The 102,027-nt window shown below is 45.6% G+C and overlaps 1 protein-coding gene across 3 annotated transcripts; it reads left to right on the top strand.

Annotated features, from left to right (window-relative positions):
* The first annotated feature begins 28,982 nt into the window (after window positions 1–28,982).
* Window positions 28,983–101,263, top strand: FLNB (filamin B). Of its 3 annotated transcripts, XM_053953492.1 has the most exons (46): window positions 28,983–30,583; window positions 53,963–54,211; window positions 55,220–55,317; window positions 56,172–56,319; window positions 59,432–59,550; window positions 60,285–60,362; window positions 61,126–61,288; window positions 62,549–62,746; window positions 64,444–64,581; window positions 65,703–65,829; window positions 66,364–66,500; window positions 66,887–67,080; window positions 67,400–67,513; window positions 68,016–68,159; window positions 68,496–68,619; window positions 68,869–69,029; window positions 69,550–69,640; window positions 69,878–70,047; window positions 72,098–72,215; window positions 72,914–73,176; window positions 73,780–74,377; window positions 74,599–74,772; window positions 75,149–75,311; window positions 75,698–75,858; window positions 76,544–76,711; window positions 78,202–78,325; window positions 78,584–78,740; window positions 80,256–80,445; window positions 82,261–82,508; window positions 84,263–84,337; window positions 85,044–85,146; window positions 86,039–86,179; window positions 87,700–87,828; window positions 88,293–88,466; window positions 88,620–88,778; window positions 89,150–89,353; window positions 89,927–90,079; window positions 90,393–90,515; window positions 91,049–91,315; window positions 91,555–91,692; window positions 91,782–91,897; window positions 93,702–93,834; window positions 94,843–95,019; window positions 97,389–97,607; window positions 98,555–98,758; window positions 99,467–101,263. In XM_053953492.1, the coding sequence occupies exons 1-46, from the start codon at window positions 30,235–30,237 to the stop codon at window positions 99,652–99,654; spliced, it is 7,869 nt and encodes a 2,622-aa protein (XP_053809467.1). In that variant the 5' UTR covers window positions 28,983–30,234; the 3' UTR covers window positions 99,655–101,263. The 3 variants fall into 3 exon arrangements, with proteins under 3 accessions (XP_053809467.1, XP_053809468.1, XP_053809470.1); XM_053953493.1 differs by lacking the exon at window positions 84,263–84,337; XM_053953495.1 differs by lacking the exon at window positions 97,389–97,607.
* Window positions 101,264–102,027: the final 764 nt, after the last annotated feature.

Below are 102,027 nucleotides of genomic sequence, written 5' to 3'. Positions count from 1 at the left end.
CATCTGTGCTGGTCAGGCAGGGACAGAAGGCTGAAAGTTTTTTGGGTTGGCTTTGTTTGTTTGTTTGTTCAAAAAAATTAACAAGAGTTTAGCAAGCATTAGTGATTGTTTCCAGCGAGTTTGCTTTCAAACTTGGCCTCATGTCATGGGAAAGGCTGGGGTTCAGTGCTGCTGGACATTGGGAGGTGCCATGGCCCAGTGTCCTCCAGCCGTGTCCTAAACCAGAGAACCTTCTGTCCTCTCTGAATTGTTTCCTCTGTGAATGAAGGCAAATGTTGCATTATACCAGGGGCAGAACAGTATTTCCCCAACCTTCCTTGTCTAGTAGCTGTTGCCACTTTTCCTTGGCTTTAAGCCGGGGCTGGCTCAGCAGACCCGTGGGTCAGATTCCCGATTTCTCTGCTCTGGCAGTTGCCTTTTCCCGTTGCCGCTGGCAGCGCTGCCCGGCTGGAGCGGGGGAAGCGCTCCTGGAGCCGCCCATCAGCCCGGGCTGGCCCTGCGAGAGGCTCCAGTGCTGCCGGGCTGGTTTGGGGGAGGTCTCCAGCTTGCTTTTCACGGCTTCTGCCAGGTTTCGCTTGCTCTAATGCCCGAGTTTCACACTTAAACCTGAGGAAGATCACAGCTGAAGGTGTTCTGTCTTTCCAGCTCCCTGTGGGAGGGGAAACTCCCTGATGGCGCTTTGTGCTTTGTTTTGAGCTTACCAAGTGTCTTCACCCTCATCTCAAAGCAGCGGCTTTATAAAAGCAGATGAACCCAGCTGGCAGGAGGGCAGAAGTGAGATGGTTTGGGGCATCTCACAATCATACACCAGCTCCTCACTGGGGCCAAATTACAGCAGTGCCCCAAACAGATCCTCGGTGTGCCCACGCTGGTGTGGGTCTGCCCAGGGCTAAGGGCTGGTGGCCCGGCTGACATGCAGGGCAAGAAGCAGTTTTCACTCCTCCTGCTTCCCAGAAGGTGAAGAGATTTGGACCAATCTGGGAGAAGCTGATCCTCATTTGGAGAAGATTTTGGGTGCCACCTTCATGTGATGATTCGCAGGACTATCCTTGGGATACCATTTATCCAGAAGATTTGCTGTGCCTGGTAACTTTAGGGATGTGTGTTTCCTGCATGGTCTTACTATGATCCTGGTGAGCCATCTGGAAATTTCATCCTATGATTACTCCAGGATCTGGAAGACCTTTTGTAACTACTAATCCCAGAAACAGATTTTTCCTTCATCCTGTCTGTCAACACAGCCTTTAACTTATTTTTATGGGCTTCAGCACATGTTTGAAGCATCACTGCCTTAGGATACAATTTATTTTTTCCAGAGTATCTCAGTGCTCCTTATATCTACTTATAGCACTTTCTGAGGAACAGCTGTTTTGTGGGTATTTATTAGGATCCTCTGTGTCCTTTAAAACTTGACACATCTCTGTTTGCACACCTAGAACAGGAATCAGTGTGACTTAGTGTGCCATGAGTATGAGGTCCTAGGAAATTATGTTTTGCAGTGCCACATATTTTGCCGCAAAAAAATTGAGTAATGTTTTCATTGGTAAGATGTGATAAATATATCATTAAAAATATAGATGCAATTAAAGCAAGGGGGGTAAAGCAAAAAGACTGAGATAACCGGTGCCATGCTAGATTCTTGATATTTTGCCCCTTTTGATTGTGTCTTGCCCTCTGGCTCTTGCTTACCCACCAAAATAACTTGTGGATGAAGTTTGCTGTATGTGTCTTAACTGCCCTGTGGAGGGAGTGGGATATGGCAGGCAGGAATCCTGTGTGCAGGAAAAGCTGTTTAATAGAGTGCCATCAGTGTTGGGGGAGTTTGGGAAGGTCTTTGTGGTCATCTTGCCTGGAACCATGGCCCTGTGTTCCTGCTAGAGCATGAGGCCCCAGGCAGAGGTTGAGAGAAGCTCCCCGGAGGAGCCTGCAGGGCACATTTCCCATGGCTGGAGCATGGCAGAGTGATGGAGGAGCAGGAGGAGTCTGTGTGTGTGCACAGCCCCAGGGAGGGGCTCGCTGCAGGCCCCCAGGTCTGTTGTGTGCCTGTGTGTGGAGAGGGCCCTGGAGCACACAGGCTCCTCGTGCACTTGCAGAGCTTCGTGTACAGCCCCCTCTGCAAGTCAGCAGTGATGCAGGGACAGCTGCCTCCTTTTTCTCTCTTGGTAAGGAAGAATTCTCAAAAATGGTTTTTATATTTCTTGGGAACAACAGAAAAGCTTGACCTAATTGCTGTTCTAAATGTATGCCTATAGCTTCTGAAAGGCCCAGCAGGATATAAAACCACCAGTTACCAGTTCTGATTTTTGCCAGAACTTCAAAGTGTTTCCTTTTATGCAGTAATTTTAAAACTAGTCCAAGAAAACACTCACACCATTACTTAGATATTCCAGTTTGCCACCAATATGGAAACTTAAATTATTATATTTCCAACAGGCAAAGCTTCCATCATTAGTTAAACTTGATGGTCTTCTGCTTGCTTGTAGGGAAGATACAACTCCTTTCCATGGTCTGAAAAATGGTTGCAGCTCAAAGCTGAGCCAAGAGTGATGATTGGTCCTAAAAAAATAGGACCTTAACATAGTAACCAAAGTCCTATTTAAACTTTAAATGTTTTTTAATCATAGTCATATCCTTCTCTGGAAAAGAAGTTTCACATTCACCAGCCAGTATTCATTTAACAAAGGTTTTTGCTATTTTACTGTTTGAGATTACAGTTCCCATCTTTATCACTTGTGCATCATGCCCAAACTTTATCAGTAGAGATAAAAGCTTGTGTACCTCCAGTGATTAAAAGCAAAATTAGTCAGGTAGGACTCAGTCCTATCCCCCAAGTCTTAGTCACTTCTTGAAAGCTTTGTGAGCTTGGTTCACCTGCCTGTGACAGGGTGGCCCTGTGTGGTCTGGCAATGTGTTTATTTTGTGCGCGAGGCCATTGCACAGGATTCATCCACGTGTGCTCAACAAGCCATGGCTGCTCTGCTCCAGAGATTATAACTAAGTAACATCAATAAATCATGAAATTGAAAAGGACATGGGGTTTTTTGGTCAGGTTGTATTGAGACTTTCTTGGTGAGTGCAGTTATATGGGCAGAGTGAGGTATTTATTTTTTCTGCCGGAGTGACCTCACAGTAGCCCTTGACCTTGCAGTCAGCCAAGGTGGGTTTGTCCCTTGGTTTCTGGGCCCAGGAGAGCCCCAGCAGATGCACCAAGTCCTGGTCAGGAGGAAGTCCTGGAATGCCAAACAACAGCCACCAGGGCCAGCAGAGTCCCATCATACTCAAAGTGGTTTCAATGATTAGAGGATGTGTGGTCAAAAAGGAAGAGGTTGTTCGAGAATCATTTAGATGTCGAGAAATCCTCCTGCTTAAGCAAATATGCTGCTGAGTTTCTCCTGGAAAATAATTTGATGTGCAAAGTTGTATCTTTTCCAGATTATGAGGGATGGGATTTAAGAGAGAAGTGTCTAATTCTCCAAACTTAGAAAGCATGTGGGCCTCAAACTCTTTTCCCAGTTGGAAAATTTGCTGTTAAGAAAAGGAAATAGATTTTTATAAGCAATATTTAATTCAAGCATTTGGCTAATTCTCCTGCTGCAAAGCTTTTAGGTCAAATTCTGATTCATTGATGTGAATCTGGAATTAAAGGGATCAGGAGAGGAAGTGGACTCAGAAGTTAGGAAAACTTTAGTTTCTTGTTCACTTTTTCCTACTCATCAAATGTATTTTTAACCTATGTTTCTATTTTAAGTGTTGTAGGGAAAATTACTCCTACATGTCTGCCTTTGCTCTTTTTCTGCCCATTGTCACCAGCTCTGCCATGGGTGTGTTCCATTTTACTGTTGCAGAAAGGGGTCTTGATCATTCTGGACATGACATTGTTGTACAAATGCTGGGAATTCTACATTTATTCCATTAGGTTAGACAATGGAAAACGGGTGGTTTGTTATTCTTATTACTCATTAAAAGTATGTGTTAAAACAGTGCCCTGTTTCACAATGTGATGCTCTGCAGTAGCCCAGGGCCTGAGGGAAGCCATGGCCAGTACCTTCCTTTTGTTTCTACATGTGTATGTATTCACAGAAGTGTGTGTTGTGTTCAGGATTCCTACAGGGATCACTTTGGGGATCCATCTGAAAGCTTTTCATCTGACATTAAGGTCATTCTCCCTCTGTCTGTCCTTGCCATTTCTCTGTTGTGTGCGTGACCCTCAGCTCCTGTTGTCCACAATCCCACTCTCTCTCAGCTTCCAAAAATTTCCCATTTCCCATTGTGAGTACACTCATTCCTAGGTCTCAGAGACCTGGCAGCCATCAATCCAATGTCATTTACAGTGTCCTGTAACACCATGTATGATGGTTGTGAGTGCTTTTTGTTTTCTGTGTTCATAAAGCAGCTACAATGAGTCTATTGGAGGAGCCAGGTCTGCATCCCACCCTGGCTCTGGTACTGTGGAGTTGTGATGGATGTACTTTCATAAATGCAGCAAACAGCATTGCCAAACCCAGTGGTTTACCTGGGGCCATCCATGTGCTCTGGAAAAAATAGCTCATCCTGGGAGAAAAGAATGATGGGGGGGTTTCCCTCAGTTTCCAGTAATTACTTTCAGAGTAATTATGTTGCTCAAAAGAAAGAGCTGCTGCTTGTCTTGTGAGAAAAAGGAGATAAGAACAAGGAGGTGAAATGTGACAGCTCTTTGGGATACCAGCCCTGCCAGTGCTCCAGAGAGGAGAGCACAGTGGTGATGAGTCAAATTCACCTTGGGGCCATTAATTAGTCAGGTGGGAGATTCCCACTAGATTGAGGGTGTCCTGGGAGGTCTCCTGGAATAGGGAGAAAAGAAGGGGTTTGGCAAAGCAGAGGACCGTATCATTTTTCTCCCAGTTTTCACTGTGTAATTCATGCTTTGCTTTGTAAAGCACTGTGATATAGTTTGTATACATTATGTAAAATAAGTTGTATTCTATTATATTGAAGAAATACAAATATAAAATAAAGACAAAGGATATGGAGTAAAGTAGCTGTGTGGTAACTGGACCCCCAGTCCCCAGTTGCACTGGTTGTCCCATTCCCCAGGTCTGTGGTTGCAAGTCTGCCATCCCTGGAATTATTTAGGTGTTTTCCACATGATGATACAATGTTAAATACAGAGTGCCCTGGATGAAAAGGGAAGCACAGCCCATATCACTCTTCAGGAGAGCCTGTCTCCACCATCCCCTGCTCTCCTGCTGTCTGTGGCATTGTGCAGCTCTTCCGTCTCAGGAGTTTTAAGAAACAATTTTTAACTTTTTTTTTTTTTTTCTGAATTTTTAACTTCATTTCTTTGAAGTTAGGAAAGCTCTAATACATCTCCAGGCCCAGCTGGTACGTGGGCTCTTTAGGAGTAGTGCCTGTTGGCAATGGGACAGCATGTGGCAATTTGTAATCTAGGGAAAGCAAAACCCCAACTCTCCAGAGTCTGAGTGGAGGGGGAGGCTGGGAGGGTGGTGAGGATGGCTGGAAGCACTTCAGATGGGCAACTTGCTATCGCAGAAGTTGGAATCTGCCAAAAAAACGCCAAGGGTAATCTTTTATGGAACAAAGATGTGTTTGTGAGCTGCCCGGCAGCAGGACGAGATCCTGCTTCTGCATTTCAGCCCCGAGGAACGAGCCGCATCCCGAGCCGCGGCACCGCAGGCGCTGCGGGGCACGCAGCCTCCAGGGCGGGCGGGAGGAAGAGCCGTAAATCCCAGCGGCTCCCGAGCCCGGCGGCTGCGGCGGAGGAGTCGGAATCTTGGCTCTGCGAGGGTTGCCAAGGAGGTCAGCACAGGGGGCTCCCGGCACAAATCCTTCTGCTCTGTGGGAATTTCCCTCTTGAGCGACTGCTGCACTTTTTAACCCGAAGATTAATGGAAGGGGGTCGTGGAAAGGGCCGGAGTGCCGGAATTAGTTCATTAGTCTCCAAGCAAGCATGCTTGGTGAGTCACCGGCAGCGCTTCCTGCGCGCTGATGCTCTGCCTGGAGCTCTCCCAGCGATCCGGCCCAGCGCTGCGAAGGCTGGGAACTCTCGGGACCAGATCACCGCATGCTGCGACTGCGGGCTGTTAATGCTATAAAATAAAACTAATCTAGATTAATGACACTGCACATGTTACTCATCTATAATCCCGCTCCTTGGCCTCTTCCCTCCCAGCGTAGCTCCCCATTGTTTTCTGGTTCTCTCTTAAGGTGTCCTTGACTTCCTTTGGGTTTCTTCATTTTTTCCAAGGGCTGGGATGACAAAGCTGCCTGGTTGGCAGCAGTGCCTGCTCTGGCCATTCACCTGGGGCAGACCCATGTCTGTGTATGTGGAGGCATAAACAGCCAGTCAGAGCTGTCATTTGGCTTTGATGGGTCACCAGCAGTGACCTGTGACGGCAGTGAGGTGCTGCAGCACAGCAGGATGGGTGGCTGGCAGTCTCCTGGTCATAGGATCATAGAATATCATAACTTGGAAGAGACTCAGTGAGTCCAGCTCCTGGCCGTGCACAGGACAACCTCACAACACCAGAAATGATGGTCCTGGTAGGGGATGTGCACAGGATGTGTCTGTTTCCAGGATGTTACAAAGGTTTGCTGCTACATCTGACAGAAATGGGTTGAAAATTAAATCCAGCCATGCAGGGGACCAGCCTGTAATTGCAACCAGTTCTTACTCTGAAACACATCATCTTGTCAAACCAGTTGTCTTCCTCACATGGAAGTAGTGGTGTTTATGTGCAAACTTGTGTGCAGTTCTGGCTGCAGCACTCTGGGGTGAGACAGTCTCTCACTGCACTGCAAGGACCTGGAGGGAGAGCTGGAGAGCAGGGCCAAAATGCCAGATTTTTCATTCCTAGGACACATTTCTCCCCTGCACTGCTGATGCATGGCCAGGGAAGAGAAGCCCCAACCACAGGTTCAGGCCTGGGGGGGCTGAGGGCATCCAGGTGCCCCCTCCAGCTCATCCTCCACCACAGGGATCCTGGCACAGTTTGTTTAGCAGCACGTCTGGGGTTGAGCACGGAGGGAGGGTCCTGCAGCCTTCATGACTGAGCGTCATCACCTGCCTGTGCAGCCACAGGAGGCTGTCCCATGTTCTGCCTGGAGACTACCCAGCTCTGGTAAATCTATTGCTGCCATAGGTGCTGGGAAATGAAAAGGTGTCAGCTTGACAGGGAAGCCTGTAGGATAAGGTCTGGTTACTGTCTGGAGCCTGTGGCAGCATTCCCAATGACTTGAGTGGGAGAACCAGGACCCTGATCCCCTGAGAAGATAAAGATCTAAGACTTAATAAATCTGGACAAAATAAGCTGTACTTTTGTTTTGCTGTGAGTTGTTTCATGCCAGGAGATTTTTAAATTATCTTAATACCTCACAGAGGATTGTTGCACTTTCATGTGATGCCAGTGGGATCAGCATGACAGTGGATGCTCCAGTGGGGTCCCAGGGTGCAGTGCCTGGAGGTCTCCAGCTCCCTCCACAGCAGCAGTGGATTATAGGCATCATTCAGGTATTTTCCAAAATGTTCTGAATGATTTTTTGCTGCAGTCATTTCCAGCAGGTGTTTTGAAATGTGGTGACCATTTGTTTTTTCTCCAGCCTTTGTTTTCTTCCCTGTTCACCTGTTTGAACACTGTTGCCACAGGGAAAAGGATTCAGAGGGTTCAACCACTGGCTGGAATTTTTTCCCTTTTTATTCTTTGCCTTTTTCTTTTTTTTTTTTTTTCATGACTGCATTTTTAAATGGCATGTTTATAAGTATGGACCTCATTTTCAAAACAAAGTGTTTTGAAACTAATTTTGCAAACAGCTGTTGCAAAGGCCAGCCCAAACTGGAGACCTTTTACATCTGTATCTCTGATTGTGTCCCTGCAAAAGCTGTGTACAAGAGGGGCTCATGATCCCCACAGGGCAGTAAAACAGCTGTTTTGAACTCTTGGTCTGTCCTGCTGTCCCCTCAAGCTCTTCCACCAGCTCAGACGTCCCCAGAGCCACACTTCCTCAAGAAAACATGAAATTTCTTCAGTGGTTTAAATACAGTAACTTGGGGAATCTGCATGTTTGTGAAACAGACCCTGCTCACACCTGAACCCCTTCCTCCTGCACCTGCTCCCCGCGATCACCAGCCTTGGGAAGCTGTGGCATTTACCAGCAAAACCAACGTGTCTGTGGGTATGTTTTCAGTGGCACTTTGTGCATCTGCTTTAGATTGCTTTAAATTACAGCAAGGGGCCGGCTATGTTTAAATGGACTCAGAGGTGAGACCAAAGAAGTGAGGCTTAAAATTCAAAGCAATCCGACCTGCCCTGCCATGGCGTAATGGTCTGAGTAAGGCGCTGGCACGGAGCCATCTCCCTGACTCCTGGGAGAGATGCTTTAAAAGCTCCTCACATGGGCAGTTCAAATTATGTACACATGGGGAGAAAGAAAATAGTGTTTAATTGAAACTCTCTTCATGTATATATGTTTTTAGGATAAACAAAACAGATTGGGCAAATATTTACTTCTGCCCCTACTGCTACAAAGCAAACTTTCCCACAGCTTTTGACAGAGATAATCGGTTTTTTAGCCATGATGGTGAATTTGTAATGACAAGGTTTCATTCTGAATGTTTCAGGATTTCCTGATTGGTTCTCATGCAATTATTTTGATTAACAATGAGGTTTTTAGACCAACTTGAAAGGGTCTTGGAGCCTTAGGAATAACCTGGCTCTTGGTTATTCCTCTCACTGGGATTATTTTCTGCAGCTTTCTAGCACTGGAATCAAATTCTTTGGAAATCAAAGCAAACTGCATCTTAAAAATATTTCATATCTGCACCCCCCTCTGAGAAGGGTTTCTTTAAGTTTAGAAAAATGCTTGTACCCATGTCAAAAAAAACAGAAAAGCATAGAATTGGAATAAGAATGATATCCCAATGTAATTTTTAATGAAAATATGTATTTGTAATAAAAATATGAATGCTTTAGGTGGTCATTTCTGTGAGAAGGCAACATTTGAAAACAGAAACTGAGAAGTATTCAGGGCATTTCTGATTAAAAAAGAAATGACATCTCATACTAGAAATGTCTGGATGTTTCTCTTTCATTTATAAACATAGGAGGGAGCTTAAGGAATTAGGAAACATCCATTAGTGCTGTTTACTCAGATTTCATTGTTCTGTTCTTATCACTTGGATTTTTTTACCCTTTCTTTAAGATGATGTAGAAATCTCAGACTGGCTTTAGAGTGTGTATGCCAGCAGACCCCCTCCTCACTGCCTGTCTCTGCACTGCGGGTGATGGCATCTTTCTGCAGATGGGAGCAGTGCTCAGGAGTTCCCATTCCCGGCAGAAAATGCCATCAGGGGCAAGTATCCTTAATTCAAAGCAATGCATAATGTGCTTGGACCCAGTGCATCCTAGGCAGGGTCCAAATCAGCAGGGACTGCACCTCCTTGAGCTGTCCCCACAAGTGCCCACAGCACACTGCTCACAGGCGGGTGAGAAATGAGACCTGGCTCCTGCCCACAAGAGATGCACGTGGAATAACCCACCCTCTCTATTTTCAGCCGGGAAGTCGCCAGCATTTAATGCAGCTGCTTACCTGACACGGGGAAGGGCTGCGGCCGGAGTGCTGCAGCTGCCTTGCCCCAGGGGGAGGGCAGGGTCGCCAGCGCGGCTCCACAGTGCCACCCTGGCACTGCCACCCCGCACTGAACTGTCGTGGAAGGTGGAATGTTGATGTCAACCAGGTGAGCCTAAACAATGCAACACTGGGAGATGTCTGCTAGAACAGGTCTTGCATTTACCATGTCCTAGATTAATTTGTCACCTTATAATAACTTAAATAGAATAGTGGATTTGTGTCATAGTGGCAGAACCCAATGAGGATTGAGAGGATGGTTTTGATACAAGCTGAGAAGCCTGTAAATGAAAAAAAGAGCAGTTTTTGCTTTCTGTGAAAGTGAAGCTTTCTGAGTTCAAGCAGTTACCCAACCAAACTGTCCAAGTTAAGCAAACATACTAGCTAAAGGTAAGTATGTGTAGCAGCATATTTTCTTTCACACCACCAAAAGTGGAAACATAAGCAGTGTGTCTGATGTCATCTCCATACAGATGGGTTTGAAATGCTGGCTCTCATCTGAAACATCATTACTTTTACAGTGAACTTTTAAAAACTCTATTATTGCTGCTAATATTATGTGTATGTATTTTAGAAGTAATTTCCCCGGACTCCAATAAAATGTTCTACAGAGTTTTGTTCTCTAAACAATTTTAACCCGTGTTTTGCCTTTTGGGGAGTACTTTTGGCCCCCAGGCAACACAGAAGAAAAATTGCTGGCTAAGTAACACCAGATGCATGAGAGACTGCTGGCCACTAGACAGCTCCCAGATGAGAAGGCCTTACAGGTTGAAATATAAATATGTTTTGTAATGAAAGCAGAAACCCTCTTTTACTTTAGGGCACAGGGACCAGCCATGAAACACAGAAAGGTTTTTTGTTTGGGTTACAGCAAGAGGCATCATTATCCATAATTACATTTTTCATACCTGAAATCAAAAGCCCCAAAGCTGTCCTCCTTCCAGAGAAAGGTTTGGAAAATGATCTTAAATGTTGGCTTTTTGCTGATCTCAGGGTTGAATGAAAAGCTGCTGCAGCCCCTTGATAAGGGTATCTGCATAGGGATTATGAGTCAGCCACCACCTTGTGCCCCATCAGTGGTGCAGCCTCAGAGATTCCACGTGTCACTGCAGTCACAGCTCCTGCTCTGTGGAAAAAAGGCAAGGGGGCACCTTTCCCCTCCCTCTCCCTCACTCAGGCTCCTATTATTGTGGTCAAAAGTCACCTTTTGCATAACTCACAGTGCCTGGGAGCTGAAGGGGTCTGGCTGTGGTATGCACCGATAGTCCTTTGGGAATCACCTTTGGGATAGGAAGAGATTCTGCCAGGTGCACCCCCTCTGGAGGGACTGGCTGAGGGTCATGCTATTTATAGTGGGCTAAAATGCATTGGATTGACTTAAGGGTCTCAGCAAAGCCTGTGCCTGAGCAGCTCACAAGTGAAGCCCAGCCACAGGGTGCAGGGTGGGACACACTGGCATCAGAGCCCTGGGTTACAGGAGCCTTGTGTTGGTTGTTTGCTGTGAGCACTTTGTCACCAGTAATGAGAACCAGTATGGGTTCCTGCAGATGCATGGGCTGGTGCACCAGAAAGGTCACAGAGGTTGAGCAGGGGTGGGCAGCAGCTGGGCTCAGCATGGGGAGTGCCAGTACACCTGGGCCAGTGAGCACGGTGCCCACAGGGCATTGCAGCGCTGGGTAGAAAACCTCCAACACAGCTTGGAGCTGCTGCCTTCCTGCTGGCCCCATGAATTGCTCCTGTCCCTGCCATGTGTGGCCTTTCCTGTGACATTCTGCAGCCTGCCCTCCTGGCACATCCTTCTTTAGAGGAGGATGGTAAGTTCACACCTGTCCCTTTCCTGTGACTTCCACCACAGCTGGGCAAGAGGGCAGCCTGTGTGTGGCAGCAAGCTGTACTGAGCCATGATTTTATGCCTAGCAAGTGGTGTTTGAAGAAGCCTTGCACGGGGCCAGATTTAGCTTCATTTCTGGGGGGGGGGGGGGGGGGGCTGGAGCCTGCAGCTTCCCATCTGCCAGACCTGAACAGGCTGCAGAGGAATAGTGTGGTGGCTGAGGGTGAGAGTGACCCCAGAGCCAGGGATTGGGGACAGGACTCAGTGCCTTTAAACCCAGAAAGTGTTTCCATTGCTTAACAGTCACACAGCAGAGGAGTGCAAGAGGAACATGGAGGTCAGGGTTGACATCATCACATAACCATTTTAAACATCTTGCTGGAAAAAGCAGCAGTTGGAGTTCCTGATGGCTGCCACTACTCTGTCCTATACATTTTGGTAGTACCATATACAGGGCCTAGGGCTGGAAACTCAGTGGGCTGTGAGGGCAAAGCAGAGACAACTTCTTACCCATGCTCTTGCACAAGCATCTTGAGCTGGACCACAAAACCCCAACACCAGGAACACCTCTCTGATCAAAGCAAGGAGGGACATGGGTGCCCAGGCATGGGCATGGCCAGGCTAGGCTGGCTGGGGTTTCCTGGCAGGAGGGACGGGGCTGGGATCTTTTGGGGCCCCTTCCCAGTGTGCCCTTTCAGATCTGAGTATCTCCTCTGCCAGAAGCAATTTCCATCCCCTTCAATTTCCCAGGGGCTTGGTGAGATAGGGAAAAAAGTGCTGTCAAAGGTTTTCCCCTTCCCTTCCAAAATGTAAGTCCCTGGGGTCCCCCGCAGGGATTTGGCAGCCACAGGAATGTGTGGGAATACACGAGACTTCAGGACAGGGCTTAGGAGTGTGTGTTGTTATGAGGAATATCTCATTGAGGACTTCTTGGCATCACACTCACCCCAAGTCTCAGAGCAAAATTGCCCATGCCAACCCCCCATATCCTGGTTTCTCTCAGGTGCATGTCCTTGTTTCTCAGCAGCCTGAAACAAGGGTGTGCCCAGAGTCCCTGGCAAGGGATGAGCACAGTGCTGCAGTATTTGCTGATATTGTGCCTTTTAGGGCGTGAAGGAGTTAAACTTTTCAGATGGAAAGCGAACTGAAGATCAGACTAGCAGCCTGGTGACCTCCCGCTGCTGGGACAGCAGCAGCTCCAGCCAAGCCCGGCAGTTCCATCCATCCATCGGCGTGGTGGGGCGGCGGGGAGCAGTGGACGGTAGGTGCGAGGGGCGGCGGGGCTGGGCACCATGTGGGACCTGCCCTCGGCTCCCGCGGGACCCCGGGGCCGGAGCGCGGTGGAAGAGAGCGAGGGTCCGTGGGATGGAGGGAGTGCGTGGATAGCTGTCCCTGTTCTGCTTTCAGAAAAGGAGTTGTTCAAAGTGAACTTGTCCCGACACTGCCTGGGGAATTGTGATTTCTTGCCTTTTGGGACACCCAGTCAGCAGATACCGAGAGTTTGGGGAAAGCATAGTTTTGTAGTTGAACTCCTTGCATGCAGCAAGGGAGGGTTGGTGCACTGTGGGTTCATTTCTCCCTGATGAGGAAGGAATGACAGCTGCATTATTTAATCCTGTCGTCTGATGATGATGAGAGATTTACCAATAAATGCAAAAAGCAGCCAGTCAGTTTACAGTTTCTAAACAATGAAAGATTTTTATATAAGTGGAAATTGTGTTTGTTGTTTTTTTTTTTCCCTTGAACTGAAAACATTGTGGTCTGATTCTAAGCAGTATAGCCTGTTGTGCTAAGTTGTCTCCCTGGCTCTTCAGTTTATTGAGCCATAGCAGATTCTCTGGTTCAAAGACAAAGTGTCAATAATCTGAAAGTTTATTTTGCAGTAATAAAGTGGTATTGTTTTACCTAAGGAATTGCATAAACATTTCTCATATAATTTACATTGTAATGTAATCATTTTACATGATAGAATTCTCTTGTTCAGAAAGCATGGCTAAATCAAGTCATGATAATTTCTGGTGAAGAAACAAGGCTTACTTAACACAGTTAAAAGAAAAACAAGAGGAACCACAGTCCTATAAAACTAAAAACAAAGTAGTATTCTGTTCTTTTCATTGCAAGAATATCCTCACCCCTTATGGCATTTTATGTTTTTCCTTAGAAAGAAATCAGAAGACATATTTCCCTAAAATGTGAGACTTTTTTTTAAAACTGAAATGCTCTTGGGATGGTGTTTGAGGGAGGTTGCCAGGCTGCTCAGCGGTAGTTTCTGCCCAGGCGAATGGAAGTGCAGTCACCACATTTCAGTCAGAAAAGCTCAAATTGCTCTTTACTGGCCTCCCAGTCGCTAGAACTTGATTCCCCCAAGGTACTTTCTGGCCAGAGATGACACTCTTGATTACAGAAATGCAAGTCTCCTGGTAATTGCATTTGATTTATTCTTCCGTATCACGGAGAACAAGTCAGTGTGATTCTTTGGAAGTATGAACTCTTCCAAATGCTAACATGTGGGGAGAAAGAAAACAGCAATTTTTATTATCTTTTTAAGAACAGCCCACAGGAATGTGCTTTGCAGTGAGTGCAGCTTACAAGTTCCCCTGCCTCAGCTCTGGCCTTTCCTGAGGGCTGCTGGCACAGCCAGGAACTCCTCTGCTGACTGGCCAAAAATCCATCAGGGGAAGCAATAATCGAAGAGGGGGGAAAGGAGGCCGTGGGATACATTAAGAAAGGAGCTCTAAAAAGTCATTAGTAGAAATGCAGTGGGGAGCCCCACTCCTGAGAGCACCCCCACCCCCCCCCTCCAGAGACAGCCTGTGGCAGCTCAGTAAGATCCACGGGGGATCTGGAGCATCTCTTGGGGCCAGGCAGCACCTGGTGTAGGTGACATCACACGGTTCCCCGGTGATTTGTCTCTTAGGACTGCTGGGAACTGATGCTGTATGCTACGGCCTTTGTCATTGACTTAACGCCTTTCCACAATGGTGGGGTCTGCCCCTCTCTCTATAATTGATGTCACAGAGAAAATGTCCTAAGGCAGGTGGTAATTTGTCTGAGGGGAGCAGAACCTGCCCAGGCTGGTGAGGTTTATTCAGCAGGGACTTGATACTACTCTCATTCAAGTGGATAATAAATTCCCATTGATGTTTTTCAATCACTGATGACTTTCTGTGGACTCTCGATTACCACTGCAGCCATGCCCAGAGTGTTCGAGTGTGCGGGTGGGGGGTGGACAGCGTAGAGAAGTCTGCTGTATCCTGTTTTTGTAAAGGGCTTTTCCTCTTAGTAGTTGTAGTGAAAACAAACATGTGAGAGAACAATGGGACTTTTTTTCTGTTTTCCTCTAGATTTTTAAATACAACAAAAAGCCTATTAGAATTAAATAAAGTGCTTTAACATAAAAGGGATTCCTATATGTTAATGAGGAAAATAAGCGTAACTACTTGAACATGCAATCACAAGCAGAAAGGTCATTTGCCTTCTTGATCTCAGCCCGTGTTTTTGCAGTTAAAAGCCTGTTCATTAAATACCTGTGAAAACAGGGTACTGGTAAAGAACAATGCCTGTGCCATAAAGTTGTTATCTGCAGGAGAGTTCACACCCCAGAGAAACACGCTTGCATGCTGCTGGGCACTCTGCAGGCTTTGGAGTTGGCAGCTCAGCAGGGACCAAAGGGGAATCTGCAGAAAGGATTTCCTTTCTTCAGATACACGCAGAGGTATTGTATTTGTTGTGTCTAAAATATTTTTCAATGAGTAAACAAGGATAATTCTAGTTGCTGTAAAAATGGAAGTAATATTAAGATGTTAATGCTTTCTAGGAGTAAAACTTGGAATCCCTGTTCACAGGATGAATCGCTCCCAAGAAAACAGGAACTAGGATGAAGTACAGTATGTGAGATGGGACAACTGCCTTCAACTGTTCCCATTTAAATTACATGTGTTTTAGAGAAAAATCTGACATTGATCCTTCCTTCCATATGAGAGGTGAAGGATCTAACTGTAAGAGATAGTTAAGGGTACAGTTAGCTGTTCACAAGATCAAATTACTCCTGTTTGAGCATATATTTCCCTAGTGTGTGGCTGCTTAGCTGCAGCTTTCTGCCATGAGTCACTTTTCCCCTGGAAAGTGGAAACCTGCCTCTGACATTGCTTTCTCCATGCAGGTGCTGCAGCTCACGACCACATCAGGCCTTGACCTTCTCAGCAGTAGATCAGGATCCCAAAGTCCTTCACTACAAGGTGGGTTTCCTGTGCCATAGTCACCATCCTCCTCGCTGCTCTCCTTTTGTCTTTTCTGAGTGGCAAATATCATACTGGATGCAGTTTCCAAGTGTGTTTATATGGAATGAGATTATTCATGCTATTGACAACATTCAATACTCTTCTGACAGGGTAACTTGCACTTGACTTTTTAAAGACACAATATCATGGGCTCTCCAGGTACCACAGACTTAGTTTCGCTTTATCTCTGGTTTAATAAACTGGTGTCACTGGTTTATTAAAGAAGGGCTGCTTGTCATTGTTGCTTGAAATGCAGCTGTGTGTGGACACCAAGGTGGGGACACCTTCCAGACCCCATACATCAGTGGGCAGGTGAGAAAGGCTGAGGAATATTGGTAGGACCAGATTTCATCCCAGTGTGTTTTGTTTCTTTTGAGGTCAAAGTGCTTTGTGAAATCAATATGAATTCGAAGGGATTATTTTAAGAATGGGAGAAAGGGATAAGGTGCAATAATATCAAAGTACCACATTGAACATTATTTGGAGTGTAAGATTTTGGACTTATTTTGAAACAACATATCCTTTCAAGAATCGTTTTGCTCTTATTCAGTTCTAATACATACTACAAAGTCAAAAAGAACAGTTTAGAAGTGCCTGAAACCAAGTGAAGCAACTTTTTGCCATCATTCTCCTGAGAACTGTATGCATCAGGGTTTTGGCTCCAAGTCATAGTGATGCTAAATTTAAAAATCCTTTCAAAACAGGGCTCAACCTTTCTCACAACTCTTTTCATAAAAAGCTCAATGTTGAAGTGATAATGTTCAGAACAAAGAACACTTAGTATAAACATTTAACTTGTACTAAATAAATTACACTTGGTCTTACAGTCACGTTATTGGTGACAGCTTGTACAGCCTGCACCCTTCCCCTGTAATTCACTAGAACGAAGCAAATATACATTGTTGGGAAAAATTTTTTGACTTTTGTCAAAAAGCCCAACTGCTGTCAGCAAACATATTGTGGGAATATGAATCTGGAAACAAACAGATCATTAGAGGGTGAGTTAAGGTTTTGTGATTTAATTCTAAACATGTTGAGTGAGTGAACCAGAGATGTGCAATGCCAGAAAAACTGCGTACCAAAAGGGTTTTTTTCTTTAATGAAAGCTGGTATTTTTATTGAATACAAAGTGCTTTGGGTGACAAAGATGGTTACATATGGAAAATATGAAGCTGTGCTTGTTCTGGAGAATTATGAAGATCACTTGATTAGAAGTAATGTTGTGCCAATGCAAGTTTAACATTCTTTCCTTGTGGAAATTATTCATCCATTTACAGAACTTTATTAAAGTACAATAATTTTCCAGTGTTAAAAAGAGAACGTATACAGAGGATCTTTGCTTGGATAGCAAGTAGTGATCTGGGCTTGTGCAGTCACATCTCTGGTTGGATATTATCCGTGCTTTGCCCTGTTACATCTGTACCAAGGGTTGAGAAAATGAAACAGCTTCCCCAATCAGAGCATCTTTTTTGGGAAAAGCCTGAGCTGAGGCTGTGGTACTGCCCAGCCTGCTTTGACTGCCAAAGCCACTTGGGTCAAGGACCATCAGGAAGTCAGGGAGCCAGAGGAGCTCTTTGCAGGTCTCATGAGAGGACTTGTAAATCATCTATGGAATCCTGAGAGGGCACAACTGTTCTCAGCCTTTTAGAGAAATGTAGTCATGTCGGGGCAGGAAGGAGGAAGGGAGCCAGGCCCCATTCCCCAGCATGAGACCCTGCATCCCTTGGGATGGACCAAGTGCCTGTGACCAGGCTTGGACCTCTTCTGAGCTTTCATTCTTGTGACACATCTCGAAGCCCTCCCCCGTGTCTGGACACATCATTGTAGAACGGATATCCTCATCTGCCCCAGCCCCTGTTCTGCAGGGACAGCCACAAGGCGGTCTGTGTCCTTGTGTACTTTGGCAGTTGCTGGAGTTTTGCTCTCTCAGGGAAAAGCTGCTTTGGTCTCTTCCCTTCCTATAGCCAGACAGCTACTGTCTTGGCCTCACTGCTCTCTGAAAGGCAGCCTGAGCTGCTCTACTGTATTTGAGAGGAGAAGGCTACGGTGAGGGAGCAGCAGGACATCTCCACTTCAGAGTGTACCACGAAGCCTGTGAAGGCCTGGAAGACTTCAAAGCTGGCTCCTCTGTCAGGCATCTATCCCTGGAGCACTTTCCTAAGGCAATAGCAGCTCTGCCATTAATGGTTACCTGCACAGTGTCAGTATAATGAAAAAAGAATATCCTTTGAGATTGTCAACCTTGTCTACCCTCCAGCACATTCAACTACATCCTGGATTTCCCTAAAATTCAAGGATTTGCTTCCTGTGATCTTTTTTGTATCCCACTGGCACCATTAACCTGAATACAACTAGGAAATTATAAGACATTTCCCAGAGTCTTTGACAAGATAGCAAAACACTTTTCTTTCTCAGGAGCAGAAAGATATTTTTTATTGGAGTAAATGCCCCTGCAAAACTGGCTGCAGCCCCATGAGCTGCTTGTGCCAGGGCCCTGGGGTCGCAATGGAGCTCAAACTTGGAGGTGGCTTCAGCTGCCCCTGCTGCAGAAGGATCCCTTCATGACCATGTGCCAGAGTCTTAGTGCTGTCAACACACCTCCTCTTGCCTGGCCCTTCTGCTGGGCTGTCTGCAGTGTGGTCAGGCTTCCAGTTATTTCAATACTGTGGTTTATATGCTCTTAATTTTATAACAAGATAGAGGTTGATCGATATTTTCTGCTATTTCCTGCCTTCTCTCACAACAGTGGTTCAAATAGTTACTAAATCAAAAACTCCAGCCAGCTCTGTGAATTCAGGCCCCGCACTCAGGGTATGGTTATGAGGGATACACAGGATGTACCAATCCTCATCTCAGGGTGAAGGAACAGCTTTTTGCTGCTCTTCATTTCCCTCTAGGAGGGAGCACTGATGAAGGAGCAGGCTGCAAGAACATGAGAGCACTGCCCAGAGATTTTGGGCTGTTTCGAGAAGATACTAGACAATAACTTAAGAAAATCTGCCCATTGGAATCTGAAGTTCAGAAGTGCTAATGGCCAGGATAATGTGTTATTTATTGCAAACAGGCATCTGCACTGGCCTCAAAGGCCTGGATGTCTGACTGCCCTGCTACATGCATCAAAACCCCTCTTCAGAGTCTCAGTCCCAAATTCAGTCTCCAAAGGCAAACAGTGATGGTATCACATTCGCTTTTCATTTCTGTGTGGGCACTGTGCCCATGCAGCTGAGTCTGATTTTCATATAGTTCATTGTTTACTTATGATTTACTATAAAGTTGAGCTCGTCTTATTTATGAGCAGCCATGAAGATATGGGATTTCATCCACTGGGTGATGACTCATTCATTGGGTTGGACTCTTTAGCTCCTAATACGTGACATATTTTGGACTATTGGATGAACAGCATTTCTGCACGAGCCCAAATTAAATGAGGTGAATGGAAATAATTAGTTGTTTGTTTTTAAAATCATGTTTGTAGCTGGGTTTGGGCTGGTTCAGCTCTGGGCTCATTCTAGCAATGTCCACAAGGGCAGGATGAGTTGCTATATGCTACGGTAGAGAGGTGATGAGCAGCATTTCTGAATCAGACATCTAAACATGCCAGGGGCGACTTTGCTTTGTTTCTGTTGCACAAGGAAAAGCTTTGCGGTGATGGAGCATTTGATACTTTCTATGAACTTTAATGACTGCAACATATCTTGTGCTGCTGCAAACAATTTGAGAAACTAATTTGTAAAATCACTCATAAAAATCTCTTGTTCTTTCTGTAATAATAAAACTCCTCATCTGGAAAAAGAAATACAAATCCTCAGAAAGAGTAGCTCAGCAGGAGTGTACTTCGGCCGCTCTTGTCTTGTGCACGCTCTCCCCTCCTGTGGGTGCGTCATGCCCCATGAGTTCAGCAGGAAGAATTCATGCACAGGCAGAAATATTGCCCCTGGTAATGCTCAACTACATAAGGAAAATGAAAAGTATCTAAAACCTTTTCCCCCTGTTCCTGCCCTGTTCAGCTCTGAGGGACGGGACCGGGACCATGGGAAATGCTGGAGTAACTTTGTCGCAGTGAGCGGTTGTTACGGCTTACAAGTCTTTACAGCCAGGAGCCTTGCCAGCAGAAATTTATGCCTCCATTTCAGCAGTAACGATGCTTCCCAGAGCTGTCAGCCGGCAGCGGGCTGGGAGGCAGCAGCGGGGCGTGTGGGGGACTCGCCATGACATAATCACATTCCTGCGGCATGAGAAGATACTCCCAGGCCGCAGCAGGGGCAGCACAGCCCCTTCCCTGCTCCCACCCCATCACTGTGGTTCTCAAGGCCTGGGGATTGCAAATGAACCCTTCGGCTGCATAGGCTTTGTGTGATTTTGGGGCAGAGTGGCTGGAAAGTTGCCCATTGGAAAAGGATCTGGGGATGTTGGTTGACAGCAGCTGAACATGAGCCCAGCTGAGCCCAGGTGGCCAAGCAGGCCAGTGGCATCCTGGCTGTGTCAGCAATAGGGTGGCCAGCAGGACCAGGGCAGTGATTGTCCCCCTGCACTGGGCACTGCTGAGGCCACAGCTCAAATCCTGGGTCAGTTTTGGGCTCCTCACTACACAAAGACATTGAGGTGCTGGAGTGTGTCCAGAGGAGGGCAAGGGAGCTGGGGAAGGGGCTGGAGCACAAGTCTCCTTGGCACTAGCTGGGGGTGTTTAGCCTGGAGAAAAGGAGGCTCGGGGGAACCTCATGGATCTACAACACCTGAAAGGAGATTGTAGCCAGATGGAGTGGGGAAGGGGGCTGTCAGTCTCTTCTCCCAGGTGTAACAAGTGACAGGACAAGAGGAAGCAGCCTCAAGTTGTGCCAGGGGAGGTTTAGGTAGGATATTAAGGAAAATTTCTTCACTAAAAGCACTGTCAAGCACCGGAATGGGCTGCCTAGGTCAGTGGTGGAATCACCATCCCCGGAGATTTTTAAAGCCATGTAGTTGTGGTACTGAGGGACATGAGTTAGTGGTGGCTTGGCAGTGCTGGGCTAATGGTTGGACTTGGTGATCTTAGAGGGATTTTCCAGCCTAAGTGATTATATGGCTCTACGATTTCACCGTTGCGGGGTTTTTTTTGGTAGGGATTTTTATCAAATGAAACCAATAAGGCGTTTTGCTGGGGCTTGTCCGGCGCCGGCAGCGGCCGGGCCGCCGTGAGGGCCGGGCCCAGCGGGGCTCCGCGGCCCGGCAGGGGGCAGCAGCGCCAAGGGCTGTGTGGGGGCGGCTCGCCCTGAGGGGGCACGGAGCCGCGGGCACGGAGCCGGGCTGGGCTCGCACGCACCCCCTGCCCACTTCATCAGTGCTCCAAGGAGCTGTCAGAGCGGCTGGATCTGCCGGGAAGGGAAGCCGGTCTGCCACCCCTCAGACAACGAAGCCGTTCTCCAGTTGTCCGGTTTGCAACTGCTTCATCACCCCCTGCCACTTCACTACTGGAACTTTGCTGCTGTCGAGGAACCTGGGAGAGGATTTCTGCTTTGCAAAAGGAACATTTGCAGTTGCTGTGAGAACCGCAGAAAACTCAGCACACCGCTGCCAAGGCTGGCGAAGGAGCAGGAGGAAGGCTTCTGTGGGGCCAAACCAGCCTGTCACAGAACAGGGAACAGCTCATCCGTCTGTATGGAGCTCCCAGGCTCTGGGCTCTGGCTGTGTCACGGTACCTGTGCCAGCTGAGCACCAGCAGCACCAGTGTGTTAACAGCCAGATTGGTGCTTTTCCCACAGGATCGAAATCTTTCACTGTAGAGTCTTCCTACCTCCTGCTCCCAGAGAGATGGAGATAACACAGGTGTGCTGGCATGTGCCCTGCTCAGCCCCATGCTTTAGGACACAGTCATGCCAGCTGCTTGCCAGCCAGCAATGGCAGCACCAAAGGAACTAAAGTCTGTGCAGAACAGGAAGAGTTTTGCATACAAAGTTCAACAATGAGAATGTATATCCAGAAGACAATGGCTGTGCAGAGAGCAGAAGGAGATTTCTTGTGGGTGCACCTGGCCCTCCTGGTGCATCTTGCAATCTGGGGGCTGTTTCTGGTCCCTAAAAGAGCTGCTGCCATCTCCCTCCCCAGGCTTGAGCCTTAGAGAAGCCAAAAGCAAACAAGGGCCCCCAGAGGCACCTGGGTGGCCACCATGCTGTGTCTGTGCAAACATCCAGTGCCTCTGAGAGGGCAGTGGTGAGAACCCAGAGCTTTGCAGAGCTCCTGCAGCCCTGCACTGTGACATCCTCACTGCCACACCTCTGTGGGTCTTCCACATAGCACAACTGGCCCCAGCTGGATCAGATCACCCCCATCCCGCTGCAAACCATGTTATCACCAGGGCTGTAAAGATAAAACCACTTACCTGGGGCTGCTCTATCTATAACTCACTCTTCCCTCCCCCTTCTCTACAACCAGTATTGCAGCAATGAGGCAGCTGGAACTAAGGCACAGTGACCACCTCAAAAACGGTTCTCAAACTATGCCCCAGCCCTGTTCCTCTTTTACATTTGGCTTTTGCTCACTTTGATTAGTAGGACTGGGTTTGCCAGGGCTCTGGTTTTCCCCTTCTGTGTCACACCAGGTTCTTGGTTGGTGTTTTAGCTGGTAGGGAAGTGACAATACTTAAAAATACAAAGTTCCTTGTTTGGAGTGCCACACCAGATGGCTGATGTGAAGTGCAGCACCAGTGGCTGAATTGCCCTTTGAAATACACAGCTTCTTGATTGAAAAGGGTCTATTTTTACTTTTTGGTCCTTTTCAATTAGATAGCTTGTAACTGGGCTCATTCTCAATATTATCTCCCATTTCTGCCAGGACTGCCAGGAGCAAGAGATGCCAGCTGCCCAACTAGCTCCACCAGTAACACCTTTCTAATGCTACCATCTGCCATTTGCCATTAGTATACTTTCTACTCCTTTTTTTTTTTTTTTTTTTTTTTTTAACTGGTAATTTTGGGCCTGCTTCACAAAATGCAGGAATCGTCATTTTGAGAAAAGCAGGAACCTGGGAATTGCGGGTTTTGCCCTACAAGCCAAAGGCTGAGCTAGAGCAGAGTGAGGACCCCCCCAGGGGAATCTCGAATTTTTTAGGGAAAGTATAGAGCCAGAGAAGATCCTAGGAATTGGAATTGGTAAGGCACTGACTGTACCATGGGTGATCTATTCAGCTTTCTTCCTGCCCTGTTTTGTCCCATCTGAGAACTCCAGTTTCTTTGGACAAACCCTTGCTGAGTTGTCCCCAGACACCCAGCCCCCTAGTTCATGCAGTACCCTACACACAGCTCAGGGTTTTCCAAGCCTCCACCTTCCTCCTGCCCACCCTGGGGTGGTGTCTTCCATTTGTTCCGGGACAGTGGCAACACCCTGCCTTTTCCCCCTGCTGGTGCTTCTCGAACCCGCACACCCTCCTTTCCTCTTCGAGGGTGTTGCTGGGCAGAGCTCAGCTGCAGGACATTGTTATGCTGCAATATACTCACTAATAGCAGAACTGACTAACAACTATGCAGGGGGAAGGGTGGCTTGAGGCTGGTGAGTGCTGGCCAGGTCTAAGTGTTTTCTTCTGCTTTTTATTATTCCTAATTCTCACCCAAATCAATGTGATGCTGTCCACAGAGAACTCTGCCATTCCTTCTGGTTCTGCAATATGTTTAAAACCTTAGATTCCTTTCAAGTAGAGGAATGCCCCCAAACACATGGCCTCACACGTACAAGTATTTATGGAGGAAGTTAAATTCTCTAATTGCTTGGCTGGATCAAGCCCAGGCTGCCAGCACTGCACTGAGCTGAGCAGCAGAACAATGTACAGCCCTTGTGTCCTTATGCACCAGGCAAGGCTTATCAGCCCATGCAGGGGCTAATAAAGCAGCTTTCAAATGAGTCAGTAGACTTAAAGCTTCTTTTACGCAAGACTTCTGTCTGGGAATATTTTTGTAAGAATGTTTAAAAAAGAGAAAGGAGCATGACTTCAGCCTTTTGCAGAAAGCAAATCCACTTAAAAGTGCTTTTGGGGTTGATTATTCGCCATCATGAGAACACTGCAGTGGGATCGGTAGAAGTGAGTATCACAGTGTCATGCCTTTCCTCTGAAATAGCTGGGATTTTGTGTTTTCACTCACTCTGTGCATTGGCATTCTCACCCCACTGCTGCATCCTGGGGTGTGTGCCAGGAGAGCCAAACAAACTCCCCCTTTGGCTGGACATAGGTCAACAATTTTGTTTATGTCACACAGAAGAGTTTTGGTTTGTTTAAAAAATATACACTGTTCCCCTGGAAAGCGTTCCTTCCTATGCTACATCCAGCTGTCCCAAGGAGGAGCTTGGCTACTCCTCTGAAGTCAAACAAAACTATTCATCTGTATCTCAGGTTACAACAGCTCCTGAAGAGTAACTGGGAAACACTTGGAATTCTGTGCAGTCTGTGAGCTCTGGCAGACTTGAGATGCTTAATTCCAACTTTACACTGTCACTCCTGCAAACTCCAAGTCACAGAGTAAAAGCACAGAAATTCAAACCCTGAGAAAAATGGGTGTATCCTCTTAGGAAGAGAGGTAACTCTCGTTACCCTGAGTGCAAACACAAGCAGTAAGTAAGGTTGGAAGTAAGCAGAGAAAATGTCTAATGAGGCCCGTGCCTGCGGTATCTGCTAGGGGCAGGAAGCCCTGATTAGCTGCACACTGGAGCATTGTGTGGGTTTGTATAGGATCTGACTTCCCAGGTCATGAAATCAGATCCTGAGTTATTTTAAAAATGAGCTGCTATTTCAAATTATTTTTCAACTTCATGTTTGATATGTCAAGTCACATTTATTTGGGTAAGCTATGTTTCGCACGGACACCCACAGTGCAACCATTGCCGCATTCCTGGTGCTGGGGGTGGGGGAGGTTCTGGCTGAGAGCAGGCACTGCCGTGGGGACAATTGCTCTGCCAGGCGTTGTCCTCAGGTACCAACACAACTTTGTTTGGATTTTGAAAAGAGAGATACTTATACATGGCTGTGAGTATGTGTTTTTTCATTTAAAATCAACTTCACTAAACAGAAGTAAAATTAAAAACATGCAGCAGTTTATCAGTCAGAAAAATAGATGAACCAAGAAAAATAGATTAACTTCATAACATTTCATGGGAGCAAGCAGCAAGGGTATTTTGGACAAATAAATTAGGTGAATTCCTACATGAGACACTCCCAGGGAATGCCCTGTCCTTGCTCTTCCAGTATGTGTTAGATGGATTTCAGTTTAGTTTTCTTCTCTGATTTCAGGATAGCAAAAAGCACAAACAGCCTTGCTCTTGGGCTGTTTACAGCCTTTGTCAAAACCAGACCTTTAAATTCCAGCTGCAGGTCTCCCTGGGACCCAAGGCAAAAGCAGCATTGCAAGTTCTGGCAAAACACTGTGTTTGCCAGATGGATGCTTCTTTTGGCATCAGTTTCAGCTTCTGGATACATCTATAATGCAGCAAGACATATATATACACATATATAATGCAGCAAGAACTCTGTGCACAAATAAAACTGTGTTCTTCCAGACATAGAGAGACGAAAATTGCCCAAGACACAACTGCTACTAGAAGCAACTGTTGCCTGAATAGACTTTCCAAATATAAATTTCAATGCAAATTCTCGAACAAGTTATATATTTCAGCATATTTCCAGAGATTTCTCTGCCTAAAAACATCCCTCTGTCCGATTTGGACTGAACTGCTGCTGCAGGCTCTCATACTGCTGTCTTCCTTGGATAACAGAGGAGGAAACAGAAGATGGAAAAACTCAGAACAAGTTGTATCAAAGGCCCTTGCCAATATCTGTAAAATGCAGAGCTTCTTTGCCTTCCATAGAGCTGCTGAATAAGGAAAATGCAATCCATATGATGCAATCCATTTGATTCATGCTTTGACTTGAACGGCTCGGTTTGGCTTCACTTTGTAGAGATCATGGTAACAAAAGAAGAGGTTTAATGACTACTTCATCAATTGAGAAGAAACACTTCCATTGTCTTTCAGAACCCAGTAAACAGGTAACGGGTGAAGAAAATGTGCAGTGTGTTTGGAAACCTTTGACGCGGGAGGCTGGGAGGACCCGGCTGTGATGCCGAGCCAGGCTCGGTGCTGCCAACTGCGCAGCAATGCCATTTATGGTCACTTAGTCATGAAATTCCTTTGAGTTACAGGCAAACCTTTAAGTACTGTGAGCCACGGCCGCTGCATCTTTAGCATTACTGGCTGGGTGCTGGCTTAGCAGATGAGCTGCCCTGTGGGGATGTGAGGATTAGCATCTGCACACTGGTTTGAATGTGCTACAATTTATTTTGTGGCATTTTTTATGCATGGGTTTTGTTTTAATGCACAATGCTGTCCTGTGTTTGGATAAGGCTATTATGTGTCAAAAAATTATAAATATTTAAAATCTCCTGATAAATTTCTAAAGCTACCCGGGTGCTATAGCCCAGTTATTCTTTTTCCAAGCCTTTGCCCTGACAACTCACAAGTTTTGACAGCCCTAGGGTACAAAGCTTCAGTGTGCTGCTGCTTTGACAGAAACCTTTGGAAAAGATGGAGGCATCCTGCTGGCTTTTCACCACACATTTCTGCTGAGATATGATGCATCTTCAAAGTCAGTTGTGTGGGGTTAGTTGCAGTGTGGGAAAAAAAAAAATGTCATTTCTCCTTGTGTATTAGCAGCACCACTGAAATCTTTAAAAGGTGACATTTCTGTTGCACAGATCCTCAGAGAGGTGATAACTAAAGCACGACCTGCCAGAGCACAGAAAAGTCCTCTTACCTGCAAAGACTCAGGCTGAATGCTCAGCCATGGCCAATTCCTGCTCTAAGCAAAGTGTGCAGATGTTAGATTAACAATTGAAATTAATTCCAATTCTTGTCCTCTTACAATCAAAGCAATCTGTTGCTGAGCAATGTGTCAAGCAGAGAGCATGAACAGTGTCCCAAATGGCTGGGATCTCTCATGTACGGCCCATGAATTGGAGAAATCCAAGAACATATCATCACATGAGACTGTGATAAGTTGATTACCCTGAAACAGACCTGATTTCGTTACTCACCCCATCATGTGCTGTTCACTGATGTCAGTGAAGGCCCATGCTGCAGCTCCCCACACCCTTCTGCTTTTGCAAAACCAGGCTTCAACAGACAATGACAGTGTTCTTCCTTCCTTGTATCTGCATCTAGCAAGTAAAGGAAGAATGGAATGGAAAGATCCTTGTCATACAGGACAAATCAAAAGAAAAAAAGCTATCCACCCAAGAGCATAGCATTGAAATCTCCCTCCCTTTCTGCCTATATACATACATCCACACAAATATCTACCCATATAAATATGCACATAAGGTATTTCTGCAAGGCATACATTTGTTCATTTGTAATAATATACAGTACCAAGATGGTATTCCAGCAAGTACAGATTCATGGGTTAGCTTGTTTTTATTTCTCTGTCTCCTGATGAAACTTGAAACACGGGTTCACTTGTGTTAAACTGTCTTCCAACTGTCTTCCAGCTTCCAACTGTCTTCCAACTTCATTTCAAAGGAAATACAGTTTTTCAGGTCAAATGTGACCCCAAGAAGAATCCAATCACAGAGCAGTACAGAGGGACTCTCTCATGGGTAGATGAGACCAAGCATTGATGCCCAGCCCTGCAGTTGCTGCCACAGCTGGATATCACATTTTTGGCCAGGCAGGTCCCAGACAGGGCACCTCTCCTGATCTCAGTCACCTGTGCAGGCGATGGGGTGCTGTGCAGGCAGGGGCTGCCCCTCTTCACTTCCCATGAACCAGAAATCTTGATCAGACTGTAGCTGTGAGTATCATCTGTGACTGGGAAGAAAGGAATGAAACAAGATCTGTTCCTCAGAGCAGAAATTACTTTGCTTTTTTCATTCTTTTCCCATAAAGCAGTCTTTGTTTCCCAATAATCATGAAAGCAGTCAGGATGCAAAAGGCTGAATTTGGATCAAAAGCCCTGTGATGTGCAGGGAAGGGCAGCTGTGAGACAGGCTGCTGCATCCAGACCACCAGCACCCCACCAAGCCTGCATAGTCCCAACAGCAACAGCCTCGACTGTGCCACTGCCCTTGTCCTGAGTCTGACAGGGTGAGCTGGGCATGCATGTCTGTGCCAGAGCTTTGCTGAGAACTTTCACATCTGGTTTTGTGCCTCAGTGCTTCTGGTGGGATGGATGGATGGATGGATGGATGGATGGATGGATGGATGGATGGATGGATGGAATGGTGGAAAACCACTCAAAGAAACCACTGTCCTTCTGTGTGCAGAGCGTGTCATTGGACAGTATATCATTGGGATGAAAATTTTCTTTGCTGGGTCTATGGAAAAAATTACTTTTATTGAAAATTTTAGTGAAATACATAAGTTAAAAATAGAGGTCCTAGTACTAATTCTGTCTTTTTCCTGTGTAATTCCTATTCACTGCCTTTGTTACAGAAAAAACAATGGCTGAAGCTTCAACTTGCAGCATGGCACAGGCACAAAATTATATTGAAGAGTGTGCATTACTAGGTGTGGTAGTGAAAAGGAACGGAAATTAAAATATTATAAGCAATCAGCTAATCTGGATGTGGAATGGTTGCTAAGGAGTCCCAGCCCAGGCCAAAGTCAATAAGCAATTAGTATCTATTAAAAGATAAAGTATAGGATGCTGGGAGAAAATCCTTGAGAAAAGGCTCAGCTCCATGTTTCCAGGCTGCTCTCCCCTGGGCCGGACAAGCCTGCGCTGACAGCAGAGAGCTGCTCGCAGAGGCACAGCCTACCCGGGCTGCAGCATCTCTATGCCCTACCACTGGTTTTGCTCTGTAAATAAAAGGTCTCACTTAATGTCAGATTTTATTTGAATAATAAAAGCAGCTTCCTGTTGCTTTGCTCAGTAATTTGAGGAAAGGGCAGTGGCTGCTGTGCCATGAGATACACTTCAACATTTCAGTATACTAAATCTGATCTCTGATTTCTTTGATAGTTTTAAAACAGGAGGCAATGCTGATTAGGGAACAATGGAAGTTTAGACATAACTCCCACATTACCTCACCTTCATATTTGCTTCTTTCTTAATTTATTGTCAACAAATGCATCTAATATAAATTATTCTGGGGGAAGGATCTGTTAGGTCACTGGAGAGAAACCATGGTATGATGGTTTAGTGGGAGATTAGAATAACACCCTTGAACATCTGTATTTGAATTTTCTAGCTGAGATTGACCATAGTAATTTAATTAAGACTTTACTGACTGTATTTTAATGGATTTGTTTTCTCTGACAGACACCTGCACCTTTCAGAGTGGCAGCCTTGATGTAAATAGGTAGACACGCACACACTTCGCTTGAATCTGTGGAGCAGCTCCTGGGAGCAAAGCCAAGACCCTAAGTGCTGGGTGAGTGGGTGGGCACAGGCTTCCCTCGGGATAGGGACACGCAGGGACGCCTCACCGCAGCTTTTAGGGACCCAGTAAGTATCATGAGATGTCTCGGCGACCTGCAAAAATTCAGAATGCAGCAAGGCAGCTGGAGTAGCTCTATTGACTCTGCTGTCATCAAATGAGTCAGCGGCAAGTCAGTCTTGTATGTCAGCAGGGAGTGGCGCACCAGGAAAGCCGTGACAAAAGTGGGGGGAAAAGCAAAGAAACCCCCAAGAAGTCGAACCGTAATTGACTGCTTTTAGAGGTTTCTATTATTTTCAAATGGCCGATAAAATCGTGGGTGTAGGCACAGAGGTTGCCGTCCCGTTGCCACATCGCACCCCGTGTGAGCACCCTCAGCCTCTCCCGGCACGGGCTGTGTAGAACCGAATCCCCCCAGCCCAGAGCCCCGGCTCTGCCGGCCACCCTGCGCAGCTCTACAGGCCCGGCGAGAGGTCACCCACCCGTGGCTGCATCCACCCACGGCCGTCACACAGCTGGCGGCCTGACCTGTGTCGCCTGCGTGAGTGGGGCTGTGCGGGTGGGTCGGGGGCTGCGCTCCTGTTCCTACTGCGGGTTTTATTTATTTGTGGGGAGAGGGGGCTGCACCCCGACCGGGCACTAGCGCGAGGCGAGCTGCGATCCTGCCCGTGCTTGGGGGCCGCGCTCCAGCCCCGCCCGGCACCTCGGCCAGGTGAGTGTCGGCCCAGGGTGGTCCCCGGTCCATCAAGGGCTCTGCCAGGCCAGGCGAGCTGAGCTGAGCTGAGCTGAGCTGAGCTGAGCCGAGCCGAGCCGAGCCGCGCCCAGCCCATCCCAGGCCGGCCCCCGCGGGCCGGTGCGGCGGGGCGCGGGGTTGATGCGGCGGAGGGCGTGCCGCTCCCGGTGGATAAAGGCCGGGCGGCGACGCGGGGCCGCGCAGAGCGGGCGGGTTGGATAGCGGGGGAGGCGGCAGCAGTGAGAGCAGGAAAAGGAGAAGGGCCTCCACCGAGCGCGGCGCTCTTCACTCTCTCCCTCCCTCCCCGCAGGCGGCGGGGCCGGGCCGGGCGGGGCGCGGGCGGAGCGCAACGGATCGAGGAGGCGGAGCGGGGCTGGCCATGAGCACGCAGGCGCGGGGTCAGGGCGCGCGGAGAGCGGCCGATCCCGACGGCGAGATGCCCGCCACCGAGAAGGACCTGGCGGAGGACGCGCCTTGGAAGCGGATCCAGCAGAACACCTTCACCCGCTGGTGTAACGAGCACCTGCGCTGCGTCAACAAGCGCATCGGCAACCTGCAGCATGACCTGAGCGACGGGCTGCGGCTGATCGCGCTGCTGGAGGTGCTCAGCCAGAAGCGCATGTACCGCAAGTACCACCAGCGGCCCACCTTTCGCCAGATGCAGCTGGAGAACGTCTCGGTGGCCCTCGAGTTCCTGGAGCGGGAGAGCATCAAGCTGGTCTCCATCGGTGAGTGCGTCTCCGGCGGGCCGTTTTGTTGTTTTCTCGTGTAATTGTGTTTTTTCCTGCGCTGGATCTTTGCCTGGCGGAACCATGGCGGGGCTCAGAGCAGTCGGGTCTGCGGGCTCGGAAGCTGAGGGACTTCTGCTGCTTCTGTTTTTAAAGAGCTCTGTGTGCCGTGGGGCTGCCCACAGCCCGGCTGTCGGGGCTGGCAGTGAGCTCCTGTCCTCCTCAGCGTCCCTCATGGTCACTACTTCATCGGTGAAGCTTTGCTTTCAGGTCTTTCCTGAAGAAACCTAGTGCCAGAGCGTGTTCTCTCCCTGTGCAGCCAGTTCCTGCAGGCACTGACCCCCTCTAGCAGCCCGGCAGAAGTATGCGGCAGGACGATGCTGCTCTAGCTGGGCGTACCTGGGCTCCGGCACGGTGCCGGAGCCAGACTCTCACGGCTCTGCGGAAATAGCTGCAGCCGTAGGTAATACAGGAGAGTGGGGAGACTTTGCTCACCACAGCCCAGTAGGTGATGGCAGTGTTCAGATTAGCACTGATGCCTAAGTGCAGTTGCAGCTTTTGAACAGGATTGTACTTTCTCCTCAGTCTTTCTGCTGTGATAGGTTACGGCAGGAAATGTTCAAAGATCCCTGCTAAGCCCAGGTAATCGGTGCTTTGAGCTACTGCCATCCAGGCTGGCATGAGATTTGCTTGTCCATGCCATACTGGAGCATGCAGTTGGTTGATAGCTGGTGGTTTGGAGAGATGGCTGCTGCTATGTGCAGATGATCCCTCAGGAATCTATTCGGTGACCGTTTGGGGAATAGCTCAGGTGTGGCCACAACTTAGTCTGTAAAGCAGTAATTTGAATGCCTGAGAGATCTCTGGGAAGGAATGTGAATGCCTTTTCTAGCTCTTTGCTGGATAACTATAACTACTGCTTTCTGATGACTGTGGCCTCGATGAATTGCACAGCTGAATTTGTAGAGTGTAGCTCTCCTCAGTTGTCTAAAATGCTTGGCCAAGGTAAAAGCTGTTTCTTGTCAAATGCTTTAACTACAATAATAAGAAAATAGAAATTTATCCAGTTTGGGGGAGGCCTGTTCCTCTCTGGAAACCTGTAGCCGGGTACCCTCTTATTCCCCTCTCCTAGTGTGAAAAGCAGCTTTGGACAAGAAGTGAGAACTGTTGGTCCCGAGTGGCTGATTGTCCTCCTTGGGCAGAACAGCTAACTTGCAGCTGGGAATGAAGCTGGTGCTAATTATTTACTTAGAGATGGATTCCCTTTGCACTCAGTGGGGTTCGATTTGCAGCTGCTGACTCCTGGGCTGAGCTTTTGCTAACATCAGAGCTCACCTTTCTGTGGCAGGTGCTGGACTAGCTCCAACACCAGGCCAGCACTCCCCTCCTATTGTATTGTTTTCCCTAGAAAAATGTTGTTGCTCCAGCTGCCTTCCTCTTTGTCTGTGGAACTTCCCGAGGGTGATGGGCTTGGGAGATCAAGGCTACTCCAGCAGGTCTGGCTTTCAGTGACTTCCGTTCTAGAAATGCTGCTGCAGCAGCACAGCTCCTTTACACGGTTAGGCTGAACTGCAGGGTATCTGTAACCATTTAAGACATGTCTATTTGTTTTACAGCTTACTTGCTTTGTGTTGGTTATTAAAAAGCCAAACCCTGAGAAAACTTGAAGCTTTGAGAGAATGGAATGACTATGACTGCTAATGGTTTTGCCATATCCCAGCCTCTCCATGAAGGAGTGTACAGCTCCATCAGTGCTCTGCCACCTGAGCTGGAGCCAAGGAGTAGCACAGGAGCCCTACTGTACAGTCCTGGATAAACTGAGCCTGTCCTGAAAAAACATTCTGAATGCCCTTTCCAAAAAAGACATTCTGAGTGAGCCTTGCAGTGCTCTGCTGGGTTGAAGGGCTGAAGCCCTCGGCACCTGTCCTGCAGATGCAGCATCCACTGGGATCACTACCTGCCCCTGGTGTATTCTTCCCTGCAGGTTCTGAAGAACTTGAGGCTTTCTTTTTTGTTTCTACTGTTTAGTCTCTTTTGTGTTGTGGAACATAACCAGGGCCATTGCAGATCCTGGAGTTGAAGTGGAAAAAAAAAAAAAACAAAACAGTAAAGGCTCTTGGTGGAGAACTTTTATGACCAGGTTGGTCTTTAGGGCCTGGGGTGTTTAGGGCCAACTCTGAGCCAAATCAACTGGGGAAACCTGACAGCTGTGCCTGCTGGATTTCTGGCATTAATAATGCCATCAGACCTCTGCTAAGTGGATGCAGTGCCTGTTCCAGTTATTATTTAACTTCCAGGAACATTTTGGAAGCCATGTGTTATGGCTCAGCTACTGCTGCTGTACTACGACCACATTTAAAAATCTTTTCAGTAGCAAGGTTTTGGCATTCAATGTTTGTCTATTTAAAATAAGTCTGTCTATACACAGTGTTTGACCACAACCCTTTCTGGATGCACATTAGAAGCCCAGCCTCTCCTGCTGCTGTTACCTCACGTTTAGTCTCTACTCAAAGTCATTTGCTAGTTTCATGAAGCTTTTCTTCTGGGCATGAAGTGTCTTCACTTCAATGCAAAATTGACTGCATGTTTGATCATGCAAAAAAGACCATCTTTGTGCCATCCAGCAAAGATAGGAATGAATGCTCTGAAAAAGCTGCTGTGGGAGCAGGTGACTTCACGGAGCCTTCTGCTCAAAGTGAGGTGGCTGCTATGCTGCTCAAGTGTTAACAAGTATTAAGTCTAGCCTTTTTCTTTGTCTGCTAGACTGAGATAATTGCAAATTCCTGGGTGCTGAGTGGCATGCTGCATGACAGGCATTGGGAGTAGGATGCCAGGAATGTAGAGCACAAGGGCTTTGCTCTTGGCTGAAGGGGCTGATCGACTCTACAGACTGCTTAGCGGAGAAGGGAGGGTAATTGAAGCTAATTTGGCATTGAGCTTGTCCCTAAAAACCTTGGTAACTGGTAGTAGGAATCAACTCATGTAGCCTAGAAACAGAGGAGTTGGGTGGCTGAAGCCTGGCAAATGGTTTTGGGGTGAGACCTGCCAAGATGCACCCAAGCTTGCAGCCGGCAGGTCCTAGTTGAAAACTCTTCTGCTCGGTACCTGTTGGCAGTGTTCTCATGGGCAATGCTCATCCAGCAGCCTTGTGTCACTAGTAGAGGGAGGATGGGTACCAAGCTGCCTTGTTGTGTAAAACTGCAGTCTTGGGCTGCTACAGTCAGATTGAGCAAATTGAAAAATGCAGTTTCTCTGCCAGGTTGCACTTTCACCAGGTAAGTGAGCTGACCTGGCTTGCCTCACAATGGCAGGATGTGAAGTGGCAGTGAAAGTAAATGGATGGGCAGTGGCATGTCTGTGCCATGGCAGTGGATCCAGTGCTGGCCTTGGCTACTGTTATGTGATTTGTTTGCAGATTTGTCTCTGTGGTGATCCTGTGTCCTGCTGCAGTGCATGGAGGGAGTTAAGCTATGCCAGGAAGGAGATAGGTGAGGAGAGGATAGGGTTATAGTCATGGTCTATTGGTACTTGCCTCATGGTGAGTTTGGTGGTGGCATATCCCAGCTACAGGGGTAGTGACCAAACCTAACCTGTGCATTGGGTGGGGTTTTGGTTAGTGATCAAGTACTTGATGCACACACTGTGGTCTGTAGTGTGCTTAAGGTGAAAGTATCATGACCTGTGAGTCTGAGGACCTTACAGAAATCTCATTTTAGGAAAATAGTTGAAAACCAACTTTCTTCCCTATGCTGCTGATACATTAAAGAGTGACAAAACAAACTGTACATTTCCAGAGGGGAAACTAGTCTCTTGTAAAACAGTAAATGTGTTGTTGTGTAATGCTTAGAGCTAGGTCCTTGAAAACGGAAAAAAGAAAATGTGTTTTCAGCCTGTGTATGTTTAAAAGTTCTTTTGTCTCACTCAATGTTCTATTAACACATCATAAGGAGGTAGTCAAAATACACTTGCATTTTGTCTGCCACTTATCTGTGACTTCCTTGGGTGCTACTTTCTGGAAAACATCCAGTGTGTCTTGGAAGCAGATTTCTGCTTCTTGGAAATATGACACTTACTCCTTCCCCTTGAAAATAATTTTTGATGTGCAGTGAACCTCTTTGCTGGAGGTGGCCTCAGTTTTGGAAGGAACTTGGTCTCCTCAGGACCTTCTGTTTCAGTAGCTGGAGTGCTGGTCTAATGAAAAATTGCCTTTGCCTTGGAACTATGAGTTCCAAGTTACAGGAGACTTTAAGGTAGCTTACACAGACTGTTCTTGCATTCTTTTACATATGAGCGGAAACTTGTAAAGTGATCAAACTTCAGTAAAATTACTTAGGGCCAGATAGACTAATGTGCTAAACAGCTTTTTTATTTAAGGCACTGAAAGCTATGCCAATTATTCAGGATGGACTGAAATCTTAACTGCTCCATATTCTAATGCCATGTCCTGTATTGATTTACATGGGGATGTTTAAATCTAAATGGGTTAGGATAACTCTTTTCTAGCCTACAACTGTAACCTAAGAATGTGGTTAGCCTTGTGTGTGGTCATGCTGCTATGTTGCCAGCATTGTTCTGTGTCTGCTTCAAGCAATGGGAAGTAAAACAATGGTCTCTGAATCCCCCAGGCTGCAGAAGAATTCTGTTCTCTCTTTGCTGCTCAGAAAAAGACTTTGATGAGCAGCTAGTTTGGGTCCTGAACAAGGGTCTGCTAAGTTTAGACCACTAATCCATGTTTAGCAAGCACACCAGCGTGAAAGTGTTTTGCTGGTTATGCTGGAATGAACAAACCTCTGCTGTATTGTGATGCTTACCAGGTCCCTGCCACCAGCATCAGGTGGCTCTGTCTTCCTTGATTGCCTAGCATGATAGTGAGCTCATGAATATGTCACCTGAGTCATAAGTCATTATAGTAAAAGAGACACAGAGCTCAGTGAACTGGTGTTTGGATCTGTCTGGTGTGGTACCAGTATGCCTGAAGAGCCTGTCACAGTGGCTCTTGCTTACAAAGCATTGAGAGTGACTCTGGCTGTTGGTGATGTAGCCAGGCTTTCTGTAGACAAACTGTAGGTGCCTGTGGGGTTTTCTTGCTTTTTTTTTTCTATGTCCTCTGATAGTACTGTGGGTCCTGTTCTAGAGTACCCACTGCTGGGGAGGAGTGCACCATGGTAGTGATGGTGGATGGAAGTAGATGAGGTGGGTAGCTGCAATCATCTTGGATGTGGCAAGAAAAACGGAGTTGGATATACCAAGTGTATTTCTGCTAAAGGAAGGAAATGCTGTGTAGCTGAATGTTAACTGCTGTGGGAAGACTTGAACCCAAAAATATATGTAGAAAAGACTAGGGGAAGGCACCACCTACCCTCATTAGGAGATCTGAGCAGTATGGTACAGCTTTCACTATATGGCACTGCTTAGCTTGTTGCAGGCTGAATGCCTGCTAATGGTCAAAAGTGGTGGGGGAACAGTACGTGTGTTTAGGTGGTGTTTGGAGGAATAAGATTAGCAGTTTCATGAAGATACTGTGTCTGTGGAACTTGTGCTAGCTGCTTCTGTATCTTTTCTCGATTGCTGTACTTGTCTGTGCCTGTGGTAAAAGTGGATACTCACCCGACCCTCTTGCACCCACCCCCCACACCAGGTGGGGTGAGTAGAGCTACCCTTGCTCTTCCTGGGAACTTCACCTCGGGTTCAGAGTTGAGTCAACTGAGATATGAGGTTCTCTGCAATGGGCTAAGCAAGCTCTGCCTGTTTATTTGGATTTGTGCAATAAAACTCTAGTGAGTTTTTCCCCCTAGGTTCTGCTTCTGGGGACTTGGTGCAGATTTTCTTTCCCCACAAGACAAAAGTTTGTGTAGTTGCACTCCTGCTTGTTTGTGTTCCTCCTAAGGAAGAACTCGTGCTCTATAATCTAATAGGGAGGACTTTCTTCTAGGTCATCATTAGGAGATAAATCCCAGTTCTGTACTCAAAAGCCTTGCAATAAGTGTATGCTGTATCTTAACCAGATGGTTCTCTGGGCTCTGATGTGGTCTTTAACTTGTCTGTCAGCCTCCCTTGGCTCTTTGTCCCTCCTGCAGCTAACCTTGAATTTTGAAGATGCCTACATATTATCTGGTACATCACAGTGAGGATTGGATCTGCTGTGGTGGGCTTTGGGTTCACCTAATGGATTGCAAATCCTTGTGTAAGCACTATTCTGCTGTATGCAGTTGAAGTCTAACGTCCATAGTGAGATGCATGCTATGTCTAGCTCCTACTGTGCTTGTACATGGCAACTGGGATACAACCACTGCAAGAATAGACTGGGTTTTTTGTGTCAGTGAATACAAGCTAGGCGCTTCAAACAGCAGCCAAATGAAGCTTTGCCCAAGTTCCTGGGGAAGCAAGGGTTGCCTGGCACATCCTCCCTTGTGGTGAGTAAGGCAGCAGACACTGCCCTGGGCTGCCTGGGAGTGGGCAGAGGGTGGAGTAGCTGAATCCTGTCTCCCCTGGTGTGATGGGTTGAAGTTCTTTGAACCTCCTGCTGATATTGCCCTTGAAAGAAAACAGCTATGTCTCTCCAAAGTGTCTGAGAAGAATGGCCACACAAGCAGCTGCACTGTCTGGTTACTAGTGGGATGCTTCCTCTGAGTCAGGTGATGGTCTTCTGCTGTTCCTTACAACCTGGAGAGGTAGACAACTAAACTAATGGGAAGGAACCAGTAAATACAGAAGGCAGTCTCTTACTTTAAAGTGTAAATTCAGCAGATATTTCAAAGTTAATTTGTCTGGGTCACTGAAATATAGCAAGTTTTACTGATCAGGCTGGTGAGTTGGTAGTGGCAGAGCTTTGACTATCCAGGCTGTGGCCTTTCTTGCAAAGGGACAAGCTGTTTTCATCTAACAGCAGCAGTAGGTTGCATGAACGCTCCTGCCAACGTTACCCAGTAACAGCACAAAAATGACTGTGGGCTGCAATGACATCATGGGCTGTGGCTCCTTCTCCCTTGCTTCAGGCCATGCTGTAAATCATGACGCATTTATTTGTCAGAGCATTGAATTACTCTGGCATGAGCTGGCCAGGCTGTGTGGCAGCACAGTTCCCAAATGATGGGTCCTCTGAGGGCGAGGTGGGCACAGACTGCCATGCAGACACTCAGCCTGCCTGCTGAGAGGGGCAAATGGGGCAATGGCTGTTGCAGCACATCCCACTGTCACATTGCTGCGGTTGGTTCTGGCATGGTGTGGGTGCTGCGCTGAGCAGGGGCTGTCAGCTGCCCTCTGCTCTTCCCATGCTGCTGGGGTGGCTCTTGCTGCATCCTACTTGCCTGGGTGGGGTGCAGGCATTTGCAACACTGGCCACAGCCCTCTGCATGGCTGCTCTGCTGCAGAGCAGCAGCTGAAAGCACTGGAGGCAACTGCTAGTCCACGGCTCATGTGCTTCCACCCACTTTTTGTGCTGAAACTTGTGTGATGAGCTCTGGGCTGAGCTATTAAATGCTGCTCTGAAATGCCAACTCCTATCTTTTGCATTGGTGCTGTGAGCGTGTCTGGCCCTGGGGGCTGCCCCAGCCTGACCTGGGAGTAGGAAGCTGGTGGCTGCTCTCCTCTCCACATCACAGCCCACGGCAATTTCGGGCTACCCTGTGTGCTTGTGGCTGCCTACTGGTTTTGATTAGTTTGTGGCCTCTCTTGTAAGGAGACAATGTATTCTGCATTTCTGAGCCTATATAAAATGCACTGTTGTAGTTGGTGGGCCCAAAATGAGCAAGTGGTGAGCTATGTTACATACGCTGTGTCGTGTCTTCTGTGGGGCCCTGCAGTAGAAGGCACAGCGTACAGAGCTGTGCTGAGCAAACACCCATGATATGTGCATTTGAAGGTTATTCAAACACAGAAGAGGAAATACTGTTCCCCTCAGCTAGATACTAACTTGCTCTATCTGTGTTTTCTTTAATTGGTGTAATTAACTGTTTTGCACTCCCTTTTTTCACAACAACCTTGCAGTAGTAGGTGAAGCAGTTTTAGTGGACTTTCTATAGGCAAATACTGGCAAGCCAGGTCTTGGAACTAGTTTAAGTCTCAGTGCTAAAACACTGATGGGTACATCTTGGAGGTGAGCTTTAGCTTTGCACAGATCCTCCCTTTGTTATAAGGTGAGTTATAGGAGTAGGTTTTCCTAGTCTCAGACTACAGGAGCTAAGAGCCTGATCTGGGGTATATGTGCAGGGTCCTGCATTTGTCTTTGATGCATCTTCCACACTGGGAACTGACCGTACAATAAATACACCTTGTATCTGTCATGGTGTGAGATACAAATCTTGGATTTATCTCTCTGCTTTTGATCCTTGCTACAGAACAGGAAATGCTGGCTTGCTAAACAAAACTGGTGTCTAACTGTCATCTCGATGGTGCAAGGTATCACATGTTGCCTCACCATCACAGCTAGACAGTGAATTTCTGTAGGGTTTCCCTGCAAAACTAGAAGTAATTCTGCTTGTTCGTCTCCCAAATAATTTGAAGTCTAGGCATCTTTGAGCCTCCTTCAGCACCTGGATGTTCCTGAAGGGCTGCTGTTTGCTGATGTCACTGTAGTTGCAGTGGCTCTCTGAGCTGTTGTACTGAGCCGTTACTCAGACATGGCTTGTTGTCAAATTCCCTTGTAGGGGACAAGCTGGTGTCTGAGCAGACTTAAAATACCATCTGTGGGAAGACTTGGGATGTTAATCATGTTGTTTCAGTTTTGTTCCGCCTGTTGATTACCAGTGTGGTTGCATGCAAATATCCTATAGCTCATGTAACCACTAGAGCAAGATCAATGATCTAATTGAAAGTCAAATAGAAACAGCTTTAGTCGTCTCTGGGGATTATTTCTTTTGGTAGCTCTTTCAGACATGTAGTAAAAATGCAGCTATGAAGAAGCAGAAAATCTAGGCTGGTGACTGACAGGAAAATTTGTGGTGACACTTGAAAGGGCAGTGACTTCTGGTGCTGCAGCTGGAGCTCACCAGTGCTGGACACTGCTACTATCAGAAGTCAGGACTAAGACATGGAGGCTTTTAAACCAGGACTGGAGGACCCTCTATAGTGGTGCCACCTTAATGCTCTAAGTACTTTTTGATCATGTGTTCCTGTGCTATTTAGTGCTGACTTATGCGAGTTCGATGCTCTTAACAGAGGATGCAGCATATGTGCTGGATAACTGAACAGTGATGTTGAATGTGGGTGGCCAAAGGGGGGAGGGTAACTTGCACAGCCCAATACAGCTGCTTTGGAGAAGACCCCAGCTTGCAGAGGTTGCTGCATGTTGATAAACCAGCTCCTGTACTAACAGTACTTCTCTGGCCTAACCTGAGTGCTGAGCAGGAGCAGGGATTGCTAGATCAGTCAGGGTGCCAATGACCAAGTGAATTGTCTACTTGGTGGGAGGCCACAAAGTCAGGTGACCCAGGAGTGCCTGCAGATCCTCAAGCTGCAATGTGCCCTGGGGCTCCCCAAAGCCATGCAGAAGCAGCTGCAGCTCCCAGGTGGCCAGTTACGTTTTTTGGATGCAAAAAACTTAGAAGAACATGAGACAGTCTTCTAGTGGTCCAAGTTCTCTCCAAATACATGAGTGAAGAAACACTGATTGCATTCAGCTCACAGCCACTGTACAGCGGGGTGGCTCAGCGCTGCCCTTGATGCTGTCACACTGGATGATCTGTGGCTGCTCAGTGAGCATTGCTGAGCATGCTAATGACTTGCAGACATCTGCAGTTATAGAGATAGAAGCATCTGCCACTGGACAAGGGTATTGCAAAGACCTTGTCCCATAGAATTAACTGCATTGCCATTGGGATTCTCACTGGAGTATATCCCAATCTACTGCTTTCCTGAAAGAGGCAGTTTGGAGCTACTCTGTGAGGGTTGTCTCATGGAGGTGGTTTGCTTTACTGTGAAAGCACTATGAGCAGCAGACTTCAGAGAGGAGCTACTAGTTCAGGCCTTGTAAACAGTGGAGATGTCTGGGATTTCCTGGGTGGAAAGCTCTGCTTGAATGACTCTGACTCAAACAGGGAAGCCCTCTGAAGTTAGTGGCATAAAGCCCTACTTCAACACTTCAAATTTTGCTGTGGTTTTGTAGCCTAGCTCTGAGTTCAGTGTTTGTGTAAAGAAATATTTCTTCTGATATAGATAAATAACTGAATAAAACTATGTCCCTTTGAAAGGTTTTAATTGCAAAGGGGAAAAAAATGAGCTGCTTCACACATAGTGCTGCAGCTATTGTTTGAAAGCACTGCCTAAGGCAGAGGAAGTGCAAATATTTAAATTAACCAGCTTTATTACTTAAACATAGGCTTTAACAAGCTGCAGAATATTTCTTATTCTATCTGTAAGAAAAGTAACTCAGACTTCTGAAGCAGTACCTGGTTAGCAGCAGTATTTAAGCTCAAATGGTAGAAGCTGAGAGAAGCAGCCCAGACTTCCTCTAGGGGTAAGATAAACACCTGTGGGGCTCTTGTTGTGGCTGGATGGAGGTGACAGTATGCCAGTAAACATTTTTCACAATGAAATGGAGGAAGTGCTAAAAAGCAATGTCATCTAATGCTGCATCAAACCTGGTAGGTACCTGGGAGCGGTATGGGAGATCAAATAGAGCAGTGTAGCTTGTGAAGTTGCTGCAACTATTCCTTCCAGCTCTAGAGAAATTGTCTCTAGAGCCAGTGCTCTACATTTTTAGTGCTGTGTTTAAAAATGTGAAATACAATAGGCTTGCAAACGTGAACTGTGTGAGACTGCAGATTAAAAATGGGATCATGCAGCTGGTGAGAATTTGGGTAATTGCCTGCACCCTTCTTGGTCAGCGTGTGTGTGATGGAGTGCTGTCCCTGAAGACCAGGAAGAGATGTGCAAGCTTGTGAAGTTTGGAAAGACTTGTGTGAGGCCTTTAGTTGGAGGATTTGAAGTCCAGCCTCTGGAGGGGAATGGTAGTATCCCCCTGAGCAGTGGCTAGTTCGGCAACTCTGTTAGCAGCCAGAGCCTGTTATGGCTGAGCAGCTCCTGACCAATTTGGATTAGAATGATGGTGTCAGATGAGCAGACCTGCCTCTGCCTTTTGCTAGGAGAGTCATGGGATGGCCCTGAGCAGAACCCTGGCATGGCACAGGACCCATTGTGCAGGAGGGTAGCTCTGGGGCTGGTGAGCCCATGGCAGCTGGGGTGAGATGGGGACTTGGACTATTCGAGGCCATGCAAAACCCACACATTTGAAGCAAAGTTTTGCTGTGCAGGGAGCGAGTTTGAGTGTGAGGTGCGGGTATGTGGTTTGCATGTCGCACAGCTGGGGCTAATGTGTGCTCAAGCTGTGCCATTAGTCCCAGATGGTCCTCTTTAAGGTGCTTGGGGACCACCCGTGCAGACTGTGCCTCCACAGATTCAGCACCGTGTTCCAGTCATGAAAGCTCCTCTCAAAAGAGGTCTGTCTGATAGTGGCTGCCACAGTTGGATGAATTATCTGGGCCTTAAGCCAAGCGTCTTTTCCTTATGTTAGCGGCTTGTAGCTGAAACTGTATAAACACAGCGCTGTCGTGTGTGGGGTGTTAAACACACAGGGCTCAAATCCACACGGTGCAGGGGGGAGCCTTGTGTGATGTGCAGATGGAAGTGTGTTTATGGCTGTGTTGCACAAGCATACAAAAATGTGTTTGAGCTTCATTGTTTCCCCAGAAAAGGGGGAGAGCATTTTTCCTTCAACATACAGCACACAATATTTTTTTACTTAAGAATTGGAATTTCAGGAAGAAAGCAACCCCTTTCCTTCTTGGACAGTCAAGAAACTAGTCATGGTTTCCAGTGGAAGTGGAGGATAGGTGTCGGTATGTGACAGCTCATGGGGAATTAAATCTAGCTGGCTTACACACAGAAGCTTGAAGACACCTTTATAATGGTCGTGGAAAAGTAGCAATGCTTTCCAGGCCATGCATGTGTTTGTAGTGACTGTGTCCTGCACACCCTTGCTCAGTGTGCAGCTGCAGAAAGCAGCCTGGCTGTGTGTCACTCCCTCCTCCTCGACACTCACATGGCAATGCTGTGGTGATGGCTCAAGCTTGAAGACAGGATAAAGCATCATTTTAGGTGTTTCACATCATCACAGCAGTGTTGAAGGGCAGTGGCCTGGTGAGACAGTTCAGGTGTTGGGGCACGTGGATGTTGAGCTACTTCTGGTGCTGTGTGTTTGTGTTGAGTGAGTACTATGTCTGAATGTCAAAATGAACTGATGAAATTCAGATTTGGGGGGTAATTCCAAAGTGCCTGTTCCAATCTGCACTGAAGGTACAATTGCACGTGTCATAGTTTAAGCCCAGCCAGCGACTCAGCCCCACACAGCTGCTCACTCACTTCCCTGCTGTGGGATGCGAGAGAGAATTGGAAGAGTAAAAGTGGGAAAACTCATGTGTTGAGATGAAGACAGTTTAATAAGCAAAGCAAAACAAGGCTTCACCACTTCCTATGGGCAGGAAGGTGTTCAGCTGTCTGTCACGTTGTACTGGTTACTAGTTTTGTGCTGAGCATGACACCATACAGTATGGGGTATGCCTTGACTCACTGAGGATCTGCTGTCCCCTCACAATTTCTTGTGCATCCCCAGCCAACTCACTGGTGGGGTGAAAGACAGAAAATGCCTTGATTCTATGTAAACGCTGGTCAGCAGTAACAGAAACATCCTTGTGTTATCAGCATGGTTTTCAGCACAAATCCAAAACCCAGCCCTGTTCCAGCTACTGTGAAGAAAATTCACTCTATCCCAGCCAAACTGAGCAGAGTATGTTGAAATTAATTACCTTACCTGTTGCTTCTCAGGGAAATGGTTGGACAGTGATAGCTGGAATAACTCTGTCATTGAGCTGCAGAGGGCTGGAGAGCATCTGTAGGATAGTACCTGGGCTTCTATGCTTCAAAACAAGCCTGCATAGAGCAGTGCTGTTAGGTGCTCAGAATCAGAGATGATCAAAACTGAGACAAACCACAAATCTTTTGCAAAGCTAAAGTAACTGGTAGGTTACTTTCTGATGTGTTACTTACCCCAAACCACAAAATGTACTCCAATCCTTGGTACTTTGGTGCTGCAGTGTGGAGTGGAGATGGGTTGAGCTGTGCAGGGCTGCATGAATGGGGATTTCCTTTGAACAGCCCTGCGCGCAGTGAATCACAATCATTGTAGCAATTCTGGTTTCAAATGGAAAAATTGACTCTTGGTGTATGTTGTGGCCAAGGATTTCCCCAAACAGTAATCAGTTCTGATAATTTCAAATGTGTTGGTTTTGGCTTCACAAAGTCCATCCCTTGCAGCTTTTGTGCCTGGCGTCTGTTACACAGGAGATGTTAGACAGTCCTATCTGAATAGGCTCATTTATCTCGGCAAGATTTTACATGCTGTTTCATATAACTATCTTGACCTACCCCCAGTGTGAATAAACACGTTGTTAGTAGCACAGAGGTCGCTTTGGTGCCTGGAAATCTCTGCATTATTATATTGCTTCTTTGGTCTTGCTGAGGCTTTTTTTTTTTTTTTTTTTTTTTTTTTTTTTTTTTTTTTTTTTTTTGTAGCCCTGTCTTCCAGTTCTTTTCTCTCCAGTGCCTGAGGGTGGACCTTCCTGTTGTCCCCTGCACTGAAGATTGGTAACATTCATTCAGTAATGTGAGATACAGGACAGCACTAATGGCTTGTCACCTAATGCCTCTGCCAGCCCCTGGGAGGTCTCTGCAAGAGTTAGACAGGTTTTTGACCTTGATGAGACCTGAAGTAACCTGTGAGATTTAGGATTACCTTAATCCTACAGAGAGGGTTACAGCACTCTTAGGCTTCAGAGACAGTTTGTAGCTTTGTTGTGTCACTTGTACTATTCTGTTGTTTTTCAGTTCAGCCTTTCTGATTGAGGCTTGGCTTTCTAGTTGTGTATGCACAAGTTGTGTTGTGACGATGTGCTTCTTTTGTTTGCACATGTGAATGAAACAACCTTGAGTTGATCAGACTCCTAGAGAAGTGTTTCTTGTGAGGTGTAGACAGTTATACATTTGACTAAAATTTTAATGTCTTGCTTAAACTGAAACTCCTTTCCTGTGAATTGGCTAGTGGTATTGCTGACTCAGGTGTAGCTGTCTGCTCTGATGGGAAGGTGAAGCCTTCCTGTGCCATGGCAGTAAATGTACTGATTCCTGGGGAGCGCAGACCGGGTGTAGGATCATTCCCTTTTCTCTCCTGTCTCATTACTGGAGGAGGGAGATGTAGTTTGTGTCATGTCACTTGGTTTCAAAAGCTGAGCCAAGTGTTTCTAGGCAGAGTGTGACAAAGGCAGGAGGATGCCTTCTTCCCCCTCCCTCCATCATTTAGCAGAAGTCCAATTCTAGCATGTTCACTCCCCACTGCAGGGACTTTCCTTCTCAAGTTATTCCTGGATGATTAATTAGCACTTGGGCGCCTTGTGTTGTGCTGTCCCCATGGCTTCCTGGAACTTCCCTCTTCCCGCCTCTGAACCTGGGGTTGCTGGGGCTGAGTGTCTGTGTGGGTGCTGTCCTGAAGCCCTTCTCTACAACCCCATCCCATGCTGCCAGGTGCTGTCCGGAGGCTTTCCCAATCCACTTGTTGTCTGTGAGGTTGATGCAGTCTGTCTTGGCATGGTGCCGGCTATGCTGTCCTGGAGGATGGGATACTGCTGACTCGAGCCCATGAGGAGCAGAATTGTCCCATGCTGGCTTGGGCTCCCTGTGCATAATGAAGCATGAAGGCTGGCTGCTCTGCCACTCAGCTTCCACTCATTCCCCCCTAGAGACATGGATCTTTGCCATCGAAGGGGTTGAATGTCACCTGCTGTTTCGGTGCCAATGCAGGATGCCTGCACTGTCTGTCCCTAGCACAGGCATGTGGGAGCCGCAGTGTCCCAGCCACTCCTGGGGCCGGTAGCAGCACCGGAGGGGCGTTGGGATGAGCTCAGCAGCGGGGAATGTGCTTTGCTGGTGCAGGGGCCGTGCTCACAGGGCCCATTGTGGGGTGGTTTTGGCAGTGATGCTGTGGGCGGTGTCGTGCCATGGCAGGCCCTGAGCCCGCTGTGCCGCTGCCCATGTATGGGGCCGGAGCTGCAGGTGGGGCACGGGGGTTCCAGGGTTGGGGGAAGCCCCTTGTGATGCCTCCTGTCCGCTGGCCGCCGGGTGCTCGGCTGTGCCAGTTCTCGAGGTGAGCTGGGGTTTTGGGGTTAGTGTGGCGCTGGCGCTCTGCCCCGCCAGGCTGGCGAGGAGCTCGCTGGCTGCGGACAAAGCAGCACTCATGGCAACTTGCTGCTCTACAAAGGCAGAACATTCAGATGCCTTCTTTTCTTCCCCCTGCACCAAAAGGATCTCAGATAATAGGCACAGCATTCCTGTATGCTGTTCAGCTTGGTATCTGTGCTGCAGTCCTGCAGCTGTGAGTGGGGACCTGCTTGGCCAGGAGCAGCCGGGTCTGAAATAGCCACTGTGAAAGGCAGCTCTTATTGTTCCATATTGCATCCTTGCTCACTGCTAATCCCATCCCAGCAGCGTGCCAGCAATGCGGAGCCCTCCTGGTCCTCACAGACAGTATTCACAGCAAGGCTTGGATGTGCACTAGCACCTGTCTGCAGCTCTTCCTGGACGTAAGAGTAATGTGTTTGCCTTCTCATATCCTAAATTGGGATATGGCACTTAAGGCAGCAGAAACCTAGGTGTGTTCAGACTGAAGGTATTAAGGAATTTGATCATAAGCCACCCACAGTTTGACTATTTTCCCCAGCTGCCTTAACAATTCCGAATTTTGAAATTCTTGACTTCTCCTTCAAGCCCCCTTGGGTGATTTCAGTTTCTCTTGGAGAAGCTGGGTTGGTTGCTGTTGCTGTTATACTGCTGGCTTAAACTTGCTTTGTGTTATGCCTTTCTCTTCTGGATGTGAGACATGAGTGGCCTCTGGGTACCTATTAAGAAGTTGGGCAGAGCTATTTTAATCTGTACTTTGCTCCTGAAAGCTCCACTGGTTTGATTATTTTTATTCTTTACTGTATTAAAAGTCTGTGTGATATTTTTTTTTTTTGCCAAACCTACACTAAAAGGACTGGATTTGAACATATTTTTTCAGTTGCCAGCTCCACCTCATGAGATCCTTTCTAGAGGCCCAGAGGTCCAGCATGCACCAATAGGCGGAACAGGGTGATATATGCAACAGTGGCCTGAAGTTCTGACACAATTGGTTTCAAATGCAGTTGAAGTAAACACTATTTTAATAGTTTAAAATCCTCTGAAGTGTAGTGTTTAATATCTCAAATCTGAAGATTTGTCTCACAAAGGAATCTTACTAATTTTTTTTTTTTAATAACCAGTCACCCTGGTAAGCCTAGAAGAAAATGGTTTCTGTCCCTTGCAAAAAAAAATGAAACACTATCTTTTCCATCCTCCTGCCAATGTCTAGATCACCAGTTAGTTCTGTTCTTACAACCATCCAGTGAAAAGTCATTCCTTCTCTGGAAAACCTACCTTGTAAAAAGCTTAGTGGATCTCTGAGTGTACATGGTGTATCACTTAGGCGTCCTGAAGATACACTTCCTCAGGTGATGAAATCCCTGAGGCTCATTAGGGGAGCAGAGGAGTGGCTGTACCTTGGCAGGGCGTGGGTGCTCAGCTGGGAGCCGGTGAGCTGAAAGCCCAGGGAGACTCAAGTAAGCTGGTTGCTGAGGATCAGCTGTCCTGGGGATCACAGCGCTGCCTGCAAATGCTGCTGAGAAGCAGAGATGCAGTGGGACTGGAGCATGTGGCAGTTAGAGGCTGGCAGGTCACAGCTGGGGATCCACAAAACTGACCCAAGTTCAACCAGCTCTGTGCAATAGGCACAGCCTGTGCTTCCGTGGGGTGAGCGCCTGCACATGGCAGGACACAAGCGATGTGCTGGCCCTGAGGAGCTGGGATGGACCTGGGCTTAAGGGACACTGGAGGAAATGGTTGCATATGTTCTCAAAGCACAGAGGAATCCCTGTAATTGATTTAAAGACATATTATCCCTACAGAGGATGTTGCTAATGTCTTTAGCAGACACAGTAAGCCTGTGAACACATACTGTATGCTTCAGCAAAGAATTTGCTTGGGCAGCTTGCTCAGCTCCATCTCATCTGCATACTTCTGTTTGGCATGTGGCTCTGCTCAGTGTGGTGTTTTCTTTGTTCCAGAAGATTAAGCCCTAATCATTGCTTAATTTTTCTGTCCCATAGCTGCTATATCTATTTAACAATAGATGAGAATAACTAGAGGTGGGGAAATGCTCAGACACTTAAAGACACTAAGATCTAAAATTCCTCCAGTCTCTTCATAACTGATCCATAATTGATATGAACTTTGTGCTATATAAAATTCCTTCCATGCCTGGAATTAAGGAGTAAGGGCTGTTGGTGAGACTTTTTTTTTTTTTTTTTTTTTTGTATTGAGAACCATGGATTTGGTTTCTCCCTACATATAATGCATAGAACAAAAATTTAAATATGGAAGACAAAAAAAATGAAGAGGAAGACCACTTTTTAGAGAAGGTGGATGCAAACATCAATGCTGGTTGTGGTTTAACTTCTCATGGTGAAAATCAACAGCTAAGCTTCTGAAATGGCTCTGTGAGATAGTGAACAAGCTGTGTCGACTGCAGCCTCAGCCATGAAACTATTTAAAAAAAATAAAATTCACTACTCAAAAGCTGCCTTTTTAGTCCTTCATTTGTTTTGCAATACTTCCACAGTCTGTATGACTAGCTTGATTTAGTAAGGAAGCTGTCTGCTTCGGTAGCTTGTTTCCACTAATTGTCCAGCAGAGAATGACTTGCAGCTCTGCTGTAGGGTAGAGTTCAAGGAACATTGCCATAGTTTGGGTAGTACTTATGCTTAATCTGAATGCAGAGCAGACTTGCACATGAGCAGGAGATACTAGTCAGAATCTTGTTTATAATGCTTTTTTGGTTTTTTTTTTATTGTACAATTATAGATCTAATAAAGGTCATATTGTTCAAGCCATGTGTTCCAAGTAGAATCTAGGGAGTTGTGCTGGAGTAGATAAATGTGCAGGTTTCCAACCAGTGCCAGGTTTCAATTCTGGCACTGGCTTCTGGGGCAGCTATAAGCACAAATGCAGAGGACCAAGCATTGGCCGTTTTCTACTTGGTAGGTTGGGTTGGGAAGTTTTTTGTCACTCAAGCCATAAAAATGACACACATTTGTCTCAAAATGGTCACATTGCTGGCTCAGACTAGTCACACTGCTAGCTGAAGCCCTGGCACCTGGACATCTCTTTTTGCTTTGAGGAGTGTGATTTTTAGCAGTCCAAGTGTAACATACCATATTAGTATTTTAGTATAGAGCAACAGTTATAAATCAGTTTGAGCAGTTGAAAATTGGTTCCTTTTCAAGACTGAGACTGGTGGTATGTACTGCTGGCTTATGGAATTGCCATAATCCATTTTTTGGGCTAGTTGCCACTTAGTTAATAGGATAATAAAAGTGGAAGAATTACAATCTAGACTCAGAGGTGTGATGGAAGCAAATGAGCTCTGGTTCAGCCTGTTTTCTTGTTCACCCAAGAACAACAAAGGAAGCAGGATACTTCTACATAAAACTTAATGTTGTAGGCTATATATAGATTTTTTTTTTTTTTTTTTAAGAAAGAGTGTGCTTGCTTATTCAATACTGTTGATTCTGCAGAACAGCTTAAGTCTGGCTGGAAGGTTTTTTCCAGCAGTCAGCATGTATGTCATGTCGAGATGCACCCTGACAGCAGGACCTCAGCAGTGGGCCGATAGCAGCCCTTCCCTGCAGACAGCTCCTGCCTGCAGCTGAATGGGGGCTGCGTCTTGCTGACGGCTGCTGCTGTTTTGTTCATGTTGGATTGTCATCGGGTACCTCTAGAGGAGGGAAGCAAGTTGGAGATGGAGAGTTGAAGTTAAAATGCACGTTGAACACTGTAGGTGAGAAGGAGTGTTTGTGTTACATCCGAACTTAAAACATTTCTGTGTTTTTTGCTTCTTGGTGGTTTAGGACAGCCTAAGAACTTGCCGACTATCTGAAAGTGGTAACCTTACAGCATTCAAAGTTTTGGAGTCCACAGCAAGAGTGGGAGGAGAACTTGCATATCACACCCACAAAATTCTTAGTTCTAATAATAATAAAAAATCCCAAACCCACCAAAATTAGCACAAAACCCTCTTTCCAAACCCTTCATTGGCTCATCTAGATGGCATCTCTAAAGTTGCCTGTTTCCAGTTGAGCTAAAGTCCTCCCAAGTACTAGTGTGAAGCAAGAGGGAAGGCCTGTGGTATGGATTCCTGCTTCATGCCTGGGCTTCCCATAAAAATGTGCCCTTTGAAAGTAGAAGTCCAGTGACTGTTAGCAAGTATGAGTCAGCTGTGCAGGGACTTTGATCTCCAAAGCACACATCTCCTACTGGAAACCAGCAAACATTGCTCTCTGACATACCTGTAAGGGCATCTTGAAGATGTTATCATAAGCACCATGACATGAATAAAGCAAATTATGCAGATGACTATGCTTTCTCCAAGAAAGATTACATTAAATATGTCTGCAGTGATGCTGTAAGTAGTTGTTTCAACCCCACTAAATGATCTTGGCAGATGAGATCCAGCAGCTTGCTTTCTCCAAGCCACAGGAAGGCAGGGACCAGTGGCTGTCTCTCCTGCATGGAGAGGGCTCCTTTAATCTGTGGAAACATGGCTGGTGCTGTAGAGTAAACACACTCTTGCAGCTGAAGGCAGGCAATTTGTTCCTGTACACCTAACTCATTGAAGCTGAAAGCCAAATGTAGCTGGGGGTGGTGCAGATGAATTGTCAAGGGCCAGGCTGTTTGGTTCAGAAGCACTGATACAAGTGTGCATCTCTATGTTGTAAATTTACTATGAGCTCCAGTGGAGCAATTGAAAAACATGACTTTAAAGGCTCTGTAAAGCATTGACTGTGTGAGTAATAAGTATGCCTAAAAGTAATTTTTGTTGTAGGAAAGCAGTGGTGGAAATCTGCTGTTTATGTAATCTGTTTTCCAGCCTGAAATGGCCAGAAAGTGTCTTGAAGCAGACCAGGGAATAGAGGGAATTCATTGGCAATCCAGCTGAGCTGGGGTACAAGCAGGGCCTGCAGTAATGATTGTTGGTGCTTAAGTGTCATTGGAATATATTATTTTTTCCACTATCCCTACACCTTGGCAGTATTACACTTAGTGTGCACTCAGAGCTGGTGGGGGATGCTTGCAAATTTGGTTGTACAAAGTGTTCTCAAGGCCAGCTCTATGCTCCCTGAATGGACCTGAATGGATTCATGTCTTCTTGGTTGTCACTTTCATCTTTTAAAGCCCAAGATGCACGGAATATTTTTAGTCAATTAATGAAAAAGGCAGCTCTAAAGAAGAAGCTCTTCTGGTGAGCCTGAGTGCCCAGGTGGAGCTGAGCTTTACAGCAGTACATGGAAGCTAAGCGTGCTTTGGGCTGGACTTTGGTCTTCTCTTGAAAGTGGAGGATTCTTTTATACAGTCATAGAGATTGTGAGCCAGTGCTGGGAGTGGGGTGCCTGTGAGAAGGGCATGTGGGCAGCTCTGCTGGGTGCTGATAAGGTCTCCTGTCCTGCCCAGGAGTTCTCTCTGCCTACTTCCCACCCCAAATGAAAGCAGACAAACCCTCCTCCTTAGCTTGGAAAAAATGACATCATGAGATCCCTATGCCTGTCAGGAAGCTGGGAGGCTGTGAGAGCTTGCTAACTTGCTAACAAAGTGCAGTCGTGGCAGTGGCACCAACCCCAGAAAGGAAGAGCTGTCCTGTTCCTGTGATGACCTTTTCCTGTCATCAGGGCAGCAGCCCTGTGCCCAGCCTTTCTGGATGAGGCTGGTGAGATGTGATATTCTTGGTCTTGCTGTGAAGCCTGTACAGGCTGCTTTTCCCCAGATCAAGGACCACAGCCCAGCTGTGCCTTTGGAGAGGGCAGTGGGGTGCTGGGGAAGCTCTGAAGACACAGCTGGTTGCTGCAGTAACGACAGTGTAACCACATACAGACATTATTTATGTGCTAGAAATATAAAATGAGCCATTCCTTATCTCGAGTAATGTGTGAGTAGCATTGTACTCAAGGTGGTTCTGTCCTGCTGGCATTCCTCCCTGAAAATGCTGGATAGTTTTCTGAAATGAGCTATGCTTGTAGCGTACTAAATCATCGCTGTGTCCCTCTAGTAAAAATGCCGATGTCGATATAAATCTGAAACTGAAGCTTAGAGGCATTTCTGGAGCAGAGATGGGCTGGCCATTGGTGTGCTCCAGCACCACAGTGTGACCTGGTAGTTGTGCCATGGAGTGGGATGAAGGAGCTGCTGGCACGGGGGAGGGAAGGCACTGACCTGTTTGTATCTCAGCTGGAAAGAGGACAGAAAAGGGTAGCAGTAGGGCTTGTTTAGTTGTTGCTAGGAAACCCACTGTTTATGTGATGTAAACTTTTACCTTGGAACCTGTAATTAAAACCCAGTAGGGCTTAATCACCCCATAGCTATCTATTGTGTATCTTGGACTGGATGTGTAATCAGCAGTGAGCAGTCAAGTGGCAGACACATATCGTAATCCTGTAAGATTAGTCAAAAGTGGTGTTAAAAAATCCCATACAAATCAATCTGGGTAGAAACCAGACACTAACTATCCAGAAAGTCCAAAAGCCTTTCAAGGTCTTAACTTACAGCATTATCTGTTTAGGACATACTGCTCTATTGTGAAACCATGTAAATATTAACCGCTTTGCCTGAGCATTGGGTTAAAGGGTGATTACTATTCTTGGTCACTATTCTGTATAAACACTTGTTTTGAAAGTTAGTAGATCTTTTTGCATTGATAAGATGGTGCTGGATTGCTGCTGTGGTCTCCACAGCTGAAGAGGAGCAGGTAAGGCATGCCCAGTGGGTGTTGGACACAAGGAGGGTCACCTTGGAGGACTTTGCCTGTTAACTCTCTGGATGTGAACTGGAGAATGCAGCCCAGTTACAGAACACTTTTACTTTGCTAGCTAGGACTCTGTAAGACTTTTGTACAATAATTCTGGTGGCATGAAAGGGAGTTTATGCAGCTGTAATTGTCTTTACTCCAGCATATGCTGCAGGAGCTGGAGAGTAGATAGAAGTTTCCAGGTCACTTGTAACTTCTGTTGACTGAAAAGGGATTTCTGTAACAGCTTGCACTTGAAATGGAGGAAAGAACCAAAAAATGCTGTGCTGTAACATTCTACTGGGAATAAGAGGAATTGTCAGGCTGAGAGCATCCTGAAACAGAAGAGCTCTGATTTGGGTGAGCTTGAAAAAACTGGAGCTGTTAGCAGTGTAATACAACCTGAGTAACAACTACAAGCTCAAAGGGAGGGAGGTGTGAGAAACCCACGCCTCAACATTTCAAGAGTTTAATAAGGGACAAATCAGTAAAGCAAAAATAACAGATTGTAACAGAGATCATTCAATCTGTGACTCATTAAAGCTAAAGTAACTTGCACGTGAATTCACGGAACTGTAGTGGTCACTTCACAAGGCCAAACTGATCCAGAAAGGCATCCTGCCCCTGCAGACTTTGCTTATGAAAATCTGATCTTGATACCCAGCAGCCTTAAACTTAGCTCCATAGTATGTCTTAAAGCAGAACAGCAGCATGGCCACTCCGGTGATAAATTTTTCATAAGCTGGAGCATCATATGGAAAAGCCAAAGCTTCTGTTCTTTTCTGTAGCTCTGAATTTGTAGTGTGAGGGGATGATGTCTTGTGTGATGGTGCAAAGGATTGGCCATGGACTTCCACTGCCCACTTTGCTGATCGTACACAGGTCTTGATATATCCAGACCAATCCCAAACTCTGTGTTTGCTTGTCTTCACTACATAGCATTTTATTCCCTACCATTTTAAAGGCAAATTACTGATGTGTGTGGGAGACAAACGAATGCTGTTTCCAAAATGCTTTTATCTATGCCCTGGAGTGTATCATGCCTATTGGGATGCTGGTTTTGTGACCTCCATCACATGCTGTTTGGCCTTTTTCATAAGATACAAATGCCATTATGAAATATGAGGTGGTACTTATCCAAATCAAAATACTAGACATCTTAAACTGCCACTTCTCCTAAGCTAAGATCATAAAGCTGAAAGCCAAGTGACAACTGGAGAGCACTGAGTCCTTTGGTTCTTCTTTTTGTCCTGTCTAATGCTTCCTGTGAGGAATGGTGTCTCTACCTGAACAAATGCCTGCAAGTGGCCTGGGTCAGTTTCCTTGTCCTTGATTACCTGCATTAGTGAAGGCCCATTGTTTTAAAAACATACCTCTTTTCTTTAGAATGGCAGGTAATCAGTTGTTGTATGTATTTTGTCTTCCAGATAGTAAAGCCATAGTTGATGGAAACCTAAAGCTGATCCTTGGCCTGATATGGACCCTTATCCTTCATTACTCCATTTCTATGCCAGTGTGGGAGGATGAAGGTGATGATGATGCAAAGAAGCAGACCCCTAAGCAGAGGCTGCTGGGCTGGATCCAGAACAAAATTCCTTACTTGCCAATCACAAACTTCAATCAGAACTGGCAGGATGGCAAAGCACTGGGTGCTCTTGTTGACAGCTGTGCTCCAGGTAAGTCCATTGTTCTGATGACCAGTGTTTTCCTTGCTTGTTATCTTGTGGCTGCTCTTCCTAGGTGAGATTTTCACTGCTGAGCTTGAGACTGGAATGAGGCTTTCAAGAAAACCAAAAGAGTCCAAAGAGACCAGCTGCAGGAAGCAGCAAGTTTTAAACTTCTTGGCTAAGAGAAATTCTGGCCTGTAGCTGAATGTGTGATTGCATTATGGGAGGCGCCATAAAGCTTTGTATTGGGTGCAGGGGACAAAGGCACAAATGCTGGCTCCTAAATGGAAGACAGGATTGTTCCCACGGCAAGTGCCAACAACCTTTCAACTTCAGGGTGCAGTGGGAGACTTCATGTGTTCTCCTGAACTAGGATTGCAGAGGCAGTACAGAGCAGCCAGAACTGCACGCTAACTGAAACTTCAGTGTTTAGTAAGCTGAGACTGAGCTGCTTAAGGCAAATAATTTGATGTAGTGTGAAAAAGGCAAAATTTCATCACTTTCTAATAAAACAACCTTGCTAGTGGGATTGCTGGTATTCATCTAAGCAATCTAGGCTGCTGTGGCAAGCAGTTGAAATTTTCCTTACCAAATATGCTGCAAGAGAAACAGTGAAACATTAAGGATGGTAGATGTATTTGTGCTAAATTTAGAGTGGTATCTTGCACAAGTTACTCAGAGAGGTGGTAGATGTCCCATCCCAGGAAACATTCAAGGTCAGGTTGCACAGAGCTCTGTTGAAGACGTCACTGCTTATTGCAGGGGGGAGGGGGTCGGTCTAGATGATCTTTAAAGATTCCTTCCAGCCTAAACCATTCTATGACTCTACACTGATTGTTGCCTTAGAGTTGTTTCAGTAAGCAGCATGTGTTTGTCTTGTTTCGGTTACTTCTGCAAAGCTCTGAATGTCTTTCTGTGAAGCAGTGTAAGGCAAGGTGATGTGGAGTTTATATTTGGTTTCTTCAGCTAGGGAAGCACCTTGGCAGATAACACACAATAACTGAAATGTGCTTGCAGGTTTGTGCCCTGACTGGGAGACCTGGGACCCAAAGAAACCCGTGGACAATGCCCGGGAAGCCATGCAGCAAGCGGATGACTGGCTGGGTGTGCCACAGGTAAGGCCAGCAACACATGGGCTGCCTGTGGGGAGCACAGTGGCCAGCTTTGGTCTTGTGATTAGGTGGAGTTTAAATTCAGGAAAGCAGGTGAAGCTGCTTGGAAGCTTTCAAAAGTTACTCTTAACTCATGTAGAGTTGCCTGAGAAAGGGTGCACTGTTATGAAACACACTATTACGTTTCAGAGCTCTGGTTGTATTTGTGTAGGTGTCTCTGCTGAAGACAGCTGCTGTTGCAGCATGTAAGGCAGGAGGAAAGGACCTATATGGTGGTGCCTGACATGTTAGTCCATGGTGTGAGTTTGTTTTGCTGCATTGAATTCCACAGAAGAAAAACTGACTGGCTTAGGAAATCACCTGTGATGATAATGTTCAAACAGAGAGCAATGTATTTACAAACTGGATTCTTTTCATGCTGATAAACTTGGACAGAGTTCCAGAAGTCTCTGAAGCACCTTGTATTGTGGAAGCAGGAGAAGAGACTGGTCACAAGTTTTACTTTGCAAGCCTTGCAGTTCAGAGCTGTAAGCATGCAGGATTATGAATTTCTAACTTTTTCAGTATCAATTATCCCCATGTCACTTTTCAAGGGGAACTGCTGTTGTCTTGCTTTGGTACCATTAAGCTTGTTGCAGTCTCCTGAGAACTCCTAGTAATCAAGGCACAAAATGCCCCCAAACCACACTGGGACAATAATGAGCTTCTTGATTTTCTTATCAAAGGGAAAATAAGTGTAAGAAATCCCATTAGCATGTGGGAGTTTTGAAATCTAAGTCTGTGTCATAGTTCTGTTTCTGTGTTGACCTGCGGTAACCAAGCACTGCTACAATATGCTTATTTGCACTGTCTTTCAGGTTATTACCCCTGAAGAAATTATCCACCCTGATGTGGATGAGCACTCTGTGATGACTTACCTGTCCCAGTTCCCCAAAGCCAAGCTGAAACCAGGAGCTCCTTTAAAACCCAAACTGAATCCAAAGAAAGCAAGGGCTTATGGCAGAGGTAAGGACTTGGTGAGCTGAAGCTGCATGGAGCAGTAACTCTTCAGAAAGCTGGGTGGGGTTTTCTGCTTATGTTGAACTTCAGACCTGCTGTAACTAACTGACTTCAAAGTTTCACTTGTATACTCTTGGTGTGGTGCCTGGTTTCAGAAACACATGGATATAGTCCAGAAGGCACTCCTAGTTCTAACATGTAAATTTCCCAGTCTGAACCTGTTCTGCAAGCTGCCAGCCTCCCATCCACAGCTGGAAGAAGTAGCATGATATGGAGCTAAAACAATCTTGGCGTGGAATTCAGAACAGCAGTGTTGCTGCTGATGGGTGATGATCTAGCAGTGAATGCTTCTTGTGATAAAGCACTCCTTAAAAGAAGAAAAACCTCATCACCTCACTGTCTCTCTGGCAGGCTCTCTGTAGAGACAGTTTTCCATTTCCCACGCTTGATATGTGTTAGAGTGGGGTAATTCTAAATTACTTACTTGAGTTGATTGATAGTGTTGAATACTTTGCACATGTACAAAGATGGGTTGGTAGCCCTTGAGACATTAAATAGTGCTGAGCCTTGTTAGAAAGGCTGTATTTGCTGATTGGAAGGACTCAAGGCTGAATTTGCTGATTGTCCATAGGTGCTTACGCAACTGTAGATCTATGTAGGCATTCTTATTTTTAACTGACCTTTTAAATTGATAATTTCATGTAACTATTGATGAGGTTCTATTCTAGATTGGTGCACAGTCACAACTGAATAAGTAACAGATTTTTGCCTTGAATACGGTTGGCATGTTGGAAGACATCTCTTCAGCATTATACTTGGCTCTCCATTCCACCTTAATTTTTTTTTTTTCGTCTGTGGGCTGCTGTTGGTCCTTCAAGATTTTTAGAATGAGTGTGTTTCAGAATTGGGTGTACAAGAGTGAAATGGAAAGAAACAAAACTTTCCTTTTTTTTTTTTTTTTTCTGGTTTTCTTACTTGCCTGGGATTTTTTAAACTTGATTTTCCATTGAAACTTAACTAGTGGAATGAAGAGACACGGACTTTATTTATGCACTTAAGAGCAGCTCCTACAGTCAGAGTGGATTTAGCACCTATCCAACTTGGGGTTTATGTCCTTTGTTGGTGCCTTCCACAGCAAACCACAATACACAGACACATTTTTCAGGCCCCAAATGTGTAAACGACTGATCAGCCTGCCTCAGTCTGTCAAGTCTGGCTTTAGTCATGTTTTTAGTCATTCAAAAACTGGAATTACTTTGTTGTCTGCTTTCATGTGTCTCTGGAACCTTTGTAATGAAAATTACTTTAGACTGAGTGGCTCTTATTGAAAGATTGATGTTTTCATTAAGTTAATTGACAAAACAGAGTCACTAAATATAGTAATTGATAATTGTGACTGCTAAGATATGTCAGAACTGGAAGGTGACTCCAGCAGCAAGGGGCTCAATCCTTGACTGAGCAGGGTCTTTTGGGCAGGTGAGAAACATGTTTTCATGCTTCCAGAAAAAGATGACTGTCAAGTGCTAAGTGGGTCAGTCTTAGCTCTTTTTATTACCCTTTTTCATGTAAGCTCTTCATAACCTCCCAACAAGAGTCTTAGTTGTAGCACACCACCCTGAGCACCGTGAGGGTTTGTGCTGAGGACAGCCATGTGTAGAGCTGGTGTGAAATGAGCCTGCAGAGGGGATGTACAGAGTTGTGTAGGTCATCAGTGGTGGAATAGTTCTCATTTAACCGTCCAAAGCAGGCTACTGATAAGATAGTAAAATTTAGAAGATGAAGTGTAGGCTAAGAAAGTGTTGTAACTAATGGTGTCCTGGCTGAAATTGTCTTCAGAGGAGGATAATCAATCCTTCTTATGCTTTCAGAAGGCGTGCTACTTAACCCTAATGCTTGTGGGATGGACTGGAGAGACACAGAGCAAATTTGTAGCAGTTTCAGCTAGGTGATAATCTAGGGCTTAGTTTGAAAGAATGAATATGTCAATTGTTAACACCTTATCAGAATGCTCAGATTTCCTAGCAAAAACATGGTCTTCCTTGCATTACTCTCAAGTTACTGTTTTCTGAAGATAAACAAGTTCAGGAATTCTGTTGTTCACAACCACTTCCTTTATAATCAATCAGACATTGCACTTTCCACTAATTGTGCTATGGAGCAGTAGTGCCCACGGTTTTATGAATCAGCCAAGCAGTAATTGCCTTGGACGGAAGGGTATGGATGTGTTTGGGCTAGTCTGGAATCAGCAACTTTGGGAAGTTCTTCCACCCACTCAGTCTGACACCACCATGACAGATGTCACGACCTGGGACTGTGTACAGAGAAATGATGAAATCCTGCTGGTAAATGCGTGCTGTAGCAGGCCCTGTGCTGGAGAATAAGGAAACTGATTAAAAGTTAAGTGGAAACCACACAGAGTAGCAAGATTTTTACTGTTTTAAGAGGTTCCTGTATGCCATTTGTACAGTGTACACTCTGGCCAGGTAGTCTGAGCAGATTTCAAAGAATAGTAAATCTTAGCAGTGTCTGTACTGTTGGATTTTGAAAATGGAGTAAGATGGGGCAGTACACGTAAAAATTGTCTGGCTTAAAGTAAGTATTTTACTCTTGGCTCTAGTGTAATGCCTTCACCTAAATGCTTCCAAAAATGTCTCTCCTGCCTCTCTAGTCACCCGTCCTGTGGTACAACACATTTAAACGTTTAACTGTGTGAAGCAGAATGGCTCCTAAAGAGCAGTTCTAATGCACATATCCTGCTTGCTGTCAGCATCAGCCCTGCACTTGCCAGCAGCAGGAGTGACCGTCAGTCCCTGTCAGGGTAACTGATTTTCACCTGAATCCAGATAGCAGCTGTGTTCCTGACTTGGTCAGAGATTGTAAGATGAGTTGAGTGCCGATGATTCAACCAATTTTTAAAACTACTTGCATTGTAAGAGAAGGCCTTATTGTGAGCATCATGCTGTGGGCAGAGGATAAAGACATGATGTGCAGAAGTCTGGGGAAACTGATTCTGGTGGCTTGCAAGGGAGAATGGGTTGAACAGCCTTTGGGTAGCCTCCAAACTGTCTTCTGGGTTTCGTGGCAGCAGCTAATGTGCTATTCTCTATCTGTCTCACAGGGATTGAGCCTCATGGGAACATGGTGAAGCAGCCTGCCATCTTCACAGTGGACACCATCAGTGCTGGGCAGGGTGACCTGATGGTCTTCATAGAAGATCCAGAAGGAAACAGAGAGGAGGTATGTACGTTAAGTGTATTGTATGGAAAAGTCAAATTGGTCTGAATGCTGTAGTTTTTGTGGTAACCTTCATCCTTCACAAGTGAGTTCTTAACAAATAAGTAATCTAAAAAGAAATTGCAAAATACCATTTATCTAAAGTGCAAGAAGCCTCAAGCTTTTTTTCATGATTGCCTTGAAAAACAGTCACTACATGCAACTAAGCAACACAGCTCCAGTGTCCAGTAGTTGCAGAGCTTTAGCTTGACTGGCCAAGTACTCTCTGACCTGCTTTTAGATAACATACATCAATAAATCACTGTCTGCATTTACTCATTCTGCAAGAATGGCTAAAGCAACTATTTAGATGCCATGAATCATTTTGAGTTAAAATGCCGGTTTTAATGTTTATAGAAATTTCTCATCCAAGTGTTCCACTTGATCATGTTACAGCATTCCAGAAAAATACAGCTGTACATTGGACTTACTGTCTCCTCATATTTGGCCTGCCTCAATAGAGCAATTAACAGCAAAGGAAAGGGCTGGGTTGGGGAGAAGGTAGCTTGCTTCCTCTCTTGGAAAGATAAAACCAATGGGATTTTGTCCATGAGAGAAGAGGAGGATAGCAAGGATCCCTGCTCTCACAGCAACAAGTGTCTAACATTGCTGACTTTGGAAATAGATTGCAGTATCAGTAAAGAGTTCAGCTGGTGTGCGTAGGCACAGCTTGATGATGGATGTGTTTTCTCTCCTAGGCAAAGATAACTCCATCCAGTGACAAAAACAAGACCTACTCAGTACAGTATGTTCCAAGGGTTACTGGACCTCACAAGGTGTGTTTTGTGTCAATAATCAGTATTCTCTTGCTAGACACACTGCTCTGCTGGTTGTTAACATGAGCCCCTGAGGGCTCCCTGTTCACTGATGGGTAAGAGCCACCTCAGGCATCCTGAAGAAGAGTTAAATTGATGTGGCCTTAGTTCTCCATCTGGCTTTTGGGCTGCTCCCTTTGCAAGGGGAAAAGAGGTGTGTATTGGGAGAAAGTGCATTTGTGTTTGAGTATCAAGTGCTACAGCTGGGCTACTTTGTGCAACTCACAAAGCCAGTTTTGTCACAAGAGATGCAGATGAAAACAACAGGTTGTTTCTATATCTCTTTGCTGATGGTACTGTACAGTGTAGGGATTTTGCAGAGAAGGACTCCCTCCCTTTGTGCCTGGATGCCCATAGGCACAGGTTTATGATGGGTGATCCTATTGCTTTGACACTTCCTAGGGTGGCCAGTCCTCACAGCCAGCCTGAAAAGATAAAATGCAAGTTCTGCTGCCACTTTATTGCTGGATGGAGATCCACCTTGTATTGGCATATCCCGATTCAAGCTTCCATGCTGGTGTGCCTGATTCTGTAACCAAGAGAACTTTAAGAAGGTGGCCAGTAGTTAGTATGGATGTGATGAGGGCTGTGGGATAGATGGTCCCTCACCTCTGAGGGAAAGTGCCTTTGTGTTACAAATGCAGGTGCTTGACCTCGTGCTTGGCTTTATGGTAGTGATCTGAGCTCTGCCTGATGGGTCCAAGCTGATGCTGTCTGTCCCTAGGTTTCCGTCCTGTTTGCTGGGCAGCACATCTCGAAGAGTCCATTTGAAGTGAACGTTGACAAAGCCCAGGGAGATGCAAGCAAAGTGACAGCAAAGGGACCAGGACTGGAGGCAGCAGGGAACATTGCCAATAAACCTACCTACTTTGACCTCTACACAGCAGGTAAGCAGGATGAGTGATGATGGAAATCCTGCAGTTTCCTCAAATGTGAGAACCTAAGGCCTTGGAAAAATAGCTGTAAAGTGGATGAGGATTTGTAGCCCCATCCAGCTCATAGGTGAAATAATAGCCGGGCTGCTTACAAGGCTTCAGCTGTGTACGAAATATTTGAATTACAGAGCTGAGCTGGGGCAAGAGGGTGCTAAGCCTGACCCAGAAATTTGCCATGAATTTGCTGGATGGTTCCTGGCTAGTTTCTTTCCCCAACTCATTTTAAACAGGACTGTGACATGTTGAACATGAGTGTGAAGGATAAACTGTGAGCCAACTGTAAGTGTGTAGTGTGTTCTATATTTAGCTCTACAGAAAGAACCTGCTGCAGTGCTACTTTGAGTTCATACTTCAATGATGAACTGCTTTCAACCTTTATTGTAATTATTAGAGGGTTACTATCTTCATTAGGGCATCTCCATCACATTATTTGTCACCTACTATTAGGCCAATGCTATAGCCTAAAGGAATGAGTCAATAAGATGCTACAAATGTTAATTCATTTAGAACAATGTGAAACTACTTAGGGCAGTTACTTGTAGCATTTAAACACCAAAATATGCTGAGTAGCATATTTGAAATTGCCTTTTGCCTGAGGGAGCTTAGGAATAAAATTAAATGTGGCTATAGTGAGGCAAGTATTATGTTCAGCCTCTAATTGGGAGAAGGAGTGGTCTGAATCATGTAAAGACATGTCTGGCCTTTGAAACTGTATAGAAAACTGTTTTTGTTGTATGATGAGTTGAATAAGATGTGAGAGGAGCAGGTGTCTGAACAAAAGTGAATACATATAGTCCAGCAGAGAGGATCCTTGTCAGACCAGCATTCATTTGTCCAATCTCTTAATCTAAACCACTTCAAAGCTTGAGAGATTGAACTGACTGGTAAAGCTGTGGGCTGATCTGCAATAGAGGTGCTACAGGGTGGTATCCATAGGGTAACCAGGCTGTATGTACATTCAGTACTATGTTGTGAAACCCTGTGGCTGGAGCAGCAGAGCCCTGTCAGTTTGACTTCATGGAATGCCACCATGCTGTCTTGCCCACTCCCTGCTCAAATGTTTCTTGTCGGCAAAAGCTGAACGCAGAGGCTGTGCCTAGAATTGGCAGCAGAGGATGGCTGGCTGAGCCCAGACAGCTGCTGGTAGTCTGAAACAGGGTGCCTGTTGCTGGTGGGGAAGGCAAGGCTCAGCTGGGCTCGTTTTCTTTGCAGGTGCTGGTGTGGGTGACGTGATTGTGGAAGTGGAGGATCCTCAGGGAAGAAACCTTGCTGAAGTTGTAGTGGAAGACAAAGGCAACCAGGTCTACCGTTGCACCTATAAACCTGTTCAAGCTGGTCCTCACATTGTCAAAGTGACTTTTGCTGGGGAGGCAATTCCCAAAACTCCTTGCACTGTTCTCATTGGAGAGGGTATGTTTTTAAAAAATGCATATAAATGTAGATGGGCACTTTTCTCCTTGGATGTGATCACAGAATATGCTTGGATCATGCCTTTTATATTCCCTGTACCTTTCAACATCTTGGTCCTGTTTCACTGGGTCACCTGAGTACTCTCAGGGTAAACCAGTGCTCTCTAACAGTAATATGGCTTTTGTTGCTAGTTTCCTTTCTGCCTAGACTTACAAATGTTAAGCTGCCCTTTGAATTTTTTTGAGTAATTTATGCAGCTATGCAGTGTCTTGCTGTTTTCCACCCTTGTTCCTCAAATGACTATATTTACTGTTTTCCTCCTTAACGGACACCTAATTTGCTTTCTGTTCCATCCTTACGTGCTCCTATGCTTTTAGATCTCTGCTCATCTCTCCTGAGCTACCCTCCATTTGTGGAATTTTGGACTTCACTGCTAATGGCTTCATAGTTGGTAAGAGGTGTGCAGGATGCTCCGTCATGTTTGCTCTTTGTAAGCTTCTAGCCTGCAGCTTGTCCCAGCCAAAAGGATTTTTGGTTTTGTTGGGGTTGGGAGGAAAGTTGCAAACGAACTGAAGCTTTGTGTGACCCAGTCAGTGAAACTGGCTTAACCACAAGCTGCCTGACGCAGCTGTGTAAGTGCTCTGCAAGCTGTTCCCACTCCACATCAGCCATGCTCCTGTGTGTTCCCACTGAGCTTTCAGAGCTGGCAGATGGCACACAGTCCCCACTCACACCATCCGGTGTAGGACACGGGGCGATGTTGGCTGCTGCAGGGGTGAGGGGAAAACCTGTAAGCTGTTGTATAATGAGTGAAAACCTAACAAGTTGCTTGGCAGACTTGTGCTCCTGCTGTAAGCACGGCGTGCTTGGGGAAAATGCGCGTTCGGTTTACAGTGCGGGGAAGCTGTGGTTGTTTGTAAGTCTCTTCAAACCTCTCAGGTCTTTGGCGCTGAAAACCTCATGACAGCTGGGATTGTGTAATGAAAACTATTCCTAAGTGCACAAAATTTCTGTAGCCACTCTGCAGGCCCAGAAAAGTGGTTGGAGTAAAGAGGTCAAGATAAGCCTAAGCTGTGTGTAACCCTCCTACCCCACCCTGCTTCAGTGTGCAGAGGTTCAGTGACTTTGCTTCTGTGAAAGTGTGAACTGTGACAATTGGGGGGGGGGGGGGTTTGACATGTCATCTTTTAACAAAGCCCAGGCAAAACTCAGCTTTGCCAATAGCAGTTATCCCAGTCATATGCTTCTGAAAGACCAGAAGAATAATACTGTTCACTGGGGCTTATCTGCAAAAGGGACCCTTCACCCTACACTGCACAGGGCCTCAATGCAAAAGGCGTCAGGAAGGTTGTGTCTGTGGCAAATATCTCTATGTGATAGCTGTGTAAAAGTCTTGTACTGATAACTGGCATTGAATTGGAAAGCAGAAGGGCTTCAGTGTTTGCAATCATTCTAAAAAATGGTCTTGGAGGGGGTCAGTGTTGCTTGGTGGCACTGACTACTATTGCATAAAAGCCAGGGGGCATAGACAGCAGACAGGCAGACTCACGTCTGTCTGTCTTAATGCTATCACCTTGTGCTGAAAGCTAAGCTGTGGTTGCCCTGAGTCAATGTTAAACTGAAGGTTGTCCCAGGCTGGCTGGGCTACCTGTGTGCTGAGATCAGAGACAGTAGTAATGCCTGAAGTTGCCTTGCAGCCTGCAACCCCAATGCGTGTCGTGCCACTGGTCGAGGTCTGCAGCCCAAGGGCGTCCGTATCAGGGAGACAGCTGACTTCAAGGTTGATACAAGAGCAGCAGGAAGCGGAGATGTTGGAGTGACTATCAAGGGACCAAGTGAGTGCTGGGGAGAATCTGTGCTGTGCATGTGTTTTGGAGAAGGGGGGGAGCAGAGTCTGGGAAAAGGAAGAGCGGGAAGGAGATGGAACTGATGGGATCTGTATAAAAAGCCAGATTTCAGAATGGTTTTTCGGTACTTTGTGTCTGTTGGGGAGGTTTTGATCTGCAGGGCTGGATAAGATTATATCTGGTTTTAGTTCCTTCCATTTTAATGCATCAGTTAGCAAAACTGAGAAAATCCATGCATCTGCCTGCTGTAGCCTCCAAGCTTTATGGGTACACATTGCATCTTCATCCAATCTGTGGAAGTGAGTCACATGCCAGGGTCTCTGGCATGATGGAAATCCTACTCTCATAAAGCTGGGAATGACTCAGAGCAGTATTCCTGGTGGCACTAGCTGCTTGGGCACACAAACAGGGGAGGAAAGGAACCATAGGCTGACAGAGACCATCTCTGAGGATCCGTCCCCAGATTCCTTGGTCCTGAGCCCTGGATGTGGCCCTCTGCCTGGGAGGATGGGAGCATGGGGGCCGCTGGCTCATGCGGCCGCCAGCAGCAGTCCCTGTGTGGTACTCTGAGCCCGCCACCTCCCCCCGCCTGGGGCGGCATTCAAAGGTGCATTGTATTGCCTTCACCTCCTCCACACACACAGAGCCCTGACTGTGTGGCTTCATGAGGCTGGGGGGAAAAAAAGCAACAGACATATCAACGTAAATTTTAGCGTATTAAGCTTTTCTTCCTAAATTCTTCATCTTGAAGAAAATGAAAAGTAGGCATTCCCTGCATACTTGTGGTTACAAAGTCTGACAAATGTTAAGCTTTTTTGTTTTAACATATGACATGCATCATACTGCAGACTAAGAAAATAAAACACAAGGGAACTTATTAAGTCTGGTAACTTAAAATACTTTCTGCTCTATTTCTTCTGGAAGTGTTTGCTGTCTTTGTCCTAGAGGGCAGCTAGAACTAACTTCCCTTATAACCTGACCTTTTTTTTTCTGGTGGAAGAAATTTATTCTTGCAAGCTAAAATAAATACTAGAAAACATGAACTTGTCTGAGTGATTGAAAGCAGGATGGAAACTGTTAAGTTCAATGCTGAATTGATCTTTCAACAGAGGGCTTGGAGGAGTTGGTGAAACAAAAAGGCTTTATGGATGGTATATATGCATTTGAATATTATCCAGCCACACCAGGGAAGTACGTTGTCACAATTACATGGGGTGGGCAAAACATCCCAAAAAGGTGAGTCAAAAGCAGCTTTTTGGGCATTTTTGTGTCCTTCAGTGGGTTGTGTAGTTGGTGGGCTTTTAAAGCAACACTGATTTGAATTAGTACTGGGAAGACAAGTTAGTGGCAAATTGTTGTAACATCTTGTTTTTAACAGCCTGTTTTCAGGCTGCAGTGGCTTGACAATGCTCTGAAGGGTGATTTGTGTCAGTCTTTCTAATGCAAAATCATGAATAAAAAAAACCTTATAAAACATGGTGGATCATGCACCTTGGACTTTGCTGTAAGACTTTGAAGGGATCTATTATTTCAGTGTCCATAGCTACAGCAAGCAGAGCAAGTATTTGACACTCAGGATTTGTGGTGCAAGATGGTGATGGGTTGGATGACCTCTCTGCCAGAAAGACACTGCTGGGCACTGTGCCACCACATGATAGCATCTGTTAATTTGGAAAATTCAATGTAAAGCCTCATTAAATTGCTTGGGGTAAAAGAGAGATGCTGTATTTGTCCCCATTTCTAATACCATGCTTTGTTTTTCTCTGGTAGTCCCTTTGAAGTTCAGGTGGGTCATGAAGCAGGTCCTCAGAAAGTGAGAGCCTGGGGGCCTGGACTGCACGAGGGAGTTGTGGGCAAGTCAGCTGACTTTGTGGTCGAGTCCATTGGCACAGAAGTTGGTTCTCTTGGTATGTTACTTTACTTAGTTTCCCTGAAATATTTGTATCTTGCAATGCTAGCAGCGAACTCATGAGAAACAATAGGTTTCCCAACAGTAAAAACACTAAAAAAAAGAAAAAACAAGTCTCTAAGACGTTGTGGTCTAAACACAAACATCTATCAAAGGCAAGTCCTAGAGACAGGAGTGTGTGTGATGGAGAGTGTTAATCTGTGATTTTGTGGGATGAGATCCAGAAGGGAATGATAGATGAATGGATTATCTCCTGTATTGCCGAAGAAGGGTGACGGAGAGATCAGGCATGTTTATGGCTAACAAAAAGCTATTTGTGGAAGTGGTGTTAAATTAGCAGCTGCCACAAACCTAACATGAGGAACCTACTTGTTCCTTTTTCAGGCTTTGCAATAGAAGGCCCTTCTCAGGCTAAAATTGAGTGTGATGACAAGAACGATGGCTCATGTGATGTGAAGTATTGGCCCAAAGAGCCTGGTGAATATGCTGTGCACATCATGTGTGATGATGAGGACATAAAAGACAGCCCTTACATGGCCTTCATTCGACCAGCTTCAGGAGACTTCAATGCAGATAAGGTGAGGCACAGGAGTTGACCCATGGCACAGCATGTCTTGGATGTAACTACAGTAGAGATGTTTCTAAAGGATTCTGGTAGCAGACTCTTGGAGTGCCTCTGCTTAAAGCTCTGAATTTGCCAAGATATTACCCAGCCAGATATTCCCCAGCTTATTCAAGTAATACTGTTGTAGTTTTGATTTAATATAATGAAAACTTGCTGAAGTAGTATCACATGCTTCATGGGGCTTGTGGAGGCGGCAGGTCTTCATACATAAATCATTTTGTTTTGTTTCTCTTTCTGAGCTGCAAACTAATACTCTTGAGGTGCTCTTTTAGGTGAAGGCATATGGCCCGGGCTTGGAGAGGACTGGCTGTATAGTGAACAATCCTGCTGAGTTCACAGTTGAAACCAAGGATGCTGGGAAAGCACCTCTGAAGATGTATGCACAGGTAAAAACCCGAAGGCAGCTGTGTGAAACTGTAGCAAAAGGCCTTTAATACTGTTTAGAAAAATGCCTTAAGTATTTCTACTCACTTATATACCACTTAATTCTGGGCATGTGTAATTCAGTCAAAGCTCTGTGCTTTGATCTGTGTAATGTAGTCAGGCAACAACTGAAGACAAAGTGACTGCTCTGAAGTATATGAATACATGTCTTTGCTTCCTTACTTGGAAGCAAAGCAAGGTGTAATTTCCTTGAGTTGTCATTTGGAAGCACTGAAGTGTCCCTGAGCCTGTGAATTTTCTATGTGTTGTAGTATGGTGTATGAATGAGCAGGTGTTAGATGAGGAAGACTTGCAGGAGTGTAAATTGCATGTTTTTTTCAGTATTTCTGAGCTGCAGTTCCAGAAAAAAAAAAATTGACACATTTTGAAACAGTCTTGGGCTGTTCAAACTATTCAAGCATTTTTGAAGTATCTGAACCTTCTGCTTGTATTACTGCTTTTTAGGATGGAGAAGGAAACCCTATTGATATCCAGATAAAGAGCAAGCCTGATGGTGTGTTTGCCTGCTCCTATGTGCCAGTTAAACCAATCAAACATACAATTTCTGTTGTCTGGGGAGGAGCCAATGTGCCCAATAGCCCATTTAGGGTAAGTACAGAGATGAATAGTACTTAGTTCTAGCCAAATAGGACACTGGTGCTCACAACTACTTGTTAGTACAACTAGGATGATAAAACCCTTCTGTGAACTCTAAGAAGGTGTGTCCTTCTGCTTCATTTTTTTAGAAATCTATCCACTTGTATGAATCTTTGTTTTTACAAGCTCACATGGTGATCTTCTATCAGCCCAGCTGCAGCCTGGGTGATTTGGGGCCATTCATTTGTATCTGTTATCCTATAGCTCCTCTCCAAGCAATGCTCTGACTTGGCTGTGATCTCAAGTGTGACAAAGATGTGTGATTCTGACCCTTGTGAATTTGTATAGGTCCTTATAGGTCAAGGGAGTCATCCTCAGAAAGTCAAAGTGTTTGGACCTGGAGTAGAGAGAACTGGCCTGAAGGCAAGTGAGCCAACCCACTTCACTGTGGACTGCACGGATGCAGGAGAAGGTAAAAGCAGGCTGGGCTGTTCTGTGGTATTAGAATCACGGGTTATGCAATGAGGGGATAATGTACTGTTCCATGCTGGTTTTCCTTATTTAGTGGAAAAACCTTGGGAGGCAGAACATTGCAGTGACTTGTGATCTGATTTGTTACATTAGTTAACATGGTGACTCAGCTAGAAATGGGAATGGTCTGGCTGTTTGGCTGGCAATGTCTGTGCTGTCCAATAGCAAAACCTCCACTTGTTGTTCCTAGGTGATGTCAGTGTTGGAATCAAGTGTGATGCTCGTGTGGTCAGCAGTGAGGAAGAGGACATAGATTTTGACATCATCCACAATGCTAATGATACATTCACAGTGAAGTACTCACCACCTGCCGCTGGGCGCTACACTATTAAAGTGCTTTTTGCAGGAGAGGTTTGTAATATTAATTTTGCAGCCTGATGTTTTGAGAATCTGTTTATCTGCTCTTTGATCACCATGCATTAGCCAGTTCATTGCTGGCTCTTTCCACATCAGCTCACATGCGCTTGGTTTGGTCACTGTTTCTATAACAATGTAAAAAATGGGAAGTTCTTTGGTAATACTTGCACGTATGCAAGTGAGAGGAGTTGGTTTGGGACACTGAAGTTTGTGTAATGTGTTGGACTGGCATAATGAATGTAGTCTCCCATGGGGCAAGGCTGCCTTCTCTAGTTAAAATACCTAAGTGACTTCTCAAGAAAAATAAGGGGAAAAAGTTTTCCTTAAAAATAAAAAACTTCCAGCTGCTAACTTTGCCCTATGTTTTGAATTACACTAATCAGTAAGGCAGTTTTAAGTGAGGTGAAATTTTACTCAAGATGCTGGAATTAGAGCAGAATTATCTTAAAACTATTACCTGTTTAATTTTGGCTAGTGTAGAGTGACCTGGTTATTTTTGGTGTTTCTGTTGCAGGAAATTCCTGCCAGCCCATTCAGAGTTAAGGTGGACCCCTCACACGATGCCAGCAAAGTGAAAGCTGAAGGACCTGGGCTGAACAAAACTGGTGAGAGCTGGGTTCATGTAGTGTGACCAATATGGGATCATGAGGAGCTGTAGCAGAATGGTCACAGCCTGGCTGAGCATTGCAGGGATGCAGCAGCAGGGTGGGATGTCAGGCAGTTGCAAACAATGCCTTTCCCTTAGTGTTTTGCTTGGCTGGGCTTTATTGGTACTGAATGCTTCTGGAGGAGAGTTTCTCTGTGTGAGCTGTGTGTAAATTAGAATTAACATTTTTCTTTAGGTGTGGAAAATGGCAAACCAACACACTTCACTGTGTTCACCAAGGGAGCTGGAAAAGCACCACTGGATGTGCAGTTCAGCAGCTCAGTGCCAGGAGAGGCAGTGATGGATCTGGATATCATTGACAACTATGACTATTCCCACACGATTAGGTACACGCCCATCCAGCAGGTAGGTCTGACTCCTGTAGCGGTACAAGAGTGAACAACTTGTGTTGCTGTAGTGCAATGACCTCCTTTCCTAGTACCTGTGCACAGAGGAAAAAGCAGAAAAAACTTGCCAGGGTATCTTGTTCCCCAGGATCCCTAATGCCTGCAGTACAGTGGGAGTTGGAAAGCAGTAATGCAGTTTTTCTGGTGTAGTTATTGATAGCTTGCCACTGTTTTCTTTTCTATGGCAAGGAGAGATACTGACACAGTAGCACACAGCTCACATCATCATTCCCTACCTTATCAGTTGAAGAAGAAAGTTGGCAAACCTTCCCAGGCTCCACAATGGAGCTGACTGCTGCCCCAGCTGCTGCAGTCCTGCAGAGCTGAGGTTGTGGTGTGCTGCCTGTCAGCAGGCTGCTGCTGTCAAAGGAGCTGGAGTGCAAACCAGAGCAGGGACAAAAAGAAGAGTTTGGATGACTGTGCACTAGTTTCCAGTAGGCAAGTGATGAAGTTGGTGCCTTTCTAGCAACACCATTAAAAAGCTGAAAGTGGAAGCTCCTAATAACTAGAAGTATTTTTCCTTACACTGTACTTGTATGTTTGTAAGGGGCCACTAAACACCAGAATGCATGAATCTCGTATTTCTGAGGATGTAGGTGCTCTGGTGCTGAGATGAAAGTATTTTGCTACTCTTGTTCTCCTGAACAACCAAATGTACTACTTGGTCATCTGCCCCAGCTTCCTTGAGTGCAGCTATTTAGAAGTGAACTGATAAAGAAGACTGCAGTATTATTTGACTGATAATGCTGGTTCGGAATTCTTGGGAGCACCATAGAGCTAGCGTTTGTTTTTCGATAAAGCAGTTGCATGATCTCAGGATGTGGCTGGCGTGCCTGTTTGGAGAGGCTTTGGCTTGTTTAGTCAGGGTTGGTATGCAGAAGGGAGCACTCCTCTGTACTCCATGCATTCATGAGCAGTACCAGATTTCTGTGCTTCACCTGAAAATCACTGGTGAAACAAGCCAGGATGCCCAAAGCAGGTTTTCCACTTGAGTCTTCCATCTGCTGAAGTACCATGGGTCATGGAAGCACTGTGGGCTTACAGGAGATGCTTGTGGATAGCAGTGGCAGGAGAGCAGTGGTTAAGATATGAAAATAGGCTGCTCAGTAATTAGAGTAGCCTTGTTGTCTCTCCATACTGTGAGCATACTGGTCTTTCCTGGACCCTGTCCTTTTCAGGTTCCTAAGCAGTAGCTTATGAATGGGACTGTGGACTCCTCAGAGCAGGGGAAGGATGGAGTAGGTAGTTAAATTCCTGAGGGGCAGCGTCAGTTGCAGAGTAGCCTTGGTTTAATGCTGTTTATTTGGTCTTATCTATCTTGTGGTGTTGCTACAGCTACCCGTGTGTGTGTTTTCTAAAAACAACCAAAAATAATCATGGAAGCTATTCACTAGCTTGCATGAAATATCCATGATTATTTCACTTGGGAGCAGAATCAGCCAAGAGTGAAAAGTAAGCAAACAGTGACTATAGCTAAAATATGGACTGCGGTAGGAGAGAATAAAAGGAACACACATCATGGGCTGGAGCTTGCCATGGCTGTGCAGCATTCCAGCCAAAATACACAAGAGCATTAATCTTTCTGACTTGTAGAGCTTAAACCCCTGGTATTTCAGATGCTGTAATAATATGGCCTCTTTGCAGTCTTAGCTTTGGCCTCTCCATGTGGTGGAAGGGGATACCTGGTCTGGAGCAGTGGGACGTTCATTCGGCTGTCGGGTCTGAGCGCCGGGGGGGTGGGAGCCAGCCTGAACTGAAGGCTTTGCCAGGCAGCTTGAATATAGTCTAATTAAGTGTTGGGAACAACTGTCTTTTTTGCTCTTCCTGTATTAAATAAAAACCATTAGTGCTTTGAAGGGCTGCACTGGTGTGAGCTTTAATGTCCATAAACCAGTAAGTTTGACTGTGGCCAGATAAAATAGATTAGTTGATGTGGTTATGTACTGCTTAGGTGTTGGTGTGTCTGTGTGAAGTGGGGAACTGAGCTAACGTGTAAATTCTCCAACTAGGGCCCAATGAAGGTTTTGGTAACTTACGGTGGTGATCCTATCCCTAAAAGCCCTTTCACAGTGGGCGTTGCTGCTCCTCTAGACCTAAGCAAAGTTATAGTCAATGGACTGGAAAACAGTAAGTACCTGTGGGTTGGAAGCCTCTGAAGGGTCTCTGGAGTCTGGGTGATAGCCAGCATGTCCTGCTGGAACAGAAGCAGGCAAAACAATCTCCTTTTTAACTTGCTACAGCTGGGGAGCAACCAGATCCAACTTTATAACTTGACCACACTTATTTAGGTGGTCCTCTTGAAGGCCGAATTTCAATTTAGATTTCTCTTTTTTTTTTTCCTTTTTTGCTAAGATTACATAGTACTGTGGAGAAAACATGTGTTTGGAGTTTGGTCATTTGTGGTGAATAGAGCTGGATGCTTCACCAGGCTGAACACTCACTGATGAAATCTGTTTTCCTGAAGGCTAGATGGCTGTTCAAATGTATCAAACTCTTGCAATGCACAGTGTCATTCATACAGCCTTTTTGTTTTCCAAAAGTGGAAGAACTTAAAGCTGTGAAATACTGTTGCTTTCCTGAAATGAGCCTGTGATACTATCAGACCACACCTTACAGGCTTGTTTTCTCCTGTAGATTTGTAATGTCAATTAACCAAAGCATTTGGTTTAGCTTGGGGTTTTTTGTTGTTTGGCTTGGGAGGGTTTTTTTGCCTGCAGAGGAATGCAGACTGGGTAGGGCTCTGCCAGTGATATGTGCATGGGAGATTCTTTGGACTGCTGTCTGGTGTTAAGTATGTAATGTAACATGGGTTTTGTCTTTTTCAGGAGTGGAAGTAGGGAAAGATCAGGAATTTGTAATTGATACCAAAGGAGCTGGTGGGCAAGGTAAACTGGAGGTTAATATTTCCAGTCCTATGAGGAAGGCTGTGCCATGTCTGGTGGAACCAGTTCTGGGTAAGGAGTGCAGCACTGCAAAATATATCCCACGGGAAGAAGGACTCTATGTGGTGGATGTGAGTTATGATGGCAACCCGATCCCAGGGAGCCCCTACACTGTGGAGGCCACATTACCTCCAGACCCTTCCAAGGTAAGTGAACAGTATAGGGCTGTAGCAGCAACTGATACCTGAAATTGTGGGCTACTGCATGAGACTTGGCTTGGTCTTGGCCAAAACACACCCAGGAACATCCTTACTCAGAATGCTCAGTGATTCCTTTTGCAGCCTCCATGACTTGTAGAATTCATTCCTGTAACACTGTATATGAAAAAAATAATCAGAAATATGGCAAATATCCTGTTTAGTGTGGCAAATTTAAGTATTGCTCCTAGTTTAATAGAAGTCTCTCTGATAAGCATTGCTGATGTATTAAGATGCTGTTTTTCTAAGGAAGTATATTTCAAGAAAAACATGTGTACAACCATCAAATATTTTAACATTTCCACCTTTTATTTCCCATGGCTGTATAGAAACAGCTATGGTAAGATTATAAATATCCTTGCCTAGAAACATCTTTGGAGGAGAAGTACCAGCTTTACAGTAAAAATGGGCTGAGTGGCAAAGGAGACAGTGCCTTCTGTGTATTTTTAAGAGCCTGTTAATCAAGTCCCACATACAAGCAAGTGTAACTAGGAAGTCTTCTGGCAATAACATGGAAAAGGCCATTTAGCTCAACTGCATATTCTCTTTTAGGTAAAAGCTCATGGTCCAGGTCTTCGAGGGGGTCTTGTTGGAAAACCAGCCCAATTTACGATAGATACCAAAGGGGCAGGAACTGGAGGTTTGGGTTTGACAGTGGAAGGCCCATGCGAAGCTAAAATTGAATGTTCGGACAACGGCGATGGAACCTGCTCTGTCTCCTACCTGCCTACGAAGCCTGGAGAGTATTTTGTAAACATCCTCTTTGAAGAAGTTCACATTCCTGGTTCACCCTTTAAGGCAGATATAGAAATGCCATTTGATGTGTCTAAAGTCATTGCCACAGGCCCAGGTCTGGAGCGTGGTAAAGTAGGCGAGGCAGGGCTGCTAAATGTCGACTGCACGGAAGCGGGTCCTGGGGACCTGCGGGTGGACATGGTGTCAGATACTGGTTCCAAAGCTGAGGTCCAGATCGATGATAACAAAGACGGGACCTATGTCGTTACCTACGTGCCACTCTCAGCTGGCATGTACACAATCAAGATGAGATATGGAGGAGAGCAAGTGCCTAAATTCCCAGCCCGGGTCAAAGTGGAGCCAGCTGTGGACACAAGCAGAGTTAAAGTGTTTGGGCCAGGAGTCGAAGGAAAAGGTGAGACTAACTGTTATTATTGAATTTATAGGACTTGCAGTCCTTTCCATATATTCTGAGCATTGAAAGTTGTAAAAGCTGTGCATGTTTCCATGGTGATCCTTGGACAGACTGCAGTCTCATGTTCCCAAACAAGCTGTTTATCATGCTGCTTCACCAAATGTTTTGTTGTTGGAATATGTTGCACTTCTTGAAGTGACTCTTCAAAACATTTCCTGTAGATGTCTTCCGAGAAGCTACAACTGAGTTCACTGTGGATGCTCGACCTCTAACAAAGGCTGGTGGTGACCACATCAGGACACAGATCACGAGCCCATCTGGCTCCCCCACAGACTGTCTCATCCAAGACAACGCGGATGGAACATATTCAGTGGAGTACACGCCATTTGAAAAGGGTAACCTTGGGGCTTGTTTTCTTTTACTTGAAAGGGGAAAACCAAGAGCAAGCAGCTCTTCTACTACTTTCATTTGGCAAACCCCTGAGGTCTGCCAGTAACTTGTTGGCATCTTTGCAAGAGGTCTGCCAGTAGAGGAGCTAATTCTGCAGGAAGTAGCTCTATTTTAACTTGAAGAACTGGCTTTTCTGGTAACTTGTCTTTAGAAGAACAGTTTGTAGATGGAATCTCAGTTACAAAACACTGGTGAAGTCTTGTGAAATGCAGGAGGAAACTTATCCATATACTGACATTTAAGTCTGTAGCATCTTGTAGAGTTATGTTAAGTCATGAGCAGTTTTTGGGAATTCAGGAACTGTTTGCCTCTGTTTAACAGGTCCGCACACAGTCAGCGTGACGTATGACGGTGTGCCTGTGCCAAATAGTCCCTTCAGAGTGAATGTCGCAGAGGGCTGCCATCCATCACGTGTGAAGGCACAAGGACCTGGACTTACAGAAGCTTTCACAAATCAGCCCAATGCCTTTTCAGTTGTCACCAGGTGACGGGGCCTGTTTGATCTTGAAGGAATATCTGAGGAGAGGGAGGAGTGTAATGGTGTGTGCAATGCAGGATGCTAAACTCAATACATATATTTATAAAAAGGCCAAGCTGTGTCCAGCTGATGACTGTGTGTGCTACCTCATCATCCACTCTGTTCTGCAAACATTCAACATTAGGGATTGATAGCTACTGAGAAGAAAATTCTTGGGAAATTTGAGTGAGGCAATGCTGACACAGCTTTGCATGGCAGCACATGCTGAAGGCTGAACATTGGAAGTCAGGATACCACATTTCCAAAAAGAATGAAAATGCAGCCAGAGCATGTGAAGGCTACAAAGCTGCTTTAGAAGCAGGTGATTCTAACAATGTGTTTCTGTCTTGCAGAGGGGCAGGAATTGGTGGCCTTGGAATAACTGTTGAAGGACCTTCAGAATCTAAAATTAGCTGTAAAGATAACAAAGATGGGAGCTGCAGTGCCGAGTATATTCCTTATGTTCCAGGAGATTACGATGTTAACATCACTTATGGGGGAGAGCATATTCCTGGTAAGAGCTCTTGCTCAGTGGCTTTCAGAAGAGAGATGAAGTCAAACTATGGACTCAAGAGTTCTCAGTTGGCTGCATCTCCCTTGTGCTGTGGGATGTTGATGTGATTTTGGCTTTCTGCTTTTCCTCAGAATTCAGGCAGAAAAGGCAGTGGCATTTGCTCAGATGGGTACAAGTGAGTGGAACAGGAAAAGGAACACTAACCCTTGACAAATAACTGGTATTATATACAAGTGGTGTGAAATACTTTAGGTCATGAAAATAGCCCTTTGGTATGTGGATGCATTAAGGATCCTGTTCTGCAGTAAGAAGGGATGTTTCCTGTTGTTCCCATTCTCTTTGTTGACATACTGAACACAGTAAGATACAAGGAAATGTGTTGCCTCCATGATGCTTCATTTGCACTTCTGGTTTCTTTCATGTTTGTTTTTCTTTTTTTTCTGAGGTGTGAGTAGATAGGTCACAGAAGGTTGACACCAATTCTGTGAAACTGTAGAAGCACCATCATTACACTTCTGGCTTTTGCAGAAGCAGAGGGATAGTGTGGAGGCTGTGGGGTTGCAATTTCTGCCTGCAGCAGAGGGATAGTAATAAAAAAGCCTAAGGAAAGGTAGAGAAAAAAGACCTTTTGTTCTCTGTAACTGTTAACCTTGTGGTGTTTAACACTTACCATGTCATCTTCCAGGCAGTCCTTTCAAGGTTCCTGTAAAGGATGTTGTGGATCCCAGCAAGGTGAAGATAGCAGGACCAGGTCTGGGTACAGCTGTTCGAGCCAAAATCCCCCAGTCCTTCACTGTAGACACCAGCAAGGCAGGAATAGCGCCTCTTGAAGTGGTGGTGACAGGACCCAGAGGTAAGAACCAAAGTATTCCATCTGGCTGTGCCCATAATTGTGTTTGGGCAGGTAACATGGTCCTGGCCTAGCTTGCAAAGGTTGCAATGCCACTTGAATGAGCATTTCCCTCTGCTCCTGTTCATCTGGCAGCTGACCCACGTCATGCTGTGACAGGGAGAGTGTGTCCTAGGCAGTGCTGCTTTGGACAGTGTCTTTGATGGCTTTAGCGTAATCTGCAGGGCTGGGAGAAGTGATGTGAGTAGCCATCACCAGTGAACGATTGTGCATTAAGTTTTAGATATCAAAAAGTAAATCCAAAGTCTAATGTGTGGACAGTGACTTGGGAAACCTGAGTCAGTGGGTTGTAGGAGTCTCTGAATCATGGTGAAATTGCTCAGTGGTCCCCAGAGAACAGCAGGGCCCTTTGAGTGATAGCATTAATGGTGCTTGCATTAACCTAGAAAGCTGTGTCTCAGTGGCACAGTATCCTGTCAGTGAGCACCTGTTGGCTGCAAGTCTCACCTTGCTGGGAGGTGAAAGCTGCCCTCCCACTGGAGCGTCAGGTCTTGCTGTGCAAGTGCCCTGCAGGTAACACTTCTTTAATTCTAGCGGATGAGACGGATTCCCAGGGATGGCGCTCCCCATTGAAAGCAATTTCGGATTTCTTTAAAGGTGGTCCAAAGGGTGACTCTGAGACAGGTTTGAACTCTCACTAACTACTGGCAGTTCTGGTTCTTGGAAATCCAGTTGGCAACAGCAAGAATCATCTGCAGGGGGGAGTGGGAACCAACGGTGTTGCTTTTAGGCTGTGCATGGCAGCTCTATACATTTCTTTTGTGCTTGCTTTACTACTAATCCTTTCTGTGTTTTAAAGCCAACTTGTAATTGTAGACTGCTTTGTGTGTTGATCTGAACTGATATGTCAAATAATCTGTTGATCTGTTGTAGATTTAGCTTAATGCAAATTGAAATAATTGATCCTGCTTTCTCAGGTCTTTGGCAGCTTGCAGGGTGTTCTTGCCTAGGCAGCAAGCCTGCTTTTCTAAACACCTGATTGTGAAAGACTCAGCTGGTGACTGCTACACACCAACTGGCTTTAGAGCTCAATTCTGTGCAGTGAATCCCAGTAATAACAAGTAATCTTGTAAATGACAGTTCAGACAATTTTAAGCATTACTCATTTTCTGTCTTGAAAGATCTTCAATGCACTTTTAGCAATTGCTCTTGACCTAGACTGTACCAAAAGCCAAATCTTTCTCCAGTATTTTCATGCTAGCTTTTGTTTACAGCAAGAAGATGGGAGCCCAGAGAGCAGTGGATAAAAAAAATCTATTTTAAGTCAATGTCTTTGAATATAAAATAAGGGAAACTGATCATTGATCCATGCCTGTTGCTTTCATAAAAAAAATTGAAATTTGTTATAAATAAGCAGTCCATCTTGTAGCTTTGTGCAGCAAATGACTGTATTTTAGTAGCATAGCTGAGAAAAAAATGTGTTGCTTTTTTAGGAGTTGTGGGACCTGTCAATGTGGTAGACAATGGAGATGGCACCCACACGGTGGTGTACACCCCTATGCAGGAGGGACCCTACATGATCACTGTCAAATATGCTGATGAAGAGATTCCTCGAAGGTAAGGCGAAAAGAGAAACTTTGGAGAGCTGAAAAATTAACAATCCAGTGGTGTTCTCCAGCACATAAGCACCATTTAAGGACTGGCTGTGGTCCTTTCTATTTAACCAGTGCAGCTCCTTGCATGACTTCAGGGTTCAGGGGTGTTTTGAGCCCACTGCACCTGCAGCAGACAGTGTAAGAGAGCTGTATAGCACGTACTGCAGCAACTGTCAGCCATTGACTTGGGAGGAGGGAAAATAATGGGTTGCTCTTTAAGTCCCTTCAAGGTGAAGGTGCTTCCTACGTACGATGCCAGTAAAGTGACAGCGAGTGGTCCAGGGCTCAGTTCCTATGGCATTCTAGCCAGCCTGCCTGTGGAGTTTGCTGTGGATGCTAAGGATGCTGGGCAGGGACTTCTGGCTGTACAGATCACGGTAAGTAACAAAACCAAGCAGGACAGGAAACATGTTTCCTAGGTGGCATGAGTCTCTCCTTTCAGAAGTGTCCACAGTTTTATCCTAACATACCCAATGTCCTGGAGACTGGGCTGCTGACTGGACACTAAGGTCTGGTACAGGAAAGTCTTGCACTCTGCATTTGAGGGTGCTTTTGTGAAACTTCTGTCTTAAAGTCATCAGATATGCTCTGTTTGGCTCTTGCCTAACCTTACACTCTGCAAATGCCCAGAATGAGATAAGTAATTTCTTGTAAAATTATGAAAATACTGGCATTTGAAATGGAGACAGTCTTCTAGCAGTGTTCAGCAAGGTCATGCGATAATGAGCATCATGTTATGATAAATTACCACACACGTCTCCCTCAAGGTTGCCAGAAGTCATAAGCTGCTTAAGGAGATACTGCAGGAATGTTTTGATTTATCTTTGTTACTACTCTTTCTGAAGTTTCTGATACCTGGACTCTGTGGCCTCAGCAAAAAGGTGTCTGGTTAGTGGACCATAAAGCACATAGCTGAGCTGTGGGATGCCTAGGTCATTGCATGCCTGGTTGTACTTGCCCTTCTGCATTCTTGCACCTGTCCTGTCTCAATGCCTGCTCAGGTGCACCAAAGCAGTTGCCATTAATTCTGGTGTGCAAGTGTGCTCTTAAAGGATCCAAAATGCTTATCAGAGCTCCCAGCCTGGCTGGGGCTTTGAAGATCAAGTTCCACAAGTCCTGTGTGGTAGAAGTGCATTAGGTGATCCTTCTGGCAGCATTTGTTTGCTTCTTATTCTGAGCTGTGGAACATCAAATGTTTCACAAGCCTTCCTGAAAGAAGTAAGCTCTTTTGTGCTGTACCTAAAATCTGAAGTCCTTTGCAGCTTATACTGTACCCTAGGCAGCATTAAGTCATAAAATACAAAATTGAGTCAACATGTGATTCCCTATAAGCAGGCATGGAAGACTTTCTGAAATGTTTTGTGCTTTGCAGCTGATGAGAAAAGGTAGTTGAAGGGGCTGCATAGACCTGTTTTTAACTGTAGACTTTGCAGTGTGCCAGCAGCTGGATGCCTGATGCAGGAGGGTTGAGAGCAGACTCCAGTAATGCTTCCCCCTGACCTCAGACCTTTCAGGGGGCAGTTGCCCAAGGCTACTTAGTGCTTACTCAGGACAGAGCTGCACAGCGTGACTGCCCTTTTGTGCCTCAGCATGAACTTCTTACAATTAATATAAAGTTCATTAAAATGGCTTGCTGGTCTTACAAACATTTTCATATCAACCAAAGATTAGTTAATGACAGTAGTGATTATTTTATAGTGGTCTGATGTTTTTCTGCTCCTAATGCTCTGTTTTTGTTACAAAGTCTTTGAGCAAAATATCTTTAAACTTCAAAAAGCTGCAGTTCTGTATCTGTTTGAGACCACCTAAGTATGGTTGTGAACAGATTTGATGTCCAGCTAAGGAAATTCAAAACCTTCGTAGTGGTTAATCTTGCGGTTTGCATTCCTCAGGACCAAGAGGGCAAACCCAAGAGAGTGGACATTCATGACAACAAGGATGGCACTTACACGGTCACCTATGTCCCTGACAAAACTGGCCGCTATACGATTGGCGTGAAGTATGGTGGAGATGATATCCCGGCCTCCCCCTATAGGATCCGGGCATCTCCAGCTGGGGATGCCAGCAAGTGTTTGGCCACAGGTGAGTGTTCAACTCCTCTATTTGCTGTTGTTTATTCTGGGTGTAAAGCTGCCTTCTGAGCATGGTACAGTAGATGTGATGGGTGTAGAAGACATGCTTGAGGCTTGTGTAGTCTGGCTGCTCTTACAGAAGGGGTGTTCCTAAAGATAAAGAAGTGTCCACCCTGTGGGTGAGCAGGGATCTCTTGCAGCCTCTAGCAAAATCTGTCAGACTGCCTGGGATGTTATAAACAGCCAGATGCAACTGTCTGATGCTTATTTTGGCATCAATAAATCTAGCTGAGAACTTCAGTGAGGTTGATTTAAAAATAGCACATACGTGTGTGTCCACTGCATCATGTTCCTTGCACAGTGAGCATTCCAAGAAGCTTTTCATTGCAAGCTACAACAGAATTAATTCTGAGGATGTAAATAGTTGGTCATGTGCAAAGCCTGTTCAGGGTAGGTGTTGTTAGTGAAGTTTTCTGCTGCTTTTCTGTCTGGTCGAGATTGGCCTGGGTCTGAACAGGATTTTGAGAAGGAGAGAACCTAAAGATAAGATATTACTATGACTGAAAAAATCATTGCCTTGGTGTAGGGGACTCCAGATTTTTTGCTGTAGGAGCACACAGGTTTTAAGGATGGGTGTTATCACGTGGCTTTGGACTGGTCACCGTGGCGTGCTCACCTCCCAGGAAGCTGTGGCAGGGAGCAGAAGTGACAGGAACGAGTTACAAGAATACCGCTGAACATTAAGTCCCTTGATTGTAGATTAAATAAATAAACTAGGCAAGGCCAAATTGACCAGGGAAACCTAATCTGTTGTTGTTGACCTGTGAGAGTGTGTGGACGTTGTGCTGGAGCTGGGCATTGTGCAGTTAGAGTGCACCTGAAGCCTGTCCGTGAGCTAGCTGCTATCAAGTTGTTTTAAACAGAAATACATTCCTGACACAATGGAAGAAAAAAAGAGATATCCTCTTTGCCTCAAAATTTGTTTAAAAGATCCCTTAATGGGTAAATCTGATACTCTTCAAAGTAACTCAAGTCACGAACTATTGAAAGTAACTGAGATGGAGATTACTGCCAGATGCCAGCTAAAATTTCCCATTTCCAAGAAGTGCTTCTGATTCAGTGCTGTAAAGCTGAAATACAATCACCGTAGGAGTAAGTGCTGGAATACTGCCAGTGTATTAAACCAGCAGGTTCGTTGCCAGTTCAAAATGAGCCATTTACCTGGTAACAAGAGAGGATCAGAAGCAGGAGTATTCAATATGTACTACTGCAAATAAGACATAATAGTTCTCATTTAAACACAGTGTTCTTCAAGCTAGATCTGATTGCTACAATTTTGGCATTGTTGCATGATGTTCTTTTTTTGTGATGTGTGGCAGAACAGTGGAAAATCATATGTGGATAATGGTGGAGAAAATGTGGCCATGGCTGCTACTGTGCCCTTTTATAGCTGCTTAGATAGGGAGGTTTATGTTAAAGCAGTGCAGCTGAGTTGCTGGCAGAAGAAAGTGCCTTTGGCTCTGCATAAAGGAGTAGGATGATAAGAGTATGGGTTAAGGCATTACTTTCTTCAAACTTAGCTTTTTTCCTCTCTGTTCCCATCCCACCTCTCTGATTGCAGAGGAGAAGAACTGGTAGCCAGCTCTAGCATACCACTGTGCTGACCAGTTTTACAAATGTCCCTTGTTGTACATCTGCTCCTAAAACCACATCTGTGGTTTCCTGGGACCAGTGTCTTGATACCATACTCCCCAGGCACCTCACAGGTGATCTGCCTGGGAAAACTGTCTTGTGAACACTTTCTGTAATTAAAATTGCTTTGTAGGTCCTGGAATTGCACCCACTGTGAAGACTGGTGAGGAGGTTGGTTTTGTGGTAGACGCCAAATCAGCAGGGAAGGGAAAAGTGACGTGTACCGTCCTCACGCCAGATGGGACAGAAGCTGAAGCAGATGTTGTTGAAAATGAGGACGGGACTTATGATATCTTCTACACTGCTGCCAAACCAGGAACCTATGTGATTTATGTCCGCTTTGGTGGGGTGGACATTCCCAACAGTCCTTTCACTGTCATGGTAAGCCAGTTCTGCTCCAGAAGTACCTCCCACTCAGATCCCTGCTGCCATGTTTTATTTAGCAATAGGTTAACTCTGTGTGTAAATGTTTGTTCAGATATTTATTAGGCTAGCAGGAGCTAATGAATCCGTGTTCCTTGCAGAGCTTATTTTGAACAGGCAATACAGTTAAGTGAAGAGGGATAGAAACCATCAGAGGATGAAGACTTGGCTTTTCTGAAGAAATTTGGTTTTCATTTCCTGACCATGTAGTTCTTTTTCTAAATGATGTAAGGGTGGTTGTAATTAGCTTCTACAACTAATTATGTTGCTCATTGTCAGATACAGTGCTCTGCCTTCTCTGTCTCTCACTTTTTATTAAGTTGATCCCAAAATAAGGAACGGTCTGCTGACAGATCCCAGGGAAGCAGACTGTTAGCTTTCACTTACAAATTATTTTTAAGTGCTAGTTAAACTGTTATAGCCAAAATCCCCCTCCTACTAATTATCTTCCTTTCTATGTGCAGTACTCCACATTTAGCAAACAATACCCCCGTCCCCTGAGAAGCAAAGTAGGTGCCTCTCAAGGCTCACAGAAGCCCTTCTTGTGAAGAACATCTCTCTGTGTTGGCAAAACAATTCTCAGTCTTGTAATCTCAGCCCAAGCAGCCTCTGCTGCATCTCAGTGCCTGAAATCACAGGGCTGTACTTGTACTGAGTCCAGATGGAGCTCGCAGGAGAGTCCCTGGGGCCAGCAACTCTGGCTCTTCCTACCTGTCTTCCTGGCAGATTGCTATGGGTGTCTGAAGATTTCCTTGAGAGAAATGACTCCTTTGGTTTCTGCTGAAGGTTCACCACAGGAAATGCCTCCTGAGGTCAGGGAGCCCAATCCTGGCCAGCCAAAATTCCCACTTCCTAGCTGACTGATGCATTATGTGTTTGACTTGGGTGTCTCAGCTGGGGACAGAGAACACTGAAACAGCAGCATTTCTATTTTGCATTGGTTTTCTTAGTGGAGTCTGTCCATGAAGAAGTTTCCAGTGGTTTATTTCATTAGGGTGGTTTGCAGTGGTGTTAAATGGGCAGAAGGGGCTGGGATAGCTGAGCCTGGGGGAGCCCCCTGCATGGGTGTCAGTCCCAGCCACTCATGCTGGCTTAATGGGAGAGATGGGAATTTGCAAGTCATGCTCTTGACACACCTGGTGAGAAGAGTGGCTGCGCCAGGGGAGAACACATTTGGTGTCTTGATGACGCAGTCCCGGCTATGAATCAGAAAAAAGGCTTTGCTGCTGTGGCTGGACATGGGCTGGGTCATTCACCCAAATGCATGAACCGGAGCAGCCTTCTCACAGCAGCCATCTACCCTGCCTCCCAGCTGGCATGTCGTGCTGCACAGCACTCAGGGACTCTAGGTTTAAACCTTTCCCTTCCTTCACTGCATCAGTCCCATAAGAAAGCAACTCTGATATTCAATTCCACCAGTGTTCAGGCACAGCTTTCCACTCCCCTCCCAAGCATGCAACAATGGCACGTACTGGCTTTGTCCCTTTGCTGTGCCACTGGTGGCTTCCTCCAGTGCCTACAGATAAGGGCAGTTTCCCAGCTTCCCTGACTGGATCTGGGTCTTTGCTATGGCAAGAGGACTGGGAGGGCTTCACAGTGGGAGGAAGGTGTTGAACTGGAAGGAGCAGTGTGTTCTGAACTGTGGAAGGTGGGAATGCCTCCATGCCAGAATAACATCTAATAACAACTAACCTACCTCTACCCCTGCCCAGGCTGTAGATGCAGATGATGTCGCCGCACAGTCGCAGGAGCCAGTGGGCGCTTCCCCCCCCGGATTCCGCCCTTGGGTACACAATTTTTACATTTTTCAGCTCCCCATCTGTGTTCCATTTCAGATGACAGCCTGCTTCTTGGGACTGCTTGATCTCTCTGGTCATTGTGTTCATTCTTTCTATTTCATCAATTGTTCTTGGGATCCAGACCTTGTTTTTTCTTTGCTGCTTGAAGGGAGTCTCCAAATAAACTCATGTAAACATGAAGAGGATCACTGCACCCACAGCTTCCACTTCTGAAATGTCTGCTGTTGGCAAAAGCACCCTGAGTGCACTGCTTTGTTTTCCCAGTAAAATCACAGTGTCTTGAGTTCAGAGTCGCATTGTGAAACTTGTTTCTTTTGTCCATTTTGTGTTGCAATCATTCTGCCCCATTTAAAAATCACTTTCTCTTCCAGGCCTTAAGCAACTAAATCCTTTCAGATGGAGCCACTTTGGGTCTTGTGTGCACTACATTATCTTCCATCCCTTTGTGTTCCATTTTTATCTCTTACTTTTTTCCAGCATGTCTTCCATCTGCGCCGTGTTTGATTTGCTCTGCTCTGCGGTGTGGTGTTGTAAAGGAGAGCTTGGCCGGACACTGCTCTGGTGGAGCCCAGTCCTTGGCTGGCTGCAATAATCACCGCACACTCTCTTCTGCTTGTGCTTGCAGTGGAGTTGCTCAGTGCTCATTTGGCTCTATCAGCCCTTTTGAAGTGACCCATCTTTTTGCTTGCTTTAGGTTACAGAAGAAGCTTATGTCCCCGTTGGAGACATGAACGGCATGGGGTTCAGGCCCTTTGATATGGTTATCCCATTTGCTGTAAGGAAAGGAGAAATAACAGGTACCTGGAGTGCGTCTCAGGGAGATTTATGCTTTTTGTTAGTGTGTTTATCCATTTGCAGCTACCAGACTGGGTGGTCTAGACCACAGTATGTGTGGGAGGTTTGTATCCTGCCAGCAATATGGCTGTTTAATTTCACATTGAGTGGCACACGCTGAGGATGAGTAAGATATACCCCTTCAATGGTTTGAGTTAAGTGAGGGGGCTCTTGGTGTGTTGCTGTGGCCTTCAGTGCTAGGCTGTGAGCTACTGCACTTTAGGGCCTATTGATGCTTTTTCCCTTCTGGAGCAGCTACATGCACCCAAGCTCCATTATTTCTTTTCTGCAGATGCTATAAAGCAGTTAATTCTGCATTCCTGTTACACATACCTTCTCCAAAGCAGGTGACCCCTCTTCTACAGGTCTGGCAGCTGAGAGCATCGCTCCAGTAGCACCCTGGTTGCACTAAGCTCCTGCACACAAGGCCTGTGTCCCCTCTGCCCTTTAGCTCAGCAATCCCAACCCTTCAAGCTGGCCTGTCCCAGCTTGAGGAACAGTCAGACTTCCCTCTTCTGCTGCGCTTTTGAAAAGGAAGCATCTTGCTATGAGGTAGATCAGTGCTTTTTATGCAGCTTGCTGTGAAAAGCTCCATGTCTGCAGCAAACAGCCCTGCCTGCAGAGTTTGTAAGGTCACAGGACTGTTTGCCAGATGTCTACCACTGCCTTCTATTCATGTAGCTTAAACAGAAAATATGTCTGTTTAGTGTTCCCATTAGTCTCCTATTTGTGCCTGTGGGTAAGGAATTTAACAATTTAAAATGCTTTTTTAAAATGGCTAGAAAATTCTCTGTGGGTGGGAAAGGGGAAGCAGGCAGCTTCTCCTTTTGTAACTCCCATGGTGGCCTTTTGTAGGTGAAGTACACATGCCCTCTGGAAAGATGGATACACCAGATATCGTGGATAATAAAGATGGCACAGTAACAGTGAAATATGCTCCTACTGAGGTTGGGCTCCATGAAATGCACATAAAATACATGGGAAATCACATCCCAGGTAAGTCTGACAAAGCAGGCGATGCAAATCTGAGTGCAGAGTCCTGCAGATGCATCTGCTCCCTGGTGAGGTTCTGTAGCTGAGTCATACACGCTGTGGAAAGATCTGCCCAGGATATTTTACCATTCAGCAGCCCTTTCTCTGTAAGCAGTCCAGAGAGAACTAAAGCAAAGGAGTAAATGCCAGCACATATGAGCTTCCATTATGGTTTAATAGTACCAGCCAGGCTTAAAATGGATTTTGGTTTTGGGGAAACTAGCTTTTGTGGCATTTTATTATGAAGAAGAAACATACAATTTTCTAACTACTAGTTTTTCAGGTTGAAATTTACTGCCATGGTGCTCAGCAAAACTACTGGTTACAGTGTATGTTTATCCTTAAAACTGCATTGGCAAAAAATCTCAAAACTGTGGGGAGAACTGATTGGTTGAAATACTATAGTTACTCTTTCCATCTGATTGCAATAAAATAAAACACACATGCATATTATGCTGTAATTTTTCTTTTTTCCTGGCTGCTTCTTAACAAACAGAAACCACTGCATTTCATTCCATTTCTCTTTTGTCCTTGATTCACCAGTTCCCCAGTGGAAGCACTGCCTCTCCTGGAGGCTGTGGCTGCCCTCTGGTTCTCCAGACATGCTGGTGTTGGGGGGCTGGGCAGAAAGGGGCAGAACTGTAGAGGGATGTGTAGCTATGAGACAAAATACCTTCAGCACTGCCTGAGAGCGACTGCTGGTTCTGTTTGTACAGAAACACAGCATAACTTAGGCTGAAGTAGAGAGCTCAGTGATGTGATGCATGGTGCTGCTTCAGTCTCTTCAGCACCTCATGGATATAGCACCCCCATAGGTGCTGACCTGTCTGCTGTATTGGTTCACTAAGACCATTACCCTGTGCTGGGATAGAAAGATGATGTGCCACAATGTTTCTTTTTGAAGGTTGTCATGAATCAAACTTTTTACTGTCTCAGCTGCAAAATCTAACTTTGGACTGAAGAGCTATCTATACCTTTTTTTGAAACCATTATTGGTTGTTAGTGTCTGTACTTTTTGTTCTTGGGCACCAGCTTAGCTAATCTGAGGCTGGCAAATACATTTTTGGATACCCTTCAAATTTGCTCGTTCAGGTTCATTGAGTCAGACAGTGTGTTGTGCTAGTTCCTAATCCTGGGCTACCAAAATTCAGAATCAGTGCCTGAACTGAAAGCCTGCTTCTGAGTCATGTTCTGATTTAATGTGCTAAAAATAAACTTGCAGTGAACAAGACCCTTTACAACATAATTTAAGCTTATCTCTAGTAGCTAGAGTAACACTTACTCTTCCATTACTGAATGTGGCACAAATTGTGAAAAAGCGTCTTTTGAGGATGGAAACAGAGGCTTATTTGGTGCATTACAGTCACAGTAAGTTTTTTCAGATACCACATAATGAGAAGGGCATTCAGGAACATGAGTATCAATTCTTGTAGTCCAGACCACTCACCCTTAAAAGTGCTTCTTTTTGGATTTTTCCCCTTTAGAGAGCCCTCTGCAGTTCTATGTCAATTACCCCAACAGTGGCAGTGTGTCTGCTTATGGGCCTGGCCTCATTTATGGGATTGCAAATAAACCAGCAACTTTCACCATTGTCACAGAAGATGCAGGAGAGGGTAAGTCAGTTCTTTGAACCCATCCTACCCTAAATGAGGAACTTCTTGGTAGTGTAATGCACATTGGCTTTGATTTACATTCATCTGTCCAACTATGAATCTCTGATGTGACACAAATGGCCTATGCGAATATCAGGCTGTAATTTGCAGTAAAAACTGGTTTATTATACCTTCCTGAGAGCAGTAGATGTACCCTGTGGTACTTGGTGCAAATTATTTGTTCAATTAAAAATAAACTGAAAGCAGCTTAAATCTAGGGATGATAACTGGATGTGGAATCACTGCTTGGTAAATCTAAAGACCGAATAGAACTGTGGCCATAGTGGGTTGGTCTGAGCTGGTTTTGCTGCTATCCTTTGAAAATACACATTTAAGCTCCATTTTTAGTACCAGGTACTGGATATTTCTCTTTGGACCTGGTGTTCACAGAGATTTACAGAAGTGCAACTCTACTTTTTTCCTAGGTGGGCTGGACTTGGCTATTGAAGGACCTTCAAAAGCAGAGATCAGTTGCATTGATAACAAAGATGGGACATGCACAGTCACGTACCTGCCTACTCTGCCTGGGAACTACAGCATCCTGGTAAAATACAATGACAAACACATTCCAGGCAGTCCATTCACAGCCAAGATCACAGGTATAAAGTTTAAACTTCTGGAAGCACTTCATATTAAAAATTAACCTCTGATAGCATGGGGAACCTGGTTTGTGGCAGGAATTTGAAGTCCTCTGACTTGTTCTGCACTTAACCTTGTAATGTTTTGTGACTCATTTCTCTTCATGTATTCAGATGATAACAGAAGACGGTCTCAGGTTAAGCTTGGTTCTGCTGCTGACTTCATGTTGGATATCAATGAGACTGATCTCAGTCTCCTAACAGCCAGTATTAAAGCCCCATCTGGTCGTGATGAACCTTGTCTTCTGAAGAGGCTGCCCAATAACCACATTGGTAAGATCTGAGAGATTACTGTGATAGTCTTTACTCCAGTTCGCTTTGCTTTGTAAAATGATTGACTTCTGTGCTCCTTCCCAGAAGAGTGTTGTTGAACCAAGTAGCTGATAGTGTTTGCTACAGTTGTCCAAAGACAGAAAAGTATGAAGAGTGGCCTCTTGTCTTAGCTTGCCTGTGACGTGCCAGGTTGCAATTGAAGTGGGTTTTGTCAGCATATATGGCCTCATGGTCTACTTGAGAGCAGCACTTTAACATGAGTAAAGAGACTGCTCTGCCAGTATTTTGTTTCTTGGTGTGATTAAGGCATTTAAATCAAGTATAACATGAATAAAAACTGAATAAATTTCTCACATTTCTCTGCTTTGTAGGCATCTCATTCATTCCACGGGAAGTAGGAGAACATCTGGTTAGCATCAAGAAAAACGGGAGCCATGTACCAAACAGCCCTGTAACAATCATGGTGGTCCAGTCTGAGATCGGCGATGCCAGACGGGCAAGAGTTTTTGGACGTGGCTTGGTAGAAGGACGAACCTTTGAGATGTGTGACTTCATTGTGGACACAAGAGATGCCGGTTAGTTCCCTCACAAAGGGAGATGAGATGCTATGAGATATGTATTGACTCTAGACGAGAGCACTGCCCCCCTCAGTGTGCAACCACGAGGCCACAAGCTGCAAAGCAGCAGCGGCCATTAAGCACAGTCATTGTTGTCAGTTATTAACCACAGACAGTGCTATTAACTTAGAATATGCTTTGTAAGGTCCTGGCACATGTCTTTGTTACAACCAACAGGGACTGTCACCGAGGTGGTGCTGGCTCTAGCATCATTTGTTATCGCAAGAAGGAAGTGAGGAAGATGTTTATTTCCCTGTTAGTTTAATGTGGAGCCTTGGATAACTTTTTAGCTTGGTAGATAACTTTTCAACATCATTGAAAGAAAAAGGGATATAGAGAATTTTAGGAGCTGAATGCATGCTATGCTTCTGACTGATTAGGAGTACAGAAATGCCATTAAGGCATCATGCAACTCCAGTGTCCCATTATGATACAAATCTACGAACTAGTGCCTGCTATGGGTTTGGACTATTTTATGTCAGATTTAGAGTAAAGCTTTGGAAATCTGAGGCTAACTTATCTATATTGTAGGTTATGGTGGGATCTCACTGGCAGTTGAAGGACCCAGCAAGGTAGAGATCCAAACTGAAGATCTAGAAGATGGAACTTGCAAAGTGTCCTATTTTCCAACTGTACCTGGTGTGTACATTGTGTCCACTAAATTTGCAGATGAACATATTCCAGGTAAGCAGAAGCATTGGGCAAATTTTTGATTAGTACAACAGGAGTCTTACTTGGCTGACCAGTGCCCTGGAACTGTGGGTGGGCTGTGTGATCTGGCTTGGATTTTAAGTCCCAAAGATTTAAGCAGGTTCTCCCCAGGCAGCAAGCATCCAAAACTGTTCTGGTTACATGCATGTATTTGACTTGGGCCTGACTGTTAGTTGGGTATAAAAGTTCCCCTAAGATTCCCTACAAGTCAGAGGAAGCTTTCATTTCTGCCCTCAGTGGCATGTGTAATAAGCAGAGGAGCAATCACTTGCTGTGATACTTACAGGCAGCCCATTTAGTGTGAAGATAAGTGGTGAAGGAAGAGTTAAGGAGAGCATCACACGAACAAGACGGGCTCCTTCTGTTGCAACAGTAGGAAGCATATGTGATCTGAACCTAAAAATCCCAGGTAAGCAACAGCATCCTTATCCCCAAAACCACAGCTTGTACTTGTATAGCATGGGGTACTTGAAAAAGGGAAAATACAAACTTCAGTTTTGTAAGGACATCCTCATATTAACACAGCTTAGGGAAGAAACACTGGTAATGCGTCTTTTCAAACCATTAAAAAGAAGCATAACCATGGTCAACACATGAAGAGATAAATACTGGTGAGACCTTAATTTAATTCATTCTGTGTACAGCAGGCTGGAGAATGGGCTGCACAGCTCACTTTAGCTCCAGGGTTTTAAGATCATGTTGGCTGTTAAATGTTTGTACTGCTGTCTGGAAACTGTGAATCATGTAGGCCAGGCTTAGCTGGCTGCACTTATCCAGCCACTTCATGTGCCTCTGTAGCACCTGGGAAGCTGCAGCTGGCCAGAAGCACACAGATAGCTGTGTGCCTCTTCTGTTACTTGTACTGGGTAATCACTTGAGCTCATGTCCTGCTTCCAAAACCCTTTGTCACTTTCTAATCTGCATTTTTTATTCTCTTGCTAGAAATTGATTGTGCTGATATGACAGCTCAGGTAACCAGTCCCTCTGGGAGAAACTTTGATGCCGAAATTGTAGAGTGTGACAAAAACACTTACTGTGTCCGCTTTGTGCCACAAGAAATGGGGGTCCACACTGTGGATGTCAAATACAAAGGGCAGCCGGTGCCAGGCAGCCCCTTCCAGTTCACCGTGGGGCCACTGGGCGAGGGAGGAGCCCATAAAGTGAGAGCTGGAGGCCCAGGGCTGGAGCGTGGAGAGACAGGTGTTCCAGGTGAGTCCTCTGCTCTCCGTGGGCTCCAGAATCTGCTGTGTGCAGGTCCTTCAGTGCAGTTTTTTGGCTAACAGGAGCCTCCTGGAGAAACTGCTAAGCAGTATCTCCCAGGATGATGGGATGAGCTATCATTTTTCAAATACGCTCAAGCGGGGAACTTTACAGTCTGTTAGGAGGAAGCTGCAACCCAGCAGCAGCAGCAGACTTACTCCTGTGTGTGCTCTCTTGTGCTTCAACAGCTGAGTTCAGCATATGGACACGGGAAGCTGGAGCTGGAGGGCTGTCTATTGCTGTAGAAGGCCCAAGTAAAGCAGAAATCACCTTTGATGACCATAAAGATGGATCTTGTGGTGCATCATATATAGTTCAAGAGCCGGGTATGTACTAGACCAAATCACATTGAAACAACACTGACTGTGACTTTTAAAGAAACTAAGAACACTCACTGCTTCTCTTCTCTCTGCAGGCAACTATGAGGTGTCCATAAAGTTCAATGATGAGCACATTCCTGAAAGCCCCTACCTGGTTCCTGTCATCGCCCCCTCCGATGATGCTCGCAGGCTCACTGTCACTAGTCTTCAGGTGAGACATAAGGAAACATCTCTACAACTTACCACAGAGACTGATTTCGTCCTTGTTCTCCAAAACCAAAATGGTTGTCTTTTCTTCTAAGTAATAGCCTTGTCTTGGTTGGTGCTTGTTTTCAGGCTCAGCAGCTTGCAGCCAGAGAGATTTTTGGCAGCTGGCCCCTGGGTAACTCTGGCTAGAGAGGGTTCAAAGGCAGAAGGCTCAATTGAGACTGTTACAAGTGATAGCACTTGGGAATTAGGAATAAGAGGCTCCAGAAATAGCATTGGAGGAGCTAAGACATGTTTTCCATGCCATTAGCTAGGGGAAGGACAAGGAGAACTGAAACTTAGAGGTGAACCACCAATAATCATGCTGGGACCAAGTTCCTCCTTTGGCACGTGCATGAAGAGCTGCATTTCCAAGGGTGAGGTAGCACAGGGCTGCATGGCTGGGACATCACTGCAGCTTGGCCAGGCAGACAGAGGTGGCCCCACCATGAGGTCAGGGTACAGATTTGCTCTGGCTGATGCCACAAAACCACAGAGTCACAGCTCAGATGATTCATGAAAGGTAGTGAATCTCAGAGTGAATCACAGCTTTGTAGCTGGTCTGGGCTCATCTGGTAACCTCACCATGTAATTTGTGTATGTGTGTGCTTACAGGCATTAAAATACAAGTAACATTAAAGGCCTGACTGAAATCTCCAAAGCCAGAAGCTTGGATGCGAGACTGAGAATCTGTGTCCGTATATCAGACCTCCTTGAGTTGTGATTAGTACTTCAGTTAAGGCTTTTTTTGGTTATGTCCCAGCTGTGATCCCCAGGAGTTTGCCTGGGCTGCAGGAATTCTCCACCTCAGCTGTGGAAATGAACCATGACAGCCTGATCTGGTAGTATCTCTTCTACCCAGGAGTTACAAGGGCGTTAATTAGTCACTGTGGTATTGATGTTTGCCTTGTGTTTCATTTAAAGACTCTTTGACAGGAGGAATACTCACTTCAATTAAGTCCTGGAGAGGCAGATAAAGCTGAGTATTCTGTAACAGAGTCCATTGTGCAGCATCAGCCTCCACTAAACCCACATCAGGGACTTGTTTATACATTGTACCTCAGTTCTACTCAGTTGCATTTATTTCCCTCTTCAGGATTTAGTTGAAAACAAAATGAGGTAAAGTATGTTAAGTGTGGGATATTACTGCTGCATAGCTGCATGGGCTGTGCTGGTCGAGGACCACTGTGGCTCAGATGTGGAGCTGCCTCACCTTCCACCAATGGCCTGACAGCACCACAACATCTGCTTTCGTGTTTTAAATTACTTTCTCATGTTTGAGACGTCTTGGGGTGGTATTCTAAATGCAGCCTCTTGGGGCAAATATAAACATGCATATTACTCTTTCAGACATTTGGATTATCAGAGGCTTTTCCCTGAATGAATCTGGAATGAATGAATGGGCTGAAAATGGAGCTATAGCTTAAGCATCCTTTAAATCAAGTACCTGAATACCAAGGACTGACCTCAGTGGTAATGGATGACTAGTATTGTAAACCTGCCTCTCTTTGATGTGGTGCAATTGTCTGGCTTCCAAAAACAGTCTGTTACCATGGGAAAAGTCAGCCTAGCCAACTTGGGTGACTCCTCAATCAGCCACCCTCTAAGAGGGAGAGACCATCTGATTTGAGAGCTAATGCAAGTCACAACTTTGTGCCTTTTGTTAAAATCAAAAAACCCTCATGCTGAAGTGGTTATTTCCCTGCCACAAATCTTGTGCTGTCTGAAACAAAAGTTTGAATTTGATAATCTGACTGTTGCATTCTCAGGAGTCTGGATTAAAAGTTAATCAGCCAGCATCCTTTGCTATAAGGCTGAACGGGGCAAAGGGCAAGATCGATGCTAAAGTCCACAGCCCCTCCGGAGCTGTTGAAGAGTGCCATGTGTCTGAGCTGGAGCCAGGTGAGCGCAGCCTGATGATGATAAAACAATTGCATGACCTCCAAAGCACTTGCTGCCACATAGGGAATTCGGTTCTTTTGGCTAATGAGTAGTGTGTCCCAAGGATGAGCATGTTGCTTGGAAAATTACTTTTTGGTGTCAAGAGACGTTTAATCAGGGTTATTTCCATATTTTTCCATGAACTGACTGAGCCCTAGCTTGTGTAAGATAGAGGTATTTAAGTCTTGGCTTGCTAGTGAAGGTACAGTGACATTAGTAATAAATTAAATATGATGTGGTTGTTGAATTTAACCAGGGAGGACATTTATTTCTCAGAGCTATGCTTCGATCTTTGACTAATAGTTTATTTTTAACTCACACTCACTCCTTCACATGAAATGTTAAGGAAGCTGTATATAAGCAAACACTACAGAAAGCTCAACACCTGTTTCAGCAATGAGCTTTTCTTTTTCACTTGAAGTCTGTATGAGTTATGGTCTGTACTATGAACAAACAGCAGCTGTCCAGCTGGGGGAGATCAGTCCCGCCTCTGAGTTAACACGCAATCAAAAATGTGAAATATCAGCAAATTGCTAAATTACTTCATTAGATAAAGGTGTGGTGTCAGAACAGCACACAGCTTGCTGGTAAGATTTGGCTTGCTCTGACCAGCTGCTTTTCTTCTACACACGGCTCCCTCAGCTGCCGACAGATTGGGCTGTGATTCAGTTTTCATGTTTAGTGCATGAGTGAGGCAAATAATCCTCAGACTAGATGACAGTTGAGATCAGGTCCTAGTGAACAAGGTGAAAGCACAAGCTGTAAAACCTTCTGTGATAAATACAGCATTTTCCTGTTTAAATACAAGTTTAGCAGCTCATGTAGCTGAGTTCACTTAAACTGGGGCCAAAATATGTCAAAGGCTTTCAGAAGCTCGGATTGCTAATGAGCCCTGCACTGGGTTTAACTGGTGGTTTATGGTTGGATTGTTGCCTCTAGTTTGTCAGAAGAGCCCCTTCTCTGTTGCAGATAAATACGCCGTTCGGTTCATCCCCCACGAGAACGGCATCCACTCCATCGATGTGAAGTTCAACGGGAGCCACGTGGTGGGCAGCCCTTTCAAAGTGCGCGTGGGCGAGCCTGGCCAGGCGGGCAACCCTGCCCTTGTCACAGCCTACGGATCCGGCCTGGAGAGCGGCACCACGGGTAACCCTTCTCCTGCAGACCTGCTTGCACTTGGGCTTTGGGACGTACAGAACCTATTTCTAGGCGTACTTTTACATTTCTTCACCTGCTAAGGCAGCTGAACTAACCCACATTCTCTGCTGACCTGACAGTGCAGGCTAATTTTGCTTTCTAGCATGCTCCTCATGTCTTATAACCATCACTCACAAGTCTGCAGCCTATACTGAGCCTTAACACACTTAAAACTTTTGTAAATCAGCAACTGCAACACGCATTCACTGAACTGCTGGTTAGCAGCTGGGCTGCAGCTCTGCTGGTTAGCTTAGCTCCACATCAGTGGTCCCTCGAGCTCCAGAGATGCTCCCTTCCACACATGAACACGATGTCTGAGTTGGCTGTCTAGAGATGAAGGAATCTTGTTTATCTTGTGTTAATTAAATGGGTATGAGGGTGTTAGCTTCCCTTTGGTGCTTGCACCTCTAAGAAATCTCAAGTGAAATGCAGTAGGGTATGTAAACCCTAGGGAGGAGGTGGGTTGTTCTGTTGGTAGTCTGCTATTCATGCTCCAGATGCAGTGTGAACAGTCTCTTCTTGGAAATCTGGCACCTCGTTGTCTGCTGTGGCTGCCTCATCTGATAGTTCTCAAGTCAAGAATGTAGGCTTTAGGGTTTGTTTTTTCATTTCTATGATTTGTGGCCTTAGTAAGTACGAAAACATTCCAGGATATGCACTTTGATTTATTTGTATTCTTGCTCAGGCCACACACACAGGTAAATAGCAGAGTAAAATGATTATTTTTCTCTCTTTTTGTAGTGTAAGGGAATAGCTAGTTTGTTTTGTCCTATCCACTGCTGTCTCCTGTGGATTCTGTCTCATACCTTTTTTCTCCCTGTGAAAAAAAAAAAAATACTGCAGTTATTCAGTCAAAGCTTCTGCTGTTCTGGAGGAACCAAGCAGTTGGTTTTGGAAACACACAGATGCAGATACACTCTATAAAATAAAGATGTAGCTTAAGCTCCTTTAATAGGTGGAAACAAAAGCACTCATTAATACCAGCCAGTGATGCATCAGGGACAGGGGAATATTTCTTCATCTGTAAAGGTGCTTGGGGTTGTTTTTAATCTAAATAGACTGTTAAATTTCAGCAAAGCCGCTCTGTGTCCCATTGTTGAATCCTGGCCACTGCCAAAAGCACAGTGCCCTGGGAGCTGCCGAGCAGCGTTTCAGAACAATGACCCAGTGTAGGGGTTTCAGTGGCTGAGCACCTGAACCGTCCCCCTGGGAGGGCTGAGCGTCTGCAGCCTCCAACAATGCGAGCCTTCATCTGGGCCGCAGGAAAGAGCAGTGCCTCTGGAGCAAGAGCTCTTAGCGAGAAGCTGTGAAGTTTGCTGGCTTTGGGAATTAACTTCTCTCCAGTTGAGCAGGACATTGCAGGCTGAGGCCTGGCCTCCCGGGCCGGTGGTGCCAGGGGGATGGGCTGCTGGAGCACTGGAAAATGGAATAATCCTCTGTGGGAGCTGGGCTCTTCCAGCATTGCGACACAGCAGCCTCTTTTGTGGGGAGGCTAGAAACTTCTCCCGAGTTTATTCCCACGTCTTCATGCTCCCATCGCAGCAGCAGTAAACTTTCCCATGGCCATCCTGGTTTTGAGTGTGCCTGAGCACTTTATTCCTCCTCAATAGTGTCTCATACAACAGCCCAAAGATCATAAATATTTGAAGCCAGAGTCTGACAGTAAATTATTTGGGGGCTGAAAGCCTTACTTAATTTTTTTCTTGTGTTGCTGGCATTGTCATTGGCTTAGTATTAGCAGCAATAATTCAGCTGTGTTAACCAGATGCTATAATTAAACAAGCTTTTGTTTCCACAAACTGCTTGGAGTGCTGTTGCCGAGCAGTTCAAACACACATCTCCTCCAGGCCATCTCCTGCCCCTTGTCCTTCCTGCTTTCTTGTGGGCTCTTCACTGCTGATTTGCAGTCCAGGCAGCGAGACAGCTCTGAGCTCTCCCAAACTTAGCCGTGCTGGATCTGTGTGGGTGTGGACTCTGATACCCAGCAGAAAAGCTCTTGTTTTCTCTCTAAGCCAGTTTTTTGATACCAAATTACTTCCATTTGAGTCCTGAAGGGCTCTCATGACCCCTTCTCCCGCACAGTTACATAACCTAACTGGAGGAGGGAGCAGGATGAAGCTGGGGAGACTGCCAGGGGTGCAGAGCTCCACTGGGGGCTGGCCTGAGCAAGGCTGCTGGGGTGGATGTGGTGTCCCTCCCTGCCTGCAGCCCTGGGCAGTCTGATCTTGCACCGAATTACCCCGTATTTAATGCCTGAGGCTGCGTGTGTAACGTCGGGTGTGAGGAAGAGTGTGTCTCACTGTGCTACGTCTTTCTAGGACTGCAGTCGGAGTTTTTCATTAACACGACCAAGGCTGGTCCAGGTACCCTCTCTGTTACAATTGAAGGGCCATCAAAGGTGAAAATGGACTGCCAGGAAACTCCAGAAGGTTACAAAGTCATGTACACACCCATGGCTCCAGGAAACTATTTAATTGGAGTTAAATATGGTGGACCTAACCACATAGTGGGCAGCCCTTTCAAGGCAAAGGTTACAGGTAAAAAGCTAACTAGTATTTACTCTGTGCCTGAAGTAGGTCATGTCATTCAGCAAAAAAATCCTCCTGAGACAATGTGGTGTTCTGGTCTAGATGCCCAAAACTGTGAGAAGCAAAACATCTGTCCCCATCTCCTCCAAAGCCTAGATGAGGGGTCTCAGGAGCAGCTACAAAAGCAGTAGTCACAGAGCTTGGCAGTTTGACTCAGTGATGGGCCATAAAACAGCTTTATGGGGTAATATTAAGTCCTGATCTAGTGCTAGGGTCTTGCATGGGTCGCAGGGAAATATGAGTTATTTACCCATTTCCCCCCACGTTCAAAGCCTGAAACCTGCTCACCTGTAGCATGTGTTGCCTCTCATTTTGGTGCAGGTATCACCTAGCCAAAGGTCAGTAATGTCTGGGAGGCTCCTAGGTGAAGTCAGGAAGGCTGGTTTAGGAAGCTTGTTCTCTCTCTCCAGCACTGTGTTTAAGCACAGGCTGAAGCTCACCTCTACTCCTCCCCCTGAGCTTGTGAAACCCTCTCGTGGTGCCCATAGCGTGGTGATGTTCTCGGGAGAGGGTGGCAAGGATTGCGCTCCCCCAGGCTGGGACATGCTCTGCTTTCAAAATGGGTTATTGCAAAATTGCACCTGCTTTTCTGCCAACTCAAGTCATTTTTGGCATTTGGTGATTGGAGCACAATTAACTCTTCTTAAGCAACCTGCTTTGCTTAATGAATCCTGAAGTTCCTGTGGTCCTTTAGCCACTTGAGGGCTCTGGGATGGGATTGTTTCCAGCAATGCTGGAAGATGTCAGCTTAAAAACCCAAGTAGGAAATTGCTCCTCTCCAAAAATGCATTTTGGATGCAGAATGCATGCGAGTCATTAGGAGGGTTTTGAAACCTCCTTCTGAATGTCTTTCAGGTGGGGCAAATCTGAATGTCAGAAACCTTTTCTGTTTCCAGGGCAGCGACTGGTTAGTCCAGGCAGTGCCAACGAAACCTCTTCCATCCTGGTAGAGTCAGTGACAAGGTCATCGACTGAAACTTGCTATAGCGCCATTCCCAAATCCACCTCGGATGCCAGCAAAGTGGTTTCCCGGGGAGCAGGACTCTCAAAGGCTTTTGTGGGTCAGAAAAGCTCATTCTCTGTGGACTGCAGCAAAGCAGGTATGGATACAGGAACCAGATGGGTGTTCAGGATCGGTGGTTTAGCTGAGCATTTTTTCCCCTAAACTAACTTGCCGAGTTAAAATTCAGAGCTTGAGGTAATGATCTGGTACTAAAGAAAAATGCTAAATACTATACTGTGCTCACCAAGTCAGTCCTAATACAGAGGCCATAAAGTTCCTCTCCAAATGGCTTTGTTTGAGCCAGGTGCACCTGAAAGAACCACAGGATTATGGCATGAGAACAAACATGTTGCTGAACTTAAGCAACCCTTGTGGTGCATTGTAGCATGTAATGCACGGTGTTCCTGTTACCTTTTGATGCTCATCATCATCACCATCTGGGAGCTCTGTGGTGGGTGGATTATAGGCCAGCTGTGTCCACTGGCCCCTGCTATTAACTTCTGATGAAGTACTTGTAAAGCAATACCAGCTTGTTTTCACAAGCAGCATTGATGGCTCCTGTGCTTTACTTAGTGGCAACCTGTCAGGTCTGGCAAATAGCACAGATAAACCCTCACTTCTATGAGGTTGAAAGCTTTTTAATGTAAAATTCCTTCTTATACCAAATTAATCTGAGGTATGGCTCAGCTACCACTCTGTGTATTAAAATAACAAAGTCCGTGTGTTACAGAGCCAATATATTATGATACAACCACGTTGCCCTGTTTAAGCTCAGGGGTATTAACAGTTGTGTGTTTTGCTGTAGGTTCCAACATGCTGTTAGTTGGTGTCCATGGACCTACAATACCATGCGAAGAGGTGTCCATCAAGCATTTGGGCAGCCATCAGTACAATGTCACTTATGTCGTCAAGGAAAGGGGGGACTATGTCCTGGCAGTGAAGTGGGGTGACGAGCACATTCCTGGGAGCCCCTTCCACGTCACCGTTCCATAGACGCGCTGTCAGTGCTCTCTCTCTGCGTTCGCAGTTCAGATGTAGAGTTGTACTGGGTGCAGCCGTGTTGCAAAATGCAGTTTCTAGATAGACACGGCTCACATTTCAATAGTCAGACATAAATTCTAACTGTTTTTACAAGCATTTCACTTCTATCCTACTTACCAACCTAATGTCAATTTATTTAATATCTCCTCAAATTGTACCTTTGTAGTACTGTCCGGGACACTGTTAATGTTTGGAGAATCATGTGGATGACTAGACACTAATTTCCCTTGCGGATGTTAAAGACTTTAGATGTTAATTGAAAACTGGAATTTGTCTTTGTAATTGGGTATCTTAACTACTGATTTTATTTGACTGGAGACTTTACATTTTAGTTATGGAATATGACTTGGGCTGTCCCCAGTTCAAATTCTTTTCTGTAAAGAAATGAGGTAAAACTGGTACTATAGTAGGTGCCTTTGTATACTTGATCAATTTTAACACTTAACATTATAAAAAGCTATTAGAAGTAGCTTTACCACTCAAATTGAAAATGTTTCTGAAAATTCTTTGCCAATGGTTTACATTTAGAAAAAGTTTCTTTTATAGCAGACCAAAAGCAGATTGAAAATTACTTCACCTGTAAGCTTTCAGCCTCTCTATGTTAACGCTTTGTAACTCTAGAGACAGATAGCTTTTTGGCCATAATGCTAGTAATGCGGTTTTTAATGAGCTTGGGATGCTGCTGATGTTTCTTCAACTTTACAGGTAACCCCCACACACACTCTTTTTGATTTAAGAACAAGCCCTGGGTTGGCTGGGTTAAGTAAAGCCCCTGAATTTGCCAAGCCAGGCATGGCTGTCACCTGTGTGACCCAGAGTCGCTGCGGTCCGGAGCACCAAGATGTGTTGAGATGACCATTGGCTTCCCTGGAGGCTGCAGGCCAGGCTGGTGTCTGATGAGGCAAAGAAGCCTTCCTGGGAATGGGACCCACATCTGCAGTGGGACACAGGGTGGGTCTGTGAGGTTACCAGTAATAGCAATACCAATAATAGCAATATCAATGAACAAACCCCTCTTTGGTGCAAGGTGTTTTATTGTATCTCAGTCCAAGGACATGCCTGAAGCAAACTCATCTCCCCTGAAATCCCCTTTGTGCTGCAACAGGCATTCTGCTGAGGGTTAGGGAGTGGAAACTTCCTTGTAACTTGTCTGTTTGTCCCGGATTACTCCATACTACTTCCCAGGTGCATATCTGAATTGCTGTCAGCTGCTGGGGCTTTAGTAAACTCTCCTGATGAGCTCAAACTCTGCAGTTTGGAGAAGGCAGGATTTGTTGAAAACCTGTTGACATGTCACTGTCCCTTGGGAGAAGTTCATGCTTACGGTTCTATAATTATGTGTGGATGTACTGCTCTCCAGCACAGTTACTGGGAAAAAAAGGAAGGTTGGGTTTTTTTTTACTGTGCTTTTTTTAGTGCCTTAATGTGAAATGCTCACTACATTGTAAACTAGAAAGTAAAAACAAAATAAACTGGAATAAAATGCAGGATTGTAAAATTGTATCTTATAACTTATTAAATAGAAATGTTTGCTTCATTAAAATGTGCATGTTAAAAACAACATTGGATTCTTTTCATATGTAGTCAGTAACGTTCAGACTGAAACTACACCACACAGCAGCTTCAGGCAGACCAAATAGCCTATGGACTGTGCAGGTAGCCATGAAAATTTGGCCAGAACCTCAACACCATTAACTTTTTTACCCTGAAGCCTTTTTTTTTTCCTGAAAACAAAATGGCAGAACTTTAAGCCATATGTAAATGTGCAGGGTGCAGTGGGCACAGTGTGGATGGAGCATTGCACAGCTGTGCTGCTTCACCCCTGTGCAGACCCCAGGCACGGGAGCAGCACCGTGTCCCTGGAGCTGCCATGTGGGCTGTGATCCCGGAGCGCTCCCGGGCCCGCTGCTCCCCCCGGGATCCCTGGGGTTGTTTGCAGGAGGTGTCTCCCTGCACCTGGGGCCAGCACCTCCAGGCATAGCCATGGAAACCAGCAGATGTTTTCCCAAACACTCTCCTGCTGAAAGCCCCCATGAAACCTGAGATGCAGTGGCTGCCAAGGACTTTCCTGCCCCAGGCTTATCAGATTATTTCCTTTTTATAGTTAACTCGTTAGCCTTGTGGTAGGTATGTCAGCATGAGCCTCCTATTCAAAGTTTTTAAACAAAGCAAGCCTGGATACAGCTGTTGGTGTGAGTAAACCTTGAGAGCATCTCACCTGCATAACTCCTATGTCCCAGTCCACCCTGTGCTTGTCTGGCCTTCTCTTGCCTGTTGCCCCTTGTCTTGGTTTAATGACACTGGCTGAAATTAGCAGGAGTTGTC

The sequence above is a fragment of the Vidua chalybeata genome, chromosome 12 (genome assembly GCF_026979565.1).
Source record: "Vidua chalybeata isolate OUT-0048 chromosome 12, bVidCha1 merged haplotype, whole genome shotgun sequence".
NCBI lineage: Eukaryota > Metazoa > Chordata > Aves > Passeriformes > Viduidae > Vidua > Vidua chalybeata.
The sequence above is the reverse complement of the archived record's forward strand: the minus strand, read 5'-3'. Positions and strand labels throughout refer to the sequence as shown.

What these genes read in the sequence shown, in the direction of transcription:
- FLNB (XM_053953492.1), top strand. Translation starts at nt 30,235, where the DNA reads ATGAGCACGCAGGCGCGGGGTCAGGGCGCGCGGAGAGCGGCCGATCCC. An exon ending in CCCCCGGATTCCGCCCTTGG is followed by an intron (nt 84,338 to 85,043) that starts GTACACAATTTT and finishes TGCTTGCTTTAG; the next exon opens with GTTACAGAAGAAGCTTATGT. An exon ending in TGTGTCTGAGCTGGAGCCAG is followed by an intron (nt 93,835 to 94,842) that starts GTGAGCGCAGCC and finishes TCTCTGTTGCAG; the next exon opens with ATAAATACGCCGTTCGGTTC.